Source organism: Dendrobates tinctorius, unplaced genomic scaffold (assembly GCF_039654945.1).
Source record: "Dendrobates tinctorius isolate UK_male_01 unplaced genomic scaffold, ASM3965494v1 ptg000014l, whole genome shotgun sequence".
NCBI lineage: Eukaryota > Metazoa > Chordata > Amphibia > Anura > Dendrobatidae > Dendrobates > Dendrobates tinctorius.
This window is the reverse complement of record NW_027361682.1, coordinates 27702680-27842500: the sequence shown is the minus strand read 5'-3', so window position 1 is coordinate 27842500 and position 139821 is coordinate 27702680. Positions and strand designations below refer to the sequence as shown.

At 46.4% G+C, this 139821-nt stretch overlaps 5 protein-coding genes across 15 annotated transcripts in view; 3 read left to right on the top strand and 2 right to left on the bottom strand.

Annotated features, from left to right (window-relative positions):
- CDC42EP4 (CDC42 effector protein 4) overlaps positions 1-6374 on the top strand; it is a 42372-nt gene extending 35998 nt beyond the window's left edge. The window contains exon 2 of the mRNA XM_073560290.1: positions 4261-6374. Coding sequence (XP_073416391.1) covers positions 4441-5382 — 942 coding nt within the window. The 5' untranslated portion in view covers positions 4261-4440 and the 3' untranslated portion in view covers positions 5383-6374. The remainder of the gene's footprint in view (positions 1-4260) is intronic.
- A 33860-nt stretch (positions 6375-40234) lies between these two features.
- On the top strand, positions 40235-77358 carry CPSF4L (cleavage and polyadenylation specific factor 4 like). 6 transcript variants are annotated; one of them, XM_073560245.1, is made up of 9 exons: positions 40235-40412; positions 42372-42517; positions 50996-51046; positions 55017-55169; positions 63929-64024; positions 65569-65662; positions 65824-65866; positions 76853-77053; positions 77132-77358. In XM_073560245.1, the coding sequence occupies exons 2-9, from the start codon at positions 42415-42417 to the stop codon at positions 77198-77200; spliced, it is 810 nt and encodes a 269-aa protein (XP_073416346.1). In that variant the 5' UTR covers positions 40235-40412; positions 42372-42414; the 3' UTR covers positions 77201-77358. The 6 variants fall into 6 exon arrangements, with proteins under 6 accessions (XP_073416346.1, XP_073416360.1, XP_073416343.1 ...); XM_073560259.1 differs by lacking the exon at positions 40235-40412 and adding an exon at positions 41027-41050; XM_073560242.1 differs by lacking the exon at positions 40235-40412 and adding an exon at positions 41823-41970.
- A 567-nt stretch (positions 77359-77925) lies between these two features.
- On the bottom strand, positions 77926-91356 carry MTNAP1 (mitochondrial nucleoid associated protein 1). 5 transcript variants are annotated; one of them, XM_073560228.1, is made up of 6 exons: positions 91209-91356; positions 90943-90982; positions 86633-87679; positions 86389-86538; positions 80995-81111; positions 77926-78192 (listed from the first exon to the last, which is right to left on the bottom strand). In XM_073560228.1, the coding sequence occupies exons 3-6, from the start codon at positions 87675-87677 to the stop codon at positions 78164-78166; spliced, it is 1341 nt and encodes a 446-aa protein (XP_073416329.1). In that variant the 5' UTR covers positions 87678-87679; positions 90943-90982; positions 91209-91356; the 3' UTR covers positions 77926-78163. The 5 variants fall into 5 exon arrangements, with proteins under 5 accessions (XP_073416329.1, XP_073416332.1, XP_073416320.1 ...); XM_073560231.1 differs by lacking the exon at positions 90943-90982 and having other exon boundaries at positions 91209-91300; XM_073560219.1 differs by lacking the exon at positions 91209-91356 and having other exon boundaries at positions 90943-91202.
- A 6523-nt stretch (positions 91357-97879) lies between these two features.
- VCF1 (VCP nuclear cofactor family member 1) lies at positions 97880-107120 on the top strand. Of its 2 annotated transcripts, XM_073560206.1 has the most exons (5): positions 97880-98112; positions 98561-98680; positions 101548-101686; positions 103566-103659; positions 106169-107120. In XM_073560206.1, the coding sequence occupies exons 3-5, from the start codon at positions 101670-101672 to the stop codon at positions 106379-106381; spliced, it is 324 nt and encodes a 107-aa protein (XP_073416307.1). In that variant the 5' UTR covers positions 97880-98112; positions 98561-98680; positions 101548-101669; the 3' UTR covers positions 106382-107120. The 2 variants fall into 2 exon arrangements, with proteins under 2 accessions (XP_073416307.1, XP_073416299.1); XM_073560198.1 differs by lacking the exon at positions 98561-98680 and having other exon boundaries at positions 97881-98112.
- A 1971-nt stretch (positions 107121-109091) lies between these two features.
- Positions 109092-123771, bottom strand: COG1 (component of oligomeric golgi complex 1). The gene is made up of 14 exons (XM_073560187.1): positions 123324-123771; positions 121886-122118; positions 121506-121687; positions 120781-120951; positions 120426-120582; positions 119916-120126; positions 118492-119274; positions 117700-117846; positions 116985-117146; positions 116069-116193; positions 115881-115989; positions 115381-115490; positions 114338-114413; positions 109092-109311 (listed from the first exon to the last, which is right to left on the bottom strand). Exons 1-14 carry the CDS (start codon positions 123624-123626, stop codon positions 109174-109176), a joined length of 2907 nt encoding a protein of 968 aa, XP_073416288.1. The 5' UTR covers positions 123627-123771; the 3' UTR covers positions 109092-109173.
- Positions 123772-139821: the final 16050 nt, after the last annotated feature.

Sequence of the window (139821 nt, the reverse complement as noted above, 5' to 3'; positions counted from 1 at the left end):
GGTTTGGTCAACAGTCTAATATGTACAGTGACCTGGGACAGAGGATTGTCGGGGAGTTAAGGATATGGCTTGTCTGACTTCAGACTGATGATCCCTTGGTTTCTTTGAGATAATCTGCCATAACAGATGTACGTCAGTGGAGGGAAAACTCACGAGCACTTGGCCAAGAGTATGGGAGTAACGGCCAAAATAGGTGCCGTTGCATGATTGGGCAAACCATGTAAAGTTTATGGAGGGCTTTATACTCATGGGGCTCGTTGGACTCTCTATTCTAAAAGCCAAGGATCACCAACTTTGGCGCTCCCATCTGTTTTGGAACCACAACTCCAGGGACTTGACAGGCACAATAGCTGGAATATCAAACGTTCCTGATCCCTTGTACGGGGTGATAATACCAAGAAATAGAAGAACAAATAATGATCCTGATGAGGGGAAAAAAACCTACAGCGACAATGTAAAGAGCACAGAAAGCAGAATCACTTGGTCCATTTTCAGGTGTCATTCCCATGAGGGTCCTGAAAATTGGAATACAATGCCTTGCGGAAGTATTCGGCCCTTTGGAACTTTTCAACCTTTTCCCACATATCATGCTTCAAACATAAAGATACCAAATGTAAATTTTTGGTGAAGAATCAACAACAAGTGGGACAATTGTGAAGTTGAATGACATTTATTGGTTATTTTTAAATTTTTGTGGAAATTCAAAAACTGAAAAGTGGGGCGTGCAATATTATTCGGCCCCTTTTAACTTAATACTTTGTTGCTCCACCTTTTGCTGCGATTACAGCTGCAAGTCACTTGGGGTATGTCTCTATCATTTTTGTACATCGAGAGACTGAAATTCTTGCCCATTCTTCCTTGGCAAACAGCTCGAGCTCAGTGAGGTTTGATGGAGATTGTTTGTTAACAGCAGTTTTCAGCTCTTTCCACAGATTCTCGATTGGATTCAGGTCTGGACTTTGACTTGGCCATTCTAACACCTGGATACGTTTATTTGTGAACCATTCCATTGTAGATTTTGCTTTATGTTTGGGATCTTGTCTTGTTGGAAGACAAATCTCCGTCCCAGTCTCGGGTCTTTTGCAGACTCCAACAGGTTTTCTTCAAGAATGGTCCTGTATTTGCCTCCATCCATCTTCCCATCAATTTTAACCATCTTCCCTATCCTGCTGAAGAAAAGCAAGCCCAAACCATGATGCTGCCACCACCATGTTTAACAGTGGGGATGGCGTGTTCAGGGTGCTTAGCTATGTTGTCTTTACACCAAACATATCGTTTGGCATTGTTGCCAAAAAGTTCGATTTTGGTTTCATCTGACCAGAACACCTTCTTCCACATGCTTGGGATGTCTCCCAGGTGGCTTGTTGAAAACTTTAAACAACACTTTTTATGGATATCTTTGAGAAATGGCTTTCTTCTTGCTACTCTTCCATAAAGGCCAGATTTGTGCAGTGTACGACTGATTGTTGTCCTATGGACACACTGTCCCACCTCAGCTGTAGATCTCTGCAGTTCATCCAGAGTGATCATGGGCCTCTTGGCTGCATCTCTGATCAGTCTTCTCCATGTTTGAGATGAAAGTTTAGAGGGACGGCCGGGTCTTGGTAGATATGCAGTGGTATGCTACTCCTTCCATTTCAATATGATCGCTTGCACAGTGCTCCTTGGGATGTTTAAAGTTTTGGAGATCATTTTGTATCCAAATCCTGCTTTAAACTTCTCCACAACAGTATCACAGACCTGCCTGTTGCAGGTGCATTTATACAGAGACTTGATTACACACAGGTGGATTATATTTATCATTAGTCATTTAGGACAAACATTGGATCATTCAGAGATCCACAATGAACTTCTGGAGTGAGTTTGCGGCACTGAAAGTAAAGGGGCTGAATAATATTGCACGCCCCACTTTTCAGTTTTTGAATTTCCACAAAAATTTAAAATAACCAATAAATTTCGTTCAACTTCACAATTGTGTCCCACTTGTTGATTCTTCACCAAAAATTTACATTTGGTATCTGTATGTTTGAAGCATGATATGTGGGAAAAGGTTGAAAAGTTCCAGGGGGTTGAATACTTTCGCAAGGCACTGTATCTGCAGTGGCACCTGAACTTTTTTGGCTTTGTGCGAGGTACTAGGTGAATTATCATCAGTACAATCACAGAAGTGGACGACAAGTGTAGCGCTATAGCACTGTCACTGTCCTCACAGCTCCAATTGTTCCCGCCGTCTTTGTTTTCTGCACGGTTACTTCTGCCTCTCTCATCTCATTTTCGGGACATATATGCTTTGACGTCTGTCACCATTAATTCTCCAAACTGTCCGTTAACGAGACGTTATAGATGGGAAGCTTTCCCTGTAGTAGAGCCTGACCTAGTAAATAGATATAATACGGTTTTGAAAATAGGTAAATTATGGAGTGGGCTAAAATGTGTAGGAGATGCGAGCGCTGTTTTTGATTACTTACTGAAATAGACCTTGTAGATAAAATTTGCTAAAAGTTATTAGGGGTCTGGGTTGTTTCCTACTTATGTCTGGGAAGGTGGAGAGTTTTTTTTTTTTTTTGTTTTTTTTTAATCTGCCATTCTACAATTTCTAATATGTTAAATCTCCTTGTAGCGTGACCCTGATAGTCCAAGGGGAGATATACAATTTTCACAGTATTTGGTTGTTCTCCATGAGTGAAGATAACTGTCCATTGATATTCATTAGGGCTCTTTACGAACCAAGGATTGGACATGTTGGAATGCAACATGCCTGATCCTTCTTTCCACTAATTGGGGGAGGAAATTGAGACACCTCCAAATCCAATAGTGGGTTTCAGCGGACGTTGCTACAACATCTAAAGGCAACATCGTCTCCCAACTTACCGTGAGTAATGTAGTCCAAAGCATTGGGAGTCACTGCTGCCAGACAACTCTGGGGGGTAGCTTATCTGTATGAATATAAAGGATTATGCGTTTTAAATCTTATAGCCAGATCCTTCTTTCCTGAACTTCTGCCATTATCCGATTGAGATTTACAAAGAAAGAGAATTTTTGGATTTAAACGTGCGCTGCTAGACAAACGACTCCTTGCAGATTGTATACTTATATACTTTTAATTCCCAACGCGTTTCTGTATAAAACCGGGAAGTACTTTGGCTGTCTGTACATATCATCCCCTGAGGAAGAAGTGTTAACTTCGAAACGCGTTGGGAATTAAAAGTATATAAGTATACAATCTGCAAGGAGTAGTTTGTCTAGCAGCGCACGTTTAAATCCAAAAATTCTTTCTTTGTAAATCTGATGATTTATGGTCACTGAGTGGCCATTTGGATGTGCAGCAGCTTGACCTCTATTCCTTTGTGCCTGAAACTCTCCTGTTATTGGTGAGTATAATAGCTTGATTTATATCCATTTTTACTTGGATAAGACCCTATTGCGCTCTTTCTCTTTTAGTTTTAACTACTCATTATCCGATTGAGACATTCCAACAGATCCTAAATTTTTGTCCGCACTCAATAGAATTGTTGGGTTTGTCTGGCATTAATCTAATTTGTAAGGCCACCTTTAGATATCAGCAGCTATCTTTCCTGCACATTAGCCCTCTAACACCTGAATGGGGAAAGGGGAGTAAGCCCCTTCCAGACACCTCTGATGGCAGACAAAACGACAGGGTATATTGAAACCCAATAACCTATTCCTTCATTCCTCAACATCAGCTATTCAGTGGGAGAGTTGAGACATGCCCATGCACACTAGATGGTTGGTCCATCCTGCCAAAATACTCAACATCTATTAGGAGAGAGTTGGGACATCATCATCACACAATAGATGAATGGCTTGACATGCCCATAAGATACCAGCAGCCATTTTTTTTCTCAAAATGAACCCATTAACACTTCTGGCTCCCCTATATATACATATATATATATATATATATATATATATATATTTATTTATTTATTTATTTATTTATTTATTTATTTATTTATTTATTTAATTTTATTTTATTTTATTTTATTTTATATTTTTTTTTTTTTTTTTTTTTTTTTTTTTTTTACAATTTCTTAAATGCTTTTTTCCCCCAGCTATAACTTGCTGACATATGTACTAAAATAAATTCTCAGCCAGGTTTAGCACATATGGAAAAGTAATCTACAAAAGTTTTAATGCAAAGATAATGATTATTCATATCCTTGTAGCTCTTAATGAATATTTATATCTTGGGAGGTTGCATCAGAATCTTATGTTTTATTTCCTCTTCTGTCTCCTCAGGAACTAATGGATGCCTGTGATTCACAGTAGACGTGTCACTACATCTTCAGTTTATCGTTTTCCTGGGAACTTCCCATAAAGTTCGTGGAGGACACTCCTTATACTCGCAACTGTTTGTATCACATAATTGTAGATATCAACTACTCAGAAACTTGTGAGTGGATTGTGTACATAATCAAGATGCCAATTCTTAAGCAGCTGGTTGCCAACCCAAATTCATCCAAGAGACGCTCACGGGCAGACCTTACTGCAGAAATGATAAGTGCACCTCTTGGGGATTTCCGTCATACCATGCACATAGGACGGTCCGGAGATGCTTTCGGAGACACGTCATTTCTGAGCAAAGGAGATGAGCCGCCAGAACCAGAAGAATCGACCTCCAAACCAGGCCTACTTTCCCGAACCTTCCGAAGCAGCAAACGCTCTCTTTCGGTAACTAGAGGCGATCGAAGAGACATGCTAGGGTCTTTGAGGGACTCAGCCCTTTTTGTTAAGAATGCTGTCTCATTGCCACAACTAACGGAAAAAGATTCAGAGAAGGGCTCATCGAGCAAAAAGATGCCCAAGAGCCTCTCATCCAGTCCTGTTAAGAAGTTGCCTGAGGAGCCACAACACTTAAATGGGGCCTCTGCACGAAGTCCATTGCCTAGCCCAACTCCTCTGTCAGACATTAGCTTAGCAGAGAGAGAATTTGGAGAGTTAACAGACCTGCCAGACGCAGCCCAAAAAAGTAGCTATGGCTTGAAACATGCCGAATCTATCATGTCATTTCATATTGACCTGGGTCCTTCCATGTTAGGAGATATACTAAGTGTAATGGACAAAAGTCAGTGGGAGCAGGATCTTGACTGCAGCCTTGATGAACTGGATGGAAATAGGACACCCTATAACCAAAGTTCTATACCAACTAGGCAGACGGCATCATCTTCTTCCACCATTCCTCCCATTCAAGCCCACGATCATGGAAGCCTTTCTACCTCTAGCAGAAACCACAAGAGTCAGCCCACCAAAGAATCTCATGCAACTTCCAGAACATCTTCAGGCCTTCCAGATGAGAAACAGAGGCGAGGAAGGGACTTTTCTTTCATGGATGAAGAAGATGAGGATGAAATAAGGGTGTAAGAAGGACATACAGATTACTCAATCTGAGACGTAAACCATGCACAGAGCAGACCTGCTCGCCCCGTTTTGATTTCAGCTGGGTACCACAGGGCTATTCTGGCAATAACCCTTTCACCATTGTGCTCTATGTAGCTATCCATGGAATCAGGAATGGAGTTTGTATGCTATATAAGGCAATTTATAGCAACAGGCACTCCAATAACAATTGCAGACCAAGATTATCCATGATCCAAGTAACCAAGGGTAAGCCGCCATGGATCTGACGATGGAGTTGTCGCTCTCAAACAAGGAACCATTATGACAAATGTTGCAAGTCATATTTTGATGGACACAGAGGAAATGTACAATACCAGAAGTATCACTACAAAGCCCTCAAATTGGCCATGTTGTTCATAATTTAAACATACTTGTCAGCCCAACCTTACTGATTTTGTACCTCTGCTTCGTAGCCTTTAGTAGGAACCCTAAAACCTGCGTGATAAGCGATTTCTGGTCCCATTACTGAGGCAAAAATAAAATTTGAGGTCTTGGACGTGTCGTGCCTGTAAAATAAACTCTTGGAAATATTTTCCAAATGAACTAATTTCCAGTCATTAAACTGACCCAGACCAATGGTTGGTGATTAATGGTGCCTGACAATCAGATGACAATGGTTTCCAGCAGTACAAATATGATATTACTCAAAATGAGTAGGCGGCACCAACCTAAATGCTAGAACTTTAATGATACGATCGCTGACTGTAGGATTCAGTCGAAGAATTTTTTTTTGTCAATGATTAACCGTTACTTTGCCAGTGAAATGTAAAGTTTAGAACATCTCCTTTATCAGCAGAGTATTTTTTTTTTTTTCCTGTGGGAATTCTTACTAATCTTTAGAGGAGCTCTTATATCCCTAAAAACTTCTTGTGTATGAGAAGGTATTTTTTTTTTTTTTTTGTATTATTATTTATGGTGCTTGGAGTAAAATAAAACAACACTATGCATTCTCCGGTGCACTTTATCACAGAATTGATGACACATTAATATAGTCTTCCATATATATCAATTACATTATATAAGTGCATCCTGCACATAAAGTGAACCTGTCAGCTGTTATCTGTAGTCTGGATGACTTGCATTCTTTCCCTGTATCCAGCACATTACATGGGTAGCACAGTGGCTCAGTGGTTAGCACTGTTGCTTTGGTCTTGGGTTCAAATCCCACCAAGGACAACATCTGCAAGGACTTTGTATGTTCTCCCTATGCTTACACGGGTTTCCTCCGGGTTCTCCGGTTTCCACCTACAGTCCCAAGACGTACTGATAGGGAATTTAGATTGTGAGCCCCAGTGGGGACAGTGATGACGATGATGTTAGGAGTAAGATAGTGCTATATATGCACATGCGACAGAAACAGAAAATAAGAGAAGAAAGATGGGACCTCCTGACTATTAAAATGAATAACTCCACCCAGATGACTAGTTCCGATAATTATGATACAGCTTGCACCAGGGCTGACAGACAGAAGAGGGTACCTGTCCAAGAACAATATATGGGCCCTTTGCAGTCTAATAGCTCATCCTAATGTACAATTCCACCTTTTTTGGAGGTGGAAATGGGCCCCCTTACCTCTTGGTCCACTGTGTGGCTGCACAGATTGCATCTGGCCCATAATTAAACTTCCTTCTTTACGAACCAGCATAACTATTAGGCCGGGATCACACACAGCGAGATACGGCCGAGTCTCGCAGGTTAAAACCAAGCTCTGGCGCCGGCACTCCGGAGCGGAGGGTGCAGCCGCACAGCAATACATGGAGCTGCACGCTGCGCTCCGGAGTTCCGGTGCCAGAGCTTGGTTTTAACCTGTGAGACTCGGCCGTATCTCGCTGTAGTGTGACTCCGGCCTTACCATGCTTGTACAGCTACTAAAGTGCTTTATAAAATGGTGGTAGTGGTTTACAGTGCAAAATCCAGTTGGCAGGTTCCCTTTAACCATCTTGTGACATGATAAAAAAGGTAATATCTGCTTGGTATTGGGAATCTGGACACCCACCAATCATTTTAAGACTCCTAATCAGCTATGTAGGACCCCACTGAACAAATCTCAGGTTTATGAACCATAGTGCACGAGTTACCCAGGGTCAAGAATTTGCTACCAATAGATTTAGCTATGTTTGCCTTTAAGGAGAGCGCTGCACAAATCTAATTGCAGGGTGTTCAAGTATCTGCTGTTCAGAACGTGTCTCTTAAGATGGGAGCTAATTCAATGTTGGTGTAATTATCATGTTTGGTTCATATCTGGTAAGTGCTAGTCTAAACAAGACCTATTTAGTTGTAAATGCCCACGATAACTTAAGGTAAAAAGTTGATTTTGCATTGCATGGCAAATTCTGCAACACTCCTTTCACTCACTCTCCTGGTCAATCCGACATTGGGCATGGAAAGTGTCGCTGCTTGTTAGGCTGTGTGCACATGCTGCGGATTGTCCTGCAGATTTGTCAAAAACTGCAGGTAAATTGACCTGCGGTTTGACACCTGCCATGGAGCAGGTGCCAAACCGCAGCGGAATCCGCACAAAGAATTGACATGCTGCAGTTTTGAAACCGCAGCAAATCTGCGCGGAAAATTCTGCACAGTGGTTTTCATTTTCCATTGATTTTAATGGTACTGTACGCCGCAGCACCAAAACCGCTGCGGATCTGCAGCAGAATCTGCAACGTGTGCACACACCCTTATGATGGTCCACCTTTCCTATTCTTTTTATTAAGACCCATGCATGATACTCCTAAGGGGTTCATTTGGTTTTGGACGTAACATCTCATACCTAATGTCCAATCAGGCAGGAGATCATCATTAGGTCCATTTTTGGATAATCATGTTCAATAATAAAGAATCCTAGCAACATACAATTACCATAATCAATGAAAATATTAACCCCTGCACCCCCAAGGGTGGTTTGCACGTTCATGACCGGGCCAATTTTTACAATTCTGACCACTGTACCTTTATGAGGTCATAACTCTGGAACGCTTCCATGGATCCCGGTGATTCTGACATTGTTTTCTTGTGACATATTGTACTTCATGTTAGTGGTAAAATTTCATTCATATAACTTGAGTTTATTTGTAAAAAAATGGAAATTTGGCAAAAATTTTGAAAATTTCGCAATTTTCCAACTTTGAATTTTTATGCCCTTAAATCAGAGATACGGCACACAAAAAACTTGATAACTAACATTTCCCACATGTTTACTTAACATCAGCACAATTTTGGAACCAAAATTTTTTTTTGTTAGGAAGTTATAAGGGTTAAAAGTTGACCAGCGATTTCTCATTTTTACAACACCATTTTATTTTTAGGACCACATCACATTTGAAGCCACTTTGAGGGGTCTATATGATAGAAAATACCCAAAAGTGACACCATTCTAAAAACTGCACCCCTTAAGGTGCTCAAAACCACATTCAAGAAGTTTATTAACCCATTAGGTGCGTCACAGGAATTTTTTTGAATATTTAAAAAAAAAATGAACATCTAACTTTTTTTCACAAAAAAAATACTTCAGGTTCATTTTTTTTTATTTTACCAAGGGTAACAGGAGAAAATGGACTGCAAAAGTTATTGTGCAATTTGTCCTGAGTACGCTGATGCCTGATTTGTGGGGGGGAACGACTGTTTCGGTGCATGGCAGAGCTCAGAATGGAAGGAGCGCCGTTTGACTTTTTCAATGCAAAATTGTCTGGAATTCAGATCGGACGCCATGTCACGTTTGGAGAGTCCCTGATGTACCTAAACAGTGGAAACCCCCTACAAGTGACCCCATTTTGGAAACTAGACCCCCCAAGGAACTTATCTAGATATGTGGTGAGAACTTTGAACCCACAAGGGCTTTACAGAAGTTTATAACGTACAGCGGTACAATTAAAAAATCATATTTTTTTCCACAAAAATGATCTTTTCACCCCAATTTTTATTTTCCCAAGGGTAACAGCACCCTAAAAGTTATTGTGCAATTTGTCCTGAGTACGCTGATACCCCACATGTGGGGGTAAACCACTATTTGGGCGCATGGCAGAGCTCGGAAGGGAAGCAGCGCCATTTGATGTTTTTGGCTGGAATTGAGATCGGACACCATGTCGCGATTGGAAAACCCCTGATGTACATAAACAGTGGAAACCCCCCACAAATGACACCATTTTGTAAACTAGACCCCCCAAGGAACTTATCTAGATGTGTGGTGAGCACTTTGAACCCCCCCAGTGCTTCACAGAAGTTTATAACGCCCGGGCGTGAAAATAAAAAATTCGTATTTTTTCAACAAACATGATCTTTTAGTCACCATTTTTTTTTATTTTCCCAAGGGTAACAGGAGAAATTGAACACCAAAAGTTGTTGTCCAATTTGTCCTGAGTAAGCTGACACCCCATATGTGGGAGAAAACTACTGTATGGACACACGTCAGGGCTCGGAAGGGAAGTAGTGACGTTTTGGAATGCAGACATTGATGGAATGGTCTGCGGGTGTCATGTTGCCTTTGGAGAGCCCCTAATGTACCTAAACAGTGGAAACCCCCCACAAATGACCCCATTTTGAAAACTAGACCCCCTAAGGAACTTATCTAGATGTGAGATGAGCACTTTGAACCCCCAAGGGCTTCACAGAAGTTTATAATGCCAGGGCATGAAAATAAAAAAAATCGTATTTTTTCCACAAACATGATCAATTAGTCCCAATTTTTTTATTTTCCCAAGGGTAACAGGAGAAATTGAACCCCAAAAGTTGTTGTCCAATTTGTCCTGAGTACGCTGACACCCCATATGTGGGAGAAAACTACTGTATGGACACACGTCAGGGCTCGGAAGGGAAGTAGTGACGTTTTGGAATGCAGACTTTGATGGAATAGTCTGCGGGTGTCATGTGCGTTTGGAGAGCCCCTGATGTACCTAAACTATTGAAACTCCCCACAAGTGACCCCATTTTGGACACTAGACCCCCCCACGGAACTTATCTAGATGTGTGGTGAGCACTTTGAACCCCCAAGTGCTTCACTGAAGTTTATAACGCTCGGACGTGAAAATAAAAAAATCATTTTTTTCCACAAAAATGATATTTTTGCCCCCAATTTTTTATTTTCCTAAGGGTAACAGGAGAAATTGGACCCCAAAAAATGTTTTGCAATTTGTCCTGAGTAGGCTGATACCCTACATGTGGGGGTAAAACACTGTTTGGGCGCATGGCAGAGCTTGGAAGGGAAGGAGCACCATATGACTTTTTCAACTCAGAATTGTCTGGAATTGAAATCAGACGCCATGTTGCATTTGGAGAGCCCCTGATGTGCCCAAACAGTGGAAACCCCCAATTCTAACTCCAACCCGAACCCCAACACACCCCTAACCCTAATCTCAGCCCTAACCCTAGCCCTAACCCTAATGGAAAAATGGAAATAAATACATTTTTTTTAATTTTATTATTTTTCCCTAACTAAGGGGGTGATAACGGGGGTTTGATTTACTATTTATGGCGGTTTTTATATTTGGCAGCTGTCGCACGCTAAAAGACGCTTTTTATTGTAAAAATAGTTTTTGCATCACCACATATTGAGAGCTATAATTTTTCCGTATTTTGACCCACCGAGTCATGTGAGGTCTTATTTTTTGCAGGACGAGTTGACGTTTTTATTGGTACCATTTTCGTGCACGTGACATTTTTTGATTGCTTTTTATTCCGATTTTTGGGACGCAGAATGAACAAAAACCAGCGTTTCATGAATTTCTTTTGGGGGAGTGCGTTTACACCGTTCTGCGTGCGGTAAAATTGATAAAGCGGTTTTATTCTTCGGGTCAGTACGGTTACAGCGATACCTCATTTAGGTCGTTTTTTTATGTTTTGTCGGTTTTATGCAATGAAAACTATTTTATATAAAAAATAATTATTTTTGCATCGCTTTATTCTGCGAGCTATAACTTTTTTATTTTTTCGCTGATGATGCTGTGTGGTGGCTCGTTTTTTTTCGGGACAAGATGACGTTTTCAGCGGTACCATGGATATTTATATGCGTCTTTTTGATCGCGCGTTATTACACTTTTTGTTTGGCGGTATGATAATAAATCATTATTTTTTGCTTCGTTTTTTATTTTTATTTTTTAAGGGGTTCGCTAAAGGGGTTAACTAATGGGACAGTTTTATAGGGCGGGTCGATACGGACGCGGCGATACCTAATATGTGTACTCTTATTGTTTTGGGTTTTTTTTATTTTCAAAAAATGAATTTATTGGGGAATATTTTTTTTTTTTTTTTTTTACTAATTTATTTGGCGATTTTTTTTTTTTTTTTAAATTATTTTTACTTTTTTTTTATTTTTTTTTTTACTTTATTACATAGTCCCAGGTGGGACATCACTGTCCTGTGACAGATCGCTGATCTGTCACATCACAGATCACTGTGACAGATCAGCAATCTGTCACAGGCAGTGCCGAAGGCTTCCTCATGCCTGCGCTTTGCAGGCACTGAGGAAGCCAGCTTCCTGCAGGCCCCCGAAGGCCCCCGTCGCCATCTTGGATCCGGGGGCCTGTAGGGAAAGAGCCCCCCGCAGCAGCGCTGCACATTGCGCTGCCGTGGGGGGCTCAGGGAAGCACGGAGGGAGCCCCCTCCCTGCCGATGCTTCCCTTTATCTCCCGGTACACCGCGATCGTGTTTGATCGCGGTGTGCAAGGGGTTAACGTGTCGGGGGCGGTCCGTGACCGCCCCTGACACATTGTGCCGGGTGTCAGCTGTGATAATCAGCTGACACCCGGCCGCGATCAGCGGCGCTCACCACGTGGGCGCCGCTGATCGCGGTAGACGTACTATCCCGTCCATGGGCATAGGGGCCCGGGTCCCATGGATGGGATAGTACGTCGGATGTCAGGAAGGGGTTAAACCGATCTATTGTCAACAGGAAGTCATTGGAAATGTACTAATTAATGCATTCTGCAAAGATATATTGAAAGAGGAAAGAAACCCCCGAGATAAGCCTTGTTCCCTTCTGCTTGTAAATTAATTTCCTGATATGTTTTATCACAGAGTTGCCTCATTTCCTGGAAACAACTGATACTGACACTAAGGGAACAGATAGACATAAAGAAAAAGTAGCGGAAGCAAGTCACATCAAGTGTCTTTTGCCCAGTCCCTGGGTTCGGGTCAGCGCCAACTTAGTCTTAAGGGAAGAATTTTGGTAATCAGACACTAGTTGCTAGGTACTTGGTGACCTAGTATAATGTAATCCATAATCTGATGGTTCTCATGCAATCCCCAAAAATAATCATTCAATCGTGTGAAGTGTGCCAAAGTCACTGGCAAAGTACTGACGGGTAGATATGTATCACTGTGGTCGCTAGCTTTAGTCATATGAATCTAGGAAAACATTCCAGCACACTAAGTATTAAGATGGGTTAATCTGCTTTGTTTAGGGCCAAGGTTGAGTGAACAGCTGTAGAGTGGGAGGGAGGCTGTTCACCATATCTCCACCCCAAATGATAAATACATAGCCTTCTGGCTCAGTGTTGGGTGTGTCTGGAGAAGTGAGCTCCAGAACTGTGTGTGCATAAGGAAAGCTGAATTTTTATTTTTTTTTATTCCTAAGCTGGCATATCCCCACAGCAACACCGGATTGTGCCATATGTTATGTTTTTGTTTTCTCGTTAGGCCAGAAAGGCCGTGTTTTGTTTTGCTTACGATGCACTGGTTTATGCAGTACATTTAATAAACCAGCGGAAGATTTTAAGAGACAACGTTCCTGCGTCTACCCCTGTGTTCAGCCAAGTGAGCGGATCTACCCCAGAAGGTATAAGGAACAAAAATGTCAAATTTGCAACTCTCCTGTCAGCCATTTTATAGGACCATGCTGTACCTGATGAGGCTTCTTATAAAATGTTCATGTTCGCTTTGATCCTCAGCAAGAAACCCATCAAACATGTCCAGAATATTAAGATATCTTTTATATCGAAACAAAAGTATTTTTATAAACCTTCTTTCTTTGTCAAATTTTCCAACTTTTTTGACTAGGTACAAATACATGAGTGAAGTGGCCTACTATATAGGATTTATGGAGATGCTGGAGTACAGTTCTAGACCATCTCCGGTAGTCCCATAGACATTGAAAGGAGCATGCGCTACTGCCACTTCATTTAAAAGGGTGTCATTTGACCCCATTTCTTGTGTTCTTTAGAATTCCTAGCGCTCAGGCCCTCAGTGATCAGCACATTATTACCTGTTCTGAGACATGTGAAAAGGAAGCATTGATTCTTTTCTTGGCACAAAGACCCCCACCAAAAGAAAAAAAGAAGTGCTGTGGTGCATGTCATTCCAATTTGGACCCAACTGGCCTCATAAAGATTACTCCTCTTAGAGGAAGTTAACTGGTGAATACAAGTTATTACCTATTCACAGGTCCGACCCCCAAATGATCTGAATAAGGGGAGCGACAGTGCACAGGCTCGACCTCCTCTCCATTCATTCACTTTGAGTCTTCAGCTTTGTGTTTGTTTTTTTTCCAGTAGCCCCATAAAAAATAAATGGAGTTGTGGTCAGGCATCTGACCTGAAGCTCCATTTTGTAATACTTCTAAATAAAATTTCCAATTTTGTCATAAGGTGTGGGTACAGACAACCCCTTTAAAGTCCCCCAAACACAATAGATAAAATTCGATCAAATGACAGCTATCTCTTCTGAGTCCCCCATACCACCAAAATGTTTGGCTCAGGTGATTGGTCTTGTGTTTTGTACGAGAGAGCTGCTGACCCACTCTGGCAGGAGCTTATCTCTCAAAGAACAAAAAGATCGGATGTTGGAATTACGAAGTTCCCAGAAAGGCGGGATGTCTTATGGTCTTATGTGTCTACATTAGACTTTTGGCCAATTCCACCAATATTTTCAGGCTCGGTCAACCTTAGTCTAATATGTCCTAGGGTCCCTTAGGGTTTCTGTTTTATGGAATAGTCAAGGAGATATTAGTTATAAGGAGTTGTATAGGATCAAAAAAACCTATGACTCTTTTCCAGAAACAGCCCACACCTCTCATTGAATAGTCTCTGATATTACAACCTTTAGTAACATGTAAAAAGCAAGATTACTTTGTTAGGGCTATGAAAGGTTCTCTTCTGATAAATCCCCAGTTATAACATGATTTATACAATGTGAAAGTCATTTGCTGGAAAAAATAGAACACTATAAACATCCCTTTTACCCCATGAATGAAAAAATCTAAAAATTGTGCTGCCATTGCAATCTAATGGGTCAACATGGAAATTCACTCTTGCTGGGTTTGGTACAAAGTGTCCTCACAAAATATAGAGGGACAGATGTGAGCGTGGCTCCTGTCACATGCTAGCCCAAAACGGCCACTCTATTTTACTGATACACTAGGCCTTTGTCTGTCTCCAAGGTCATGTGATGTAGGAGGGGGTGAACCGCAGCCTGGGATTTGAGTAAAAAATCATGCAAACTGTAGAGATAAAGGATTTTATCATAGCTTACTCATTGCTTACTGCATAGAACTATATCAAAATGTTATGTAATGGTCACAAGTGTAAGTGTTATACTACAAGTCCAAATGTAGCACAATAATACACGTTTCACAAGGATTCTGACAATTTACTTTCAAGTGTAGGGCCTTTAAATCCTTATGCAACACCCAGAGGTGCAAAATCGCTAAAAAGACCTTCAACTATCAGAGGTCTAGTCCAGTACTGATCTCATATGGGCCAACAAGACTTTTTGGGCCCCCTAGGCTCCAGGAGCTGGGTGTGACTGCAACTATCATTTTGTTTCTGTTATTCCAGCGACTTGCACGCTTTCTAAGTGCTGCCCTACTCACTGCGTGTTCTGCTCTGCTCCCACCAAGTGCCTGACCATCGCTCTGAGCAGCTACCTTATGCAACACTTTAATCTCTGCCATTTCTACCTGTTGTGCGAGTCTCCTCTCGGCTACAGGGAGGCGCGGCCAAACTCTGAAGGAATTTGTATCCACTCTGTCCCGCAGAGATCCGCTTCCCGGACCTATCATCTGCCAGCAGGGGATATATCAGCCGACTCCACTCCTCGCCTGAATTTACAGTAGGTTCCTAGTAGCTCTGCCTCTAGTTTACTGTAATTGCATGTTCCTGTTTTGTCTCTCCCATTATCGACCCTGCTTGCCTACTCATTTATCCTGATCTCGATCTTGACCTATGCTATGAATATTGAACCTGTTCTAATTGCCCTGACCTCGGATTGTCTGACCATGCCTTTGCCTTCATCCACCTTCGGTCAGCTGATGCAAACCCATGGACTGCCCTGGATTGGTTCCTGGTGTCTACCGGCAGCCCAGCCTATCCTCACCATCAGAGGCTCTAGTGAATACCCATAGAAACTTCGCCATGCCTCTCCAGAATAAACCCGACCCATAGCACAGTAGATCCACATGTAAGATGCGTGCAGGAATTGGTATGTCACCACGGAACAGACGGACCAACAGTTAAAGGGGAGGTTTATTTACAGGGAAATAATACTGGTAAAATTAACAGTGAAATGAATATAAAGTGAACGGGTTTAGCAAACAGCCATAAAAACACAACCAGTATTCACCAGTAATAAGAGTTATTTTCCTGTGATGAAACATCAGTCTGCAGGGATCGTGATTGAAGGGATCACTCTTCTCCAACGTTGGCACTGAATCACCAGCAGCGCTTGCAGTCCGTAGTCCTCTGTGTCCTGGACCTTTTAATGTTGTCCAGCCGGGGTACGAGGTGTTAATGCGGGAGCCAGAGGGGTATGAGACTAACGATATCCCCTTTGCTCCAAGTCCTTCTCTCTTACTCTGCAGCGGTGCTTTCTCACCGAAATCAGGGGCTCTGCATTAACAAGTCGCCGCAAACTTGTACATGGCTCAGTCTCTCTATACAGGTCACAGCTCTGTTACTGTATGCAGCCTCCTTGCAGGGAAGCGCCTTGCCAAGCAACACAGTCTCTCTGCGGGGGAGTGTCTTGTCACAGAACACAGTCTCTGCGGGGCAGCGTCCTCCCGTCTGATGTCTGCTGAACAGGCTTCTAAAGTGCCCCCCTGGGGAACCTGCTGCCCTGCTCAATGGTTCCGGGCACGGAGCAGAGGAGGCAACCCTCCCTCGGCTCCTGTACTTCACCCCCTTACACACACCCACCAGCGTTACAGACCTCCATGGTAACAGACTACAAATAAACCCTGTGCAGTCAGATTCTGTCTGTCCTTTACTTCTGAATATTTGTTAGCATACTGTAGGGGGACAAGTAGTCTAAATCTGCAGTCAGATTTCTTTCTATACAGGGCTTGTTTGTTGTCCATTTTCTTGCAAGCAAGGTTTTCTTAGGAGCTGTATAAACATTTCGATCATTTTTTAAATTTTGCAATATTAAAAAAAAACCAAAAAAACGGACTGGCTGTGAGTCTCCTGACCCGAACCGGATAGACTCATATGCGTGTGATAGCCAAAGTTGACCTGCTGCAAAGTTCGGGTCAGGAGACCAGCAGCTAGTCCATTCATTGTGGTCCATACGCGGACATCCAAACGAAGCTCTAAGGTTCACACTTTAGGCTAAGTGCACTTGTACTTTTGCCCTGCGGATTTTTCAACGCAGAATTGAAGAAATCCGCAGGTCAAATGACCTGCATTTTTTCTGCGGATTTCTTCCTTTTTTATTGCGGTTTTTGTGCAGTTTTCCCCTGCGGATTTGGAGAATAGAGCAGGTGGAAAACCGCACAAAAGAAGTGCCATGCTGCATATTTTGTACCACAAGAAAACCGCGCCGAAAAATCCGCAGCGTCTGCACAGCGTTTTTTTTTCTCAATTGATTTACATGCTACTGTACATCACAATGCGGATATGCAGCGTTTCTGCGCGGTAAAATCCGCTGCGGATCCGCTGGAAATCTGCATCGTGTGCACATGGCCTAACAGTGACAGCTACAGCAATGACCTCCCATATTGATAATTGTCCTGACTAACATAGTTAAAAGGGTTGTCAAAGATTAAAAAAATAAATAAATAACTGCTTCTCACATAAACAGGGCCATACCATTCTACTGGTTGTGGTTGTTCCTGTAGCTCAGTCCCACTCTCTTTAATACAGCAGAGCTGTATTTCCAGATGCAAATCTGTAGACAGGAGTGGTAATGTTTTTTTCTTTGGAAGAAGTCATTCTTTACAACTTTTTCAAGTTCCAGCCACAAAACACCATTAGGCTATGTGCCCACGTAGCGTTTTAAACCGGACACTCAAAACCGGACTCCTTCCCAGAAAACACGCATTTTTTCCCGCGATTGTTTGCGATTTTGCCGCGCGAAATTCAAGCACTTTCCAAACTATTTGAAGCATCGCTTGGAAAGTTATTGACAGGTTGGTCACACTCGTCAAACATTAGTGTTTGACAAGTGTGAGCAGCTTTTTACTATTGAGGCTGCCTATGCGGCATCAATAGTGAAAGAATGTTAAAAATGATTAAAAAAAATAAAAAATCGGGGTATATTTACCTTCCGACGTCCCACGCAGCCTCAGCGACGCTCCCGTTCCCAGCGATGCCTTGCGAGACCTGTGATGACGTTGGTCTTGCGTTGCTATAGCGATCTCACGAGACCACGTCATCACAGGACCTTAACGCAAGGCATTACTGGGAACGCTGAGGCCCGGGAAGGCAGCGCAGGACGTCGGAAGGTAAAGGGTGAGTTCTGTACGAGTTTTTTAAATGTTTTCGTGTGCCCACGATGCGATTTTTAAGCGTTTTTGCCGCGATTTCAGTGCGAAAACGCTGCAAAAACGTTTAAACTTGTACAGAACGCACCCCATGCATTCCTATGGCATTCCGCACATGCTGTGCTAATACTGCACTATTTTCCGCGGCAGAATCGCATCGCGGAAAGAAAACGCAGCATGCTCATTCTTTTTGCGGAATCGCAAAGAATTGCCGCGATTCCGCACCCCTAGGAATGCATGAGAACCGCTTACTTCCCGCATGTGGCTATTCCCACCATGCACAAAGTTAAGCGTCTCATGTGCGGATGGTACCCACGGTGTGGAGGAGAGGAGACTGTCCTCTAGGCCCTGGGTACCATACCCCTGTAAAAAAAAAATAATAAAAAAATCGGGCCGCTATCTGCAGACCGGATATAACTTCAAGAGAAATGTGCTGTCTTCCAGGTGCAAAAATTAAAGATGTGTCTGACAGGATATCAGGACTCTTCAGACCTACAGATGACTACCCATTCCTGCTACTACATGTGGGGACAAATGACACCGCAAGAAACGACCTGGAAACCATCTGCAGAGACTTTGAAGACTTAGGCAAGAAAGTGAAAGAACTGGGAGCGCAGGTGGTCTTCTCTTCCATCCTCCCAGTGGATGGCCATGGAACAAGGAGGTGGAATAAGATTCTGCAGGTGAACAACTGGCTACGTCGATGGTGCCGTCAGCAACGATTTGGATTTCTGGATCACGGAGTGAACTACTTATACGATGGACTACTTGCTAGAGATGGGGTGCACCTTACGAAGACTGGAAAGCATGTATTTGGAAGTCGCCTTGCTACACTTGTAAGGAGAGCTTTAAACTAGAACAACATGGGAAGGGAAGCAAAAGACCAGAAAAAGCCATACACCTGACAAATGCTATTGAGAACTCTGCTAATAGAAGTGGAAAGGAAGAACAAAGACGAAAGAATCTAATTAATAAAAATATTGGAGAAAGAGAAACCAATCACAAACTAAAATGTTTCTATACTAATGCACAAAGCATGGGCAACAAACAAGGAGAATTGGAACTACTAACACAGGAAAAGAAATATGATGTCATTGGAATCACTGAAACTTGGTGGGACGATACACATGATTGGAATACAAGACTAGAAGGATACAACTTATTTGCAAGAAACAGACTTGATAAACGAGGAGGGGGTGTTGCATTGTATGTTAGAAACGCATATATCTGCACAGAGATTGAAGCTTCAGAGACTGGGAGTTCTGTGGAAACTGTTTGGGTAAGAATACAAGGACAGAACAATGGAAAGGACACCATTGTAGGCATTTACTACAGGCCGCCTGTGCAAGCTGAAGATATGGATGAACTCTTTATGCATCAAATGGCCAAGTTCTCCAAAAAATATGACATAGTTGTCATGGGAGACTTCAACTATCCAGACATTTGTTGGGAATCTCTCTCAGGCAAAACTAACAGGTCAAGGAAATTCTTATCCTCTCTTGCTGACAACTTTATCTTCCAAAAGGTAGGGGAGAAAACAAGGGGAACTGCTACCTTGGATCTAATCCTTATAAACAGGGAGGAAATGGTTGAGGAGGTAAAAGTGGCTGGAACCCTAGGAGGTAGCGACCATGCTATTTTAGAATTTTGGATAACTAGAGGCGGAAGACCTGTGAAGACTCAGACGTCAAGGTTAGATTTCAGAAAGGCAGATTTTAAGGGATTCAGAAAGATAATTGGAGGGATCCAATGGCTGGATATCCTTAAAGACAAAAATGTCCAGGAAGGATGGGAAATCTTGAAAAATGAAATTCTCAAAGCACAGTTGTTAACAATTCCGAAAAGAGGGATGAATAGGAAGCATTTAAGGAAACCAGGATGGGTGAACACAGAACTTAAGCACATGCTAAAAAGGAAGAAAAAAATGTTTATAAAATGGAAAGAGGGAGGCATATCTAAAGAAGAATATAATGCTGTCTGCAGAATCTGCAGGGCACAAATCAGATTATCTAAAGCTAAAAATGAATTGAGGCTTGCAAGAGATGTCAAAAGCAATAATAAAGGATTTTGGGGATATGTCAAAAGTAAAAGAAAAGTCAAAGATGCTATAGGATTTTTACAGGATGAAAATGATGAAATGGTAAGACAGGATGTTGAGAAGGCTGAACTTTTAAATTCCTATTTTGCATCTGTTTTCTCTCAGAAAGGAAATGTAACACCAACTGTTATTCACTGTCCTATTAAGGGAATAGAAGAATCCAGGATATCTATAAACAGAAAGATAGTGAGGAAACACTTAGCTAACCTAAATGAATTCAAGTCTCCAGGTCCAGATGAATTACACCCCAGAGTACTGAAGGAGATAGCAGAAGAAATTTCTGAACCACTCTCCATAATCTTTGAAAATTCTTGGAGAACAGGAGAAGTGCCAGAAGACTGGAGAAGAGCAAATGTTGTTCCTATCTTCAAAAAGGGGAAGAAGGTGGACCCAGGCAACTATAGGCCGGTGAGTCTGACTTCTATACCAGGAAAGATCTTTGAACAAATTATTAAACAACATGTAAGTCAATACCTGGATAAGAATGAAGTGATCAAACAGAGTCAGCATGGGTTTGTAACTAATAAGTCATGTCAGACTAACTTAATTTCCTTCTATGACGGTATCACTGATTGGGTGGATCAAGGAAATGCTGTAGATATAGTATATCTTGACTTCAGCAAAGCATTTGACAAAGTCTCTCATACAATCCTTATTGAAAAAAATGACTAAGTATGGAATGGACAAGGCAACTGTTAGGTGGATTCATAGCTGGCTTAGTGATCGGACCCAAAGAGTGGTCGTAAATGGCTGCACATCCAGTTGGAAGAATGTCTCAAGTGGGGTACCACAGGGCTCTGTCCTGGGCCCTGTATTGTTCAACATCTTTATCAACGATTTAGATGAAGGAATTGAGGGTAAACTGATTAAATTTGCTGATGACACAAAGCTAGGAGGGATAGCTAATACTAGAGAAGAGAGAGAGAGGATTCAAAAAGATTTAAATAAACTGGAGAAGTGGGCAGTAACTAACAGAATGGTTTTTAACAGGGAGAAATGCAAAGTACTACATCTGGGCAATAAAAATGAAAAAAGCATATATAGAATGGGAGGAATAGGGCTAAGTGACAGCACATGTGAAAAAGACTTGGGTATACTAATAGATCACAGACTGAATATGAGTCAACAGTGTGATGCAGCAGCAAAAAAGGCAAATGCAGTTCTAGGATGTATTAACAGAAGCATACAGTCTAGATCACGTGAAGTCATTATTTCCCTCTACTCCTCTTTGGTCAGACCTCATCTGGAATATTGTGTCCAGTTTTGGGCACCACATTTTAAAAAAGACATCAACAAACTGGAGCAAGTTCAGAAAAGAGCGACCAGAATGGTGACCGGTCTGCAAACCCTGTCTTATGAGGAAAGGTTGCAGGATTTGGGAATGTTTAGTTTGCAAAAGAGAAGACTGAGAGGAGACTTAATAGCTGTCTACAAATATCTAAAGGGCTGTCACATTGTAGAAGGATCAACTTTATTCTCATTTGCACAAGGAAAGACTAGAAGCAATGGGATGAAACTGAATGGGAGGAGACACAGATTAGATATTAGAAAAAACTTTTTGACAGTTAGAGTGATCAATGAGTGGAACAGGCTGCCACGAGAAGTGGTGAGTTCTCCTTCAATGGAAGTCTTCAAACAGAGGCTGGACAGACATCTGACTGGGATGATTTAGCGAATCCTGCTTTGAGCAGGGGGTTGGACCAGATGGCCCAGGAGGTCCCTTCCAACTCTACGATTCTATGATTCTATGATATTTACCTTCCGGCGTCACGCGCAGCCTTCCCGGGCCTCAGAGTTCCCAGTAATGCCTTGCGGCAAGGACCTGTGATGACGTAGTCTCACGTTACTCTAGCGGTCTCGTGAGATCGCTATAGCAACACGAGGCCAATGTCATCACAGGTCTCGCCAGGCATCGCTGGGAACGGGAGCGTCGCTGAGGCTGCGCGGGACGTCGGAAGGTAAATGTACCCCGGTTTTGTTTTTTTTTTATTTTTAACATTCTATCTTTTACTATTGATGCCGCATAGGCATAGTAAAAAGCTGCTCACACTTATCAAACACTATGTTTGACGAGTGTGACCAACCTGTCAATCACTTTCCAAGCGATGCTTCAAATCGCTTGGAAAGTGCTTGAATTTCGCACACGAAAATCGCGAACATAATCGCGGTAAAATCACGCTGAAAAAACCGCGCGTTTTCTGGGAAGGAGTCCGGTTTTGAGTGTCCGGTTTAAAACGCTACGTGGGCACATACCCTTAATATGTCTACCAGGCTGCCCAAACAAATACCAACTTCAAAGCCTGTACAACACAAAAACAATGGTATTTGACTAAGTTGCACTACTCCGCCACAGATCCGAGAGTGGTGGGAAGGATAACTGAATAAGAAAGTACCTCTGATGACATTTGGGAATTGCAGATCCACCCAAAATTGTCACTGCACCGCCCAATTCAATATAGTGCACCAGTTGACAAAAATGAGTTAATTATATTGAAAAATGTATTAAAAATATTTAGTCAATTCAATAGATACTTTCCTCTTCTTTGTGCCACCTCATTACTGCACACATGCCAACTGGCCCGCTACAACTAGTTGTTTCCAGGTTGGATTGGGTGAAACTACATGTAATGCCAAATGTGGCATGACAATAAAGGTGCACTCACATGTATCGGCCATGTTGTGGTCCTTGCCAATCAGCCTATAATGCATGTGGTTTTACAATTAGCGGGATTAACCCTTTTCTGCCATTTGCTGTACATGTTGGGTGTATGGATTTTCATACGTTACAGATGCAGACTGTGTTAAGCCCCCGTTACACATAGTGATATCGCTAGCAATATCGCTGTAACGTCACTGATTTTGTGACGTAGCAGCGATATTGCTAGCGATATCGCTATGTCTGATACCTCCGACCGGCTCCCCCGCTGCTCATCGCTGGTCGTGCGAGAACATCCTTGATCATTTCTCGTCGGGCGCTTCCTGTGGCGCCCACGAGCGACGCGTGGAGGCGGGAGGACGTCAGGATCGCCGCGTCTGACAGGTAAGTAGCGACCCACGACCGCTGCTATGTCGCTGGTGAGATCTGCCTGTGTGGCAGCTCAATAGCGACCACTTAGCGAAGCACCAGCGATCCATATCGTTGTCGGGATCGCTGGTGCATCACTAAGTGTAACGGTACCCTAAAACAGCCGGCATCTGCCTCCAACAGCAGTGTCTGAAGGTAGTGCCGATGTTCTTTAACCATTTAAGTGCCACAGTCAATCACTTAGTTTGCTTGCCAGTACACAAACACCCATTACCCCCTTACCTTGACATAATTGTGGATTGCAAAGGCAACGAGGACCTCTCATGGCCCCTCATAATCTTGGTCCTTTTATGAAGCTACTGGGTTTTCCAGGATATTGGCATTTTCTCTATATGATGCAATGCTAAAGTATCACAGTATATAGAGCAAGTGATCAAAAATACAAGTACCCTGCAAGAAAGAGAAAAGAAAAAAAATATAATTTATTATTTTTTCAGTAAAAAAAATAAAATAAGGCAAGCATATTTCATACTATCACGTCCACAAAAAGTCCAATCAAAATCTAAAAGTATCTAATCCACATGGTAAACATTTTAAAGTAAAAATAATCAAAATGCCAGAATTTTTTTCTCGCATTTTAGATTGCTTTTTATTGCAGTTTTTGATAGGAGTGCAATCAAATTATCTGAAAAGATATGAAAAATCACATTCCCAAGTCATGCAATAAATGCAGTAAAAAGGAATCCCAAGAATTGATAATGTAATTGCATTTTTGTTTACCATTTCAGTGATGTCATACAAAAGTACAACTCCTCTTGCAAAAAAAATAAAATAAAACCCACATACAACTATGTTGATGCAAAAATAATGATAAAATATGGCTTTTGAAAGAAGGTGAGGAAACAAAAGTGCAATATTAAATACAATAAGTCTCCCTATCTTTAACCTTTAATGACCGTCAATATGTCTTTTAAAAGGAATCTGTCAGCCCTTTTTTGAGATATCATATAATGATAGCATTCAATTGTGTGTCACATAAGGATTCTCTTAGTACTTTTGCTTCCCCCTGACCCCGCACCTTTCATGCATAAATACCTTTTTTATATCGGTTCAAATGTATGTAAACTGCCGCTGGGCGGGGCTTATTCACTTGTCCCCCCTCCCTGTCTTGCTGTACACAAGAAGAAATGCATAGAGCAAGACAGGGAAGGGGTAGAGCAGGTGAATAAGCCCCGCCCAGCGGACCGGACAGTGGCAGTTTACATACATTTGAACCGATATAAAAAAGGTATTTATGCATGAAAGGTGCGGGGTCAGGGGGAAGCAAAAGTACTAAGAGAATCCTTATGTAACACACAATTGAATGCTATCATTATATGATATCTCAAAAAAGGGCTGACAGATTCCCTTTAACTGACCTGAGATATAAGAGAATAGCCTGTCCATACAGGTAACAATCCAGCAGCTGTCGGCTTTACACTATAGCCGACAACTTGCTGCATCAGCCACGATCAGTTCTGACACCGTCCATATGTGTTTAGCCCCTTAGATGCTGCTGTCAATAATGACTATTTATATAATTGCCTTTTAATGTTTTCATTTCCTGTTCTGTCCAGATGTCACCGTATCCCAGAATTCCAAGCGGAGGAAGTTCACCGACCGCCATATTGGGACACCCAAGTGATGGGTGTCTTAATATGGAAACTGCTGCTGGTACCAACCTATTGCGTGGTACCACCAGCGGAACGACGTACGCACCACTCACATACTCACACTCATGCAGCCTCTTGCGCGGTACCACCAACGGAACACTGTCACACTGCGCCTGAGCGAATTCCGCGCAGCTGCAGTGAATCATTCGGCTAATCCTGGCGACAGATGCGAGATGTGGCTACAGGCAGAGGAAGCCGATCACATTAAAGGGATTTTCCCACGAACGAAAGTTCAGTTTAAAAATTGTGTCTGACCGTGTACGGAGCATACCACATCTCCTTGGCAGGGGAGGAAGCAAAAGACAATACTAACATTACAGCAGGGGATCACAGAGGATTCACTTTGTGAGGTAAAATATTTTACTGACTGTTTTTAAACAATATTTTACCTCACAATATGTATCTTCTGTGATCTCCTGCTGTAATGTCAGAAATGTCTTTTGCTTCCTCCCCTGCCCAGGAGTTGTGGTATGTTCTGTACACGGTCAGACACAGAGGTGAGAGAGACAGAGCACAGGGGGGAGACAGCTCAAACGGGACAGCACATGAGGGGAGAACACAGCACAGGGAGGAGAGAGACAGCAGACAAGGGGGATAGCACATGGGGTAGACAGGGCAAGGAAGAGAGCACATTAATTCTTGAAAAGCGACTGAAGGGTTAATAATCTACCAGACAGCAGTTTTCAATATGTTGAGGGGGTGCTGTTTTTAAAATGGTATCGCTTTTGGGGGGTTTCCAATATATAGGACCCCCAAAGTCACTTCAAACCTTGATGGGTCCCTAAAAAAATTTTTTGGGCAAATTTGCGTGAAAAAATGAAAAATTACTGCTAAATTTTTAAACCTCCTAAAACACTAACCAAATAAAAGGACATTTTACAAATGGTGCTGATGTAAGGCAGACGTGGGAAATGTTATTTATTAGGCTAGGTTCACATTGCATTAACACAGCCCGTGCAACGCATAGCGTTGACTCTATAGCATAACGCGATATGCTACACCGCTAGCGCTGAGGATTCATCATTCAAAGTTTGAAAAGCATTCCTTAGTTATTACCACATAAAGTGACACTGGTCAGATTTTTAAAATTTGGCTCTGTTACGAAGGGGATAAAAGGGTATTCACATCACCAAGCTCCTCTCCCAATATGTAGTAGGTGGAATAATAATATTAGAAAATACCTCCGATTAGAAATGCTGCATAGTTCTTCTGATTCTCTGTGTCTGCGCCATTATAAATTTGTCACTTTAAGGGTATGTGCACACGTAAGTGTTTTTTTTGTTTTTTTCGCTTTTTTTTCACGTTTTTACCAATTAAAATGCTTAAACGCTTAAAAGAAGCATCCCATTCATTTTAATGAATTGCGCACGTTTTGTGCATATTGATGCGTTTTTTCCGCGAAAAAAACGCATTGCGATAAAAAATGCAGCATGCTCATTAATTTCACAGAAAATTCCACATTTCTAGCTATTTTCTATGAGACTGGGGCCGCTCCGGAGAAAAAGCGCGTTTTCTGGGAAGAAGTCCGGTTTTCAGTCAGGGATTTTCCGCATACGTGTGCACATTGCCTTAATGTTTTACCTCAGCCACTCTGCATAGGCGCGTATTGCCATAATTGAAATTTATGAAAACTGTCAATTTCTATTAAATGGTTGCCGTTTTTAAACAAATCCTGACATTTACCACAGCCATGTACTCCATTGTCTGGGCACAATATTTTGTTGAATTACCAACATTTTTCAGAGTAAATCTCTTGACAACAGGCAGCACAATGTAACAACCAATCAGACCTCATCTTTTATTTTCTAAGTTACATTGGAAAAATGAAACAAGGGTTCTAATTGGTTGCTATGGGCAACATGGCCAGTTTCTGAGGTAGCTCTGACACATGAGGCCTAGTATGTGTGGTTATAATGGGTCGCCCTCACACCCAGGGCTGTGGGGTACTCTGTACCGGGCCCGATGAGCTTCAATGGGAGATGTCACGGCAGCTGGGACCCGGCCCGTGGCCCTGGGCGCCCATTGTAAAAAGGAGAATGTTCAGTGTGCTTATGGTAGTGAAAGTTTATAAGTGATTTGTGACGCCACCTGTGGTATTCGGCAATGGAGATGTAAACCGACGCTGCAGACAGATCCTCTGGGACTGATGGTGTGGTGCAGCAATGATGTTAGGCTGGGGTCACACTAACCAACGCAAAATACGGTCAGTACTTTACATGCGTAATACGGATTAATTGCCCCTAAACAGTGCGCCATATGTCATCCGTAAGCAAGGTGTGGTCGCGTATTTTGAGCATGTCTGCATCCGTATGGACTCCATATGGCGAGAATTTCTCGCAGGCTTGCAAAATGGACATATAATGGAGCCCTATGACAGGGTTTCTAACAGAAACCAAAGAATAGATATAGACACATAGGATATATATATATATATATATCCTGTGTGTGTGTGTGTGCATTCTATGTGTACACTCACTGGCCACTTTATTAGGTACACCTGTCCAACTGTGTGTTAAGACTTAATTTCTAATCAGCCAATCACATGGCGGCAACTCAGTGCATTTAGGCATGTAGACATGGTCAAGACAATCTCCTGCAGTTCAAACCGAGCATCAGTATGGGGAAGAAAGGTGATTTGAGTGCCTTTGAACGTGGCATGATTGTTGGTGCCAGAAGGGCTGGTCTGAGAATTTCAGAAACTGCTGATCTACTGGGATTTTCACGCACAACCATCTCTAGGGTTTACAGAGAATGGTCCGAAAAAGAAAAAAAAGCCAGTGAGCGGCAGTTCTGTGGCCGGAAATGCCATGTTGATGCCAGAGGTCAGAGGAGAATGGGCAGACTGGTTCGAGCTGATAGAAAGGCAACAGTGACTCAAATTGCCACCCGTTACAACCAAGGTAGGCAGAAGAGCATCTCTGAACGCACAGTGCGTCGAACTTTGAGGCAGATGGGCTACAGCAGCAGAAGACCACACTGGGTACCACTCCTCTCAGCTAAGAACAGGAAACTGAGGCTACAATTTGCACAAGCTCATCGAAATTGGACAGTAGAAGATTGGAAAAACGTTGCCTGGTCTGATGAGTCTCGATTTCTGCTGCGACATTCGGATGGTAGGGTCAGAATTTGGCGTAAACAACATGAAAGCATGGATCCATCCTGCCTTGTATCAACGGTTCAGGCTGGTGGTGGTGGTGTCATGGTGTGGGGAATTTTTTCTGGGCACTCTTTGGGCCCCTTGGTACCAATTGAGCATCGTTGCAACGCCACAGCCTACCTGAGTATTGTTGCTGACCATGTCCATCCCTTTATGACCACAATGTACCCAACATCTGATGGCTACTTTCAGCAGGATAATGCGCCATGTCATAAAGCTCGAATCATCTCAGATTGGTTTCTTGAACATGACAATGAGTTTACTGTACTCAAATGGCCTCCTCAGTCACCAGATCTCAATCCAATAGAGCATCTTTGGGATGTGGTGGAACGGGAGATTCGCATCAGGGATGTGCAACCGACAAATCTGCGCCAACTGTGTGATGCCATCATGTCAATATGGTCCAAAATCACTGAGGAATGCTTCCAGCACCTTGTTGAATCTCTGCCACGAAGAATTGAGGCAGTTCTGAAGGCAAAAGGGGGTCCAACCCCTTACTAGCATGGTGTACCTAATAAAGTGGCCAGTGAGTGTATATATCTATTCTTTCGTTTCTTTATTAAACCTGTCAGTGTGAGTTTACCGTATAGCGCACTGAATTGCCGGCTTTGCTAAAAGACACCGGGTGCGTATTTCTCGCAAGTCACATGTGTGGTCCGTGTGTAATCCGTATTTTTTTCGCACCCATAGACTTGCATTGGCTTACTACGGGCGTAGTACGCTGACAATCGCAGCATGCTGCGATTGGCACGGAGCGTAGGATACGGATGAGAAATATACGGCTGGTGCGAGGGACCCCATAGAGAATCATTGGTCCGTGTCTAATGCGTGCTTTTAGCGCCTCTCACTCGGCCGTATTCCTCACCAGTGTGACCCCCGCCTTATAGCCCTCCACAGTCAGGGCTGTAATCCCAGGGCAGTGTAGCTGAAGTGACACTTAGATGGTGTAGTGTCAGACGCGAGGGATGTAGCAGTGCTGGGCAGGTTGGCGCAGGAATAAGCGGAGGACACCTGGGCATGTAGTTCCAAAGCTATACTCACAGTCTGCTGTGCACACAGGTGCCTGCCTCGGTGCTGTGTCCTCCAGGTCAGGAGCTCAGCCAACTTCCAGGCAAGATGAAGTACTCCCTTTCAACACTCCGCCAACATATGTGCCTTTTCTGAACGTCTCCTCTTATAGTGCCTTTGAGTGAAGTACTCCTAGTACTGAGTTAGGCTAGTTTCACATTAGCGTTTACGGCCGCAGCGTCGGGCTGAGGACGGCCGCCACTAAGCCCCGCCCCCTGCGCGCCTCCGCCGGTAGCTCTGCCTACGGACGCATGACGCTGCATGCGTCCTGCGTCCCCTATCTTTAGCACTTGGGACGCAGGCCGTGTGCAGTATGCATTTGGCGGCGCATGCGTCCTTTTGATGCTGCGCCGACCAGCGCCAAACGCAACAGGTTGCAATTTGGTGCGCTCGGCGCAGCGTCAAAGGGACGCATGCGCCGCCAAACGCATACTGCGCACGGCCTGCGTCCCCAGTGCTAAAGATAGGGGACGCATGCAGCATCATGCGTTCGTAGGCGGAGCTACCGGCGGAAGTGCGGCAGGGGGCGGGGCTTAGCGGTGGCCGTGCACAGCCTGACGCTGCGGCCGTAAACGCTAATGTGAAACTAGCCTTACACTGGAGTTCCTCCTGTCAGATGTTAATATGAACTCTACTTGTACAGCAGACAGCTGTAGCCTGCTTCGGGGACTCCTTGCTATTAACCCCTTAACGACCATGGGTATTTTTGGTTTTGCATTTTCATTTTTCCCTCCCCTTCTTTCCAGAGCCATAACTTCTATTTTTCCGTCTATATGGCCATGTGAGGGCTTATTTTTTGCGGGACGAGTTGTACTTTTAAATGACACCATTGGTTTTACCATGTCGTGTACTCGAAAATGGGTAAAAAAATTCCAAGTGCTGTGAAATTGCAAAAAAAGTGCAATCCCACACTTGTTTTTTGCTTAGCTTTTTTGCTAGGTTCACTAGATGCTAAATCTGACCTGCAATTATGATTCTCCAGGTCATTACGAGTTCATAGACACCAAACATGTCTATGTCCTCTTTTATCTAAATGGTGAAAAAAAATTCCAAAGTTTGCTAAAAAAAAAAAAAATTGCGCAATTTTCCGAGACCCGTAGCGTCTCCATTTTTCATGATCTGGGGTCGGGTGAGGGCTTATTTTTTCCGTGCCGGGCTGACATTTTTAATTTTACCACTTTTGTGCAGATATGTTCTTTTGATCGCCCGTTATTGCATTTTAATGCAATGTCTTGGCGACCAAAAAAACGTAATTCTGGCGTTTTGAATTTTTTTCCCGCTACGCCGTTTAGCGATCGGGTTAATGCTTTTTTTCTTTATTGATAGATCGGGCGATTCTGAACGCGGCGATACATAATATGTGTATGTGTGATTTTTTTATTTTTTTTTACTGTTTTATTTTGATTGGGGCGAAAGGGGGGTGATTTGAACTTTTAGGTTTTTTTAATTATTTTGTATTTTTAAACTTTTTTTTTTTTTTTACTTTTGGCATGCTTCAATAGCCTCCATAGGAGGCTAGAAGCATGCGCAACCCGATCGGCTCTGCTACATATGGGCGATGAGCAGATCGCCCATATGTAGCAGATTTACTGCTGTGCTTTCAGCGACGACCATCGGGTGGCACTGAAAGCCATATGCCTGGAACAACCATAGAGGTCTCATAGAGACCTCTGGTTGTCCAGGCAACATGACGCCGACCCCCGATCACGTGACAGGGGTCAGCGATAGTCATTTCCGGCCCGGCGGCCGGAAAAGCTATTTAAATGCCCGCTGTCAGCTTTGACAGCGGGATTTAACTAGTTAATAGGCGTGGGCGGACGGCGATTCTGCTCACGCCTATTGCGGGCACATGTCAGTGTGGGGCTGAGGAGAACCAGAAGTGAACCCGCAGAACCGTGACGACGTACCTCCTCGGGGCGAGCTGGCCAAGTGGACCACCCCCTATACTGGGAGCGTCTGGGGCAAGCCTCGGGGAGACTATCGCCGCGGAAGCTGATACCCAGGGACAGATAGCAGGGTGAAGACCAGAGGAGACCACAGGGGCTGCGGCAGGACCAGCAGGAGAGGGTTTGTGGACAGGAACGGATCAGACTTACGGCGGTAGATACTGCAGGAGAAGACTTGAGGACAGGTACGGGCGAAGCAGGCACTAGGAAAGAACACATGGAGATTACAAGGAGGTACAGGAGCACAGGGCGCAGGACAGAGTGCAAGGCTGGGAGAGCGCAGGGATGCGTGGACCTGAATCAGAAGTGCTAGACACAAATGAAAGTCAGGCACCGGGCAGGAGGCAAGGCTACCTGATATAGGACTACTGGCAGCACTTCCGGGTCAGGGTCAGCCAGGAGGTGGAGCAGCAGCAGAGCAGGGGAGATGAGTGGCAGGGTCACTGGCGCGCAGTGCGCAAGCGCACCCGACGAGCATGGAAGGCCGGCTGCAGTGGCGGCAGTGAAGGAGCAGGATGATGCGTACGCACCTCGGTAGCGGGTGAGGTGAGTGCGCCGGTATTCGTGGAGCCGTGGAAGCGGAGGGCGCAGGCGGTGTGACAGGTGCAGGGGGAGCGTGGCAGTGGGCGGCATGACAGTCAGCTGTTGATAACAGCTGACATGTCCCGGCTTTGATGCGGGCTCAGCGCCGAAGCCCTCATCAAAGCAGGGGAGATGTCTGATGACGGACTGTGTCCGTCATTGGACATTAAGGGGTTAAGTCCTGGCTCACTAATATGTTGCTGTTGTGCCCCGAAGTCTTGTGTGGGAATAAAGTGGTCACTACTTCTATTCCTCCGGTGTCTGCTGCAGGACCATTAGTATCCGTACAACCTCGGGGACCGGACCCCGGCCTTGCGCTTAGAACTTGAAAAGGGTTCTCTTCTAACCCTGGTCCTTGTTCTCTTATTCTCCTCACGTTCCGTGCTAATCCTTATTCCCAATGGAGAATCAAGCTTCCTTTCTCTATCTCTTTCCTGTACCAGCAGACCCAGATCACTGTGGCCTGCTGCAGCACTTCCTTCTTCCATCCCTCTCCCGGGGATCTTCTCTGTCGCACATTCTGTCCTTCCACATCCTCACTCACTGACTGAGTGTAAGACTGACTGACTCAACTCTTCCCGCTCTTTTGGTGCAAACTTAACTCCACCCACCTCCCAGCACGTTTCGTGTTCCAAGCAGGGAGCCACCAAGGGGTGCTTTGCTATACTCCAAGCAGGGAGCCGCCGAAGGTGCTTTGCTACACTACTCTGAGGTGTGGGGTGCAGGTGTTGGAGCGTGGTCAGGTGTTTCTACCTTACCTGGATGGTGGGGCACCACACCTCAGGAGGAGGTGCAGTACCTCTGTGGCGACTGAGCCTCAGGGGCGCCACAATAACAGTATAGGTCTTGTAATTGTCACTGGGCTCCATAGTAGTATGGGACATGTGAATATATTGCACTTTTTCACAGAAAAAAAATAAAAAGAACTTTTGTGATAACATAAAAAACACCGTTAAATGACAACAACAAGTGAATACACCCTTATAAACTTTTATATATGAGGAATGCACTACGTGTTGGCAGTAGCTACTTGGAGGCTGCCGGAGTTGGCTGCTACACTCATGGGCTTTATAAAATAAAAGCAGAGGGCACCCCAGTGACTGGCACCAGTCATAAACTTTGGAATATGTTTTTCAGTCCATAATAGTGCTGCATGCCACCTTAAAGGCATAGCACACTTGCACAAGATTTTTTTTTTTAGATGGGGTATAAAGCACCTTCCTCATCTGGAGGTGCTGCGGACGTGGCATCCATTGGATGCTTGCTAGGTCTTGTACACAGGGCTGCCACCAGGAATTTCAGAGCCCCATTCTGGCAAAATATTCGGACCCCCCCAGGAGACTGCGCCCAGGCTCCACTTCGCGAACTGGCCCTAATAATTATCCCATATGTTGTGTAATAGGGTAGGGGATAAGTGTTAGGTTACTAGAATATCCCCTTAACTATACTATGAGGCAAGCAGGCAACAGTCAGTAGGGCTGAACTTAGTAGTTTGCAGGTGTGGCGCCCCTGAGGCTTAGTCGCCACAGAGGTACTGCACCTTCTCCTAAGGTGTAGTGCCCCACCGTCTGGGTAAGTTGGGAACTCCTTTCCACGCTCCAACACTCGCACCCCACACAACAGGGTAGTTCTGCACAACCACATTGCGGCTCAGTGCTTAGAGAGTAGCAGAGCACCTTTGGTGGTTCCCTGCTTGGAACACTGGATGTGCTGGGAGGTGGGTGGAGTTGAGATCCATATACAAGATTGGGAAGGTTTAGAATTACAGATCAGTCTGACGGGAGGTCAGGCGGGAGAAGGACAGTCAGTCAGGAGAGTCTGAGGGCGGGTCCGAGAAGGAGAAAGACGTAGAACTGTAACCTAAGATTCCATAGGAAAGAAAGACAAGTACGGAACGAAGGAGTAGAGAGAACAGAGAGGAGACGTGGGTTGGAAGAGGAACCCTGCCTATAGGTTCTCAGCGCAAGGCCGGGGCCCGGTCCCCAAGGTTGTATGGACACTTATGGTTCTGCAGTAGACAGCGGTGGAGTAGTTGGCTGTAAATGCACTACTCCCATCCAAGACTTGGGCCACAACAGCAGTTGTATAGCGAGCCGGGACACAGGAGAAGGGAGTCCCGAAGTAGGCTACAGCTGACTGCCATACAAGGACAGTTCTCGGGAACATCTAGTAAGAGGCATTCCAGGGTAACTAAGTACTGGGGTGCTTCACACCACAAGGCGCTATAGAGGAGTCGTTCGGAAAGGTACATGTTGGCGGAGTGTTGGAGAGGAGAGTCCTGACTTGCCCGGGAGGTTGATTGAGTCTCTGCCCTGGAGGACACGGCACGGGGGCAGGCACCAGTGTGTACCACGGACTGTGAGTAAAGCTTTGAAACTGCAAGCCCTGGTGTCCTCCATTCATTTGTGCGCTAACACCTTCAGCACCGCTACATCTGGGTACCAGCATCCACACCATTCTGCGCCTCTCCTCATCCATTGCACCTACACTGCCCTGGGACTACAACTCCACCTGTGGGGAGCTACACCATGTTTGCTGCACCACACCATCAGTCCCAGCGGATCTGCATGCAGCGTCGGCTTAACACCTCCCTGGCCGAGCACCACAGGTGGCGTCACAAACTATTACATTAACTACAAACCACCATTGATTTGGGCGCCGAGGGCCATGGACCGGGTCACCGCTGCCGTTACACATCCTCCTGACACTGGCCCGGTACCGAGTACCCCGCAGCCCTGGGAGGGCGACCCAACTTGGCGTCACGAACAGGACGACGAGACCCGATGCCATCGGGTTCTGTGCGCCTGAGACTTATTGGACTTTACACTTTTGAAAATGTGCAGAAGACCTAGTTTAATAGACTGTAAAATGAACATTAGAAATGGCCGCTGGCACGGAGAAGAAGTGTGTGAAGAGATGGGAGGTCCTAGGAAAAGACTGCAAAGAGTCTTGGGCCTCCCCTGCCTGAATTACTATGTAACAGCAACATGCCCCCCCCCCCGAGGGGTTCGTATACTGGCTTGGTATGGAGGCGTTGGAAGAAGACGCCGCCCCCAGAAGGAGGGGCAGAAGAAGCCAGTGGCGGGAAAGGGGCCGAGGCAGGAAGAAGAATGCCAGAACGCCATTTTGGAGAGAGAGGGAAGGAGGCCTGCGGAGCACGGGGAAACGGATCTCCTTGGCGCCATGGCTGAAGGCTCCGACCCAGTCTCCGAGATGAACCGCCAGCAGCTGGAGGACGAGATTATCCAGCTGACGCGCTGCCTGCGACTGAGGCGAGAAGCGCTATGGACATTGAATCTGCAGCGCGCCCAGGAGGGGCCTACAACCACGGTACCCACGACACCGGTACCCGCCGCTGCTGCACCGGACCTCTTCCAGGCAGTCCTTGTGGAGCCTGTAGCCGCTGCCATGCCACCGGCAGCGCACCTTGTTTCCTCACTGCTGCCACTGCCGGAAGAGTTATACACAGCACAGGGAGCTGAAGTGGAAAAAGAGAAGCCCCCGTCCGGACCTGACGCGGCCGCGCAGGTCCCGTCAGAGACCCCCAGTGGATCCGGAGCCGCCATTAGCTCCACCGCCATCCCCGGTGTCCCACCGAGCGACGTCTGCTGCCACTATGCCTGCATCGGAGCAGAGACCGCACCACCGGGAAGTACCAGGTATATACCCCGGCCCTCCTAATGGGTTGCCTTCCGAATTCACGCTGTCAGAGGCTGGTTTGCGGCAACTCGAAATGGGGCAGTTGGAAGAGTCTGCTGGGGGCCCTAGTCAGACGGAGATGGGGAAGTGGAGGAGAGCTTTACTAAGAAGGGTACGGCTGGATCAGGCACGCACGATCCGACATCTATATGGTTTGGAGGAGTCTAGGTCGCTTTGGAATAGTGACATCGATATCCCCTTACTGGAAAGCCCCCGCGTAGTTGCCTATCAGCGTTGACAAGCTGCAGCATCCCTCGGTGCTAGGCCTCGCACTAGAGCAGCGGAACCACCTATTGAAGAAGAACAGTTAATGGGCGTTGAGATGCATCACGGGTTCCCTTTACCACAGCTTCAAGGCCCTATAGCCAGAAACCAGAATCAGGACGAAGACGACTCAAGTACTGCGTCTGGTGGCCGTTCCATGGCAGCTTCCAGAACCCCAGGAGGGGATCACCAGTAAAATTTCCACAAGTCTCGTTACCCAGGAGGGTTTATCTGCACCAGTTGTGCCTCTTTCTATTTTTGGTTATTATGTTTTTCCCAGTTGTTGCCTAGTTTTTGATTGGCAGCTTCCTCCCATTTGAACTTCTGTGATCATGAACTTGGAGTGTATCACAAACTCTCTTGTAAATAGTTTGTGCCTTTTTAGGTGCTCTCTCTTGGTTTTACATAAGGACACTTTTCGAAGATGATGTCTACCTCAAAGGACACTGCAAGAAATCCCGGCTGGGAGCGGTGTCCAGCACTTACAAGAATCTTTGAAATGTTTTACTGTAAAGTATTTGATAATGTGTTTTATAAGAGTATTAGTAACTGAGAAATTGGCTTTTATAGAAGAATTAGGAATGTCTGATATAGAGATGAGCTATTTGAATAAAGAATTGAAAGTGACAGGTGAGGGACCAGGTACTTGCGGTCAGCGTCTTACATCTAGAAGAGAGAAAAATGATAAAGAAATGTGTTACAGAGTACAGCACTTTTGAATTAAGGAAAATTTGCACTGTTTAACTTAGAATTTTAGATAGAATATGTTGGTAACATTCAAGAATGAGTACCTCCTATACTAGGAAGTTTAGTATAAGAAAAGTTTGTTCTGCATCGCAAAATTTTTGCATGTTTCTTTGCTGTCACCTTTGTTTATCTTGCAGCCCGCGGACGTGCGGTGTTTAACGGGGGGGGGGGGGTATGAGGCGTCCCTGAGGCACAGTCGCCACAGAAGTACTGCACCTTCTCCTAAGGTGTAGTGCCCCACCGTCTGGGTAAGTTGGGAACTCCTTTCCACGCTCCAACACTCGCACCCCACACAACAGGGTAGTTCTGCACAACCACATTGCTGCTCAGTGCTTAGAGAGTAGCAGAGCACCTTTGGTGGTTCCCTGCTTGGAACACTGGATGTGCTGGGAGGTGGGTGGAGTTGAGATCCATATAAAAGATTGGGAAGGTTTAGAATTACAAATCAGTCTGACGGGAGGTCAGGCGGGAGAAGGACAGTCAGTCAGGAGAGTCTGAGGACGGGTCCGAGAAGAAGGAGAAAGACGTAGAACTGTAACCTAAGATTCCATAGGAAAGAAAGACAAGTACGGAACGAAGGAGTAGAGAGAACAGAGAGGAGACGTGGGTTGGAAGAGGAACCCTCCCTATAGGTTCTCAGCGCAAGGCCTGGGCCCGGTCCCCAAGGTTGTACTTATGGTTCTGCAGCAGACAGCGGTGGAGTAGTTGGCTGTAAATGCACTACTCCCATCCAAGACTTGGGGCACAACAGCAATTGTATAGAGAGCCGGAACTCAGGAGAAGGGAGTCCCCGAAGTAGGCTACAGCTGTCTGCCGTACAAGGACAGTTCTAGGGAACATCTAGTAAGAGGCATTCCAGGGTAACTAAGTAATGGGGTGCTTCACACCACAAGGCGCTATAGAGGAGTCGTTCGGAAAGGTACATGTTGGCGGAGTGTTGGAGAGGAGAGTCCTGACTTGCCCGGGAGGTTGATTGAGTCTCTGCCCCGAAGGACACGGCACGGAGGCAGGCACCAGTGTGTACCACGGACTGTGAGTAAAGCTTTGAAACTGCAAGCCCTGGTGTCCTCCATTCATTTGTGCGCTAACACCTTCAGCACCGCTACATCTGGGTACCAGCATCCACACCATTCTGCGCCTCTCCTCATCCATTGCACCTACACTGCCCTGGGACTACAGCTCCACCTGTGAGGAGCTACACCATCTTTGCTGCACCACACCATCAGTCCCAGCGGATCTGCATGCAGTGTTGGCTTAACACCTCCCTTGCCGAGCACCACAGGTGGCGTCACAAACTATTACATTAACTACAAACCACCATTGATTTGGGAGCCCAGGGCCACGGACCGGGTCACCGCTGCTGTGACACATCCCCCTGACACAGGCCCGGTACCGAGTACCCCGCAGCCCTGGGAGGGCGACCCACAGGCAGCAGACAGATACGCCCTCTAACTTCACAATGCACAAGCAAGGAGGGCGGCACAAGAAGAGTAGCAAGTGGACGTACGCATCTCATCACTTTCGGGCCCTGAACTCCTCCTGCATATAATGAGCTCAAAAGGGCCTTTGATGCACTGGCATCTTAGGGTGTGTGCACACGTTGTGGATTTTGGTGCGGATCCGCAGCGGATTTGGTCCTGCGGATCCGCAGCAGATTCTCCTGCGGTGTACAGTGCCATTTTATCCAATGGAATTTAAAAAACGCTGTGCACATGCTGCGGAAAATTTTGTGCGGAAACGCAGTGGTTTATTTTCCGCAGCATGTCAATTCTCTGCGGATTCCGCAGTGTTTTTACACCTATTCCATTGGAGGAATCCGCAGGTGTAAAAACACAGGGGAAATCCACACAAAAAACGCAGAACGTCTGCAGTAAATCCACAGGTAAAACGCAGGTCATTTTACCTGCGGATTCAGCACGGAAAAATCCGCACAGGAATCCGCAACGTGTGCACATACCTTAAGGAACAGAGGGCGGGCCGGCAGCATCTGACGTCACACTCGACTGTTCCCCTCTGCTGCGGTTGTGAGTGACTGGGTCCCCAGGGCTTAATAAAGCCATAGCTCCCAACCGTCCTGGATTCAGCAGGAATGTCCCGCTTTGAGGGCTCAGTTCCGCCTTCCTAGCACGTCATTGCTTTGTCCCGGCACCTATACTTGCCTCTCTGAGGTCTTCATCTCTCCTGTAGCTCCTCATCCGAGGTGGGGCACTTCTCTCAGCTCAGTGTATACATTAAATTTAATTTATTCACTTCACGATCACATCTCTATGTTCACAGGCAGCAGCTCTATCTATGAGCTACAGCTCAATGATTCACATAGGAGAATTTGGTAACATTGACTTCTATTGCAGGCAGTGAACCCAGAAGCAGATTAGACATGTACATTGTGTAAAGCAGTGTATTTCTTTGTTCTTGTATACTGAGGTGAAAAAGGTCTGATTTTTTTTTTTGTTCCTATAAAACTAACAAAAATAAAAAGCAATTACAAAAATGTAATTTTTTCTTTTTTTGTGAATCTCCCCAGGTCTCGAATCCAAAACCCTCAGTGCTACAAGCTCTGGTGATGTAATGGGAGAATTTTGTATTCTTGATCTGTATTGCAGACTCTGACTCCACAGACCGATTGTACTGATAGAAATACACTGCTGTGTACAATGTATTTGTATTTTTTTTCCTCCTATAAAATTGCTAAAAAAATAATGAAACACTTGAAATATTGTCATTTTTAATGCGCTTTAAAAAAAAATCAAGAAAATAAACATCACAAATCAGCACATAACATGGACATATTTTGTGCCCCTGTAATCATAACAATCCACACAACACAAATGGTGTACAAAAAAATTGAGAGACTGATATTTTTTTTCTCTATTAATCCCATAAAAACTGTATTCAAATTTTAATACTGATGCAGTGTTCACACGTCGCATAAATGCTGCATTCTTTCTACTGCTTTTTTTCCTGCAGGAGTCCGAACCACACAACGCAATAATAATCTTCTCTGATTATTGCGTGTTTGCTGCATTTTTTATGCGTTTTCCCCTTATTTCATGCGATTTTGGTGCAGATATAAAGCAGATTTTTTAAAAGTACACAAAAGCTTTAACTACAGCAACTGCATTTTTTTTTTCCAGAAGAAGATTATAGAGAAAAAAATGCAGGGTTCAGCAGCATCTGGTATGTGCACATGGTGCGGATTCTGCTGCGGGTCCGCAGCAGATTTAGGTGCGTTGTACAGCACCATTGTTTTCAGTGGTAAACTGGAAAACGCAGTGCACATGCTGTGGATTTTTCCGCGGTTTACAATCCGCAGCATGTCAATTCTTTAGTGCAGAAACGCTGCAGTTTCACACCTCATCCATTATGAGGTGTAAAACCGCAGGCAAAACCGCAGGACTTTAGCCCTGCGGATTTATCTGCGGTTTTTACTACAAAATCCGCACACCAAAAAACTCCGTGTGCACATAGCCTAAATGCACGGAGGGCAGTGATTTCATGGAATCACATCCACGTTGCTTAGACATTTAGACAGTGTTCACATGTAGCGTAAATGCTGCTTTTTTTTTTTGCTCAGAAATTCTGTTTAATTGTCCAAGCAAAGTGGATGTCATTTCATGAAAACTGCACCCCCTGTGGTCTAGAGACGCTGCTGAACTGTGCGGTCTTGGTCCTTTTCTCTGGGGGCTTTTATGTGGAGCCTAAAAAAAGTGCATGTGAAATGCTGCAGTTACTTTTTTTTTTTTCCAGTGCAGAATCAAAGCTTTTCACTCATGCTGCCCTGGGTGATCAATAGTTGTCCAGGGGGCGCAGGAAGGGAAGATTTGCATTCTCCCGTCCAGCAGCTATTGATCTGGACGCTGGACTGGAGACTCCTGAATTGATCCGACATATCTAGTCCCTACAGCCCCAGATAGAGTAGACAGGGTCTATGCCCTGCAGTCTCGGGGTGTCTGCTGGATTTCACTACCTGCCAGCGACCCTCTGACATCTCCTCCTGCCCAGGTAGAAAATAAGGTAAATGGGCGTGCCAAAATATTAATATTACTAGTGAACATGGAAGTCTTCGGGGTCAACGCTGTTCTAGAACGAAGGCTAGGATCAAACCACCGTATTTTCTCGCATCCGAGAGAATTGGACCAATTACTCTAATCACACTCTGATTTTCTCAGATGAAGACAGGAAAAAAATGTATCCATCTTCTCCATTCTGTCCGTCAATGAAAATCAGGCATCTGAGCGCAGTCAGATTTTTTAACGGAACCATTGTATTGCAAGGCCGAGAGACGAGTGATATGAATATCGGATGCAAATCGTGAATGCTGCAATTATTTCCTTGGACAGACTCGGACTGAAGACAAAAAAAAATCAGCCATATGCACGGCCCCCTAGAACAACAATGGTCCTAGTGTGATCCGATGTTTTGTTGGACCGCACTCGAACCGAAATTATGGTTGAGCCCTAAGGGCTCATACTCACTTGTGAGAAACTTGCACGATTCTCGTCTGAGTCTCTCGCATGAAAACCTGGCACTGCTGCCGGCACTCGGACCGGAGTGTGCGGCTGCATAGAAATGCATGTAGCCGCACGCTCCGGTGCGAGTGACGGCGGCAGTGTCAGATTTTCATGCGAGAGAATCGTGCGAGTCTCTCGCAAGTAAGTATGAGCCCTAATTGTCTTTTTGGCTTATGGCTCAGTTACATGCCAATAATTTTCTTCTAACCTAAGCTTTCTTATTTAGCAGTCTGTGAAAAAAAAAAACTCAGACGGCAACTGAGTGAGCTTTGATTTTTTTCACGGACCCATTGACAATTTTGCTCCGGCATGCTGATTAAGATCGTAAATGTCTCCGTGATTTTGTATGGACCACACTCTCTGCCAAAAACCACAGACGTGTCAACAGCCCCATAGACTTTCATAGGTACGAGTGCTATCCAGGAAAACTACGATTTCTCGTATGAGAAAAACTGATGTGTGAATGACTCCTTACCTTGAAGAATATTCCTTATTCAGGGGAAGAGGCTGGGTGTACAGAACATGGGATGGAAGTCATGGTAAGACCATTAGAGTGTGTGCACACGCTGCGGAATCTGCTGCGGTGTACAGTACCATTATAATCAATGGAAAACAAAATCCAAGGTGCAGAATTTTCCACGCGGATTTGCTGCGGTTTCAAAACCGCAGCATGTCACTTCTTTATGCGGAATCCGCAGCGGTTTTACACCTACTCCATTGTACAGGTGTCAAACCGCAGGGGAAAACCACAGGCTGATCCGCAGAAAATTCCGCAGCACAATCCGCAGCGTGTGGACACACCCTTATGAGGCACCAAACTCATGCGTCACTGAGGTCTGCTGATTTCCAAAACTATGGTTGTTTTAGCAATGAAAATGCTTGATATAGAAAAACCACCAAAATTTGGGGAAACTCACACAGGCCATAATGGTACTTGCACAGGCTGGTTAATGAATTGCTGCACATGTGTGGTCACAGGTGTCTATTAGTCATGGTGGAGAATGCTTAGAACAAGATGATGCTTCCCCAATATTCCTGGCAAGAGACCAGGTGGCCGAGAGGTATGGACTTGAGGAGTGTTATATGCGTACAGCGCTGTGGAATATGTTATAAATAAGCAAGATTCAGATGGCTGGATTTCATGGTCCGTATATGGACCACAATGCAATGACTGACCTTGGGTCTCCTGGCCTAAGCTCACAGCTTCATAGGCATAAGCAAGGCTGTAAATTCGGGTCAGGAAACTTGTGGTCAATCTCTACACCATGGTACAAAAACGGGTGTCTGAACCCGGCCTAACGGGAAACAAAAAATAAAATTATTGCAATATAATATGCAAGTGTATGATGCAAAAAAAGGCAATATTCATGGTTACCAATTTAGTTTTAGGATATTGCTGGTAGAGGCACAAAAATGAAACTGATATATTTATAAGATCTGTTTTTTTTGTATTTGATTTTAGGAGGCGCGCATTGGTATTTTCATCGGGGGTCTTCTCTGTGGTCATGCAGGAGTTAATTGCTGGGCTTGAAAAATTTAATTTTGCATTTGAAAAGGATGTGGAAGGTCAACGGGGGTCCCAAATCCTGCCCTTCCAAGGCATGGACAGTAAGTCTGATTTACAGCGTCCTGAAGGGTCTGAGGACAATAATGCAGAATGCTCATGAGATTTTCTTTGGGATGGAGAACGCTTGGATCAAAATGTGATGCATTATTAATCTAGAGGTTTGCAAGGGGTTAATTTTGTGCAAGACTGAGAAATCCAGTTTAGTGGTAAATTGTTTGATAAATCTAAACAGCTTCTAACATGTGACCGGGCAGAAAATCAGGGTTCTGAGATCTCAGCTGTCACATGTGCGCTGCTTAGGAAGCAAGAGCACGCGCACAGTGGTGTACAGGGTCATACACGTTGTCTGTGAACACTAATACAGTAGCAGAGTCAGAGGTGTAAGGATAGTCCTATGGGTGCTAGGACAAAATTCAGATCTGGTTCTATATCCAATAAAGATATGTAAGTAATGCTTCTAAGCCCTCGTGCACCTGACCCTAAAAATCAACGAGCCATTTTGACGGCTAGCACTCCTCTCCATGATATTCTATGGAGCTGTGCACATGTCCGATTTTTTTGCAGCTTGCACGAGTTGTATATGATTATGATTATCAGATCATTCATATCTATGGGTCTGTGCAAAAATCGGACTGCACTTGGATGACATCCGGATGTGGTCCGATTTTTTCACAGACTGAAAAAATGGAAAATGTTTGTTTCTTCTCCATATCCGAGAAAATCGGATCACACTGAGCCGTGTGATTAGCATAATCAGACTGATTTTCTCGGATGACAGAAAATCGGCTGTGTGACTCTAGCCTAAATAGCAGTAATACAGTTACCAAAAAATAAATATTAGCACTGTACTAGGAGTGCCCCTTCGGAGTTAGAGGGGCACTCCTTGCATCCTTCTTCAACTCTGTTGTGGCATCAGTCATCTACTTTGGTGTGGCGTGCTGGGGTAGTGGCATATCAACCAAGGACAGGAATAGGCTGGACAAACTGATTAGAAGGGCCAGCTCTGTCCTGGGATGCCCCCTTGACCCAGTTCAGGAAGTAGGCGACAGGAGGATACTGGCCAAGGTGAGCTACATGGTGCAGAATGATTCCCATCCCATGCATGAGACCGTGACAAAGATGTGCAGTACTGTCAGTGACCGGCTACTTCATCCTAAATGTGAGCGGGAGCGCTATCGAAAGTCCTTCCTTCCTGCTGCAGTTAGGCTGTATAACCAGCACTGTCCAAAACGGAGAATGACCCAAACAGAGAACTGATAGATCCAAAGTTGTAACAGTCCGGTTACATTTTTTTTTTTTTTTTTTTTTAATGCTCTGAATTTCCTCATGGTGGGACGATTAAAGGATTATCTTATCTTATCTTACTATTTACTGAACAAACCACCAAACCACAGTGCTAAAACTAAAATTACCACCACTGACTCATACACTGGTAAATCCAGTGATCAACGTTGATTTCTCCAATTGAAGTCTTTAATTTTTGCTTTTCTTCTTCATCTGGCACAGACCGCTATAACGTCTTTCAGCCATGGCTCGTCTCTGCATAAAGAACACACACAGACATCTGTGGCTAATCGTTTCTAGAGCACCACCCCACTTTTTACCCCAATTCTACACTGGGCCAGATGATGAAGAAAAGTGGCATAGTACTGAGCTGATGCCCTTAACAGTAACAGTACTTCCCTTTTGATCACCCTACAGCAAGTGTCCTCAAAAATGAAATATAGTACAGTAGTGATGTCTCCCTTTACGACCCCTTTACAGTAGAAATGTCATGCACTGTTGTTCCCCTACATTATTAATGCATATGTTTCCTTTTGACCTGTCCTCCCACTGTTGAAATGTCCGTTTCTGAGTCCAAACACAACCGTAATGCCCCCCCCCGTGATACCGGTACCGTAATAATGTACACCTTTTCTGCCCCCATACAATATCAGTATCTAACTTTTATGCCTCAATACACTTGGAAAGCCTCAAATTGCGGCTCCATAAATTAAAGTGAACCTGTTGTCATAAAAATGCAGTCCAATCTGCCGGAACCAAGTTTATAGAGCAGCGGGAATAAGAGCAGCTTGATATTTAGTTTTGTGAGAGAAGATTCAGTATAAGCTGTGTTTTCATCATATAAATCTCTGCTCTTTCTGGAATTTTTGGTCCAGTGGGCGGTCCTATCCGTGATTGACAGCTCGCTTTCTATCTGTACATACATAGCTGTCAATCAATGATAGGACCGCCCAGGGTTGGACTGGCCCACCAGAGAATCCTCTGGTGGGCCCTGGCTTCTCTTTCAGGAGAATTCATAGTGCAAACCTTGCAGCTGCTATGGGGTTCTTCAGTGGGGGAGAAAAGTGGGCCCTCAGAATCAAATTCTCTGGTGGGCCCAATGTTCTTCAGTCTGACACTGGGACCGCCCACTGGACCGAAAATCCCAAAAAGAGCAAACTTTGAAATCATAAAAACACAGGATATACTAATTTTTTGTTATTTATAAAACTATATACCAATCTACACCACTGCTCTGTAACAGGGTACTGGCAGATTTGACTGCATTTTTATGGTTACAGGTTCCCTTCAATATTTATGGGCACCAATGGGTAATATTATTAATGTCCCTCATTGTGGAATAATATTGCCCCCATACAATAATAATGTCACCCAATTGGCTCCATAAAGTAATAATGTTCCCAAATTGGGCCTAGACAATAATAATGTCCCACAATTGACCAAAACACAGTAATTATGTTCCCCAATTGGCTTTACTTAGTAATAATGTCTCCCAATTGGCAATATACAACAACGTCAATGTCCCAAGTCTTGGCTCTATTAATATAGACATAAAAAAAATAAAATAAAAAAATTATTATTTTCACCTGTCCTCGCTCCCACGAGAAGAAGCGTACTCTTCTTCCTCCATAGCTGACGTACGTGGACGAAGCTGTGTAAGGCTACTTTCACACATCAGGTTTTCGGCGTCAGGCGCGATCCGGCGTCGTGCCGGAACGCCGGATCCGGCAAATGTTTTGTAAAACCTGATGTGCCGGATCCGTTTTTCTGCCGGATCCGTCTTGTTCTTGACAGAAAAAAACGGATCCGTCTCATCCGGTTCATCCGTTTTTCTATCCGTTTTTCGACGGATTACGCCGGATCCGGTTTTTAAAATTGACCCTTGTGGCCTTCCGAACGGGATTGGCTACTGGAAAACTATATATAGCGTGTTCCTACAGCCCTTCTTTGACAGGTTGGAGAGGAGAAAGTGCAGGTTGGAGAGAAGAGCAAGTTACTGGCGAAGATGGATGTTGTGATTGGAAATATTTTGAAGAATTTGGCGGATTTTATAGCGGAGGCGAATCGTTTGAGGGTGATTGTTCTGTAGAAGGAGAGAGCGAGACAGCAGCGCATCAGGCATCGTAGACGACGTTTGTGGATCCACCCCATCACAGCCAAGAGAATGACGCGTGGGGTCTATTCTACACTCTGCATGGACCTTCGACGAAACCCGGATAAATTTTTTGGATATGTTCGGATGAAAATGGCGAATTTTGATTACTTGGTGGAGCGCATTGCACACCTCATAAGAAAAGCGGACACCTATTGCCGCTTCTCTGTTTCACCCGCAGAGCGTCTGATGGTGACTTTAAGGTAAGCCACATTTATTGGATATGCTCGCATCAGAGCACACTTTCACTGCAATCTTGTTGGTGGTAGTTTGTATCTCCAAGTGTTATAGCTGAGTTTTGGTATGTAATGCTGTGATTTAAAACTAATTTATTGTTTTTTAATTCCCCACAGATTTCTTGCAACTGGAGAATCCCTTTCGTCACTGCATTTCCAGTACAGACTCGGGATTTCCACCATATCTGGAATAGTGAAGTACACATGCCGTGCACTGTGGGACTCCTTAGCTGAAGAGTTTTTACCAGAGCCCACAACAGAGAGGTGGATTGAAATTGCTGACAAGTTTCAACAGATATGTCAGTTTCCCAACTGCTTGGGCGCTGTGGACGGGAAACATATCCGCATTGTAAAGCCAGCTGGATCGGGATCGGAATATTTCAATTACAAGAAATATTTTTCAATTGTCCTCATGGCCATCGCTGACGCGGAATACAAATTTATTGCTGTTGATATTGGGGCCTATGGCCGCTCCAATGACTCTCAAGTTTTCAAACTGTCTGCCATGGGGCGTAAACTGTATGGAAACACCTTCCAGTTCCCACCACCTAGACCGCTGCCGCAAACATCTGGTCCACCTATGCCATTTGTCTGTGTAGGGGATGAAGCCTTCCAGCTGTCAGAACACCTTTTGAAACCATACTCTAGCAGAGGATTGACAAGACCAAAACGCATTTTTAATTACCGCCTCACAAGAGCAAGAAGAATGGTTGAATGTACCTTTGGTATTCTGACAGCCAAATGGCGGGTCCTATTGACTGCGATCAACCTCAAGACAGAAACTGTTGACGAGGTGATCAAAGTTTGCGTGGTACTCCACAATTTTGTTATCTGCAAGGAACCCATTTCCATTGAGGACACCTCTGAAGAAACCACCTTGCAAGATTACCATGACATTACCACTAGAAGTTCTGTGTCGGTTTCAGTAATGAGGGACAATTTTGCACTATACTTTATGTCACCTCAAGGCAGAGTACACTGGCAGGATGACAGAGTGTGAAAGATTTGTGCCCAACCAAACTTGTGTACCTTCTGTACCAACAGTATATACCTTTGCCAACCAAAGTTGGCTATCTTGTCATGGTCTCTATTTTTAGCTTTAGGCCACAGGTGTGTACCTGGTTTGTGTTTTATGCAAAGTATTTCACCTTTTAACAAAAGTTGTGTACATTGTTAGGAAATCACCAACAATAAACACAACTTTTTAGGTGAAATACTTTGCTTCAAACACAACCAGGAACACAACTGTGGCAAAAAGCTAAAATTTACCCACAGTTATATACCTGGTTTTGAATACCTTTTTACCTTTTAAATACCCTGTATTTAACCTTTTTTTTAAACATATTTCGCCGCAGAAAGAAATCACAGACAACCAGTGTAAACAATAATTTAACTTTTATTTAAAATATTTTTTTTTTGTAAACTGTTTTTAAAGTTAAAAAAACTTTTTTAATAAAGGTTTGAAACCAACCAAATGGGCATTTTTATTACAAAAAAAACATTATAACTCGGTGTAGTGTGGGGTGGAAATACTGCTGGAGGGGCTGCGGGACACTTCGACACTGGGAGTGTGGAGAGAGGACTGGGATCGTGGTGGGGAAGGAACAGTTAGAGGTGATGGTGTGGAAAAAGCTACAGAATGGGTGGACATGTGGGAGGCAGAAGAGGTGGTGGGTGGTGGAGTGGAGGGTTGGGCAGGGACTGTAGGAGCAGATGATGTTGATGGAAAGTTGTATGGGGAAGGAGTTTGGTACGGGGAAGGAGTTTGGTACGGGGCAGGTTGCTGGAAGTGGGGAGATGTCTGGTACTGGGGAGGTTGCTGGTACTGGGGAGGTTGCTGGTATGTAATAGGAGGGGGAGGATGGAAAGTGGCTGGAGGGGGTGCAGATGTAATAGGAGGGGGAGGATGGAAAGTGGCTGGAGGGGGTGCAGATGTAATAGGAGGGGGAGGATGGAAAGTGGCTGGAGGGGGTGCAGGTGGAGGAACTACAGTGGTGGGAGGTGGAGGTTGGGAGGTAACCTGCTGTAGAGCACTGTGGCACGAATGCATTACATGCATCTGCTGGGTAGGAGATAGTGTTGCCATGCGCTCCACAACAGACCTGAAAAAGGTGTGGTTTGGCGAAGATCTTGCTTCTGAATGCATGGTTTGCAGAAGTGTCTTCACCTCCAGAATGCTGGAGTTGATCTGCTGAAAGCCTGCGGAGATTTGCTCTGACAAGACTTTTAGACAGTTCTGGAAAGATGCATTCAGATGCAAGAACTCTGGCGCATAAGTCTTTTCCTGACCCCTCTGCCGCTGCCGCCCAGTACCCGCAGGTGTACTAGAGGTGGCAGGGGCAGAAGGGTGGGGTAAAGGGAAAGCGATCTCCTCACCAGCAGCTTCATGTAATGTAGGCGGCCACGATGCTCCTGTGCTGGTGGATGGGACAGATGGGTCGAATGTGTGGGAAGGCTGGGAAGGTGCAGATGTACCGGGGCGGTCGAAGTGTCCCTCGGTGCCGGTCTCCTCAGGGATCGCCTCAGAAGGGTCCAATCGTGCAGGCTCCCGAGTGCTGCTCACCGTGCTGTGGAATAAAGAGAAAAAAAAACAATTAAAATAGTGACATGGTATGTCCCTGGCTGAAAAAAAAAAAAAGTTACATCTAAACATTTTTTTGTCACATGTGGTGTGTAATATTTACCTTCTGGTGAGCATTGTCTCCCGGAGGAACGACAGGGCTCGTGCGTACTTGTACTTGCTCCTGCGTCCTCCAGATCCACTCGGGGCCCGCATCTCTTTATTGAACTCCTTCTTGAAACGATCCCTAACAGACCGCCACCGCTTCACAATTCTGTTCCCTGAAACGAGAAAGGAGTGGTTAGTATACAACATCAGTGTTTCCCAAACTCCAGTCCTCATGGTCCCCAGGGGTCATGTTTTCAGGATTTCCAAAGTAAATAGAAATCCTGAACACATGATCCGTGGGGACCACGAGGACTGGAGTTCGGGAAACACTGGATTAAATCAAGCAACCGGTACTGTATATACTTACGCTCTTTAATCTGGGCCCGAGCTTCGAGGTCCTCCCAGCGGTCCACAAGGAGCGAACAGATTTCCTCCCAGAGTCGTCGGGTAACGATAAGGTCAGCGTGGCGGCAGTCAGCCATATTCCAGAGCGGGTCCCTTTCTCTGACGAGATCGATGAGGCGGTCCACATCAATCCCTCCATCCTCACAGTCAGAGTCGGGAGCACGCTGTGAAGGCTGTTAAAGAAAAAGACAAAAATAACATAATTAGCCTCCACAAAAGAAATGAAATAAAAAGTGCAAAAAAACAAAGCAAAAATATTTATACTTACACGCTGGTGACCGCCGCGTTGCTGTCGCCGACGACCCTGGGAGGCACTGCGAGGACCTCTTGGCCGAGCACCAGATTGGGAAGACTAGAGAAGAAAACAAAAAATGTTATGTCTTTGGATGTAGGCATTTGTTTGCTGTGTGTGGTCTGCAGAACATTGTTTTCTATGTGTTGTGTGTAGTGTGATGTTGTGTTTCTGCGTTTGATGCAAAAAACTTACCAATTGTGATCCCACTCCAAGTGTCTGTCCACCCCTTCCTTCTTCTTCTGGGAGCTCCTCTTCATCTTGTGATTCCTGTTTTGAAATAAAAGGCAATGAATAGACATATATTCCAGAGATGATGGATTTTGGAAATAAAAACTTACCGTCAAACGCTGACGATGCGAGGGAGGGCTCCCAGAAAAAGATGTGCTGTCTTCCTCATGGCCAGACTCCATGGCTGTGGGTGGTGTTCCTGCTGCTGCCATTGCTGCTGCTGCTGCATCTATTGGGCGGCTGTTGAATAAAGAGAAACAAAGGGCCAATGAATATCTTGATATTCCATAGCCCTAGTTTGGAGGAATGGGGGATTTGATAATTACCGTCTCTCATCTGCTGCTGGACTCCCCTCCCGTTGTTCAGCATGCTGCTCCATTTGGGGTGGTGCTGATGGTGCTGCTGCTGCAGATGTCTGCTGCCTTCTCCTGCTCCTGGTTCTTGGCTTGGGTGGCATGTTGGGTGTGGCTGAGGGTCACACTGTCTTGCTTTTATATATGTCTTGTGGGCAGAGCTACTGAGCATGCTCAGACCCAAAAAAACGGATCCGGCCACCGGATCCGGCTGTCGCCGGATCAGGCGCATTGCGGCGCTCGTAGGCTTTCATTGTATGAAAAAGCCGGACACGCCGGATCCAGCGTGTCCGGCTTTTTCGCCGGAGACAAAAAACGTTACAGTAGCCGTTTTTTCCAGACGCCGGATCGCGTCACATTGCCGGATCCGGCGAAAATCGTATGAAACGCATGGCCATCCGGCTCGATCCGGCTCTAATGCAAGTCAATGGGGGGGAAACCGGATCCGGCATTGCATTTCGCCGGATCCGGTTTTTGTCAAAAGCGCCGGATCGCGCCTGACGGCGAAAACCTGATGTGTGAAAGAGGCCTAATGCTGTGCATCATGTGCTGCCTGCGATGGGCATACCAACATCAGCTGCCGGCCTGTGATACGTTGGTGGCATGTGTAGGTATGGCGGTGAAGGGAGCCAGTGGCTCTCTGTTCTTCAAATACATTGCAAGAATGCAGATCCAGGTGAAAATAGTGCTCGCATCGGCAGGTTCCCATCTCCACTGACCTGATAGTACTGGGATGCGATCATTACACCTCTGAGCATCAAGTCTTTTAAAAGAAAAAAAAAGTAACCTTTTTGCAAACCCTATAGACAGTCATGTCGTTAATAAATGGTTATAGTCCTGTAGGAGGATCACTTTGCGCTATGTATAATGACTACTTTCTTCCCTATGTATTGTGCAGAGTCTGGAGCAGCTGTGTGTGACTTCTTCATACAGGGCATATGCAAGAAAGGTAATACAATCTATATATAAGCTGTATACTATATAAAGTTGTGTGAAAGTGTTTACCTCCTTCCTGATTTTCTATTCTTTTGCAAGTTTGTCACACTTAAACGTTTCAGATCACCAAACAAATTTAAACATTAGAAAAAGATAACAAAAGTAAACAAAAAATGCAGTTTCTAAATGAAGGTCTTTATTATTAAGGGAAAAATAAATCCAAACCTACAGGGCCCTGTGTGAAAAAGTGATTGCCCCCCTTCCCCCCTAAAACATAAATTAACTGTGGTTTATCACATCTTTGGAAAGCTCAGTTAAAATTCCCTAGCCACACACAAGCCTGATTACTGCCTCTCCTGTTCTCAATCAAGAAATCACTTAAATAGGATCTGCCTGACAAAGTGAAATAGACCAAAAGATCCTCAAAAGCTAGACATCATGCCACAATCCAAAGAAATTCTGGAACAAATGAGAAACAAAGTAATTGAGATCTATCTGTCCGGAAAAGGTTATAAAGCAATTTCTAAAGCTTTGGGACTCTAGCGATCCACAGTGAGAGCTATTATCCACAAATAGCAAATTTTCCCAGGAGTGCAGCAACGACTCATCCATGAGATCACAAAAGACCCCACAACAACATCCAAAGAACTGCAGGTCTCACTTTCCTCAGTTAAGGTCAATGTTCATGACTCTTCTACATAAAGCTTAGAAGGATTCAGTTTGTCAGTTTTTAATTATGTGATTTCATAGACCCAATGAAAAAGAGAAGAATTAGCTGAGTAGCAGGGCAGAATCAACAATTGTAAGTACACAGTGCCATATAATATGACAATTACAATATATTAAGCAGATACAAATTTTGATGGTAGGAGTGCTTCTTTAGAAAAGTTGGGAGGTATGCCTTTCTGTGACTGTGATGGGGCGCCTGATATTTATACAGTATATAAGCCCCTGCTCAGGAGCATTATTACAGTAAAGAGACACTGAGTGTCATTATTATAAGGATTCACAATGGGGACGTATTATATTATAAATACACATTTCCATTTGCAAAAATGGAAGCTGGCATGTTTAAGCTGGCTGTGCTGTGGGAATAAAGAGCCTTGGATTCCAAAACTTTTTTTTATTAATACCAACACTTCAGCGCCAGACCGGCGCCTTTCTCAAGGTATAAAAACCAAGTGAGTCATTATAAGGGAAGCAAAGGAGGCATACTAATAATAAAGCACAGGGGGTGTTTTTATTATTATAAAGTGGTATGGAGTCATTATTATAAGGGTTCAAGGGGGAGTGTCATTAAATGAGGCACAGGGGACTTATTATAAGGCAACACAAAATGGCATTATTACTGTATAGTGCTGTATATTGGTAAGGAAGGACAGGTTAGTTCTATAGGGTGCTGTATAACTGTAACAAGGTGTAGGGGAGCATTATTACTACGAGGAAGTACAGAGGGAACATTATTGTGTAGGGGCACAGAAAAGGGGGCACTGTTATTGCGTGGGCACAATAGAGGGTATTATTGCTATATTTGGCAAAGAAGGGGCATTATCACGGTCTAGAGCATGGTTATTAGCACTATATGGTTTGTGTAGAATTAGCAGAATTTGAGGAAGCGCCTAGAAAAGCAATAAGTCAAGGATGTCTGTGTGTTACATTTTCCAGAGACAAATTACAGATGGAAGAAGAGTTCATGGTGGTCTGGGCCAAATGGAAAAGAAAAGGGAAAATTATTGATGACAATCAGCGAGAAAATTACTATTGAGAACCTGTACAGTACACACACATATGGTCTACATAGCACTAGTGCAGACAGGGCTGCCATCAGGGCTTAACTGCTCTTTCTGGCATATGGGGCCCGATGAGCAGAGGGGGCCCGCATGGGGCCCCTTCTCTTTTGCTCACTGGGCCCCAGCATCAGATTCCTGCCGCGATCATGCATAGTTAAAATTGGTTGCCGTGCAGGAGATTCCACCAGAACAGCAACTGTTAACAGCCGCCAGCCAATCACAGGCTGGCATCTGACTACACTGCTGGACCTCAGCCAGGTAAGCAGAAACTTTTTTCTTTTTGTAAAGCCGCAGTATGGGGCGCATTATACTGCTATGGAGCTGCATTTTACTATTATGGGGCTGCCTTATACTATTATGGGGCTGCCTTATATTGCTATGGGGGTGCATTATACTATATACAGCTGTGCTCTAAAGTTTACATACCCCAGCAGAATTTTTGCAATCTTGGCCTTTTTTCAGAGAATATGAATTACACCAAAACTTTTTCTCCACTCATGGTTAGTGGTTGGATGAAGCCATTTATTGTTAAACTACTGTGTTTTCTCTTCTTAAATCATTATGACAACCCAAAACATCATAAATTATATTATGGGGGTGCATTATACTATATATGACAAGGAGCTGCATTATACTGCCATGCGGCTGCCTTATACATTGCATTACATATGCATTATGCTATATATGACTGGGGAGTACATTATACTACTATGGGGATGCATTATAATATATATGACTGGGGGTACATTATACTACAATGGGGGTGCATTATACTGCTATATATGACTATGGGGTACATTGTACTACTATGGGGGTGCAGTATACTGCTATATATGACTATGGGGTACATTATACTATTATGGATGACTATGGGGGCAATATGGAGAGACATTGGGGAAGTATGGATGGACATGAGGTAGAATGTGAGGACACGTGGGGTCCACAATGTGGGATATTACTGTAGGGGCTAATTAACATAGGGGTCACTGTGGTTGTAATATGTGTTCTGGTCATGGTGAGGTGGTATTTGTCCCTTGTATGTGGTGTTATTGTTCATTTTAAAAATTGTATGTGACACATTCCCTTAAAGAAACATAAATAAAAATATACCTAAAAAGAGTATTGGATATTTTAACAAATATTTAATAGGTTGGAGTTGAGTCTGGCCCGGAGAAAAAGGGTCTACCTAAGCTGCTGGCTATGTATGTGATATGGTGTTAGATGGCAACTGATAATGTATGATTTGTGAGGGCGTGGTGTAGATGTGGAGTTTTTCTATGAGTGGGCGATGGGACTGTGGAAGGTTGAAGGCGGACCTGTGGTGGAGCCTGGGCGGAGTCTCAAGGGGCCCCCAAAATTTTGCCAGTATGGGGCCCCCAAAAATCCTGGTGGCAGCCCTGATATGGTGGTGAGATCAGTCCTAGTACAGTGGTTTTGGTAAAAGGTTCTCCAGGATTGAAGTTAAAGTCTGCAGGAACTCTAGGTGTAGTATTATTATTCAATCTTTTATAGTGATATCATTGGTATTGTAATAAATATTAGTCTTCTAGTAAATCTTGATTTCTTTCAGGTAGAGTTATATTAGTAATAGACATGCCCATTTGGGGATTCAGCCAAGGCTGAATTTCAGCCCCAGTCCATCCCTGCCTGCCGGCGGCTCTTCAGACCCGAGTGCGACAGCTGCATAGAAATACATGAAGCTGTCGCGATTTGGTTGGGGAGACCGATCTCGGTTTGATTTATATGGCTGTCTGACTGCTCCCTATGACTAGTATAGCAAACTCCAGTCTCTCAGTCAGGTGATCAAGAGTTAAATAGACACCCTGTTGTCTTAAAAGGGTCCAGTCACCCCATTTGCCACACAGGCCAACTGTACTAATTATGTCACCAATGTCTCCTGTATAATGGGGGAATAGCCTTCAATTTAAGCCTCTGAAGACGTCATGTTTTCAGACAGATAAAAAAATTAGTGATGCCACTTGAAGCTTTTTTTTCTCCTTCATAATTTTTTTTTAACCCCACCCTACCCCCACATCACTATATTCCCTTTATCATATTGGTGTAGTCTCCTTTAATAAAGGGGCTACTGGGAAACTCCGACTTGGTGCTGGGTGTGATTTCTGTCACTACACACCTTGTCACAGTCCCCGATGAGTTAATGTAGGATGCTTTTGATTTTCCTATCCCCCACAGGTCCAATGTGCCCCTACCGTCACGTGACAGGAGAGAAATCTATAGTCTGCAAGCACTGGTTACGGGGTTTGTGCAAGAAGGGAGACCACTGCGAGTTCCTCCATGAATATGACATGGGTCGCATGCCCGAGTGTTACTTCTACTCCAAATTTGGTGAGAAACGAGGGTTATGGGTAAATGGTAGAGTTGGTGTGAATTTGATTTGCTGGACCCGATGATTGGGCCACGTAAGTAATCTACGGCTGCTGGTTGGGAGCCCTGAGAATTGCTTCCCTCCTCATGGAATTCACAGGTCTTGTTTTGATTGCCCAGCCGCAACGATGACTTAATGCCAGGCCAGCTAATCAAATGAGGAGCTGACAGGTAGGAGGTGGTTCTCAGGGCTCTCATCCAGTGGTCACCGACTACTGACATGGCTGATAGATGCCAACTTTATTAAAGCGTAATTGCAATAACATATTTGTTTCCTTAGCTTTATTACTCATAGGTAAATGTCCCAAGGTTTAGCAACCTATTAAGGAAATTTGCTCAAATAGATTATGCAGAGAATATGGACATCATCTAGTAGCCACAGTGGACAGCTGCTAATGAAAGGACAACCCTTGCCCTAGGCATCCATGTGTTATGTGGCTTGCCATTTGACTTATCAGCACGCTATACAAAAGTGCCCTGTGGGCTAAGCAAATGGCCTTCTAGAACCTCCCTAGCTACTTTTGTAGCCTTGATCCTTCAATTAACCAAATCAATTGGCTTTTTCCAGGACGTCCCTCCTGACAGCACCAGGGAGGACGTCCCTTGCCTCCTTGCAGGGACAGGAAGAGCACACAAGAGGTTAAAAAGTCTCCACCCCCATTCCCTCAGTGTTTCTTCCTGTCCCTGCACTGAGGGACGCACAAGAGGAGTCGGCTTACCGGAGGGGTCCAGGGGGATCGGGCGGCCCTGCCAATCCTTCCTCCTGTGAAGCGGCCCCGGTCCCTCAGCCACAGAGACCAGGGGAGGGATGAGCCCCCTGGGTAGAGCTGCTTCCTCCCGCAGCGGAGGCTCTCCGCTCCGACGCCGGCAGCAGCGCGGGGACCGGAAGTCGCGTGCAGAGAGACCGGGACACACTTCCGGTGACGTCAGAGCGCCGTAAATACAGGCCGCCATCGGGCGCTCTGAAGGATCAGAGTGCGGCACCAGCGAGACAGGAAGCATCCGCCTGTCCTGACCTCGCAGAGGCTCACAGCAAGGATGGAGAACCAGGGCAGAATCGACCCGGACGGGGTAAGTGCACATAGCGAAGACCGACTGAGGCCCGGACTGCCCAGATCAGAGCCTGACTGTCCCTCTCTTGCACTATGCAGGAAAAGACACAACCGACAGTGCCCACTCCCACGACCAAACAGGCGGAGAAAGACCCAGGGAAGCCCAATAAGTGTCCCTTATGCAGGGTTAAGCTCCCCAGCAAGCACAAGAAGATGCTGGGTGACACCTGTACGGCCAAAGTAATGAAGGGCGAACAGCCGTCCCTCCTATCGGAGATGAGCGCTGATTCGAGAGGAGGTCCAGTCTTCAGTGGCCACCCTGTCCCAGCCACAGCCAGCCAGTCCAGGCACCAGTGCTAAGCGAACCAGACAGGAGATGGAGCCTAGTTCAGAGGAAGGTTCCTACTCTTCGGAGTCGGATCAGGAAGAAGGCGAGCTGGGCACTAGCGAACCGGAGTATGGGAAAAGATACCTCTTTTCCTCGGATGATACAGACAATCTGGTACAGGCGGTCAGAGACACATTGCAGATTGAGGAGGTCCAGAAACCTCAGTCCAGACAAGACATGATGTTCGGGGGCCTTAGGGCGCAGAGGAAAGTAGTATTCCCAGTGAACGACCATGTGCGAGCTATGGTCCTGGAGGAATGGGAGGAGGCGGAAAAGCGTCTCGTGATATCTCGGGACTTTAAGAGACGTCTCCCCTTCAACCTCGAAGACATTAAAGAATAGGAGGTAGTTCCCAAAATTGATGTCCCTGTGGCAAAAGTGGCCAAGAAAACAACGATCCCCTTTCAGGACGTGTCTAGTCTGAGGGACCCCATGGATAGGAAGGCGGATAACCTACTAAGGCGGGCCTGGGAAACATCAGCAGCCTTAATTAAAACAAACGTAGCAGCTACTTCGGTAGCAAGGTCTATGTTTTTATGGTTGGGGCAGTTAGAGGAACACTTAACTAATAAAACCCCAAGGGAGGAAATTATATTCACTTCCGATCATGAAATCAGCCACAGTCTTCCTAGCTGATGCATTGGCAGAATCCGTTAGAATTTCTGCCCGGAATGGCTCTTTGTCAAATTCGGCACGCAGAGCAATCTGGTTAAAGACCTGGACGGGTGATGGAGCCTCTAAAAACAAGCTCTGTGCCCTTCCCTTCTCTGGGTTAAAAGTCTTTGGCCCAGCATTAGATGATCTATTAGAAAAAGCATCTGATGTAAAGAAAGGGTTCCCAGAGGAAAAGAAACCTAGGGACCAGCCCTTTCGTAGACCCGGGGGATATAGAAGACAGCAGTACTATAGATACCAGGGGAGCTCTCAGAGGGGTTCCTACGGTAGCACCCACTCTAGAGCTGGAAGATCTAGAGCCCACCCTTCTGGATCTCGTACTAGATCCAGAAGAACATGACTATACCAATATAGGGGGTCGACTCAGAGAATTCAGCTCCCAGTGGTCTCAGATCACAAAAAATCAGTGGGTACTGAGAACAATAGCAGAGCGTTACCAAATAGAATTTTCATCCTCTCCCCCAGAAAGGTCCATTTCTCCCCGCAGAATAAAGACGACTCTCAGATGTGGGTCGATGTGACAGAACTGGCAAACTCAGGTGTGATAATTCCGGTTCCCCGGGCAAAAATTAGGGCGGACCACTATTCGTCCCTATTTGCCATCGCGAAGCCATCTGGAGAATCCCGTACCATTATAAATCTGAAACCCTTAATGCCTGGGTCACGTACAAAAAATTCCGAATGGAGTCAATCAGATCCACAGTCCATCTGATAGACAAGAATGCCCTGGTGTGTACCCTGGACCTGAAAAGTGCCTACTATCAGGTACCAATTCACCCAGTGTCACAGAGATTCCTGAGGTTTGCAGTAAGACTTCAGAATCGGACCTGCCACTTTCAATTTCAGTGTCTTCCGTTTGGTCTGGCCTTGGCACCTTGAGTCTTTACGAAGCTAATCGCGGAAGTGGTGGCGTTCCAAAGAAATTGGGGAATAATCATCATTCCATACCTAGACGACTTCCTCCTGGTGGCGAGATCAACAGAGGAACTGCGGCTACACAAGGAGAAGACAACAGAGGTTCTAGAGTTCCTGGGCTGGATCATAAACAAAGAAAAATCGGACCTAGTGCCAGAAAGAAGAAATTTTTTTTTGGGAGTACTACTGGACTACAGAAGTACAACTTCCTTCTTACCACCAGAAAAACAGACAAAGATACGGGACAGCATGAAGGAACTTCAAAAAGGCCGCGTTTCCATCAGAGTAGCAATGCACGCTCTGGGCCTCATGACATCCTGCATCCCTTGTGTCCGATGGGCACAGTGCCATGCGAGAACCCTTCAAAAAGAAGTACTTGCCGCCTGGGATCGTCATCAGACCTCCCTAGACAAGAAAATGGGCTTGTCTCCAGCAGTAAAAAGATCCCTGGTGTGGTGGATGCAGCGACAAAACCTAAGGAAAGGTGTCCCCTGGATCACCTCCTCATGCGTCATAATCACTACAGACGCCAGCAAATGGGGCTGGGGGGCTCATCTAGAAGGCAGAATTCTTCAGGGAGAATGGCCGGCAAACATGCAGTCCACTTCCTCCAACTACAAGGAACTTTACGCCACATGGGAGGCCCTAAGAAGAAATCAGGACCGACTAAAAAACCAACACGTCAAGATTCTATCGGACAATGTGACGGCGGTATCCTTCCTCCGGCATCAAGGAGGAATAAGGCATTGGGCACTCCAGGACCTGGCAAAAAAGATTTTTTTTTCCTGGGCAGAAAATACGGTTCTGTCAGGAACAGCCGTCCATCTCTAAGGATCACAAAATACAGTAGCAGATTATTTAAGCAGGCAGAAGACCTGTCCCACGGAGTGGGAGCTGAACACAGAGATCTTCCAGAACTTATGCCAGCGCTGGGGAAGACCGCAGATAGACCTCTTCGCAACCAGAAAGAATACCAAGACGTACAGGTTTTTCTCTCTGAATCCGCTGGACAATCCAGAAGGGGTAGACGCCCTAAGCCAGAAGTGGGGGCAGACTCTCTCATACGCATTTCCCCCGATAGCTCTCATTCCATCCATCCTCAGGAAGATTCAGGAGGATCAGGCAAGAGTGCTACTGATAGCACCTTATTGGCCGAAAAGGAGCTGGTTTCCACTCCTGGGGATTATGGCAGAAGATCGACCACTTCTGCTTCCACGGAGGGAAGACATCATTCACCAGGGGCCGGTTCTTCACCAAGATCCAGGAAGACTTCACCTGTCAGCCTGGATCCTGAACGGCAGATCCTGAGGGCTCGAGGCCTGTCAGACCAGGTCATATCGACTATTCAGGCCAGCAGATAACCAGTAACTTCTGCGATATACCACAAAATTTGGAAAAGATTCTGTCTAGATTGTGGCAAGCCCGACTCAGTGGAAGGAATACCAGACATCCCAAAGATACTAGATTTCCTTTAGGCAGGCTTTAATAAAGGACTTAGGCCTAGCACGCTGAAGGTCCAGATCTCGGCATTAAGTGCCTTTCTTGATTACCCCTTGGCCTCCCATCCTTGGGTAATAAGATTTATCAGGGCAATTCAGAGGTTACGTCCCACAATCAGGAGGTCAGTCCCCCCATGGGATCTTGGTCTTGTCCTGCGGTCCCTTTGCTCAGATCCCTTTATCCAGAGTCAGGAGATGCCCATTTCGCATCGCACCATGAAGGTAGCATTCTTAGTGGCGATCACCACTGCAAAACAGATAAGTGAGATACAGGCGCTATCTATCCGAGACCCATATCTCCGAATCTGGGAGGATCAAATAATCATGAGATTAGACCCCACCTTTTTGCCCACAGTTGCGTCAGTCCAAAGCTTAAACCAGGAAATAATTTTGCCTTCCTTTTGGGAGAACCCCTCACATGACCAAGAAAGGGCCCTGCACGAATTAGATGTATGCCAGGCAGTTATTGATTACATCAAGGCCACGCAGGGTTGGAGACAGGACCATAACCTATTTCTACTCTTTGGGGGGAAAAACAAAGGGAGAAAAGTCTCAAAAGCCTCCATCGCGAGATGGATAACATCGCTAATCAGTTTAGCCTATGTCTCTCAGGGGGTTCCTCCCCCAGAAGGGTTAAAAGCTCACTCAACACAAGCATTATCAGTTTCCTGGGCAGAAAGGGCAGGGGCTTCAGTAAACCAAATCTGTTGGGCCGCAACCTGGTCCAGGTTGGACACATTGTGTAAGCATTACAAATTGGATGTGTTATCTAACCAACAGACTGCTTTCGGGAGAATGATTCTCCAGGCAGTCATCCCACCCTAAGGGGATACTTTGGTATTCTCCCTGGTGTTGTCAGGAGGGATGTCCTGGAAAATAGGCATTAGACCTACCGGTAATTATGTTTCCAGGAGTCCATCCTGACAGCACGGATAGTTCCCTTCCCGAAATAATTGTCATATGTCGTAATATGATTCTGTAAATAGTGTTCAGTTGCATCATCCACGGTGTGGTACTTGGAAAAACACTGAGGGAATGGGGGTGGAGACTGTTTTTAACCTCTTGTGTGCTCCTCCTGTCCCTGCAAGGAGGCGAGGGACATCCTCCCTGGTGCTTTCAGGATGGACTCCTGGAAACAAAATTACCGGTAGGTTTAATGCCTATTTTTTTAACCTAAAAAGGATTTGACCTGATGTGTTATCCCGCATGCTCTGATGATAACCGAGTGTCTTTGCCAAGCTCGAGTAATATGTTTGAGTCCTCGCGGCTGCATGTCTCGAGCAGCAACAGATGCAGGGATTGTCTAACAAACAGGAAATCCATGCATGTGTTACTGCTGTCGAACAGCCGCGATACTTGTAGCTGCGGGGACTCGAACATAGTATTCGAGCACGGTGAAGTCACTCGGTTATCACCCGAGCATGCGGGATAACGCCTTATCCGAGCACGTTCGCTCATCACTAGAGACAACCCTTAGGCTGTGTGCCCACGATGCGATTGTTAAGCGTTTTTGCCACGATTTTCGGCGCGAAAACATTTAAAAATCGTGTACAGATGCCCCCATGCATTCCTATGGCATTCCGCACATGCTGTGCTAATGCTGCGCTTTTTTCCGCGGCGGAAACGCATCGCAGAAAAAATCGCAGCATGCTCATTCTTTTGTGCGTAATCGCAAAAAATTGCCGCAATTCCGCACCCATAGGAATGCATGAGAATCGCTTACTTCCCGCATGTGGCTATGCCCACCATGCGGGAAGTTAAGCGTCTCATGTGCGCTTGGTACCCACGGTGTGGAGGAGAGGAGACTGTCCTCCAGGCCCTGGGTACCATACCCCTGTAAAAAAAAAGAATAAAAAATCGGGGTATATTTACCTTCCGACGTCCCGCGCTGCATTCCCGGCCTAAGCGTTCCCAGTAATGCCTTGCGGCAAGGTCCTGTGATGACGTAGTCTCGCGTGACTTTAGCGGTCTCGCGAGATCGCTATAGTAACGCGAGACCAACGTCATCACAGGTCTTGCAAGGCATTACTGGGAATGCTGAGGCCCGGGATGGCAGCGCGGGACGTCGGAAGGTAAATATACCCCGATTTTTTTTTTTTTTTTTTTTTTTTTTTAACATTTTATCTTTTACTATTGATGCTGCATAGGCGGCCTCAATAGTAAAAAGCTGCTCACACTTGTCAAACACTATGTTTGACGAGTGTGACTAACCTGTCAATCACTTTCCAAGTGATGCTTCAAATCGCTTGGAAAGTGCTTGAGAAAATCGCTGCAAAATCGCGAACAGAATCGCGGTAAAATCGTGCGGGGAAAAAAACGCGCGATTTCTGGGAAGGAGTCCAGTTTTCAGTGTGCATTTTAACACGCAACGTGGACACATAGCCTAAAGGTTGCATTCAGATGTTGCGGTCACACTGTTGTTTTTTTTTTTCTTTGTTATTAAAAAGTTGCAGCAAAAATATTGTGCTTTTAACCAGTATAAGTCCATCGGCATCTACCAGTCCTTTGAGTCTATTGAGATACTGGAAATATTATTCAAGCAATCAATGTCCAAGTACCAAAGTTTTTGGCAGCGGACAACAGAAATGGTCACAGCATTATAAAACCTGGCACCGGAGTCGGCCTGGTGCAAACTGCCGGTCGTTTCTCTGGCACTAACTGGGACCACTTGGTCAGGGTCCTGTAACAGACGCTTGGCAGACTAATGTGGCGTAACACAACCGCTAATGGATGAATACAGCCCTCCAGCTAAGGTTGGTGGCATCCGGCCTGCATGGAGCTGCTTCTCCGGCTCTGTTTGTCTTCTGTTCCACATGACTGGACCTGAAAGTCTTGTGTAATGTCATAAACACACCCGGAGATGAAGATCACGTCAGTTATTAGCTGGTTTCCCAATGAATCTAGGAAATGATGTGTATTGATTTATATTATTTGATCTTTTTTTTTTTTTTAATTAAAGCAAAATATAAGAATTCTGTTAGTCCGGCATCTGATAGCCTGGAAACATGGAATAAAAAATGTGTCCTGGATTAGCAGGAATATACACAATGGGCTGAAAATTTAGAGCTTGTTCACCTGCAGCATTTTATGTCAATTTTTTTCAGCTTTTTTTTAAATTCGCTGAGCGCAATGAAGAAAACAGGTCTTTTCTGTGGTCTTTTTTTTCATCTAGGTATTGTATGGACAAAAAGATCCACCTGAAAGATACACAGATGGCTTTAAGAGGCTTGTAGAGGAGTTCTTTTTTTTTTCTTTCCCTGAAGTAGTTTTGAAAAATTTTGTATATTACGTTGTTATTTTTTTTTCTTCTACCTTTTTGATTTAGCAGTGTCTAGTTTGGAGTGGTTTCCATCAGGATCTGCAGCATAGAAGTGATATGAGGTGCAGTTTCCTTTTGTCAACTTTGATGTTTTTCAAAACCTGAAGTAGAAAAAAAACTCATATGAACAGCAAATCTGATGAAATTGCGGTGTTGTGGAGTAGGAGAAAAGCTACTTGATACAGAAATCATAGGGCGAAAGCTGTCATTATCCACAAGAAGTGAGCACTAGTGATGTGATGCCCTCCACAAAATATAATTTCACTCCATGAAGACCAATTTAAACTATCACTCCCAGCAACAAACCTCTCCACGGTTCTGTAGCTCTCTACATCTCCATCTACCACTTTACCCGTGCACGCTGACTTTTCTCATGCTGCACCAGTTCTCTGGAATGCGCTACTGCAGACAATCAGATCCATTCCAGTTCCCAACATTCACAATTTTGAGCACGCCCTAAAACACATCCTTAGGCAGACCTCCCCTAATCTGACTTCTCACTCTTCTACATTATTTATCAGAACCCGATCCCATCAATCATTGGTGTCCTCCACACTCCTTGCAAGTATAAACAGATAATGGCATGCTTATGAATTCCTGTGTTATGTTTGCTTCTCTGGAACAGGAGTTATTCTTTTTTGGCTATAAAGCTTGTCCGAAACGATCCATTCCGAACTGTAAAAACACACAAATTTGACTTTACCTCTTTTATTTTCCATTAAAACCAAGCAATATCTGAAAGCATGCAACCTCTAGTAGTATATATAGTGTGAATACTGCCTAGTGGTCTTCTGCTTCCCTCTAGTGGTAGACTGTGTTATAACATAAATTGCAGCCATGTATAATTTGTGACCCTTCATTGTCATTATTAGGTGAATGCAGCAACAAAGACTGTCCCTTTCTGCACATTGACCCAGCATCTAAGATTAAGGATTGCCCATGGTACGACAGAGGATTCTGCAAACATGGTAATAGTGTCATCAGAAAGTGGTTTTCATGTTAATGCATTTAAAAAAAAAATCATTTTTTTGTTCTATATAAAAAAATAAATAAATCTTGCAATATTCCCATTGAGGCCTAATATTTGACTCTTGCTTCCTGACATGGACACAAGGATCAATAGACTGACACAGCCCCTATATGTTTGTATAGAAGCATTCTCAACAGCCACTAATGCGGGAAAAGATCACAGTGAAGGGGGAGGAGGTGAGCTGTAACCTCAACTATCATACATCCCGTTATCTACTGTATATAGTGGTGTTATCAGTCATTGTATAAGAGGAGGTAAGCTGTGACATCAACTATTGTGAATGGTGGATCCTGCATTATCAGAACCTGGTATTATCAGTGTTTAGATGTCATCAGTCATTGTACAGGAGGAGGTGAGCTGTGATATCACCTATTGTGAATGGTGGATCATGTTATCAGTCATTGTACAGGAGGAGGTGAGCTGTGATGTCACCTATTGTGAAAGGTGGATCTTGAATTATCTACTGTATATAGAGGTGTTATCAGTCATTGTACAGGGGGAGGATGAGGTGAGCTGTGACATCTATTGTGAATGGTGGATCCTGCATTATATACTGTATATAGAGGTGTTATCAGTCATTGTACAGGAGGGGGAGGAGGTGAGCTGTGACATCATTTGTTGTTGATCGCATTCTATATTGTATATACTGTAGATGTGTCTCCTTTCATTGTAGTCCTGCCTGGAATAATATTGAGACTGCTGAAATCTTCGGTAGAGAGTTGAGCTTAGTATTATGCATAATACTAGGTGTGAAAATAGCACCGTTTCTGATTACTATATAGTTTGTGATATGGAAAACTGAAAAAAATTGTTAAAAAAATTGTATATATTTACAACATACAGGATTAATTTTAACAAGAAGTCATTCCCACTCAAGGGGTTGTCCAGGACTGGAGAAAAATAGCTGCTTTCCTCCTGAAACAGCGCCACACCTGGCTAGTGTCTAGTATGGCAGCTCAGTTTTATCTCTTTGGACATTTTCCTCCGGTTTATAGGGTAAACGCCACATCTTCCATAATGCACTGATCATTCTTTGGGCAGACTGTTTCTTGCACCATGGGTGTTTTCTTACAGCAGGCAGATGTTTCCATCATCACAATCCCCTGCGGGGCCACGACTGTCATACAATGAAGGCGATTCCTGGGAAGATCTATAGAGAAGCATTACTGTACATGATCTAGTTTCTCCTACTCCCACTAACGCCCTACGGAAGCTTTCAGCGGAGAATCGCCGACGGATTTTTATTGCTTTTGCAGCAAGGTGCATTGTTTTCTGGGTGGGGATTAATCCCTTGTGTCAGTCACTGGACACTTTGTTACGACTTCTCTACTTGCTGGTACAGATGGCCTCTTCTATATATCAGGATGTGGTGCCTATAGGGGTGTAGAGGACGCTCGCACCCGGACCCCGGAACTTGCACCAGCTGGAATCCCTTAATAGCTCTGCCTTTTCCTACTAATCCTCTTCCTTTCCATCACCCAGGTCCAGCCTGTAAGCACAGACACACCCGCAGAGTCATGTGCACCAACTACCTGGTGGGTTTCTGCCCAGAAGGTCCAAGCTGTAAATACGTCCAGTAAGTTGTCGGCTTCCCACGCACTCCAGTGGAAACCGCTACCTGTCTACAGGTCAATAAGGGAGCGCTACAGGCCCAGTGTTTTACTTGTGTATGTGGTCCCCTCCCCCCTCATCGGGGTCCCAAATAACAATCATCTGTTATGTTTATATGTTTTCCAGTCCAAAAGTTGACTTGATAATCTACAGTCCAGACCATATAAAGGTTAGTAATTTGTAATGCTAACTGAATTAAGATTGTAGCTCAGGAGTACAATACAGGATGTCATTTAGGAAAAGTAATGTATTCAGTAGGCAGGGATTCCACTAGCAGCAGAATAGTGAGTGCAGCTCTGGAGTATAAGGCTATGTGCACATGCTGCGGATTGGTCTGCGGATTTGTATCTGCGGAATCGCAGGTAAAATGACCTGCGGATTGGCCTGCGGTTTATCACCTCTACAGTGGAGGAGATGGTAAACCGCAGCAGTATCCGCAGAAAAGAATTGACATGTCATTTTCTTTCTGCGGATTCAAAACCGCAACTTTTCCACAGTTAAAAATCCGCAGCATGTGCACAGCAGATTGTAAATCACATAAACTTACATTGTTCTGCACACTGTCTGCAGAACTGCTGCAGATCCGCAGCGGCCAAAACCGCAGAGTGTGCACATAGCCTAATACAGAATGTAACTCAGGATCAGTACAGGATAAGTAATGTAATGTATGTACACAGTGACTTCACCAGCAGAATAGTGAGTGCAGCTCTGGAGTATAATACAGAATGTAACTCAGGATCAGTACAGGATAAGTAATGTATGTACACAGTGACTCTACCAGCAGAATAGTGAGTGCATCTCTGGAGTATAATACAGAATGTAACTCAGGATCAGTAATGTAATATATATACACAGTGACTGCACCAGCAGAATAGTGAGTGCAGCTCTGGAGTATAATACAGGATGTAACTCAGGATCAGTACAGGATAAGTAATGCAATGCGTGTACACAATGACTGTACCAGCAGAATAGTGAGTGCAGCTCTGGAGTATAATACAGGATGTAACTCAGGATCAGTACAGGATAAGTAATGTATGTACACAGTGACTGCACCAGCAGAAAAGTGAGTTCAGCTCTGGAGTATAATACAGGATGTAGGGGCGTGGCATGGCCGGCGAGGAGTTAGGACGCGTCCTGGAGAGCTCCCGCTTCAGCACCGGGAACCACCACAACAAGGGACTTACCCTGATGTCCAACACCCCAATGTCCACAAGGAGAAGCCGGGGGAGTGCGCCTTCAGGCTCCGCGGCACCCGAGAAAGCTCCCCACAACATTTCCCGCTACATCGCGGGAGCGGGGAAGAAGGCTGCAGGTGCAGGCGCCATGTTGGAAGCGGAGCGCAGAGGACAATCGGCCCTGCCGTCGGCAGGGAGAAAGGTACCGAAGATGGGGGAACAGCGTGGAGGGAGAGAAGACAGAGAGAGGGGACCTCCCCAGGATCTAGTGGGGCGACTTTGATGGAGGTGAAAGAAGCGAGGCAGTCTGCTAATAGCGGTAATAGCACCGCTGAGCCCCTGGAAACATATGCCTTAAAGGGAGACCCCGCAGACAGGCCGAAGAGACCTCACACTGCTGTACCCAATGCAGGCCCAGGGAGGGCCACCCTGACATACCCTGCGCCACTCTCCCAGGGAAATAATACTAAGGGTACCGTTACACTTAGCGACTCACCAGCGATCCCAACCAGCAATATGACGCGGTCAGGATCGCTGGTGCATCGCTAGGTGGTCGCTAGTGAGCTGCCACACAGGCAGATCTCACCAGCGACATCGCTGGGGACGGGGATCGCTTCTTACCTGTCAGACGCGGCGATCCTGCGTCCTCCTGCCCGGCTCCACGCGTCGCTCATCGTCACAGTAGGAAGCGCCGCAGGAAGCTGACGACGAGGAATGGTCCAACAGCTTCTCGCGCGATCAGCGATAACCAGCGGGGGAGCCGGTCGGAGGTAAGTATCACATGCAGCGATATCGCTAGCAATATCGCTGCAACGTCACAAAATCGGTGACTTTACAGCGATATTGCTAGCGATATCGCAGTGTTTAACGGGGGCTTAATACTAAGCCTCCTGACAGCAACCTTGCCATCACAGGAGACAATATAACTCAGGACGGAGCCGACCCCAAGCTGAGAGGGCAGCTTAATCAACCCATAATAATAAATGCTCATCAAGATGACTTGCCGTCTGGCATACCTCCCCCACCTACTCCTCAATTAGTCACGTCCATAACATCACAATGCGGGCCTGTGGCCCCTCTCCTGGCAGGAGAACCTGTAGTACCCATAGGAGTTGATTTCACATTACTGTATAATAAGATAAAAGACATACCGACGAAACAAGATATGGAACAATATATTGTTCGCTTGGAATCTTCTTACAAAGCGGAACTTTCTATACTTAAGGATGATATTCAACAATGCGGAGAGAAGGTTGAATCTCATGACCAGCTCCTGACTTCCCTGAATGACAGAATAGAGGCTCAAGAAGCTGCTGTGGCTGCCCAGGCTAGACAGCTGCAGACTCTGGCAGAGATGCTGGACGATTCTGAAAATAGGGGACGCAGGAATAATATAAGAGTACAGGGATTACCCGAAGCTATCCCTCCTCAGGAGTTAAACACCACCTTGAGAGGCATCTTCAATTCGGTATTGGATAGACCCCAAGATACCCCACTGGAGTTAGATCGTGCTCATAGGGCTCTGGGCCCGCGTCCTAATAATCAAGACCCACCGAGAGATGTGATCTGTCGGGTCCATAAGTACCAACTTAAAGACGCAGTCATGGGAGCGGCCAGGGGAGCAGGACCCATTAAGCACTTGGATACCCGCATACAGCTCCTACCAGATCTATCCAGATGGACTTTGCAGAGACGTAGAGCCCTTCGCCCACTCTTGGAGGAACTGCGACAAAAAGATCTTCCCTATACCTGGGGGTTTCCGTTCTGCCTCCGGGTTCAGAAGAGGGGCAGAGTACATCACCTGAGTCACCCCAGCGGAATCCCAGCATTTTCAGCTGCCCTGGATCTACATGAGGTGGACGTCCTCGACTGGCCACCCCTACCGTCCTTTTACAGAATGGACGACCCTCGTGGAGGACAGCTTCCTCAACGACAGCGGCGGCCCAATAGACGTGGGCGGGCACATCCGGGAGAAGGAGAAAATGACTGATGGCAGAGTTTTGTGATTTAGGAGAGATTTTCTGCATGGGTGGATGGGGGGTGGAGATGAGGGATCAGCTTTATTAGCAATGAGGAACGGAGGGTTAAATCAGATTATGTGATCGGTCAAATTTCTTTTCCTTTCCACTTCTTTCCACTTTCCCCTCTCTCCCCCCCCCCGCTCACTCTTGGATGGCTGTGTCTTCATGCTGAATATTTCCAGATACCTAGATGATTTGCCACCTTATGGGGCTCCGTTTAATGGAAGTCATGATTCTAGAAAGTTTATGGTGTTCTAGATTTAATGGCTGTGACGTCTTTAACATTTTCGGTTTTAACGATACTGAAGCTGAACATGAAACGTGATACGCCAACGACTCATGGGTTTGTTAGAAATGGTATATATAATCTTAAGGGGTTGGATTTCTTGTTTCAGGGGCAAGTGAAGTTTATTTCATTATAAGGTTGGGGACCGGGGGAGACGGGTCTCCATTTCTCTTCTTGCCGTACACTTACCCCCCTTGGAGGTGCTGTCCTGCCATTGAGGCGTACAGCAATTAGTGCATACCTCCACCTGGTTTCACGTTGTCTGTGGGTGTGTGCTTAATCACACCCGCTTTGTTAATTATACAGTCATGGCCAAAAGTATTGACACCCCTGCAATTCTGTCAGATAATATTCAGTTTCTTCCTGAAAATGATTGCAAACACAAATTCTTTGGTATTATTATCTTCATTTAATTCGTCTTAAATGAAAAAACACAAAAGAGAATGAAGCAAAAAGCAAAACATTGATCATTTCACACAAAACTCCAAAAATGGGCCGGACAAAAGTATTGGCACCCTCAGCCTAATACTTGGTTGCACAACCTTTAGCCAAAATAACTGCGACCAACCGCTTCTGGTAACCATCAATGAGTTTCTTACAATGCTCTGCTGGAATTTTAGACCATTCTTCTTTGGCAAACTACTCCAGGTCCCTGATATTTGAAGGGTGCCTTCTCCAAACTGCCATTTTTAGATCTCTCCACAGGTGTTCTATGGGATTCAGGTCTGGACTCATTGCTGGCCACCTTAGAAGTCTCCAGTGCTTTCTCTCAAACCATTTTCTAGTGCTTTTTGAAGTGTGTTTTGGGTTATTGTCCTGCTGGAAGACCCATGACCTCTGAGGTAGACCCAGCTTTCTCACACTGGGCCCTAAATTATGCTGCAAAATTTGTTGGTAGTCTTCTGACTTCATAATGCCATGCACACGGTCAAGCAGTCCAGTGCCAGAGGCAGCAAAGCAACCTCAAAACATCAGGGAACCTCCACCATGTTTGACTGTAGGGACCGTGTTTTTTTCTTTGAATGCCTCTTTTTTCTCCTGTAAATTCTATGTTGATGCTTTTGCCCTAAAAGCTCTACTTTTGTCTCATCTGACCAGAGAACATTCTTCCAAAATGTTTTACGCTTTTTCAGGTAAGTTTTGGCAAACTCCAGCCTCGCTTTTTTATGTCTCGGGGTAAGAAGTGGAGTCTTCCTGGGTCTCCTACCATACAGTCCCTTTTCATTCAGACGCCGACGGATAGTACGGATTGACACCGTTGTACCCTCGGACTGCAGGGCAGCTTGAACTTGTTTGGATGTTAGTGGAGGTTCTTTATCCAACATCCGCACAATCTTGCGTTGAAATCTCTTGTCAATTTTTCTTTTCCGGCCACATCTAGGGAGGTTAGCCACAGTGCCATGGGCTTTAAACTTCTTGATGACGCTGCGCACGGTAGACACAGGAACATTCAGGTCTTTGGAGATGGACTTGTAGCCTTGAGATTGCTCATGCTTCCTCACAATTTGGTTTCTCAAGTCCTCAGACAGTTCTTTGGTCTTCTTTCTTTTCTCCATGCTCAATGTGGTACACACAAGGACACAGGACAGAGGTTGAGTCAACTTTAATCCATGTCAACTGGCTGCAAGTGTGATTTAGTTATTGCCAACACCTGTTAGGTGCCACAGGTAAGTTACAGGTGCTGTTAATTACACAAATTAGAGAAGCATCACATGATTTTTCAAACAGTGCCAATACTTTTGTCCACCCTCTTTGTTATGTTTGGTGTGGAATTATATCCAATTTGGCTTTAGGACAATTCTTTTAGTGTTTTTTCATTTAAGACAAATTAAATGAAGATAATAATACCAAAGAATTTGTGTTTGCAATCATTTTCAGGAAGAAACTGAGTATTATCTGACAGAATTGCAGGGGTGTCAATACTTTTGGCCATGACTGTATTGTTATCTTCTGCTTTTCTAATTCTTAACTCTTTGTTTATTCTCTGTATCTAACCTATCCCCACCCCATTAACCTTCCCCCTTCCCTACAGCGGGCGCTGGACCCCGGAGCGGACCCATCCTTGTGGAGGAAGCTTGAGTCCCTCGATCCCAGTCTGCAAACACGATGCCTGGTAGGACTGCCACACAGAGGATCACATTGGGCTCCTTAAATGTGAGGGGCTTCAACACACCACAGAAACGGTCGCATATCTTATATGGTATGCACAAGAAAAAAGTTAATGTATTGATATTACAAGAGACACATTTTAAGATTGGACATGTTCCTAATATACCCAATCGCTATTACACGTCTTGGTTCCACAGCGCCAACCCGGACTCACGATCCCGAGGTGTTTCCATTTCACTCCACAAATCCCTCCAACATACTATACTGGACACACTAATTGATACGGAAGGGAGGTACATGATCTTGAAGATCCAGATTTTTTCAACAACATATACTATAGCTGGTTGGTACGCTTCCGGCCGAGATCAAATTCGAGCTGTTCGGTCCTTTTTGAAGATTGTAGCTGATTTTGCTGAAGAGGTTGTTATACTGGGGGGAGACTTCAATCTGACTCTTAACCCGACATTGGACTCGACGGCGGCAAGGTCTTAGCTCTCTCTTCAACAGATGACCTCTTTAAAAAGAGACCTTCACGACTTACAACTCACCGATGTCGGGAGGCTCCTTAACCCCACCACGAAGGATTACACGTTCTTCTCCACGTCACATAACTCATATGGCAGAATAGATTTTTCTTCTTAGCCACTGCGCGTTGGCTTGGAATCCGAAACCGTCTATTGGAAGTTTCCTGTGGTCGGATCATGCTCCAATCTTTTTGGACATCAGCCCCCCTGATTCGGGAACGCGACAGTGGATGTGGAGACTGAACGATAATCTTTTAAAAGACCCCACATGTATGGCTGACGTTAAAACTACCATAGTGACATTTTTACAAGATCACGCACATGATGACGCCGCTATGCCTATCAAATGGGAAACTCTTAAATGTGTCTTTAGAAGGGTGCTTATTAAACATGGTTCCCGCTTGAAGCAATTGAAAAACAAGGAAATTTGGGATCTTAAGGAAAAAGTATTAATTCTGGAGACGAACCATAAGAATGACTTAAGAGCGGAGACGCAGACTGGCTTGATCAAATGTAGGGACGACCTGAAATCTCTGTTAAATGAGAAGTCCCGTATTCATAGAAATCGCTTTAAAAGTCTTTTATATGGCCAAGCTAATAAATGTGGAGTATGCCATCTAGATTTTTACATCCACGTTGTCGGACCACATACATACCGTCCCTTCAGAAGCATCGTGGTCAGGTGACGTCGAACCCAACCGAAATCCTAGACATAATGCAGCGCTATTACCATGCATTGTACAATATTAAAGGAGGTGACCCCTCTCAGCCGTCTCTGGACCCCCAACCACAAATTGAGTCGTACATACATGATACCGCCCTCCCGACATTGACTACAGATCTAACAGAACCACTAGAAACTGATTTCACAACGGAGGAGATTGATGAGGTCATTCGGAACACTCCAGCTGGTAAGAGCCCAGGACCGGAGGGCTTTTCCCCTCATTTCTACAAGACATTTTGAGAGCAACTTAACCCCACTATGACACAGGTCTTTAACTCCATCGCAGCCGATGCCCCATTTGTCCCACAATCCTTAAGGGGGTTTTACACTAAGCGATATCGCTAGCAATATCGCTAAAACGTCACTGGTTTTGTGACGTTATAGCGATATTGCTAGCGATATCGCTATGTGTGATACTTACCAGCGACCGGCTCCCCCGCTGTCCATCGCTGATCGCGCGAGAATGTCCGGCTCCATTTCTCGTCGGGCGCTTCCTGCTGAGACTTCCTGCTGTGACGTCCAGCGACGCGTGGAGGCGGGCGGGAGGACGTCTTCATCGCTGGGTGTGAAAGGTAAGTATCGTGCGCTGCGTCGCTGCTGCATCGCTGTGAGGTCTTTCTGTATGAAAGCTCACTAGCGATCATTTAGCGATGCACCAGCGATCCTGACCGGGTGGGATCGCTGGTCGGATCGCTGGTGCATCGCTAAATGTAAAAGGGCCTTTAGAGGCTTTCATTACAGTGATGCTGAAACCGGGAAGGGATCCTACGATAGTAACTAATTATCGCCCAATATCACTTATTAATGTAGATGTGAAACTTTGCGCAAAAATTTTGGCTAACCGATTAGCTCCCCTTCTGCCTTTGGTTGTGCACTCGGATCAGGTGGGGTTTGTACGGGGGAGGGAGGCGAGGGACGGGATAAATAAAACCCTCATTCTGACTGCACATGCTAAATCAAAACATAAACCGATGGCGCTGCTGTCGATCGACGCGGAGAAAGCCTTTGACCGGGTACACTGGGGATTCATGTTCTCGGCCCCGCGGCAAATAGGCCTGGGGAGTCGCTTCCTACAAAAGATTGTGGCTCTGTACTCCAGCCCTTCGGCGAGAGTTAGGGTCGATGGAGCATTGTCAGACCCTATAGCTATCGGGAACGGCACACAACAGGGATGCCCTCTATCGCCCCTTTTATACTTTATACACTGTGGTCATGGAACATTTGGCGGTAGCAATTAGGGGGAATCCCAGTGTGCACGGCCTATGGGTGGATAGAGTTCATTATAAGGTCTCTCTTTACGCGGATGACCTCCTACTGTATGTATCTCAGCCACACATTTCCCTTCCGTCGCTGATGGTGGAATTTAAAAAATACGGTGCAGTCAGTAATTTTAAAATTAATTTTCAGAAAACCAAAGCCCTTAATATATCCTTAGGACCAGAAGAACTTACGAGAATAATGGAGAATTTCCCCTTTCGGTGGCAAAATGGAGCTATCCAATATTTGGGCGTTCAAATTCCTGCCGACATGACCGACCTTTACAAACTCAACTATTTACCCCTTCTGGAATCGACCCTGAAGCGTTTGAGAGAGTACGGACGAAAGAATATTTCATGGTTTGGTAGGATGAACTCCTTTAAGTTGGATGTTCTTCCCAGGTTTTTGTATTTGTTTCAGGCGGTCCCGATTACACCGCCGAGGGCATTCTTCCAGACCATCAGATCCGCATTGGTCCGATTTGTTTGGCAGGCTCCTAGGCCCCGTTTAAAATATACCAGTCTGACCACTCCGAAATCCAGAGGGGGCGCGGGCCTCCCTGACTTAGAACTTTACCATAAGGCCTCCACACTAGCGCGCCTACTCGACTGGCAGTATGGCCACTGCTCTAAACAATGGGTTCAATTGGAACAGACATCCTTTGACATTCCCTTGCGACACCTTCCTTGGATCCGATGCTATGATCATACTACAGGCGGCTCTGAGGGATCCACGGGCTTTTTGGCACAAGAGACATTACGACTCTGGAAACGTATAAAAATTAAGAAGAAATTGATTAGTGTCCTGAATCCGTTGACACCAATTTTTGGCAACCCGGACTTTCCTCCGGGTCGCCTCAGGGATCGTTTTTTAGGCTGACACATTAGCTCTGACTTACGCTTGGGACAGGTACTGGTGGAAGGAGATATTCCATCTTTGGAGACTCTACAAGAACAATCTCCCAATAGGGGGCTCTCCTGGATGGAATATAATCAGATGAGGTCGTTTGTCCAGAGACATATGGCGGGCCGCAACTCCCCCCATGAATGGAAAATTTATTGCAGCAACAGGACCCTCCTCATCTGATTTCTCTCCTATATAAGGAGTTTCATATTGGGGACTCGGAGGAGATTCCGAGTTACATTCGGGCATGGAAGGAGGAGATGGGCTGTAGATTCTCGGTAGAGGATCTTAACAAAGCTTACCTATTCACACACAAAATGTCCCAGGCCGGGGGCGCACAGGAGAAAAATTTTAAGATACTAACCAGATGGTATTTGTCCCCCGTTAGATTGTAGTCTATTTTTCCGTTGGTGGCGGACACTTGTTGGCGGTGTGGAACCGAGAGAGCCACACTATACCACATATGGTGGCAGTGCTCCGCTATACAACCCTTTTGGAAGAAGGTGTTCTCGGCTTATCAAATTACTGGAGATGTTGTTCTCCCTTCCCCGCAAGTTGCCATCCTCTCGATCCTTCCGGGCTCCATATCGGCCCAGAAACGGAGTCTTCTCAGGTTTTGTGTCACTGCAGCACGTATGGTAATCCCACGCCTTTGGCGAGTAGCAATACCGCCAACAATGGCGGAATGGGTGTCGGAATTTGCAGATATCTTCCGGATGGAGGAGCTGATGGCTGAGATGGAGTGGGACAACACCCGCTTGATTCGCATCTGGCATCCCTGGATCTTATTTAAAGAAACCACTGGGTTGTCTCAACTGGTTGAGGAGGCTTCTTAGGGGCCGGTTCGGGAGTTTGGTGCCCGTCTCCCTCCCCCTCCCCTATTACTCTTAAATGTTCCATTCTAATTTTTCTTGTGTTCTTTCCCCTTTCTCTTTCATATTATCCTTTCTTTCTCTATAATACACCCTGCTGATACATGTGAAATGCACTATGAATGATTATGACTATTGTTTTAAGATACCTACCCATCTATGTTGCTAAGAACTCAGATAATAGGAGGAAAATTTACTCTCCAGTCTGTTCCATTTTATATAAGCAAAATGTTTGATGTAGCCTATATGGCTAGGTTAACCGATTTAGCGACAACCACCCGGTTACCTGCTCAGTGGCGGTGTGTTTGTGTCTGCTCAATATACGTCCCACTGGGAAGCTACGAGACTTCATTTTAGCAGTCGTACCGGATTTATAAATGATTGTTTATACTGTAATATTGCTCAGATGGGTGTATAACTTTCATAATTTTGTATGTTTTCTTTGTCTACTTGATCTTTCAATAAAAATAGATTCAACATAATACAGGATGTAACTCAGGATCAGTACAGGATAAGTAATGTAATGTATGTACACAGTGACTCCACCAGCAGAATAGTGAGTGCAGCTCTGGAGTGTAATACAGGATGCAATTCAGGATCAGTAATGTATGTACACAGTGACTGCACCATCTGAATAGTGAGTGCAGCTCTGAAGTATAATACAGGATGTAACTCCAGATCATTACAGGATAAGTAATGTATGTACACAGTGACTGCACCAGCAGACTAGTGAGTGCAGCTCTGGAGTATAATACAGGATATAACTCAGGATCAGTACAGGATAAATAATGTAATGTATGTAGACAGTGACTGCACCAGCAGAATAGTGACTGCAGTTCTGGAGTATAATACAGGATGTAACTCGGGATCAGTACAGGATAAGTAATGTAATGTATGTAGACAGTGACTGCACCAGCAGAATAGTGAGTGCAGCTCTGGAGTATAATAGAGGATGTAACTCCGGATCAGTACAGGATCAGTAATGTAATGTATGTACACGGTGACTGCACCAGCAGAATAATGAGTGCAGTTCTGGAGTATAATACAGGATGTAACTCCGGATCAGTACAGGATAAGTAATGTAATGTATGTAGACAGTGACTGCACCAGCAGAATAGTGAGTGCAGTTCTGGAGTATAATACAGGATATAACACGATCAGTACAGAATAAGTAACTGACTGCATGTAAAAATTTGCCCAACTCTCTACAAGAAGTATAAAATGGGGCATACTTCACTTTAGTGCCTTCAGGCTTTGGTTTGTTGACCCTGGTTCGTCTTACAGAATGCTGCTGCACCTCAGAGGGTCCAGGTCCCTTCACTCCCCTGTGATCCTGAGCCCACGTTGAAGCCCCCAGCCCTCATTCTGGAGCTGCCGCATCTCTCACACCTGACTGTCTTAACCATGATGCACGAGCGCTTTAGAAAGATGCAGGAAAATGTCTGTGGGGGTCTGAGACCCCTGGAACAAGTCACGTGTTTCAAAGTAAGGATAAAGTACCTGCCCTGTTCAGCAGCACATTCTTCTAGGTTTCTAATTCCCTTTTTGCTTTGGACCATGCAGTGTGGAGAGCGAGGCCACTATGCCAACAAGTGCAGCAAGAACCGTTATGCCCTGCTACTGAGGAAGTGAACGGCCGACGGTGGAGAAATGGCCGCACGACACAGATAAGACCACCATTCCCTCATCCAGTCTTGCATGGACATGTTGGAATTTGAGCACCATAACTGATGATTTATCCCATGAGACATCCCCTAAGTTATAGAATAAAATAAATTATATTTTGGTAATCTTTAGTATCTGATTAATTTCCAGGCAATATTAGCTGGGCTTAGGTGGGAAGAGTCGACTCCAGGATTAGAAAAATGTCTGCTCTCTTTCTGAACAGCGCCACCCCTGACTATGGGTTGAGTCTGGTATTGCATCGCAGCCCCATTGAAGTGAATGGTGCCGATCTGATCTACCAAACACAACCCATAGGTAAGAGGGATGCGGATTCTGAAAGAAATCAGTCATATTTGTGTAATCCTGGACAACCCACTCTTAAGGGTGTATCGTGTACCTAGTGACTATGACTGGTGCACCACACGTGCCAGCCGTGCTTGCGACTTGGCATGTAAGTGTTTTCTTCCAAGAGCCATAAACTATAATTTCCCCCTGGGCATAGTAACTTAACTGCCGTCCCGCTCTCTTCCTCCGTAGTCCAGCTCTCCACCCGCCGTCCTGCATTCTCCCTGAGTGCAGACTGACAGGGGTGGTCTTCACGAGACTGCCTCTTACAACTTGTTTATGGTTTCCAGCCGTCATGGGTTCATGACAATGTCATCCTCAATTGTTCGATATAGGGAATCCAGTAGTTTCAGTCAGTACACACTTTTAATAATGGCGTGGTCAGTACAGGTTCTCAGTTATATAAACTCAATACTATAAATAAACAGCCACAACTAAAAATAAGTTAACACAACGCAAAAAATGAAATGTAAGAGAACCTCAGTGCAAATATTCACAAGGCACTTGCTGATTGTCTCCCATGACATCAGGCATGCTGATGGTGACACCATGTGCAGTACCGGCATTCCGAAAGCTGTGAGGTCATCAGTGATATTTCCTCCAACGATCTTGCTCTGAAAGAAAGAAGTGAGACGTATGAGCCGACGCTCCAGGTCCTTAACAGGGGCACCCCTCCACCATGTGCTACTTATGACACTGGTGCTCTCTTATTTAACAGAAGGGCTATTGCGCCCCCTTCAGCACCTGGACCCAGGTTTATGCAGAACTTCGGACAGAAAGGCCCACAAACAAACAGCAACTGAAAACCACCGCAGTGAAGGCCTGACAGAGCTTCAAAAAGGAGGAAACACAGGGTCTGTTGATGTCCATGAGTTCAAGACTTCAGGCAGTCATTGTCAACAAAGGGTTTTCAAACAAGTACTAGAAATGAACATTTTATTTACAATTATTTAATCTGTCCAATTACTTTTGGTCCCTTTAAAAACAGGGTGGCACATGTTAAGGAGCTGAAACTCCTAAACCCTTCATCCAATTTTAATGTGGATACCCTCAAATGAAAGCTGAAAGTCTGAACTTCAACTGCATCTGAATTGTTTTGCTTAAAATTCATTGTGGTAATGTCTAGAACCAAAATTAGAAAAATGTTGTCTCTGTCCAAATATATATGGACCTAACTGTGTATATATTTTATTACTATTATCTAATATTTATATAGTTATAATTTATTTTATTTTTGTACGGTTGTTATTTTAATCCATTTGTCCCTGTTGATAAGCCTCACCTATGGTATTTGACAGTTGCTTATTCCGAATTAAAGGGTCTTTCCACTTTCAGAAAATCCCTGTGTCCCAGCTGCAGTTTTACTTTAAAGGCCCTACCCAGTTCCAGAACTTCATCTCCGCCGCTGCTCTCCGTGTATGTTAATGTCTGCGGTGCGGACGTCCTGTTGACAGTGCTGCAGCCTGTAACTGAGCTCACTGGCTGTGCCGGAGTAGATGGCAGTCAAAGCCACTGAGCTCATTGATTGACTGCAGTATCGATGGGATGGCAGCACTGCAGACATTCAGTGCTGGACCCGGGGAGGGTGAGTAAAGTTCAATCAGATTTTTTAACAAACTCCAGCCAGGAGACAGATTTCATGAAACAAAAACAAACCCCTTTTAATGTGGGATAAGCAGCTGCCATATACCACAAGTGACGATTATCCTTAAGGGGAAACAACGGGGTCAAATGGATTAAAAACACAACTTTTCTAATACCGGTGTCACAGGAAAGTATCATTTAAGTATTAACAAGATATCAAAGCACTGGAGAAGAGCCGGACAGGTCTTGTAACTTGGACGAGGACGCAACGCAATGCTCGGACTGGCCGGCCGCTCTCCTGACCAGAGCGAGACAGCATGTATTTCTATGCAGCTGCCAGCCTGTCCGAGCATTGCGTTGCGATCCTCATCCACACCCATGGCAGTCTGACACTTTCCTTAGAGGAAGAGCAGCAACAGGACAGATGAAAAAAACTAGTTTACTTGCTGCACAATATATTAAATTGACATTCTTGCAAAATCACGGATTCTAAAATCGCTCTAAAGCTGTAGCAATTTTGCAGAGTTTGAGAAATTAAAAAAAAAAAATAAAAAATGCATTTTCCCCCGAACTTTCTAACGCAGCCTGGAATATAAATATCTGGAAGGAGCGCTCACGCTCTGATTTATTCTGCAGTCTCCAGTTAATTCCGTCTTTCGTGCTGGATGAGATGTATTGCCTTTTTAGGGCTCCAGGAATACATTGCTATGCGTGGAGTTAATGTTTTCCTTCCAGCTGGTGCGGTATAATGGTCCGCAATGAAAGGTGATTTACCGGAGCGGCCCGTGCTGGGCATTAAGTGATCTCCATGGTAATGTGGCTTTTAAAGCAAATATCCTGTCTGAACGTTAATATCCAGATCACCCCAGGCTTTGCCTTACATGGTCCTATGGGGCTGATCCCTCTATTGCTTCAGGTGAGCAAAACCCGAATATCTCCGGATGGGCGTCATTATTACTGTCAGGCGTAATATGGCGCTAACATGTGGCTGTCTCCAGACGCACGCGCTGGCACTTTTTGGTGATCGCAGTTATTAAAGTGGCCACCTTTTCCAAATAACAGCACCACCCTAGCCACAGGTTGGGATGGCGGCTTTGCATCTCGGTCCCATTCACTTTAGTGGGGCTGAGCTACGATACCAAACAAAAACCCATGGATAGGGTGGCCACGGCTTTTGGAAAAGGGCTGCTGGGTTTTTCTAATCCTAGACAACCCTTGTAGTAATTATTGTTGAAGGGATTGTCAGTTTTTGTGGCTTTTTTTAACCAGAAAAAAATGTATTTGGGACTAAAAATAATTTTTTAAATTGAATTTCATTAAATATTTTGCACCGTTTGGCTTTTACAGGCTCTTTAGTTTCTCTGCACAAAGGCGTTACAAACTGTTCTGTGAAACCATCAAAGCAAGCTCACTGACTGATTCTCAGTTAACTCATTCGGCAACCAGCAAAAGACAGTACAACACTAGAGGGTTATTTCACTTTCATGCATAATTTTCAGCCCAAGATACATGAATTCAAGTAAAAAAAAAAAATAACCCCCAAATGGACAGTTCCTTTCCACTGTGTTGTGTATACAGCTGTTATGGATGTGTTTCTATGGTTACAGACTACAAACAAAACCCTTTGTAGTCAGATCCTTCATACATGATCCCCTGTTTCCTGACTGTACGTTACCAACATTCAGGGAACAGATGAAATGATGTGTGACCTGGAGATGCATAGTTCTATGTAGGAGCTGTATACACAAAACGGTAGCAAATGGGGTAGTAAAAAAAAGGGCACAAAGCCAGGCATAAAAGGTAACTTCAGGATTATATGGAGGTAATCATACTTATATGGTCGAAGTTCCAGGAATAGCTGAGAACGCAGTAGCCCGCGAGAAGCATGGTCAGCCCTCCTGCGCCGCCCTTCTTCACATTGATGTATTTGTTGTAGTAGCACTCCCAAGCTGGAAAAAAATCATGTGGTTGTAAAATAAATGATAAATGTAAAAAGAAAAGGGTTAACTAAACTGTCCTTATCCTCTGAAACATAATAAAAATTTCCTTTAACTTACAATAAAGGGCAGTCCGGGATTTTTTTTTTTCAAAATTGTCCTCTGGTTAGTTAACAGAATATAAAATAATAATTTAAAAAATGACCCGCCTAATTAAAAGTTTGCCCTTTCAGAGATGCTGTTCTGATAGTCCCGCAGCAATACCATCCCGTCCACCATATATGCTAATGTGACCAGTGACGAAAGTGATTGACTGCAGCGGTCACACAAACGATGGAGGTGATATCAGCACTTCAGGAACAGTAAGGACCACTTGGGTAACATTCTGAACAACCCCTTAACAGAGCACCTGTCACTTGCTCAAAAAATGCAATTAAATTTCTTGTAAAAGTCCCTGAACTCCCCTGATTTTGATGCCGTTTTCCGTTTTGTGCTGCGTTGCCCCATCGCAGAGATATTCACATTTGTTGCTTATGTAGCGCACTGGGAAATCTCTGCTTTGCAGTACAACTGTGGGATTCTTCAGTCTTTTCTGGGGGTGTTTGCTTTCACCCCTCCCTCCCAGATGCTGCCAGTCACAACTCAACAGCTGACCTAGCAGTCTCGGGCCATGCTGAGCCGTGATTGGATACTTCTGAAAGAAACAGTGAAAGTACATGCCCAAAGAGAAGACTGCAGAAACGCCCAGTTGTACTGCAAAGCAGAGATTTCTCATAGTGCACTCCAGAAGAAACAAGTGTGAATATCTCTTCAACGGAGTGACGCATCACAAAATGGAAAAGAGCTGCAGTATCGGGTGAGCTTTTGGGATTTTTACAAGATATTTAACTAAATTTTTGAAGCAAGTGACAGGATGTGTTTAACCCCTTAATGACAGCCAATACGTCTTTTAACTGAAATCAGATATAAGTGAATATCATTCCCACACAGGTGATAATCCAGCAGCTGTCTGCTGTACACTATAGCTGACAACTTGCTGCATCACAAACGATCAGTGTTGACACTGTCCATGTCTATTTAACCCCTTAGTTGCTGCTGTCAAAAGTGACTACATCAAATAAATGGTTAATAGATTGTGGGGGCTTCCACTTTAATCTAATTGACACGTGAGATCATGATTGTGTAGTCCAGATGTTTGCCTATAGCATTTCATGGCCAAATAGCGGCCTTGGAGTCTCCCGGCTAAAGCGGTCAGTTCAGAAGTTAGCGACATTTAGGTGGTAAACAAACACTTTTTCATTCCAGCTATACCACTTTGCAGTAATTCCTGAAAATCACCTTGAGGGTTAATAAACTACCTGACAGCAGTTTTCAATGTGTCAGGGGGTGCTGTTTTTAAAGTGGTATCATGTTTGGGGTTTCCCAATATATAGCACCCCAAAAGTCACTTCAAACATTGATAGGTCCCTTCAAAAAATAAATTTTGTAAATTTCCTTGAAAAAATGAAAAACTACTGCTACATTTTTAAACCTCTTAAAAGGCTAACAAAATAAAGTAGCGCTTTAAAAATGGTGCTGATGTAAAGCCGACATGTGGGAAATGTTATTGATTAATGTTTTGTGTGGTATGACTATCTGGATTAAAGGGATAATCATTCAGAGTTTGAAAATTGCAATTTTTTTACGTGTGTCAAATTTCTGATATTTTTTATAAATAAACAAAACAGATCAACCTAAATTTATTATTAGAGAAAACAAAAAACACAAATATCCTGAACTAAAAAGTAAAAAATGTATACTGCAAATAATGCATAAAGGTAATAATAATAAGGGTATTTAGTAAACATAATTTTGATCAAAATAATGTACAAGCCATCCCGCCACGTCACGGCAACCCTTGTGGGACAGTCCCTACTCTAGTATTTAAAACCTTTTCACTTGCCAAGTGGCGTGAATGTGAACAAGGGTCGAGTGGCTGAACCACTAGTAACAGTTTAGGCCAGACTGGATGGCTTTCCCAGCTCAGAAAGAGGGCGGTCACACCCATATATGCACTGAATGCACAATGAAATGAATAAAAAACAAATCTGAACTGAGAAAAGTAAGTTAATGTGTATGCACAATGTAAGTGCATAATAACACATGACCATTAACCAGAGAAAACAAATAGCAAAAAACACAAATATCCTGAACTAAAAAGTAAAAAATGTATACTGCAAATAATGCATAAAGGTAATAATAATAAGGGTATTTAGTAAACATAATTATGTATACCCTTATTATTATTATTACCTTTATGCATTATTTGCAGTATACATTTTTTACTTTTAGTTCAGGATATTTGTGTTTTTTGCTTTTTGTTTTCTCTGGTTAATGGTCATGTGTTAATATGCACTTACATTGTGCATACACATTAACTTACTTTTCTCAGTTCAGATTTGTTTTTTATTCATTTCATTGTGCATTCAGTGCATATATGGGTGTGACCTCCCTCTTTCTGAGCTGGGAAAGCCATCCAGTCTGGCCTAAACTGTTACTAGTGGTTCAGCCGCTCGACCCTTGTTCACATTCATGCCACTTGGCAAGTGAAAAGGTTTTAAATACTAGAGTAGGGACTGTCCCACAAGGGTTGCCGTGACGTGGCGGGATGGCTTGTACATTATTTTGATCAAAATTTTGTTTACTAAATACCCTTATTATTACCTTTATGCATTATTTGCAGTATACATTTTTTACTTTTTAGTTCAGGATTTGTGTTTTTTGCTTTTTGTTTTCTCTGGTTAATGGTCATGTGTTAATATGCGCTTACATTGTGCATACACATTAACTTACTTTTCTCAGTTCAGATTTGTTTTTTATTAAATTTATTATTATTATAATGTGCCACGAAAAAATCTCAAAATCAATGGGATTTGTTGAAGCGTTCCAGAGTTATCACCATATAAACTGACAATGGTCAGAATTTAAAAAATTGGCCCCGTCACTAAGGGGTTAAAGTTCTAGTCTATCACAAGGATAAGACACATCTACCTAATCAGATCAAACTACCATGGCTACCTCTGAGAATGAATGAACTGCTCTTAACCCCTTTACAACTGCCGATACGCCTTTTAACGGCGGTAGTTAAGGGTACTTATTCCTCAGCGCTGCTTTTTAACGGCGCTGAGAAATAAGGTTATAGGGCCCCCAGTGTCAGAAAATCTCTGGGATCTCGACTACCAGGGGTAGCTGAGACCCCGGAGAACATGATTCGGGTCGGTTTTACCGTCCCCAGTCTCGTGATCACACTCATTCACGGAATACTGGCGATGCCCAAAAAAAAGTCCAATTTCACTTTTATTTGTCTGTTCTCTAATATGATGTAGCATACCAGAGGAGCGCGAAGTGGGGTCCCCTGAGCCCCCCCCCCCGGTATCCCTGGACCCTCTGGCGTCTTCCTCCTGCTGAGATCTGCTGGCTGACATCCGGCAACAATAGATTTTTCCTATTGGTTCATTTTGATCACAGTGATCAAAATAAAAAAAAAAACACTCAAAACCCCTTTATCACCCCCTTAGTTAGGTAAAGATAATAAAATAAAATTTTTTTTTTCCATTTTGCCATTAGGGTTGGGGATACGGATGGGGTGTTGGGGTTAGCATTGTGATTATAGTTATGATTAGGGTCAGAGGTAGGGCTGTGTTAGGGTTGGAGTTAGAATTGGGGGGGTTCCACTGTTTAGGTACATCAGGGGTCTCCAAACGCGACATGGTGACTGCCACTGATTCCAGCCAATTTTGCAGTCAAAGTCAAACGGTGCTCCCACCTTCTGAGCCATGCCATGCCCCCAAACAGTGGCTTTTCCCCACATACGGGTTATCGGAGTACTCAGGAGAAATTGCATAATAAATTTTGTGGTCCATTTTCTCTGTTACCCTTGTGAAAATTAACATTTGGGTCGAAAAAATTTTTTGTGAAAAAAGTAAAATGTTCTTTTCCTTCCATATTTCTTTAGTTCTCGTGAAGCGCCTGAAGGGTTAGTAACCTTCTTGAATGTGGTTTTGACCACCTTGAGGAGTACAGTTTTTAGAATGGTGTCACTTTTGGGTATTTTCTGTCATACTGACCCCCCCAAACTCCAAAAGTGAGGTGGTCCCTATAAAAAAAAAAAAAAAAAAAAAAAAAAAATGGTTTTGTAAATTTTGTTGGAAAAATGAGAAATTGCTGGTCAACCCTTATAATGTCCTAACAAAAAAAAAATAATGTTTCCAAAAGTGTGTTGATGTAAAGAAATGTTATTTATTAACAATTTTATGCGATATGGCTCTCTGATTTAAGGGCACAAAAATTAAAAGTTTGAAAATTGCTAAATTTTCTAAATGTTTGCCAAATTTTTGTTTTTTTCATAAATAAACGCAAGTCATATCAAAGAAATTTGACAACTAACATGAAGTACAATGTCACAAAGAAACACTCTCAGAATAAGTGTGATCCGTTGAAGTGTTCCAGAGCTATAACCTCACAGTGGTCAGAATTGTAAAAATTGGTTAGTCATTAAGTACAAACTTGGCTCTGTCACTAAGGGGTTAATGGAGGTCGTATACTACTAGAAAAATGTTGCTTTCTTTCAAAAACGGCAGCACACGTATCCATGGATGACTAGTTGGGATAACGTGTCATATCACTCCCAAACCTGTGGACAGAAGTGGCGCTGTTTCTGGAAGAAAGCAGCTATATTTTTCAATTCCTTGACAATTCACTCAAAGAACTACAGCCTCAATCGCTGGTTTTACAACACCTCCACTGACCTGAATGTTATGAATAGAGATGAGCAGATCAGGCTAAATTAACATTTCAGAATCTTTTGATGGTCCCATACACTTCAAAATGTTGCTGAATGCTCCCAATCGAATTTGGCGAAATGAAGATCTTTGTACCATTCTATTCCACTCTAATTTATTCGTTCATCTCTAGTTGTGACCTATCCTAATGATATACCATAATGATTATTGTGTGAAATATCCTCTTTCAAAGGAAGCTTTCAGACATTACAGATTATTCAAAATGGATTTGGTGATGGTAGAGAACCCTTAGGTAGCAATGTTAAATAATTTGGAAATTCCCCTTGGCTTCCAGCTTTTGGAAGACTGGTGTGCCACCATTGACTTAAAAAGGTTCTCCACTTTAGACAATCCCTTTTTGTAGTAAGGGTTACCCAAACCTTTCCACTGATGCGTGAAAGAACCTGACCAAAAGTGTTGAATTTTCCTGCAGCACCTCCACAGGACAAAAAGTAACTTGCTCTCTCACCATTTGCCATAAAAGTTGTAAGATTCTTTGGTGTAAAGCTATGGTTGGCCAACCAGTGAGGAAGCTCCCCGAGTCTGACATCCATCAGGCGCTTGGATATAGACTGGTTTTCTAGAATGGACTCTGTTCGAGCAATCTTAGAAACTTCTTCTAGGGATAGAGAGAAGAAAAATGACCTAAAAAGCATAAAAGGAATGAGGGATCCTTGTAGGATCCAAGCAATCTAACCATGGTGGTACTCTACCAGGTAGATTTCCAATTGGGTCTGGCATCGTTGTTCCTCTACCAAGTGGATCCCATTGATCTTGTCTTCCAGGAACTATGCACAGTTGGACATAATTGGGATACAACTGCGGAATCCAGTGCATCCCTAAGTGACCATCGACTATCTGCATAGTCTTGGGTGGGAATAACACGTCCATCATGTTCTCCATAGACTTCCCGGTAGTCCCCAATGCTTTAATATCATGCATTTCAGCTTTTATATTGCACCCAACTGAGGCAATTCCTGGCATTTGTGTTTTAACCCCTTCCTGAGGAAAGTTAGTAGGCCACTCGAAGACCATCAAAGCCTTGGAAGATCCTGAATGAAACTTTGAAACAAAATTTTGATCCAAATAGACCGGTCTGTGAGGCCATACCCCATCTGAACGCTCTACGATGTCTTTTTCTGAGATGCGATTGGGCACAAATAATCGTATCAAATCTCCTTCAAACTTTTTAATACTGACTTGGTCTCTCACAGTTTCCATGTTGCCCGATCTTGGACTTTCCACAGTAATTGGTACTGATCTCTCAAGATTGGTCTTTAATATAACGGCCTGCTGGATTGGCATAATAGGTTCTGCTAATGCCACCAGCTGTCGATCTTGATCTTTTGGTAAGGTAATCATTTGACTTGTCCTTATGGCTGTCTGTAGAGGTTTCTTGGACTCATCGATGGTTGATACAGCTTTCTGCTGGGTCAACATATTTCCTGATGTGACTTTTCCCACTTTTGTTGCTGTCGTCTGGGGTGAGGATATGGTTTTGTCTTGTTGAACTTGAATTTTAAGTCCTGTCTTACTTTTCGCTTTTGCTTTCATGTCCTGTTTATCTAAGCTTGGCAAACTTGTGCCTGTCCTTTTCATGGGCACCTGTTTGGCAGTCCTACTTTGGTCTCCAGGGTCTGGCCTTGTAGCTTTGTTTTTGTTTTCAGCCATCTTACAATGGGGTAAATGGGATTTCAGTCTCTTAAAAGCCTTCCCGCAAAACGGGCAAACATCCATTGGAGATGATGGATCTTTCATCACTGAAGGGAACAAAAATATGAGGTTTAGAGGTTATAACCACAGGGGTCAGAAATTGGATAAAGGGCTGCGGGAGACATTTGACCTCTGGGTCCTCTACCTATCTTGAGACGAGGAATGGCTGTGCAAGCTTAGTTTACCCTTTTCACTTAAGGAAAGGGAATCGTATGAGGTTTTGGGTCAGGTCGAGAATTGAGCCTGTAATACAGCTGCGTGGATTAGCCCTAATGACATCTAGATGTGGCAGCCACCTTATGAGGTGGAACGGATGTCAGGTGGGCTTGTTCCCCCTGATTGTTATGGGCCATAGAATCATACACGGTATGTGTACACGTTGCGGAATTTTCCTCGCAGAATCTGCTATTTTTGGCAGAATCCGCAGGTCAAAATCTACACATTTTTACTGTGGACTTAGTGCGGATTTCGCCTGCGTTCTTACACCTGCGGATTCCTATAATGGAATAGGTGTAAAAATGCTGCGGAATCCGCACAAAGAATTGACATGCTGCGGAAAATAAACCGCTGCATTTCCGCGTGGATTTTTCCGCAGCATGTACACAACAGTTTTTATTTCCCATAGCTTAACATTGTACTGTAAATCACTAGGAAATCTTCAGCGGATCCGCAACGTGTGCACATACCCTCATAGTATTATGAGAAGATCAGCAGCACTAATCCCCCTCCGAGCCACTCCCAGTGTCAGGATGTTGTCAGTGACCAGGAGGAAAAGGACATGTAGGGATGGGATGGAAGAGTTAGGGTATGTGCACACGCTGCGGATTTGCAGGTAAAATGACTTGCGTTTTACCTGCGGATTTCCCTGCATTTTTGACACCTGTACAAGTGTCAAAATGCAGTGGAATCCGCAGAAAGAATTGACATGCTGTGGATTCGAACCCGCAGCAAATCTGCGTGGAAAAAAATGCAGCATGTGCACAGCGTTTTTGAAAATCGGTAGACTTGAATGGAAATGTAAACGCAGCAGAATCTGCTGCGGATCCGCAGCGTGTGCAGTGTGCACATACCCTTATTATCTGTCTGTCTGGTTTGGCGGCTTGTGAAAGAAGGGGGCAGGCCTGATGGTCAAAATAAAGAGGGGCCTGGGCCGGGGATCTGTTTAAAGTGAGAGTCTGTGGGTCACTATTAGGCCGGGGTCACACTTGTGAGAAACTCCCACAAGTCTCGCGTCTCAATACCCGGCACTCGGGACCGGAGTGTGTGGCTGCATTTATTTCTACGCAGCTGAGCGCTCCGGTCTGAGTGCTTGGTATTAAGAGGCGAGACTTGTGCGAGTTTCTCGCAAGTGTGACCCCGGCCTTAGGCAGTGGATGGTCTGGGGCTCTGTATAAGAAGTGTGGGGGATTGAGCGGGAATCTGTATATAAGGGGCTGGTCTAAAAGGTGGGGGCTGGATTTGGGGTCTTTATATAGAGAGGGGACTGGTCTAGGTGATCTATATAAAAGGTACAGGGGAGCTGGTCTAGGGGACGGCGCTGGATTGGTCAGTGTGGGCTGTATAAAGAAGGACCTGGGATATAAAGGGGTGGATAGGCTGTGTGTCTCTATTAGGAAGGGGCTGGTCTTAGCATCCATACAAAGGTTGGGGTTAGGCTGGAGGTCTGTATAAAGTGTGTGGTGGATTGAGCGGGGGTCTGTATAAAGAGTCAAACTGGTTTTGTTATCTATATAAAGTTAGGTAGTTGGTCTAGTCAGGGTGTCTTGGTATCTGTAGAAAGGAGGGGGCAAGGCTGGGGGTCTGGAAAAGGAGGATTGAATGGGGATCTGTATAAAGGTAGGGGGCTAGTCTGGCGGTCTGTATGAAGGTGGTAGGCTGGTCTGGCAGTCTGTATGAAGGTGGTAGGCTGGTCTGGCAGTCTGTATGAAGGTGGTAGGCTGGTCTTGGTATCTGTATGAAGGTGGTAGGCTGGTCTTGGTAGTCTGTATGAAGGTGGTAGGCTGGTCTGGCAGTCTGTATGAAGGTGGTAGGCTGGTCTGGCAGTCTGTATGAAGGTGGTAGGCTGGTCTGGCAGTCTGTATGAAGGTGGTAGGCTGGTCTGGCAGTCTGTATGAAGGTGGTAGGCTGGTCTGGCAGTCTGTATGAAGGTGGTAGGCTGGTCTTGGTAGTCTGTATGAAGGTGGTAGGCTGGTCTGGCAGTCTGTATGAAGGTGGTAGGCTGGTCTTGGTATCTGTATGAAGGTGGTAGGCTGGTCTTGGTATCTGTATGAAGGTGGTAGGCTGGTCTTGGTATCTGTATGAAGGTGGTAGGCTGGTCTTGGTATCTGTATGAAGGTGGTAGGCTGGTCTGGCAGTCTGTATGAAGGTGGTAGGCTGGTCTTGGTATCTGTATGAAGGTGGTAGGCTGGTCTTGGTATCTGTATGAAGGTGGTAGGCTGGTCTTGGTATCTGTATGAAGGTGGTAGGCTGGTCTTGGTATCTGTATGAAGGTGGTAGGCTGGTCTTGGTATCTGTATGAAGGTGGTAGGCTGGTCTTGGTTATCTGTATGAAGGTGGTAGGCTGGTCTGGCAGTCTGTATGAAGGTGGTAGGCTGGTCTTGGTAGTCTGTATGAAGGTGGTAGGCTGGTCTTGGTATCTGTATGAAGGTGGTAGGCTGGTCTTGGTATCTGTATGAAGGTGGTAGGCTGGTCTTGGTATCTGTATGAAGGTGGTAGGCTGGTCTTGGTATCTGTATGAAGGTGGTAGGCTGGTCTTGGTATCTGTATGAAGGTGGTAGGCTGGTCTTGGTATCTGTATGAAGGTGGTAGGCTGGTCTTGGTATCTGTATGAAGGTGGTAGGCTGGTCTGGCAGTCTGTATGAAGGTGGTAGGCTGGTCTGAGGATCTGTAAAAGGAATGTGGGGGATTGATTGGTGTGATCTGTCCAAAGAGTCAGACTGGTCTTGGTATCTGCCTAAAGGTGTGTGTGTGGGGGGGTCTGTATAAAAGTGGGGGCAGGTCGGGGGGTCTGTATAAAGGTGGGGGCAGGTTTATGTGGTCCTTTTAAAGATGGGGGGATGTTTAGGGGTTTTTATAAAGAGAGGGAACTGGTCTAAGTGACCTATATAAAGGCACAAGGGGGCTGGGCTATAAGACTGCAGGGGATTGGTCTGGGGGCCATAAAGGGGTGAGGGGACTGGGAGAGGGTGATGTATAAAGAAAGGGGCCAGTGTGTGGTCTGTTTAAAAGGGGGGAATGTATTTTGGGGTGTGTTTTACGGTGCAGTGCGTGATTGACGTGAGACCCCTTTTCACACCACTGTATTACTCACCTTTTCAGGGTCTCTCGGCTCAAAGACGTGTCCGGGTTCCCTGTCAGCAAGCAGAGAGAGTGAAGAGTGAGGAAATGACAGAGGAAGTGGATCAGAAAATTGCTAAGCTTCTCCTGAGGCCTGGACTGCGCTTTATTCCTGCACTAGGGGGTGACCACTGTCAGGAAACATGGACTCGTGTAAAACAAAGGAGCGTGAATATTTGGGGGTCGCACACGGCTCAGACCCCGATCCTCATGCAGAGGAGCGCATGCGCCGCGTTTTACCTGCTCCTCACTTCTCAGCCAGTCGGCCACATGCTGCCAGTTAGTGATGTGTCGTTCGTGAACGAACCGAGACAAAGAGCCGGCTCTTTCACGTGACCGACGGGAGTCGGCTCACCACTGGGAGCTGAGCCAATTTTTTTTTTTTTCCCCTGCTGTTTGCTTAGCTTCTTCCTGCCTGGCTGGGGGCTGGGAGGAGCTGAGGAGGAGACTTAGAGCAGTGTGCACAAGTGGGGAGTGACTGGCAAGGCGTTGACTTGCGACTGGGCTCCTCCCACATGACACATAGCTGTACTGTGATTGGTTGCTCAGTGCAGTGAGTGCACACTTGAGCTGTGATGGATCACAATGTGCAGTCACCCAGACTGTCAGTGACATAACAGTGGATGTCCGGCAGCTGCAGAATGAGCAGAGCTGAGGCGCTGAGGTCAGGCACTGACAGCCATCTTATCCCTCATTATCTTCTGTAGTTCCTGCTGCTCTACAGTGGGAAAGTAATAATATAAATCTGAGGCAGAGAAACTCTGTGGACAGATCCGGGTATATCTATAATATAACGGGCTAAGCGTCACTCAGTCCGAAGCCTTTATAGACTGCACAAGTGTGATGCACCTGCGCAGTCTGGCTCCAGAGGGACGCACCCCCCACAAGATCACGGTAGACGCACTCCCCCCAGGCGATCGCGGTATGCGTAAGCACTGATCTCCGGCACAACACCTTAGGCCTGTTTCACACATCCGTTTTTTCCCTTCAGTCAAAATCCGCCAAAAAAGGGGCGGATCCGTTTTTTCCCTTATATACTTACATTATTGGCGGATCTTGACTGACGGTCGTCCGTGCCACCCTTTTTTTATGGATCCACCAAGATTTTAGCGGCTCCCGGGCGGATGAAACGGACCCTGCAACGTTTTTTTGCTTTGACGGTCCACTAATTTCAGCATTAACCCATAAATGCCGCTCCAGGAGCCGATAAAATCTCTCATCGCTCTCCAACTCACCCATCCCTCCCACGATATCCCGATCCCGCTCCACCTCCCGCGATATCCCTCTCCCGATCGCGCTCCACCTCCCGCGATATCCCTCTCCCGATCGCGCTACTCCAGCTCCTGCGATATCCCGATCCCACTCCACCTCCCGCGATATCCCTCTCCCGATCGCGCTACTCCAGCTCCCGCGATATCCCGATCGCGCTCCACCTCCCGCGATATCCCTCTCCCGATCGCGCTACTCCAGCTCCCGCGATGTCCCTCTCCCGGTCGCTCTCCACCTCACGCGATCTACATGCAATTCGCGACCGCCGCAGTCACTTTAAATTTGGCCGCATCGCTTCTCCCACGGATCCTTCATCCTACGTGCTCCGCTGACATCTGTCACAGATCAGCTGGTTTCAACCTTTGGCGGATTTCAACTGACCGCCGGTGACAGAGGTATGAAACAGGCCTTACCAATTCGGTGTGCTGCCGTGGGGTCTTGCATCTGGCGGTGATGACAGGAGAGGGCAGGTTGTTGGGTCGGAAGCGGCGCATGCGCAGTCTGCGCTTTCTGGCGCCATTTTGTGGAAGACACACTGCAGTGTGTCTTCAAGAAAATGGCGCCAGAAAGAGAGGAATGTGCAGGCGCCAATTCCGGCCCAACAACCCGCCCTCTCCTCACATCACGGCTAAAAAGATTACCGATCGGGTACTCACCGTGAAGTCAGTAGAGGGCGGGTTGTGGCACCATGCATACCTGGATAGGGGGGTTAGAGGACCATGCATACCAGGATTGGGGGGTGAGAGGACCATGCATACCAGGATTGGGGGGTGAGAGGACCATGCATACCAGGATAGGGGGTTGAGAGGACCATGCATACCAGGAAAGGGTGGTGAGGGGATCATGCATTCCTGGATAGGGGGTGAGGGGACCATGCATTCCAGGAAAGGGGGGTGAGAGGACAATGCATACCAGGATAGGGAGGTAGGAGGACCATGCATACCAGGATTGGGTGGTGAGAGGACCATGCATACCAGGATAGGGATGAGGGAGTACCATGCATACCAGGATAGGTGGGTGAGAGGACCATACATATCAGAATTGAGGGGGTGAGGAGACCATGCATACCTGGATTAGGGGTGAGAGGACCATGCATACCAGGATTGGGGGGAGAGGGGGCCATGCATTCCAGGATGAGGAATGGGGTGCCATGCATACCAGGATTCGGGGGTGAGGGGACCATATATACCAGAATAGGGATGATGGGGCCATGCATACCAGGATTGGGAGATGAGGGGGCCATGCATACCAGGATTGGGAGATGAGGGGGCCATGCATACCAGAATTGGTAGGTAAGGGGTGCTATGTATACAAGGATTGGGGATGAGGGGACTACAGTTGTGGTCAAAAGTATTGACACCCCTGCAATTCTGTCAGATAATACTCAGTTTCTTCCTGAAAATGATTGCGCAAACAAATTCTTTGGTATTATTATCTTCATTTAATTTGTCTTAAATGAAAAAAACACACAAAGAATTGTCCTAAAGCCAAATTGGATATAATTCCACACCAAACATAAAAAAGAGGGTGGACAAAAGTATTGGCACTGTTCGAAAAATCATGTGCTGCTTCTCTAATTTGTGTAATTAACAGCACCTGTAACTTACCTGTGGCACCTAACAGGTGTTGGCAATAACTAAATCAAACTTGCAGCCAGTTGACATGGATTAAAGTTGACTCAACCTCTGTCCTGTGTCCTTGTGTGTACCACATTGAGCATGGAGAAAAGAAAGAAGACCAAAGAACTGTCTTAGGACTTGAGAAACCAAATTGTGAGGAAGCATGAGCAATCTCAAGGCTACAAGTCCATCTCCAAAGACCTGAATGTTCCTGTGTCTACCGTGCGCAGTGTCATCAAGAAGTTTAAAGCCCATGGCACTGTGGCTAACCTCCCTACATGTGGACGAAAAAGAAAAATTGACAAGAGATTTCAACGCAAGATTGTGCGGATGTTGGATAAAGAACCTTGACTAACATCCAAACAAGTTCAAGCTGCCCTGCAGTCCGAGGGTACAACAGTGTCAACCCGTACTATCCGTCGGCGTCTGAATGAAAAGGGACTGTATGGTAGGAGACCCAGGAAGACCCCACTTCTTACCCCGAGACATAAAAAAGCCAGGCTGGAGTTTGCCAAAACTTACCTGAAAAAGCCTAAAATGTTTTGGAAGAATGTTGTCTGGTCAGATGAGACAAAAGTAGAGCTTTTAGGGCAAAGGCATCAACATAGAGTTTACAGGAGAAAAAAAGAGGCATTCAAAGAAAAGAACACGGTCCCTACAGTCAAACATGGTGGAGGTTCCCTGATGTTTTGGGGTTGCTTTGCTGCCTCTGGCACTGGACTGCTTGACCGTGTGCATGGCATTATGATGTCAGAAGACTACCAACAAATTTTGCAGCATAATGTAGGGCCCAGTGTGAGAAAGCTGGGTCTCCCTCAGGGGTCATGGGCCTTCCAGCAGGACAATGACCCAAAACACACTTCAAAAAGCACTAGAAAATGGTTTGAGAGAAAGCACTGGAGACTTCTAAGGTGGCCAGCAATGAGTCCAAACCTGAATCCCATAGAACACCTGTGGAAAGATCTAAAAATGGCAGTTTGGGGAAGGCACCCTTCAAATATCAGGGACCTGGAGCAGTTTGCCAAAGAAGAATGGTCTAAAATTCCAGCAGAGCATTGTAAGAAACTCATTGATGGTTACCGGAAGCGGTTGGTCGCAGTTATTTTGGCTAAAGGTTGTGCAACCAAGTATTAGGCTGAGGGTGCCAATACTTTTGTCTGGCCCATTTTTGGAGTTTTGTGTGAAATGATCAATGTTTTGCTTTTTGCTTCATTCTCTTTTGTGTTTTTTCATTTAAGACAAATTAAATGAAGATAATAATACCAAAGAATTTGTGTTTGCAATCATTTTCAGGAAGAAACTGAGTATTATCTGACAGAATTGCAGGGGTGTCAATACTTTTGGCCACAACTGTATAATCCTACGATAGGGATGAGGGGGGACCATGCATACCAGGATTGGGGATGAGAGGACCATGCATACCAGGATTGGGGGTGAGGTGACCACGCATACCAGGATTGGGGGGCGAGGTGACCATGCATACCAGGATTGGGGGTGAGGGAACTATGCATACCATGATTGGGGGGGGGGGTGAGAGGACCATACATACCAGGATCGGGGATGAGAGGACCATGCATACCAGGATTGGGGGTGAGGTGACCATGCATACCAGGATTGGGGGGTGAGGGGACCATGCATACCAGGATTGGGGATGAGAGGACCATGCATACCAGAATTGGTAGGTAAGGGGTGCCATGTATGGTGCAGATATCAGAGTTACTCTGTAAGAACCTGGAACATGTCTCCAAAGATTTACTTATAAGGATATGTGCACATGTTGCGGATTGCTGTGTGGAATTTTCTGTGCGGAATCTGCATCTCTTGGCAGAATCCGCAGGTCTAAATCCCTGCGGCTTTTATGCAGATTTATTGTGGATTTTGTGCGGATTTCACCTGCGGTCTTACACCTGCGGATTTCTAGAATGGAATGGGTGTAAAAACTATGCGAAATCCGCACAAAGTATTGACATGCTGTGGAAAATAAACTGCTGCTTTTCCGCTTGGATTTTTCCGCAGCATGTGCACAGCGTTTTTTTCCCCCATAGAAAAACATTGTACTGTACATCACTTGTGGATCCGCAGCAAATCTGCAATGTGTGCACATAGCCTAAAGGCCCCATCACACTAAGCGACTTACCAGCAATCCCGACACCGATATCAAGGTGTCAGGATCGCTGGTAAGTCGCTATGTGATCGCTGGTGAGCTGTAAAAAAATAGAATCAAAATAAAAAATATAGTTATTCTCACCTTCCGACGTCCCGTTCAGTCATCCCGCCTCTCTCCACGGTCTCGAGGGATAACAAAGTCTCGCGGTCATTCGTGCAAAGGATCACTGGGACCGGAGCGTGGAGAGAGGCGGGATGGCTGAACGGGAAGTCGGAAGGTGAGAATAACTATATTTTTTTTACACCTGATCGCTGGTCTCCCGCTGTCACACACAGCGATGCGTGCTGGCCAGCGGGAGACCAGCGACCAAAGAAATGTCCAGAGGTTTCTTCCAGTGATCCCGGCAGGGGGGCCGCTCGCTGATCGCTGTCACACACAACGATCTCGCTGGTGAGATCGCTGTTACGTCACAAAAGTTGTGACTCAGCAGCGATCTCGCTACCGAGATTGCTATGTGTGACGGGGCCTTTAGAATAATCAGTGCCGGCAGATGTCGCAGCAGTGACTAATGTAGAACACATGGACAAATATCAGATATTAGAGGATAACACAAAACGGCAACACGGACACCAGTGAGGGCCTGAACCCAGGAGCTTACACTCTGAGAAAATGGCTAAAAAGCCTTCACTAGACCCCTGTACAGCTGTATAATGAGGCCCAGGCTTTATAGTGAAGGGACTGGAGTGATATAAGTGGGGAAAGGAGCACTTTTTGCAAGAAGAGCCGGCTCTTTTTGGTGAGCGGAGCCGAGTGAGCCAGATCACCAAAAAGAGCCGGACTGCCCCTCACTACTGCCAGTTAGTGATATGTTGTTCATGAACGATCCGATACAAAGAGCCGGCTCCCTGCTGTGAACGAAATGAATGAGCCGGATCTGCAGGGTGACTGAGCCGTTTTGTTTTTTTCTGGCGCCTGGAAGCAGTGAATCCTGACTGTGACTCATCTGGGGGAGGAGCGGTCAGGAGAGGAGGAGATGTGGATAAATGCACGAGAGTTAACCCTTCAGTCCCAAATATATCCTGCCAGTTCCTCCATGGCATATATGGTGTGTGACTGTGTGTAGGAGGAGGGATGCAGCACATTGTCGTCATCATCTGCAATGAGCTGTGCGTTACCTTTAGTCCCAAATAAAGCTATACTTCACTGTCCCCTCCTCCCTGGCGTATACATACAGTATATGGTGTGTGCAGGAGGAGAGGCTCCGCACATTGTTATATCTTCTCATAGTGTTAGGCCGGGTTCACATTGCTTTATGGCCCTGCGGCCAACGGGATCATTACATAGCGGCACTAACGCTGTAGCGGATGAGGTTACGCCCCCGTTGGCCGCAATGCTACTAACGCATCCAAAACTCGGCCTGATGTGTTACTTCATGACGCCCCCACAAATGCTGCAGACCGCGCTCCAGGGGGCGCCAGGAAGTAACGCATCAGGCCGGTTTTGGATGCGTTAGTAGCATTGCGGCCAACGGGGGCGTTACCTCATCCGCTACAGCGTTAGTGCCGCTATGTAACGATCCCGTTGGCCGCAGGGCCATAAAGCAATGTGAACCTGGCCTAACACTATGAGAAGATATAACAATGTGCGGAGCCTCTCCTCCTGCACACACCATATACTGTATGTATACGCCAGGGAGGAGGGGACAGTGAAGTATAGCTTTATTTGGGACTAAAGGTAACACACAGCTCATTGCAGATGATGACGACAATGTGCTGCGTCCCTCCTCCTACACATAGTCACACGCCATATATGCCATGGAGGAACTGGCAGGATATATTTGGGACTGAAGGGTTAACGCTCGTGCATTTATCCACATCTCCTCCTCTCCTGACCGCTCCTCCCCCAGATGAGTCACAGTCAGGATTCACTGCTTCCAGGCGCCAGAAGAAAAAAAAAAAGCGGCTCATTCACCCTGCAGATCCGGCTCATTTCGGTCACAGCAGGGAGCCGGCTCTTTGTATCGGATCGTTCACGAACGACACTCACTAGAGCATGGAGGCCGGCGGGGCCTGTGTGAGAGGAGTATGAGCTGCAGGGGTAGAGGCTGAGGCCGCAGCCTCGGAGAGACAGAGCCGAGAGGACGGCTCAGGTAAGGGGGGCGCCGCGCCTTTATACCGTGGGTGTGGAACTATAAGTCGCAGAATGGCCTGTGACTGCTGCTGTTATTTATACTCCGCCTGGTGCCGGGAGACTGGACTAGAGGTGGCTGCAAGGGGTTAAACGGCTTGTGGCCACTGACTTTACCCTGGTGGCTACTAGAGGAGACTGCCAGACTGAGCCACAGGGGCTGTGGGCCTGAAGACCGGCCCCAGGTCTGAGCCTCGCCGTACGGGGCGTAGATGGGACCGACGCCGGTGACTTTACCGTAAAATGGACCGACAAATGTAAAAACCTCAAGCGCTGTGAAATGGTGGCTGTACGGCTTATATTTCCGCTGAGGGGCCGTCGTTTTTGATGTCACAAAGGCGGGCTTGATCGCAGCAACAGAAAAATGCAATTCTTGGGTTTTGACTTATTTTTATTTTATTTTTTTGCAGAGGGTCTGATCACTTTTATTGTGTCGAGTCACAGGCAGTAGAATGAAAGCAATTCTGGTGTTTAAAATATATATACTAGCTGAAGAGCCTGGCGCTGCCCGGGCATAGTAACTAACAGAGGTTAGTTATAGCAAATTATAATTATCCTCCATCCCATAGTCCTATGCCCATATACCCGTCATACATATCCTCCATCCCATAGTCCAGTGCCCATATACCCATCATACATATCCTCCATCCCATAGTCCAGTGCCCATATACCCATCATACATATCCTCCATCCCATAGTCCAGTGCCCATATACCCATCATACATATCCTCCATCCCATAGTCCCATGCCCATATACCCATCATACATATCTTCCATCTCATAGTCCAGTGCCCATATACCCATCATACATATCTTCCATCTCATAGTCCAGTGCCCATATACCCATCACACATATCCTCCATCCCATAGTCCAGTGCCCATATACCCATCATATATATCCACGATCCCATAGGCCCGTGCCCATATACCCATCATACATATCCTCCATCCCATAGTCCCGTGCCCATATACCCATCATACATATCTTCCATATCATAGTCCAGTGCCCATATACCCATCACACATATCCTCCATCCCATAGTCCAGTGCCCATATACCCATCATACATATCCTCCATCCCATAGTCCCATGCCCATATACCCATCATACATATCTTCCATCTCATAGTCCAGTGCCCATATACCCATCATACATATCCACCATCCCATAGGCCCGTGCCCATATACCCATCACACATCCTCCATCCCATAGTCCCATGCCCATATACCGATCATACATATCCACGATCACAGTCCCGCTCCCATATACCCATCATACATATCCACGATCCCATAGGCCCGTGCCCATATACCCATCATACATATCCACGATCCCATAGGCCCGTGCCCATATACCCATCATACATATCCTCCATAGTCGAGTGCCCATATACCCATCACACATCCTCCATCCCATAGGCCCGTGCCCATATACCCATCATACATATCCTCCATCCCATAGTCCCATGCCCATATACCCGTCATACATATCCTCCATCCCATAGTCCCGTGCCCATATACCCATCATACATATCCTCCATCCCATAGTCCCGTGCCCATATACCCATCATACATATCCACCATCCCATAGTCCCATGCCCATATACCCATCACACATCCTCCATCCCATAGTCCCATGCCCATATACCGATCATACATATCCACGATCACAGTCCCGCTCCCATATACCCATCATACATATCCACGATCCCATAGTCCAGTGCCCATATACCCATCATACATATCCGCCATCCCATAGTCCAGTGCCCATATACCCATCACACATCCTCCATCCCATAGTCCCATGCCCATATACCGATCATACATATCCACGATCACAGTCCCGCTCCCATATACCCATCATACATATCCACGATCCCATAGTCCAGTGCCCATATACCCATCATACATATCCGCCATCCCATAGTCCCATGCCCATATACCCATCACACATCCTCCATCCCATAGTCCCATGCCCATATACCGATCATACATATCCACGATCACAGTCCCGCTCCCATATACCCATCATACATATCCTCCATCCCATAGTCCCGTGCCCATATACCCATCATACATATCCGCCATCCCATAGTCCAGTGCCCATATACCCATCATACATATCCGCCATCCCATAGTCCAGTGCCCATATACCCATCATACATATTCGCCATCCCATAGTCCCGTGCCCATATACCCATCATACATATCCTCCATCCCATAGTCCCATGCCCATGTACCCATCATACATATTCGCCATCCCATAGTCCCGTGCCCATATACCCATCATACATATCCTCCATCCCATAGTCCCATGCCCATGTACCCATCATACATATTCGCCATTCCATAGTCTCGTGCCCATATACCCATCATACATATCCTCCATCCCATAGTCCCATGCCCATATACCCATTATACATATCCGCCATCCCATAGTCAACCATTATGACATCATAATGAGGGACGGGGCTTGACACGCACACACTTTTTCCCCAGTATGTAGATAGAGGCAAAATTGTTTGGTGAATTGGAACGTGCGGGGTTAAAATTTCGCCTCACAACATAGCTTAGGACGCTCTCGGGGTCCAGATGTGTGACTGTGCCAAATTTTGTGGCTGTAGCTGCGACGGTGCGGATGCCAATCCCGGACATACACACATACATACACACACTTGAGCTTTATATATTAGATATATATAATCTTTATTACAAGTGGTATTTGTATTTTTATTATTGTTTTTATCATTTTATCTAAAAAAAAAATGTAATTTTTTTTGCTATAACTGTTTTTGATCAGACTCTTGTGGAGGTGGCGATACCTAATGCCCCCCCCAAGTTCTATTCAGTATTGCTGCTTCTGTGATAGTCTGATCTATCAGATATATAATTATGTAATACACTTTTTTTATTTGCTGTTCTTGAGTCCCCTGAGGGGTTTCGGAACCTGCAATCGCCCAAGTATTGGACTATATAGTGAAAATCACGGTCTCCGTTGATGCAAGGCATGTGGCCGCACTTCACAGGAGTAACAAGGACCTTTAGTGGCTTGCACCGCCTGCGATCACTCTGATTGGAGAGGGAAGGAGTTAAATGAATTTGAGCCAGTGTGTGGTTTTTTTTTAGCTTTGTTTTCTCTCTTTTGGGGGGTGGGAATTCAGTCTGCATGAAAGTAGCTGGGGCAGAAATGCTGCCAGCAGCAGGAGGTGGCTCTTTGTTACTCATTGGAGTAGGTAACGGGTGTTTTTAGGGTTAGTCCATTAGACCTCTGTCTGCCCCCGGAGCTCTGCAATTTAGGTGGGTTTCCCCTTATTTTGGCAGTGGCTGTTTCTCTTGTTGCATTGTATATTTGATATAAAGATATATCTCTTTTTTATATCTCATTTCTTCTTTCCTAGCCTGCACTAAGCAGCGGAGAAATCGCAGTGGACCGCAGCCCCCGCTTAATTACTGTGGGACCCAGATCCCACCCTTCATCATCAGGAGAGGATCCCGGTACAGCCGGACGCCAAAGTCCCAGATGTTGCCTGATAGCAGGTCAGAAATGAAGTCTTGAATTTCTTGTATAAATCCCCTCTTGTGCTCACCACTTAAAGGGATCCGGTCAGTGGCACGGTTTTATGTATGGAAGTAGTGTCACGGCTGTGTAGGCGCTCTTCTTCCCCCTCCTAATCCTCTGTATTTGCAGAGATCTGATGTGCCAGTCATCAGGAACCTAGTGTAACAACTGTGCCAGTTAGGCAGGAAGTGCCCTGGGGGTGTGTCATTAAATATCCAAGTATAAAACACGCCCCCAGTGCTCTTCCTGCTCCATTTGCATGTGGTTTTCACACTAGATTTCTGAAAATAAAGACATTTTCCTTGGTTTACAAGCGCTGCATGAAATTGTGTCTCATAATACAAAAATGGCCCCATCTAAGTCTTTTTGACTGGAGTTGCCCTTTAAGCTCCGCTGCCTATTATAACCCCCCACTAATATGGGTGCAATCAGCAGTTGTTTTTATATGTTTGGATATTACTGAGTAATGGTGGCAGCTGTTCTGGAGGTGTTCTGCAATCTGACACCGCCGTGACACTACAAATTCCAGCAGGACCTGATCATGCTGCTAAACTTGCCCTTGGCTCCAGTTTCAATAAGGGAACGGGGGGGTTACCAGACTTCTGTGTCCTCACTTTTTGGGGGATCCCACCTGCCAAAACTTTGACCATAAATGTCTTGGCTCTGAATTGCCTTGTAAGGGTGGTCGTCAACCTTTATGAACAATTCTTCCTTGTTTTTTATTATTATGAAATTCATGTATTTAGGGCCAAAAATCATTTTTGCATTTGGATTTCATCACAAATTAATATTTACAGACATTGGTTACCAGCACATTCAATTTTGATGTTCTCTTCAATCAGCTAAGGTGGGGGGGGACAGCTAAGAGTTAATCTTTTAGTCAGGATGAGCTCGCTGACTGAGTTTTCAGGTCGCTCATTCTGCGGACTGCAATAGGCAGAGAGGCTATAGTTGATAAACGGTGCAAAATGTATGAGATGCAATTGCAAAAATAATTTTTAGCCTCAAATACTTGTATTTAATTGGGGGGAAAAATTGTCGTCTACCATGGACAATCCCTTTTAAGTTCCCAAACTTTGTAGTGAGTCTTGCAGGAGTTCTGGGCTCATCCCCTTGACCCTGGATTACACTCTCATGTTACAGTACCGGGCGGCTCACGAGGTGCCGGGGTATTGGTACCAGTCTGTTTTGATGCCAGGTCCGTTATCGGGTTGCTGGATACTATAGAGAAGGCTCCAGGCCGAAGCTGCAGAGCAGACAAAGGCGCCGGGTATGGCTGAACATCTCCCCATGCTGGTGGGGTCACTGGAAAAACAAACTGGATAACAAATGGATATTTGTAGCTTGTACCATTGAAATGCATCTGCGTAGGAGCTGTGTACACAAAACGGTGAGCTCATACAGGTCTGTTTCCAGGGTATACAGCTGGCTCTTAGAGACCCGCTGTTTACCTTGGAAACCAGCTTGCTTGCTGGTCCTGATCGCTGGTGAGTCTGTCTAGCTATGTCCCAGCGATCCCATCCATGTCGGATCGTTGGTGGGATCGCTGGGACATCGTTGTGTGTAACGGGGCCCTTAGATTTGAAGTGGCCGATAACAGAAGGCAATCGATACGCCGCATGTGCACAGCTAGAAATGACCATCTATTGCAAGGTGCTTTCTGTTTACAAGGCCTCAGTGGTAGTGTGCGCAGGGTACTCTGCCGAATATTGGTGATTCAAAGGGAGCTGAGCGTCAGGACCCGAGAATGGCCACCAGGTTCTGAAAAGTAACAGGCCCAAAGCCTGAGGCTGCACTGTCTGTGTCCAGCTTTTCTATTTCACTGACATGTTCATCTCTTTATTTCCATTTTTTTAGAAAGAGACGGCGAAACAATGATGTTTCCCAGCTCCCACAGACTAAACGGAGCAACAGGAGCCAGACATTCCAGGATTGGGAGGCCGAGGCAGAGGTAAGTGTCCCCTCTCTGCGGTGTGACCTCTGTGCAGGAGATTAGCCTCCCCCAACCCCCCCTGAATTATGATCCTGTGCAGGAGTTGAGTATCCCCTCCCCCTGCATTGTGATTGAGCAGGAGGTTAGCTCCCCCCCCCCCCCCCCATATCCTGCACAAAGAAAGATATTACAGTAGTTGAGGTGGGAAATGATGAGGATGACATTAACGTTTCAGTAGATTGAGGAAGGGACAAGTTCTAGAAATATTTTGGCGGTGGTAAGAGCTTCAATGTGCAGTTTGAAGTACAAGGCAGAGTCGAAGGTCACTCTGAGGCAGTGGACTTCTGGTATTGGATGTATCTGGTAGAGGGGTGAGTGAGATGGAGGAAAGAGGTGCTCAGTTTTTTGCACATTGAGTTTTAGGAAGCGAAGGATATGGCTAAGGGCAGAGACACACTGCTGTATTTCTTGTGCGAGAATCGCATCGTAAAACTCTTACTGGCTGTCGGCTTTCCTGACCTGAGCTTGACAGCTGCATAGAAATCCATCATACTGTCTTGCTCAGGTCAGAAGAGGTGGCGGGCCAGTCCGTGCGATGCGATTATCGCAGAGAAGTGACATCTGGGCCAGAAAGGTAGATCGGAGTGTCATCAGCGTATAGATGATACTGGAATTCATAGGACTTTTGACTTGTCCCAGGCCAAGGGTATAGATGGATTAGATTAAGGATGCCAGGACAGAGCCTTGAGGCACACTGACAGCGAGTGCTAAATGTGCGGTTGGAAAGTCATGAGATCTATTAGAAGGTAAGATCTTTCATGCCAAAAGAGGAGATGATCTATAGTAGGAGGCAGTAGTTGAATGGTGAAGGCAGAGGACAGGTCTAGAAGGAGGAGTATAAAGAATTGTCTAGTGAGTAGATGGGTGACGGGTGGTTGAAGAAAAGGTCTGATATATGTCCGTCTGTGTGGATGGATGCGGATGACCATTGTATATGACCGAAGGGTGAAGGAAGTGACGAGTTTGGAGGCTGCTGACGGGTGAGTGTCAGTGGGGATATTGAAGTCAGTCATGATGATGGGAATGTCAGCAGAAAGAAAATATAGAGGCCATATAGACAAGTGGCCGATCAATGTTATGGCAGGACCTGCAGGGTTTATGATGGAGGAGGGAGAGCGGATATGGCCCAGTGCTCCTCAAAAGAAGGGAGGGTAGAAGTGGGATTGGATTGAAGGTGTAGTTGTTAGACTGGAGAAGGCCAACACTTTCACCATGTTTATTACCAGGGAGATGAATGTGGGTGAAGACCACCATAATGCAGTGCAGCAGGGGAGGCTTCGTTGGACGGCGTCAGCCATGTTTTGATGAGGCTGGTACGAATGGATTGTGAGAATAAGGGGTCGTGAATGATGTGGAGCTTATTACAGATTGAACAGGAATTGGCTTTCCAGAAATTGCAGTAGTTTTTAGTAGATGGGGAATGATAGGAAGGAAAAATAAAGAAGCTGAGTTTATTAACTGTGGAGGTCCAGGAGTAGATGATATGTCATCAACAGTGAGAAGGAGAATCGGAGAGAGGCAGCGGATGTGGGGGAAGGAGAGTGCCTGGTTTGTTTTTAGTAGGATGGATCTGCAGTTCAGGAGCAGGTCAGCAGCTGAGGTCAGGTGGGGGTAAGAGGGCAGGAGACATAAATATTTGTGTATTGGGGTTGGCAAAGGAAAAGTTTAAATGGAGCCAAAACTGTAAGGGCCATATGTAAGCATGGTGCAAAGTGAAGAGCCATGATGCTGAGGCAGGTGCAGTTGTAGCTCTTTCCTTCTGGTCACTTCTGGCACATTCTGGTATATTTTTACTGTGGACGTGAATGAGCTGCCCACACAGACCTCAGTCAGCGGCTGGGGACACAAAGATCTCATCATTTCGTGGCTCACTTGTCCGGTTCTTTGTGCACCCCCTTCTGCCACCGCACCGGTCACCTTATTCAGCTCTTCCGCCATCTTTGCAGGAGGCCTCTGACTGGGCCTCAGGTTGTGTCTTGTTGTGTCAGAGGCCTTCTGTGAAGATGGAACCAGAATAATGCAGCAGCCAACGATGTGACTGCTGCCATGATGTGTTTGGTTGTGCCCAGCACCCACCCGTCTCCGTATGACTCAGGTCTTCAACTCGGGACAGGATTAAAACTGAACCAAGGTGTGAGAAAACTCAGCAAGGAGTAACCCGGGCTTGTGTGGATGTTGGGCTGGGGCTACAGGGAGACTTTGGCCACAGGTCATACGGCTAGAGATCGTTCTGACATTGCCACATCCCATGGACACCCCACGATCACTGTGCCTGTCCATATAGTGATGGCAGCTCATCTGCACGTTTAATCAAATGATGTAGTGGGGCATTGGGGCGCCCTACAAAAGCAAAATCTGATTGCAGTTGTGGCTATCCCAATAGATAGGGGCTGAGTTTAAAAACCCTGACCTAATTTGGATTCAGTAATTTTTCCCAAACATTTTGTGATTTTTCAATTTCTTTTAGTCTTTAGGGAGCGACAGCAGTAACGGCAGCCTGGATCGAAGCAGCGGCTCTGAGAATCCACAGACCATGGCTGGATCAGGTCCCGCCACACCACAGCCAGTCTCCATCCCAGAGCAGTCGGCGCTAAATCAGGGACCCTATGTACACATCAACCAGATCTTAAAGGAAGCGCACTTCTCCAGTCTACAACAGCGGGGCTGCCCCTCATCCTGACCTGCCAGCCATGGATCCTACCCATCAAACTGTATCTCATGCCAATATTACAGCCCTCAGGTTGTACAACCAGTTGCCCGGCAGCTTTATTCAGTTGTTTCAAACTTGTTACCCAAGTTAACAGATTACTTGCTCAGTTCGGCCCCTTTCCGGCAGCACGGAGGTGCCATTTTTTTTTTTTTTTCTTGTTGTACGAGACCCTTTGGACAAGGAAACTGAGATGCCATCTTGCCATGTGCATTTAGTTGTGTATATTTAATTTGTATTTTTTTTCTTCACCCCCTTTTGTTCATTAGCACCTTTTAGGGGGGTTGTAAATACACTCTCTTGGTTCCACCTCCATTTTTCAGATTGCAGGAGCAATGGAACAAAAGGCGCCTTTTGTCTTGGACCGGAGCTTCCATCGCCATTGCTTCTCTTACCTCCTTGCGTGGCACACCAGTGAGCTTATTTTTCATTCTGACCTATGGCAGTCACGGTCGGGATGCGATGTTGGCAAATCCCAGCACTGGCTGTGCCACAGCTTTTTGGCTGTAAATAAGTGTTGTGGTCGGGGGGGATGCTGACGAGCAGACGGTGGTTCTCCTGGCATTGAAGCCTGATGTTACAAAGGCTTCAGTTGCATCTCTGTTCTCTTCTACCTACAATAATTTCACCTTTACCCCCAGGTCCTTTTGTTTTTTATGGTTTTCTGCTTAAGACCTGATCATAAATATAATATTCAGGCTGTTTACCTAAAGGAGCGTAGAGCCTGATCATTTGTGGCATTAGCCCACCACGTCCACAGCCATCATGGAACACAACACTGACAGTTGCCTGCAGCAACTTTCTAGATGCATTGACCATTTTATGCAGCTACTGCTGTGGCGGCAATGGTTGCTTGTCAGATACTGTGCACGTGAGCGTTCTATATAACGGGTGCACAGTGCCTTGCAAGTCACCATCAATGCCACCAGCTGTTCTCGCAACTTGATACGAACGTGAGAGATGTTGGATCACCCCGTTAATGCCTCATTCATGAAGCAGTGCGGACATATAGTGTCTGATCAAGAGCACAAATGGTGCTCTTATCAGAAAGACACCTCGTAGTGCCATAGCCGCCTGGCGAAAAACTGGGTTGTTGGATTCAACAGCCTATTTACTTGATTACCTTTTATTGAAAGGGTTGTATTGTGCCCGATCTGACACTGGGCACAAAGTGACATTGTTGCAGACTGGGCGGGCAACTGTACAACGCCCGGCAAGTATCATGCATGGTTCAGTAACCGTCCGGCCCCATCTGAGACGTGTTGTATGGCCCCTTTGTAATACGTCCCATGGTGGTCACTTGCACTCCTCTTTGGTGCTACGTTGGTACAAAGCCATTGATCGCCTCCCTTTATTCTCAATACCACTTTGGTTCACAAGGAACAAAATGTAAAAAAAAAAATTCCTATATATTTGCACATGGCAGAACTGAATGGCGACAACTCGTTGGAACGTACGTAGATTTCTACTAACCTGCCGCTATATGGGACAGATGTGGAGCTTTCTGCAGCAAATCTGCTGCCTGAATATCCCCTTAGACCAAGAAATACACCTGTTTAAATCCAGCCTATGTGCAAACTGCGGTGTCCAGACTGTCCGCGGGGGGTCCTAGCCCCAACATGGAGCCTCAGACACATTCATGTCTGGACATTTTGGTTATGTATGTGGACTGCAAACTATGCAGTCTCACCCTAGCCTGAGGCTGCCTAGGGTCACATCCAGAGGGCTGGGGTGGCTTGATATGGCAGCTAGACTCCTGCACTCTGATTAATAAGGATGACGTCTAGATGCATCTGCATGAGGAGCCAAAAAAAAAAGTGCATTGTACCAGCCCAAAAGTTGGGCAGAATTTGCATTAGTCAGGCAAGGGGCTACATGGCGACTTTTGCTGTGACCAAATTTGGCTATGTGTTGCCCCTACATCACAGCTCAATACCAGGGCATGGGGTCACAGTGCAACCCCCAGCAAGCAAGGTACCAGAACGTTTTTTTTTTTTTTGGTTTCAGTACCCTCAGGGGTCTCAATGCGACCCCATTCACTTCTATTGTGCGGTACAAAGTAGCAGTAGCGAGAAACTTGCATGAGTCTTAATACCCGGTACTTGGGACTGGAGTGTGCGGCTGCATGTATTTCTATGCAGCTGAGCGATCTGGTCCAAGTGCCGGGTATTGAGACGCGAGACTCGTGCAAATTTCTCGCAAGTGTGACCCCAGTCTAAGACAGGTATTAACGGGGTTAAACAGCGCCACTCCTGGCTCCAGGTTGTGTGTGGTATTGCAGCTCCGCTCCAATGACTGATTAAGAGTTACAATACTATATACAACCTGTATATAGGGGAGCTGTTTTTTTTGGAAGACAGACTGCTCCTGTAAACTATTCAGCAGCCAAACCTGAGGTGTTCAAGATGGGAAATGGGCCAGGATATTTGCCTGATAAGTCACTTGCTTTTAGGACGGGTTTCCCCATTAAATAGGCAGTTGAGGAACCTACATGTAAGTATAAAATGTCACTCACTACCCGAAATCCGGACCTGCCCTCCGGGCAAATGACCTGCAGTTTATTTCAGAGACGTGGTTGGCGGTGTGGTTTTTTTTTGCTGCCGAAGAATGCAAGGAAGTTTTGTATCTTGCTACAACATAATCCTAAATTATGAGGTGGAAACACAGGCAATACAAACTGGGATCATTGCACAATAAAAGTTATTTAATTTGCTCAAAATGCCACTTTGTTCCAATGTGTCAGTTCTTTAGCGAGGGTGGTGGGGTCACTTGGTCATGCTGGACAGCCACCCCAGTTTGAAGAGGGACGGTGTCTGCGTTTCGTCGTCCGCTGTTGCCAGTTGTCTGAATAAAGACCCCGGCCTGAATGTGTCGTCTTCAACTTTCGGCACAGTTGCGGTCACCTGCACAGATCAGAAAAAAAAAAAATAGTACAACTTGTCATCAGGGAGATTTATCGGAACTGGTGCAAGCAAAGCCAGAGTGAGACTTTTCGGGACCTCTGGAAACATGAGCTCCGACGTACAATCACACACTGCAATGTCTCATGCAACGGTAAGAGGAGCTGAAACTAGTGGGGGTCTCTAGGGGTCCCAAGAAACTTGTTAAAAAGTGGCCAATTTTTGTATTTATAGACTTGCAAGAGGAATTATTTTTTTGTTTACATGCGGAGCTGTAGTTTATATCCGGACGATTATAGTGCAGGGCCATTTTAATCACTTGATTGTGGTGATCAAAAAATGCAAGTCCAGTATCTTCACTTTACAGTATTAACACTTGGGTTAATTTTTATATTTTGATTGGACCCCAAATCTCCTTGTATGCTTCCGTTTTCAAAATGTTAAAATTTCCCTTTAAGTCCCTTTACAAGACGAGCGCTGCTTCTAGCTATATCCATGTCAAAATGACATCCTCCTATAGAAGAACTAACAATGGCCATGGGGGACTGTGACCCCAATCTCATCGTAGGAGGGGTGAGATGGGAGCTGGATTGCCCACCAGCAATCACTTCACTTAAAGGGGTTGTCTGGGCTTTTCACATAATCTCAGTACATATCTGGGCTGCAGAATTATGACAATAAGTAATTTACTTTCTGTCACTAGTTTGCACGGTTTTCTAGATATTCTGAACAGAACGTCCAAGGGGGGGGGGGGGTGTTATGGCATTGAAATGAGAATTAGTCGTAACCTCCTACTCTACTCCAAACATGCCCTCTATAGAAACAACCCCACCCTCCATAGCTACAGGCCCTCCCCGTCCACAAAAAGAAGCCCTCATCGCACAGTAACAAATCCTCCCCCTCTAGCAGCCTCAGTGCAGAAGGCAGACCACCCAGCTGCTCCTCCCCCAGACTCACACTGATCTATGGAAAGTGAAACTAGTGAGGAGGGAAAATCGTCCTGTATTCTGGGCCACTCCATGATTACAATACATAACTCATCAGTAATTCCTTCCCTCACTGTCCCAGGCTGCTGGCAGCAGTGAGAACAGACTGATGGCCAGTGATGGGGGTCTGCAGCTTCTAATCTGCACAGGGGATGGCAGTCACTGATGTAATCTGCTGTGTGACAAAGCCTCTACTGTGTGAATGAGACGGCTCTGTGTCTCCGATGTCTTCACACAGCAGATTTGGTGCAGTGTATGTGTGAGCACTGTGTCTCTAATGACACAAATACTGATGGGAGCAGCCTGTCCAATCAGCAGCTGTAACAGTGTGAAGTGTTGGAGGGTGTATGTATTGTGCTGCTTTCACAAATACAGGATCACTGCTGTGTTCTTTCCAATGCTGGAATGATGATAAAGATGAGTGCTGGTGCAGTTTACTGCCAATGAGTGGGAAGTGGGTGGTGCTGGTCACTGGAGCTTGCTGGGAGTTTGGTGGAGCTTTGCACATACACTGCACCAAATCTGCTGCTGTGTGAAGACATCAGTGACACAGAGCTGTCTCACACAGCAGAGGCTTTGTCACAGAACAGATTACATCAGTGACTGCCATCCCTTGTGCAGATTAGAAGCTGCAGACCCCCATCACACAGTCTGTTCTCACTGCTGCCAGCAGCCTGGGACAGTGAGGGAAGGAATTACTGATAATGAGTTATGTATTGTAATCATGGAGTGGCCCAGAATACAGGACGATTTTCACTCCTCACTAGTTTCACTTTCCATAGATCACTGTTCAGCGTGTGTCTGGGGGGAGGAGCAGCTCACAGCACTGAGGCTGCTGGACAGGAAGAATTCCTTACTGTGTGATGAGGGCTGCTTCATGTGGACAGGGAGGGCCTGTAGCTATGGATGGTGGGGTTGTTGCTATAGAGGGCATGTTTAGAGTAGGAGGTTACGACTAGTTCTCATTTCAATGCCATAACACCCCCCCCTTGGACGTTCTGTTCAGAATATGTAGAAAACCGTGCAAACTAGAGACAGAAAGTATATTACTCATTGCCATAATTCTGCAGCCCAGATATCTACTGAGATTATGTGAAAAGCCCGGACAACCCCTTTAAGTGACTAACAGCTGCATTTAAATAAATGGTTAAACAGCAGTAATCTGAGCAGACAGAATGAGGCCAGCCATGTAATACAGCCGACATCTGTAGAGACAGAACCCGCGCCCCACACTGCCACCCAACGTGAATGGCATTATTGGAAAGGGGGTAAGGTTGTGTTTTATCCCTTACAGATTTTCTAGATAAGCCTGAAACAATCCAGGGTCAGTAATGTATGTACACAGTGACTGCACCAGCAGAATAGTGAGTGCAGCTCTGGAGTATAATACAGGATGTTAGGCTGGTTTCACATTTGCGTTTTTTAGCGCTGGAAAAAAACGCTAACCTGCGCATGCGTTTTTTCCCCTATCTTTAACATGGGTGCGCATACTTGCGCGCTTGTAAGCGCATGTATGCGATTTTCATGCGCTGCGTTTTTTTGGGGTGTGCGATTGGATTTTCCAGACGCATCATGTTGCATTTTTTGGCCCTGCAAAAAAGCGCATGCGCACATATGCGCACGTTTTGCGCTAAAAAGGGCCATTATAGCCTATGGATGCGCATATGTGCGCACTGGCATGCTCATGTAAGCGTTTTTTTGCATATGCGTTTTTTTTTTTAACCATGGAATTTAGGGGTTTGAGTTAGAGTTAGGGTTAGTTAAGGGGGTTTAGGGTTAGGGTTAGGGTCAGGGTCAGGGTTAGGGTTGGGTTTTGGGTCAGGGTTAGGGTTTAGTATGGTTTGGTTAAGGGTTAGGGTCAGGGTTAGGGTCAGGATTAGGGTTAAGTATGGTTTTGTTAAGGGTTAGGGTCAGGGTTAGGGTTAGGGTCAGGGTTAAGTATGGTTTTGTTAAGGATTAGGGTCAGGGTTAGGGTCAGGATTAGGGTTAAGTATGGTTTTGTTAAGGGTTAGGGTCAGGGTTAGGGTCAGGGTCAGGGTTAGGGTTAGGGTTAGTTATGGTTTAGGGTTTGGGTTAGGGTTAAGTATGATTTGGTTAAGGGTTAGGGTCAGGGTTAGGGTTAGTAAAGTCATGGTTTGGGTAGTGTGAGGGGCCACCTAAAAATGTTGGAAAAAAACGCAAACGCGGTAAAAACGCGCTAAAAACGCATACAAACGCATAAAAACGCTGTGTTTTTTTCATGCATGCTCATAAAAATGCTTGAAAAAAACGCAGCAGTTGTATGCTTATGTATGCGTTTTTTCAATGCGTTTTTTTGCGGGAAAAACGCGCTGCAAAAAAAAGCAAGTGTGAAACTAGCCTAACTCAGGATCAGTATAGGATAAGTAATGTATGTACACAGTGACTGTACCAGCAGAATAGTGAGTGCTGCTCTGGAGTCTAATACAGGATGTAACTCAGGATCAGTACAGGATACGTAATGTATGTGCACAGTGACTGCAGCTCTGGGGTATAATACAGGATGTAACTCAGGATCAGTACAGGATATGTAATGTATGTGCACAGTGACTGCACCAGCAGAATAGTGAGTGCAGCTCTGGGGTATAATACAGGATGTAACTCAGGATGAGTACAGGATACGTAATGTATGTGCACAGTGACTGCACCAGCAGAATAGTGAGTGCAGCTCTGGAGTATAATACAGGATAAGTAATGTATGTACACAGTGACTGCTCCAGCAGAATAGTGAGTGCCGCTCTGGGGTATAATACAGGATGTAACTCAGGATCAGTACAGGATAAGTAATGTAATGTATGTACACAGTGACTGCACCAGCAGAATAGTGAGTCCAGCTGTGGAGTATAATACATGATGTAACTCAGGATCAGTATAGGAAAAGTAATATGTACACAGTGACTGTACCAGCAGAATAGTGAGTGCAGCTCTGGAGTGTAATACAGGATATAACTCAGAATCAGTACATGATATGTAATGTATGTACACAGTGACTGCACCAGCAGAATAGTGAGTGCAGCTCTGGAGTATAATACAGGATGTAACTCAGGATCAGTAATGTAATGTATGTACACAGTGACTCCACCAACAGAATAATGAGTGCAGCTCTGGAGTATAATACATGATGTAACTCAGGATCAGTACAGGATAAGTAATGTAATGTATGTACACAGTGACTCCACCAGTAGAATAGTGAGTGCCGCTCTGGGGTATAATACAGGATGTAACTCAGGATAAGTAATGTACACAGTGACTGCTCCAGCAGAATAGTGAGTGCCGCTCTGGGGTATAATACAGGATGTAAATCAGGATCAGTAATGTATGTACACCGTGACTCTACAAGTAGAATATCTTCAGCTGTGACCCATGACTATATTTTGGCACAGATTCAGACCCCCTTGCTCTGCAGGCACTTGGGTAGAGATATTACAGATGAGTCAGAAGAGAGAACCAGCTTTGTTATTTATCCTCATGGGTTCTCTGACATGCGCTTTTATAAATGCAATTCACTGCAAGACACATCAAAACCCTTCAGCCGCTTACACATCAGACTCCTACCCTCGTGGTGCAGACATCTAGAGCAGGATGTGGTTCGCTAACAGCTAGAAGATAATTCACAGGAGTAGAAAGAAAAAGTTTCAGGAATTAATACCAATGCCCAAGGAAAGCGAAGACTAGCCGTGCCAGGCACCTTAGTCTAATCCTCTCGAAAGTGGGGCTCTCCAGCTGCTGCAAGACTACAACTCTCAGCATGCCCTGGCTGATAGATTATTTTGAGAGCCATGATTTGGCATCCGCTAGAGACCACCGCCTTTCATAACTGATAGCCTGTACTTGGCATGGGCCATCAATATTCCATCGATGGGGGCAGCCAGGGCCCTAATTATCTTAATGATTAAATGCACTGGGTGCCATCTGTCCCCATCTAAATAGTAAGTTCTAGACCAAAAGATGGTGCAGAAGGGAAGAAGATGGGTGCCCCATAGGGCAGAGCATATATCGCACACGTGCACTGGCGCAGCACTCACCTGCGTTCTCACCTCTTCCACGGTTCTGCTCAGTGACTTCCGTGAGCTTGTCATACTGAGAGGAAGCAGCCCAAACCTAAAAAAAAAAACAAAAAAAAAACACAAGCCCATAAGACACTTCTCGGTGACAAACAACGGAGATGCACCTGGTTGTCTTTGCAGTTGGTACATCTGCTAAATACAGAAATACATCACAGCAAAGGGAGGCAGGAAATCCCATGGACTAGAGAGCAGATAATGGTCTGGAGAGCAGATCCCAGGGACTAGAGAGCAGATCCCAGGGACTAGAGAGCAGATCCCAGGGACTAGAGAGCAGATCCCAGGGACTAGAGAGCAGATCCCAGGGACTAGAGAGCAGATCCCAGGGACTAGAGAGCAGAATGGTCTGTGGAGAGCAGATCCCATGGACTAGAGAGCAGATAATGGTCTGTGGAGAGCAGATAATGGTCTGGAGAGCAGATCCCATGGACTAGAGAGCAGATAATGGTCTGTGGAGAGCAGATAATGGTCTGGAGAGCAGATAATGGTCTGGAGAGCAGATCCCATGGACTAGAGAGCAGATAATGGTCTGGAGAACAGATCCCAGGGACTAGAGAGCAGAATGGTCTGTGGAGAGCAAATCCCATGGACTAGAGAGCAGATAATGGTCTGGAGAGCAGATCCCATGGACTAGAGAGCAGATAATGGTCTGGAGAACAGATCCCAGGGACTAGAGAGCAGATAATGGTCTGGAGAACAGATCCCAGGGACTAGAGAGCAGATAATGGTCTGGAGAGCTGCTACGTACAAATATCAAATTGTTCCGAGGCTGTGATCTGCTGCAGATTTTCCATCCGGGTTTGGAGGAAGATAAATAGCAGGGGATCACAGAGCAGAAAAGTGGATGAGATTTTAAATTTGTGGACAAAAATTGGCAGAAATTGAGATAAAATACTATTCCAGTGTCTTGCGGTACATCACTGAGTGCACAACCACAACAGGTGCACTTATTTTCCGTTGACTTCTGTGGTCAGACATTCCCACACATCTAATGTGGCCATTACCGTATCTGGCTGGAAGCCAATGGCAGAACATTGTGCGTCTCCTGAACCCCCAGTGTGGAACTTCTGCTGATGAACTGGTTTTCAGCTCCTGTGAGTAACCCAAATAGGACCTGTAACAGGAAAGAGAGTCACTCCTAAGACTGCGCCTCCGTCATGTAACGACAGTCAGGTCCATGACTAGAGACGATGATAAGCGATGCAGCGGGCACATCAGTGATCTGGTCGGTGGACGGGAGCCATGAGAATCTTATCTGACAGCATCCGTGGCTCTACTTCTGATTAGCCGGCTTGGCGCAACGTCATCATTGTGGTGACTCACTTGAAATCGCGTCAAGCCGAGCCATGGATAACGTGAAGTAGGAGACAGTTTTCAGGGCTCCCATCTGGTGACCACTCGACCGGGTCCTGCAAATTGATTATCATCATCTCTATCATGTCCATTTGATCCAGAGTCAGATCCACATTATGCCGGATTATAACACAGCACACGAGCCACGTACTGACGTCCTCTGAGCCAGCCGGTTTAGGTTCACATTCAGGTGCGGGGTGAAGACGTCCAAATCAAACGGATCAATGCGGCCCTCCAGCTGATCAGCAACGTGCTGAATTCTGCAACAAAACCATAATCCTTAGACAAACCGGAGATGCAGGAATCCTATGACAACACTCCCTGTTGCCAGTAACATACCTGGAGTCTGGCTTCATTTTACCACTCTTTCCATCTTCTGCACGGGAGCCGAGGACCAGGCACAGGTAGCGGAGGTCAAAAAGCAGCTGCAGAGCTCTGGTCTGTGTGACGGGATTTGCCGATTTCTGACAAAAAATAAGATTATGTACGGGTCCAGGAGGTAAAGATTCAACTTGGACATTAATTCCTACACACCCCAGAGAACTGGGGGGGGGGGGGGGGACTGTGCATATTCAGAAGAGGACTACATTCTTTCAAATGCAGCACCACACTTGTTCTCAGGCTGCGTGTGGTATTAGAGATCACCTTGCTTGACGGGACACAACCGATGGAGGGGGATGGCTAAGTATTCAACTCAGTTCAACTTAAACCCCCTTAAACGAGCAGTACACTGCTTCTCTTCAGTGCTGCAGGCCCCCTTGTCTTGCTCTCCTTTGTGCTTCCTGATATAGATCTCAACAGAAGCAATTTTTGCTTCTATGGATGAGGGGACCATTGATGGTTCTGAACGTAGGGACTGGGACCAATATTCATTACTATTTCAACATTCAACTTTTCATTAGTGGTTCATGGGCATCTTTACATCATGCTCTCCGTTGAATGCATAGCAAGAGCTGAACATAAAATAGCTGAGCTGTGCTACAACGTGGCCGTCAGGGCAATGAGAATGTTGTGTGAGGGTCTGGTCATTTTTTTTGTATTTCATTAGATGCATCTTCTGCATAGCTGAGCTACAACCCGGTTATCAGATGGTTTATTAGGCAGGGTTGTTAGGGGCATCTTCCACATAGCTAGGTTATAGCTCAGCTATGCTATCAGATGGTTTATTAGGCAGGGTCATTCGCGGCATCTTCACATGCTCAAACAACAGTATTAGAATTATTGGAAAAAGGATAAATATATAATATGACCAAACCTTTCCCAAACCTTCCTGGCACAGCTTTTCATATGCTCCAAGTACTTCATCCAGGCAGCTCCTCAGTAACGTCTGCAGGGTCACTTTGGGCAGGGCGTGCCCTCCGATTCGGTTGACCGCTTGGCATAGATTAAACAGAAGCGACTGGACGTACCAGGAGCACTGCAGAAGGGAACAACAAATTCAGAGATTACGATCAAGTCATCGAGGGGACAAAAAGCAGAAATGATATTGGTGAAATTGCTCATTACTTGCAATTTCATCACGGCTATTGCCATTTTTTTTTTTTTACTTTTTAGAGGTCGTGTTTGAAGCGTGTATTCAACTGGAAAGGATAAGTGGGTGGAGCAGTGTCCTTTTCAGATGGATGCAAGCATAGTACTCAGCCTCACAATTGCGGCAGAATGTAGTATTCCTTAAACATGCCAACAATAAATAAAGGCTCCATTTCTATGGTGTAGAATTATAAGACAAATATTCTAGTGATGGAAAAATTAAGCAGTGTCTAGAGGGAGGTGTGGGGCCTTCAGCGGACATGTAGATGCCAGAAGTTGGGGCAATTAGAGCCTCAATCTACACCTCATAACAGATTTCATCTTCTGGCACCAGTATAGCTAAAGATGCCCCCAATTTACCAATAGGCGTGCCTCTTAATAAATGTGCCAATTCGGTTTAAGATCGACGTTAACAGCTTCAGTGCTAATAAACTACCCACCTGTCCAGGGAGTCGAATCTTTGAGGTGACACTGCTTCCCGCCTCCGTTTCCTCCTGAATTTCTATTTCGTCCCACTGGGTGGCGGTAGCAAGTGCTGATCCAGCCGCACTCTGCAGCAAGGTATTCTTGAAGGAACGTACCAAGTGCTGTGGGAAAAAGGTGCAAATGAGAAATGCTACTCACTAAACCTTCTACAATGCAAGGGGGCAGAAGATGACGTCCCAGAATAAGAAAAACCACTAAAGCAAGATCTGCGCAGGAGCTGCTGTAAGGCTAGTTTCACACTAGCGTTCAGCAGAGCTGCAGAGGGCTGTGTAGTTCCTCTGTGAAGCTCCACCCACTGCCACACCTCCTCCGGTCAGCTCCGCCTAAGCCTGCAAGCGTCCTGCATACCTATCTTTAACATTGGGTACGCATGCCGTGCAGATGTATGTGGATGCCTATGTATGCGTCGTTTTGACGATGCGGCGACCGCAACAAAATGCAACATGTTGAGTTCGACGCAGGTCGCCAGTGTCAAAACGACGCACACGGAGGCATCCGCATACATCCGCACGGCCTGCATACCCAATGTTAAAGATAGGTACGCAGGATGCATGCTGACGTAGGCGGAGCTGAAGGAAGAGGTGCGGCAGTGGGCGGAGCTTCACAGAGGAACTACGCAGCCCTTCGCAGCTCTGACATCCGCAAATGTGAAGCCAGCCTAAGAGTTCAGCTCGGATATTTGCAGAATTGTGGGCACTGTCATTATAATGGTGATCTATAAAGCACTTTTGCCTCCCACCACTTACTTTTACCACGGTGGTGCTCCAGATGGAGTAGGCATCCAGGGACTGTTTTACGAGTTGGTCTTTCAGCTCCTGCCACTTGCAGAGGACTTGCGGCATGTCGGCGGCCCTCCCTTTACCGGACTTCTTGGTGGTCTTAGCCTCCCGTATCGTATGTTCGATGCCGCCGGACTTTCCTAAGATGCACTGCTTCAAATGAGGGCAAAGCTTGCTTAATGACTGGCACAACCTTGCCAGGAACAATACCCTGCCCACTGTATGCCCGCACATGGCAGTGTTATCTGCGGGCTCTGCATCTGCCGCAGATTTCAGCTGTGTCCTGACCGAGTCCTGGATGTGCTGCATACACGTGAGGCAGTGGTGGCATAACATCTCTTGCACCGTGCGGGCATCCCCATACCGATCGAAAGCCGAGGGTTTGCCGCCAAGAGGTTGGTTCTGCTGCTCGCCGGCAGACGTCTCCCTCGGGAGGTAGGAGAACAAGTCCTCCAGTTTCACCTTCAGTTTGGAGTCTATGACCTGGCAGAAGCTCTGGATGCAGGGAGTGACCGCCTGGGCTTTAAGGGAGAGGCCGCTCCTACGCTGGGGGCCGCGGTTTGCCACGCTGATCCAGGCAGCGTCTGGCGGAAGGTCGCTTTGGCTTTCAGACCAAAGGAAGGAGCAGATGTTTCCTTCGTGTTGGATGTGCTTCAGGGAGTCCGGGTTCTTCTCCAGGTCCTGCAGGGTGGAGAGCAGCAGCTGCACCGACTCCGAGGAGATCGACTCTAGTCCTTCTTTTATCAGCGTCTGGGCAACAAGGAGGAAAAAAAAAATGTCAAGATTACAAAGTTAGTGCAAGTTGTCACCCTATCCGCAGGGTCGGCAACACGCGGCTGGGGGTCCGACTGCTCATGACAATGGGGCTCTAAAAGGCAATGGATGCACATGTGCGTCCCTTTCTCTGCTGGCGTTGGCAATAGCCCTTTAAAGGTGTCCATATACGTAGCTGCCGACAGGCGGCCCTCCATACATGTGTATAAGAAAAAGCAGCTCCCAGACACCTCAGGTGGTCGCTTATCTCGAATGATAACACAGGATTGGGCATATTGAAATCCAATATGCCCGATCCTTGTTTTCTGCCATCATCTGACATTGTGGTACATGGCATAGGTCAACCATTGTCTTATGGGCACTGGGCCGCTGAGAAGAGAGTTTTTTCTTATTCAGTAGGAATGTCAAGGCTACAGCCATCACCTGACATTTCCCCGAAAACGGGACCCCGGCAGCCATAAGCCTGAGCGGCACAGTTCCAGTAGAGATTTATTTTTTAGACTTTTGACCATTAATAAAAATTCTTAAAGTAGTGGACAACCCCTTTAATGAGGGTCCTCGGAATTGGGAAATGGTCTCTACTGACTGGATATATAAGCTCCAAAGCGAGGACAGACCTGCAGTCGGTCCAGGAATAGCTGCTGCATCATGTCCTCCCAGAACCGGATGGGATGGTCCAGTAGTCGCTGACAAACCTTCTCCCAGTTCTGGCTCATGGAGTCGCTGGTCAGCAGCTCCCACACGGCGTCTCTGATACCAGCCAGGCCCTTCAGGGTCTTCACGTAGACCAGCAGTGCAGAAATCCCAGATTTTATGTCTTCATTGCACCTGGTGGAAATACAACAACGGCATAAGATACACGCTCATACCCTTGCTCTTAAACGGATTTTCCACTCTTAAAGGGGGTTATCCAACAAACATTTTCTCATAGGATTTACAAGTAATCATGGGGTCTGGGCCAATAACGAGACTGGGGGTCCTGTTAAGCCAAGTAAATGGATCTCGGCTCCACAAGTGAGCAGTTTCGGCCACTGCCGACACCGGGAACAGCTGACCAGAAAACATTGATGGCCTACCCTCGGGATGGGTCATCAATCAATAAGTACATACAGGACCTGGGATCTTACAGGTTAATCCACTGCTGCAGAGTTTCTCGTAGATAGTCCTGGTTTATAGGGCGAGCGAGGGTCCGCAGGGTGGGCTGGAAGTCCAGGACAGAGGGCGGTAGGTGCTTGGACCAGTTGATGGACTGCATCTCCTCTCTCAATACTTTGATGCCTTTACCTGTAATAGTATAGAGACAAAAATTATTACGAGACGGGCAGGGTGCCCCCACAGGCCAGGGCGCACTCCCACAGGTCGGCAGTCAGGGCGCGCCCCCACAGGTCAGAGGGCACAGGTCGGCAGTCAGGGCGCACCCCCACAGATCAGAGCTCACAATGGCACAAGAGCTGGCAACGGTGAGAGATGTGGGCATCTTACCTCCGGCCTGCTTGGCGGTGACCGTCTCTAACATAGAGAACAGGAGGCCACAGCTGAGGGCAGGGTCGGCCGGCACGGCGTCAGGCTGTGTATAGAAGAGGGCATGGGCCTGGTACAGGGTATTTGCCAACAGTTCTACCAGTGAACACACCTGGGACTTTATGCTGGAGCCTTGAAGACAAAAAATGGATGATGGATGGCTTAGATCGATAGTCATACAAAAGCAGCACAGAGTGTTTCAGCAGACTGCCGCTCTTAGGGCACAAGCTGACAGTGGTATGGGCAACACCGCTGGGCTCTGCACCCCGTCTGTACATTAGGCCCTCACGTGAGTGGACTGCGATCAGCTCCGGGGTGAAACACTCTGCACAGTAATCCAAGTCCCTGAATGGTCAGCCGGTGACTCGCTATGGTATTCATTTGGTCCCCATGACTCACAGCCCGGACTAAAAGCCTCCTCAGCGCATCCAATTATAGCAGCTGCTCTGCTGAAATCCTCTGTGCTGCCGAGTAACCCAGCACCTTAAATTATCAACCAGTAACACTTTCCCTCCCCGCTGTCTCCTGTCCAGGCACAGCCCCGTCGTCACTAAAATCCCCCGTGAGATGGCACCGCCTGCCATCAGACCAGCACACTCTGCTCCTGAAATACTCTGTGCTGCGTACAACCTAGCAGTGCATGGCCTGTAACCTGTGTGGCCCCCGGACCGGGCCAAGTCCCTCACCGTGGTGCGGCTGGTTGAGCAGCTGCTGAATCCCAGCCTTTCTAGCGAGCAGGAATTCGGCCAGGGCTTGTCGCGGGGAGCTGTCCTCCAGAAGCATGATGGAGCAGAGGGCCTCCGCCACCGACTGGTCAGAGGCCGAGGAACATCTCAGGAGGGATTTGCTCTCCTGCAGAATGGTGGTGCTGCAGAGGGGACAATGGGAATCACACATGAAAAAAAAACACAGCCGCTTTCTTCCTCCAACAGCGCCACACCTGCCCGCAGGATGCTCCTGGTACTACAGCTCGGCTTCATTCACATTACTGGAGCGGAGCTGCAGTACTAGATGCAGCCTGTGGTGAGGGACGGAGCTGTACTTAGAAGACGTTTATGGTCCTTACCGGAAGGTGCCAGCTGCCGCCACCTGGCGGATTAGTATGGGGAACTTGGCGAGGACGGGGCTGTAGCGGGAGATGGATGAGTCCAGCCGCAGGAGGGAGTGCAGGTGGCAGCACAGGAGGTAGAGCTGAGTGGCGAGCAGGAACTGGGACGACTCCATGGCGCTCCAGATCTTCTCGGGGATCTCCAGCAGCAGCTTGATCTGGGCCGCCGTGCAGTAAAACCGCTCCTGGGACTGGACAACGGGACATGGCATGACTGGGTCATCACTGTGTGTACCCACCTAAAGGCACATTTACATGGGACTGCTCTGACATGCCCCGTGCTCTGCTATATGTAGCAGCCCCATGCAAAGTGAACAGGAAACCCCTCTATTCATAGGTATGGGACGCGGATGTCGGCACCAAAACCAGCCGCATGTGACCATAAGACGGATGGACAGAAGTCGGACGGGTGCAGGGGGCACAGACAGCAGCGGGTCCATAAGAGAGGCACATTAGAAGCCACTAGGGGGCTGCACTGCCCATAACATGCCAGCGGGGGCATAAAATTGCACCTGGGTCCTGGTGGGCGATGGCTGTCTAAGGCTATGTGCACATGTAGCAGAAAATTTCTGCTGAAAAACCTGACTCCCTTCCCAGAAACTGCGGTTTTTATGCGTTTTTTCCGCGCGTTTTCAAGACGCATCGAAATAGCCAGAAACGTGGAAAAATCTGCAAAATTAATGAGCATGCTGCGTTTTTTACCGCGAAGCGTTTTTTTCGCGGTAAAAAAAACGCATCAGTATGCACAAAATGCATAGAAATGACTGGGAAGCTTATTTTTAGCGGTTTTATTGGCAAATCCGCTAAAAATACCGCTAAAAAAACGCTGTGTGTGCACACAGCCTTATACAGCCGGCACCTGCCCGTAACAGCAGCAACCAACGCGATCTCAGATCGCTGCACAGGGATATCAGAGTGGAGCAATTTCGTCACATTTTGTTGCATCAGAAAAAGTCTGAACTATCGAAATATTTGGGTGATTAACCTGTAAACTCCGGGGAAAAATAAAACCAGAACTATTTACCCCCCTGTACAGACGCAGCAGAGCCGGCCGTGTTCTCCCCCCTGTACAGACGCAGCAGAGCCGGCCGTGTTCTCCCCCCTGTACAGACGCAGCAGAGCCGGCCGTGTTCTCCCCCCTGTACAGACGCAGCAGAGCCGGCCGTGTTCTCCCCCCTGTACAGACGCAGCAGAGCCGGCCGTGTTCTCCCCCCTGTACAGACGCAGCAGAGCCGGCCGTGTTCTCCCCCTGTACAGACGCAGCAGAGCCGGCCGTGTTCTCCCCCCCTGTACAGACGCAGCAGAGCCGGCCGTGTTCTCCCCCCCTGTACAGACGCAGCAGAGCCGGCCGTGTTCTCCCCCTGTACAGATGCAGCAGAGCCGGCCGTGTTCTCACCTGTGCGGCACCTCCTCCCCGTTGTCCCGCGGCCGGGCCGGGCTTGGCTCTCAGGTCCCCGCAGTAGCGCTCCATCCCCCGCACCGCTTCCACCACCAGCCCCGCGCTCCTCCGCATCTCTCCTATGGTGTCCGCCGCCTCGATCAGGTCCCGGTATCGCTCCCCCACCATCTGCCGCAGCTCTTCTTTCTTCTGCTCGATCTCCGCCCGCACCTTCCTCTCCAGTCCCCGGATCTCCTCCGCGCTGTGCGCCTCAAACAAGGCGCTGGGGTCCCGCACCTCATTCAGCCTCACCGCCGCCATGTTTACCTGCCAGCACAGCCAGGAAACGGCTGTCACTTTTTTTAGACTACACTTCCCGAAATAACTTGCGAAGGAAATATATGTAGCATCTAGTAAACAAGTAGCGGTGGCACGATGGGATTTGTAGTTAACGCTGGAACGCGTCACGTAATTCGTGGGGAAACGCTGAACTACACATCCCGTCATGCCTTGCAAACTGTATTGCATGCTTATATTCGCGTAGCACGGATGTAGACATTACGGAATTCGTAGTTTTCACGCGTTAGTCTATGTCACGTGACGAATGATCTAATCATGTGACTCAAGGATGTCGCTCATGAATGGTTAGTTGGGAGTAGTGATGAGCTAACGTGCTCGCCACGACTCTTTACTCACCCGAGTATCAGGGTACGGGCTCATACTCACTTGTGACAGACTCACACGATTCTCGGACCGGAGCGTGCGGCTACATGCATGCTCCGGTCCCAGTGCCGGCGGCAGTGCCAGGTTTTAATGCGAGAGACTCACAGGAGAATCTCTTGCAAGTGAGTATGAGCCCTATTCGGTGTACTCGGCGAGCACCGAGCATTTCTGGGATTACTCGGCAGAAACTCAGGTCTTCACCAGGCCCGGTTTGATAAGGCAGGCAAATGCCCACTGGGCCGGCGGCTCTGAGCTTCAAAATGGGCCGCCGGCCCTTTAAATCTTGTGCACAGGCCCTGTTGTGCGCATACTCTCTTGGTGCACATGCTGACCAGGGCCGCGGCGGCCCTCATCAGTGAGTGCAGAGAAGCAGGAGAGCGCGCACCAGGGCCTGTGCAGACGTTTGAAAAGCCCGCCGCCGCCCTCACCTGAAGCTTTCCCTGGGGTTTTGTTCCTTCCTGTCCTGCAGTGGCTCCCAAGTGCTCCTGCTGCTGCGGTGGTGGTGCTGGCGGCGGCTCCTCCACCCAGACGCCCCCCCTGGACCTGGAGGATGGTGCAGCTGGCAGCAGAGTTGCTGCTCACCCTGCACATCACTTCTGCGAGGGATTCCTGCCAGCCCAGCCAATGCCAGCAGCCAGCACCAGGTGAGTCTGCGCCCGGCTGCCGCACACCAAGAAAGTGTAGGGAAACTTTACTAGATGGATGATGCCACGTGCGGCTCCAACCCTGGGTGCAGTGTGAACATGACAATGTGGGGAGGGGGGTTAAAGGGTGACTGCACATATTGAAGTGGGGGGTTAAAGGGGACTGCACATAATGATCTGGGGAGGGGGGTTAAAGGGGGACTGCACATATTGAAGTGGGGGGGTTAAAGGGGGACTGCACAGGATGATGTGAGGAGGGGGGTTAAAGGGGAATGCACATGATGTGGGGAGGGGGTTAAAGGGGGACTACACATGATGATGTGGGGAGGGGGATAAAGGGGGATTGCATGTGAAGTGGGGGGTTAAAAGGAACTGCAAAGGATGACATGGGGTAAAGGGGACTGCACATGATGAAGTGGGGGGGAGGGGACAGGAGACTGCAAATGATGAATTGAGTGAGGGAAGAGGGATAGCAATTATTTTTTGTGTTATTTAATAAAACTTGAATATTTTAAATAATATCTTTGGAGGACCTTTTTCTCTATCGTGTTTATACTTGGTATAAAGGTCCTCCGTGTTATAACCTTTCTCTCGTCGCTAAATGCCGAGAACGGACAGGCAGAGTAAATCGAATGGACGGGCAGTACGCACTTCTTCTGACAGGATGGTCCCCAACGAAGTACATCGCCGGATTGCCAGTCCAGAGTTGGCTCATGAGTCCGTAACAAGGGAGACCAAGAAGAAGCGTGTGAGACATAGTCAACAAAATGTGGAAGGAGATCTCTCGGTGCAATTCTCCAATCTGCAGCTCAATTTCTTCGGTGACCTAGGTAACTGTCTCCTGCAAGGGTTTATCGTCGACCGAAGCTAACAGCCGAGTAGTCTCCAGGGATCTTACAGGAATCCGGTATTTTTTAACCACCTTGAGTCTGATAAAATTCCCTGCCACGCCTGAATCTATATAAGCCTCTTCAAGCCAATTCAGCAAAATAGACACGGTCGGGGGGGAGAGGAATCACGTAAACCTAGGGAGGCCTCTCCTACCAAACCTAGGCTGAGAAGTTTCCTGGCTTCTCTGGACAGGAGCGCAGGAGATGAGAGGGACTCCCACAGAGAGTCTTTGTGCAAGCCTCTCCTTGCGACTCCGTTCAGCCATCTTGAAACGGTGTATCTGCATAGGCTCTGATACGGGAGCCGCAGAAGAAGGCACGGGGTGTGAGTGGAGAGGACTGCGGGTGGTCGAGGAGAGACGAGGAGGTCTTCTCTCTCTGGCTGCCTCATGGGCACGCTCTTGGAAACGCAAATAAATGCGTGTCGCAAGAGAGGAGATCCTCTAAAGAAGTAGGGGTTTCCCGACCTGCCAGTTCATCTTTAATTTGACTGGACAGGCCATGCCAAAAGATCCCTACGAGGGCCTCATTCTTCCAACCGAGCTCGGAGGACAAAGTGCGAAAATGGATTGCATATTGTCCTACCGATAGAGTACTGTTGTGAGTTCATTTTCCCCTTCGTCACTGGGATCTGGTGAACTCCCTATTCTGGTAAAGGAAGGTAATGAGCCTGATTATCAGGCACCTGAGTCTGATGAGGATGACTGGCTGAGTGGAGTCACGGACTGGATATAAGGCTGCCGACGCCCTTCTGCCCTGCGGGTGATTTCTCTGTGGACTTCTAGGACACCAGTCTGATTCCTGCTCCTCTAAAGCTAAGTTTCTGTTTTGCCTGTTAGCTTTTTGCTTTGTTTTTTGTTTTCCTTGCTTTTCAGTATTCTGCCATTCCCTGCTGGGGTGAGCTGAATCTCCTTTTGCCTGTAGCTCTGTCTTCAGTATATTCCTGAGTACTGACATAGCTTTTTTGAAGCCTAGCGTCTTCAGGGCCTTTTTCACTGTCAATCTGTTGGCTCTTATTTTCATAGGGTTTTTCACGGATTGCAGACAGCAGCCTTCCTGTCCTTTTCTATTTAGTTAGCTTGGGCCCCTCTTTGCTCAGTCTATCTTTCTGTCTGTGTTAGTATTTTCATCTTGCTTCACCGTCATTATATGTTGGGGGCTGCCTATTGCTTTGGGGTCTGCTCTGGGGCAGTTTAGATTTCCCCTTTCTTTCTTTAGGCCTATTTAATTCTCCGGCTGTGATCGAGGGGTCTAGGGCATCGTAGGAACCCCCCACGGCTACTGCTAGTTGTGTTGATAGGTTCAGGGGTCTGCAATCTGATAGCTGCCAACTTCTCTGGTTTTCTGGACTTAGCTAGCATTTCTGTTTTTGCCTCCTACGGTGACTCAATCATAACAGAGTACCCTGATGGAGGTTAAAGAGGGACTCGGTGGTGGAAACCAGACGACCCGGCTCGTCGAATAAATTGCGAAAGGTGTCCAAGAAGGAGAGCTGGGAGACGAGTGGATCATCAAGCTCCCAAAGGGGATTCACCCACGCTAACGCTTGCCCCTCTAAATGGGAAACTATCATTTTACAGGATGAAAATGATGAAATGGTAAGACAGGATGTTGAGAAGGCTGAACTTTTAAATTCCTATTTTGCATCTGTTTTCTCTCAGAAAGGAAATGCAACATCAACTGTTATTCACTGTCCTATTAAGGGAATAGAAGAATCCAGGATATCTATAAACAGAAAGATAGTGAGGAAACACTTAGCTAACCTAAATGAATTCAAGTCTCCAGGTCCAGATGAATTACACCCCAGAGTACTGAAGGAGATAGCAGAAGAAATTTTTGAACCCCTCTCCATAATCTTTGAAAATTCTTGGAGAACAGGAGAAGTGCCAGAAGACTGGAGAAGAGCAAATGTTGTTCCTATCTTCAAAAAGGGGAAGAAGGTGGACCCAGGCAACTATAGGCCGGTGAGTCTGACTTCTATACCAGGAAAGATCTTTGAACAAATTATTAAACAACATGTATGTCGATACCTGGATAAGAATGAAGTGATTAAACAGAGTCAGCATGGGTTTCTAACTAATAAGTCATGTCAGACTAACTTAATTTCCTTCTATGACGGTATCACTGATTGGGTGGATCAAGGAAATGCTGTAGATATAGTATATCTTGACTTCAGCAAAGCATTTGACAAAGTCTCTCATACAATCCTTATTGAAAAAATGACTAAGTATGGAATGGACAAGGCAACTGTTAGGTGGATTCATAACTGGCTTAGTGATCGGACCCAAAGAGTGGTCGTAAATGGCTGCACATCCAGTTGGAAGAATGTCTCAAGTGGGGTACCACAGGGCTCTGTCCTGGGCCCTGTATTGTTCAACATCTTTATCAACGATTTAGATGAAGGAATTGAGGGTAAACTGATTAAATTTGCTGATGACACAAAGCTAGGAGGGATAGCTAATACTAGAGAAGAGAGAGAGAGGATTCAAAAAGATTTAAATAAACTGGAGAAGTGGGCAGCAACTAACAGAATGGTTTTTAACAGGGAGAAATGCAAAGTACTACATCTGGGCAATAAAAATGAAAAAAGCATATATAGAATGGGAGGAATAGGGCTAAGTGACAGCACATGTGAAAAAGACTTGGGTATACTAATAGATCACAGACTGAATATGAGTCAACAGTGTGATGCAGCAGCAAAAAAGGCAAATGCAATTCTAGGATGTATTAACAGAAGCATACAGTCTAGATCACGTGAAGTCATTATTTCCCTCTACTCCTCTTTGGTCAGACCTCATCTGGAATATTGTGTCCAGTTTTGGGCACCACATTTTAAAAAAGACATCAACAAACTGGAGCAAGTTCAGAAAAGAGCGACCAGAATGGTGACCGGTCTGCAAACCCTGTCTTATGAGGAAAGGTTGCAGGATTTGGGAATGTTTAGTTTGCAAAAGAGAAGACTGAGAGGAGACTTAATAGCTGTCTACAAATATCTAAAGGGCGGTCACTTTGTAGAAGGATCAACTTTATTCTCATTTGCACAAGGAAAGACTAGAAGCAATGGGATGAAACTGAATGGGAAGAGACACAGATTAGATATTAGAAAAAACTTTTTGACAGTTAGAGTGATCAATGAGTGGAACAGGCTGTCACGAGAAGTGGTGAGTTCTCCTTCAATGGAAGTCTTCAAACAGAGGCTGGACAGACATCTGACTGGGATGATTTAGCGAATCCTGCTTTGAGCAGGGGGTTGGACCAGATGGCCCAGGAGGTCCCTTCCAACTCTACGATTCTATGATTCTATGATTCTATAAAGGCTATTTTAGCACGATCGGTGGGGTATTGGTTCAAAAAATCCCCCAACACAGCTTGGGATCAGCACTTTCTCTAGTCACCTTCCACGACAGCCACCTTGGAGGTTGTCTCCCTGCCCTAATAGGGGACAGGAACACAAAGAGGTTAAATAACCCTCCCCTTCCTGCTACCTCAGTGTTTTTCCTGTCCCCTATCGGGGCATGAAGAGGTCACAAGGGGCTGCCGTGGCCAACGAGCGGAGCCCTAGATACTTACCAGAAGCTGGGCAGCCGAGGTCGGGGGGTTCTCCTCTCCTCCTGCATGTGCTGCTCCCGTCTCCACCATCGGTGTGACTCGGGACATGACTGCCCCTTCCGCGCCCTCCGGGGTAAAGCGGGGCGGTATGGTGCCTGCCGGGGTCCTGCACAGCTCCCCGGCGTCCTTCCTCCTTCCAGCGCTGCATGGGGAAGCCGGCCCGGGGGACCCAGGAAATGGCTCCAACAGCGGCGGGGGTCGACCAACGTCCTCCCCAGGGACAGAGGAGGAGGGAGGAGCACGAGAACGAACGCCAGCAAACACCCTTAAAAAGGGTGCAGCAGCTCCAGGTTTGCGCAGTGTTTCTGTGGTGTGTACGGACATGGATGGTGAGAAGCCCTCAGCTGCAGCATCTGCGGAGCCCAGCGTTCCCCCTCCTACAGTGAGTAGCAGGGCCAGGTCCCTTGGCTGTCAAAATACGGTGGCACAGGTCTGAGTAAGCCATCTCTTATTCTTGCAGGAAGACAAGGCCTCTACCCCTAAAAATCCCCGCATGTGTGGTATTTATGGTGCCAGGTTCCCTTCTGACTACAGAAAGAAGTTATGCCAACCCTGTATTCAAAATATCCTGCGTACCGAACAACCCTCCCTGTTTGACAGCATAAAGACTCTCATTAGGCAGGAGGTTCAGGCCTCCATAGCAGCCCAGACCCCCGAGGCCCAGGGCCCGGCCTCAAAAAAGAGGAAAAGGGCACCCGTGGAGGCTGACTCAGACTCAGAAGAGGTCCGTTCCTCCGGATCGGAGGATATTTGGGAAAATAAGGGCTCCACGTCCACCTCCAGTCATGATGCGAAAAAGTATTATTTCTCCTCGGAGGATATGGAAGAGTTAGTATCCATGGTGAGAAATACAATGGGATTAGAGGAGGAGGAGATCAAGCTCTCAGTCCAGGATGAGATGTTTGGAGGGTTGAAACCCAGAGGTAGAAAGGGTTTCCCAGTTCATGAGATTATAAAGGATTTAATAGCTCAGGAGTGGTCCTCCCCCCGAGAAGGCACTTACTGTGCCCTCTAAGCTGAAAAACCGTTTTCCCCTAGAGGGTGATAGTTCTGTTTGGGAGATCCCTAAAATAGACGTCCAAGTATCTAGGGTCACTAAGAAGACGTCCTTACCCTTTGAGGATGCCTCCCAATTGAAGGATCCAATGGATCGCAAAATAGAGAGCCATCTTAAAAAGTCCTGGGAGGCCTCTACGAACCTGCTGAAAGCAAATATTGCATCCACCTGCGTAGCCAGATCTTTGTTTTTCTGGCTACGCACGCTGGAAGATCACCTATCGGGGGGTACTCCAAGAGAGGAAATCCTAGACTCCCTATCAATCCTCCAGAAGGCAACAGGGTATTTGGCTAATGCCTCAGGAGAAACGGTACGGGTAGCAGCAAGGTCCCTTGTCCTTTCAAACTCTGCCAGGAGAGCCTTGTGGCTGAAGTCATGGGGGGGTGATATCACCTCCAAGACGAAACTGTGTGCTATCCCCTTCCAGGGACACCATGTGTTTGGGCCGGTCCTAGATGATATCCTGGAGAAGGCCTCAGACAAGAATAAATCACTGCCGGAACAGAAATCCACCAAAAGGCGGTTTTTTCGTCCCTCAAGAGAGCAGACCTCCCAGAGGCCATTCAGGGGAAAGGGCAAGACGGGTCGATGGAGCTACCCAAAAGGGGGTAAAGGAAGAAACATCCTTGTGCCCCAACAGCAGCAACCCCCGGAGAAGAAGTGACTCCTGGGTAGGGGGTCGACTCACACAGTTTCTCGCCCAATGGCAGGCCACGACCTCGAACCAGTGGGTCCTGCACACTATACAATATGGGCTGAAGCTGGAGTTTGAGCACCCCCCCCCCCCCCAAACGCCCTAAGAATTACCCCGGCACAGTCCCCAAGTCTGCAGAAAATATTGTTCCGTCAGATAGAAGAACTCCTACGGGAAGAAGTGGTTTCATATGTACCTCCGCAAGAGGAGGGCAGGGGACATTATTCTCGCCTGTTCCTGATAAAACCCTCAGGAAAACACAGGCTCATAATAAACCTAAAGCCCCTGAACCACTTCATCAAGTACCGAAGGTTCAAGATGGAATCGGTGAAGTCAGCGATCCCGCTCATTGGGCAAAACTGGCAAATGGCTACGATAGATCTAAGGGACGCGTATTACCACGTGCCCATTCATCCAGATCACCGGAAGTTTCTGAGGTTCGCGGTCTCCCACGACCGAGGAATCAGCCACCTCCAGTTCAATGCCCTACCGTTTGGGGTATCCCCAGCACCAAGGGTATTTACAAAGATCATGAGGGAAGCAGTCATCTCTATCCGGCTTCAGGGGATATGTATTGTGCCGCATCTAGACGATCTGCTGATCGTCACACCATCGGTAACCCGGCTGAATCAGGACGTATCAAGAACCCTACAGATACTCGAAGGCCTAGGGTGAATACCGAATCTCCAGAAGTCGGCCCTCTATCCTTCCCTGAGGAGGAAATTCCTGGGGATCCTCTTGGATTCGGAGAAAAGAACCTAATTTCTCCCCGAAGATCGGCAAAAAGACCTTCGGCAAAAAATAATCAGGTTCAGAGACCAAAGGGCGCCAACATTGAGGGACGCCATGTCCATCCTGGGTTCCCTGATGGCGTGCATTCAGGCGGTATCCTGGGCACAAGCTCATACACGAATCCTCCAATCATATGTCCTGATGAACGCGAGGAAGTATCCGAACAACCTATCAAAAAAGGTTCTGCTTCCAGGACATGTAAAAGCGGCTCTTTGGTGGTGGCTGAGTTACCGAAACCTGAGACGAGGAGTAAGTTGGGATCAACTTCCTCTAAAAGTACTTTGTACCGATGCCAGGCTGGGGGGCTGTGGTCGAGGATTCGTACTTTCAGGGGCAGTGGCCGCAGAACATAAGATCCGTATCTTCAAACCTAAGAGAGTTGACGGCGGTGGAAGAGTCAATGAAAGCCGCATCAGCCCTGGTCAAGAACCATCATGTTCGGATATACTCCGACAACGTGACCACAGCGGCATATCTCAGACACCAAGGGGGCACAAAGTATGCCAGTCTAAAGAAAGTAGCAACAAGAATCTTCCTCTGGGCAGAGAAGCACCTGTTATCCATTTCCGCAGTACACCTGAAGGGGTCGGAAAACATCAAAGCAGACTTCTTGAGCAGGAAGGACGTCCATCCAGGAGAATGGTGTCTGAACCAGGAGGTCTTCCAGACCCTAGCCTCAAAATAGGGAGACCCAGAAGTCGACCTGTTCGCGCATGCGTAGAATGCAAAAGTAGCGACTTATTTCTCCCTCAGTCCCACGTACGAAGCCCAGGGGACGGATGCATTTGCCCATCCATGGGTCTTCAGACTGGCCTACGCTTTTCCCCCAATCCCGATGCTGGCAAGAACGTTACAAAAAATAAGAGCAGACGGAGTCACAACGATCCTAGTGGCTCCCATGTGGCCAGGGCGGAGCTGGTACAGGGCTCTGTTGGACATGGCCCAAGAGGGTCCCTTGCTTCTACCCCAAAGGACCGACCTCCTGTTTCAGGGTCCCTTACTACACCCGAACCCGACCAGGCTACGTCTAGCAGCTTGGTTATTGAAGCCAATATTCTGAAGGCTAAAGGGTTGTCGGATGAGGTAATCCGGACCCTTCAAAAAAGCAGAAAGCCGGTAATGAATGCAATTTATGGCAAAATATGGAAAAAATTTTGCTCCTGGTGCCTCCCTGGGGCCCCTGACCCCTCCCATCCAAATATTGCCCAAATACTTGACTTCCTGCAGAAAGGGTTAGATCTAGGCCTTACTCCAAGTACGTTGAAAGTACAGGTATCTGCCCTTAGTTCTTTTTTGACCAAGACCTAGCCAGACACCGCTGGGTCAAGTGATTCATGGTAGCGGCAGGCAGGATTCGCCCTTCACTCCCTAATCGGGTTCCCCCTGGGATCTTAATTTAGTACTCAACAGCCTGACACAGGCCCCGTTTGAGCCCGTCAGAAATCTCATTAAAGATTCTTATACTCAAAACAGTGTTTCTGGTGGCAATCACATCGGCTAGACAGGTGGGGGAGCTACAGGCCCTATCTATACAGGAACCTTACCTCCTACTCAATCCAGACAGTATAATACTACGGCTAGACCCCTCCTTTTAGCCCAAGGTGGTGTCAGACTTTCATAGAAGCCAGGATATCGTGTTGCCCTCATTTTGCCCAAATCCTTCTAATCTGAAGGAGGGAAGGTTTCATACCCTGGACGTTCGCAGGGTAGTTCTCCGCTACCTCGAGGCAACCAGGGATTGGAGAATTGATCAGAACCTGTTCCTCCAGTATTCGGGAAGAAAGCGGCAAAGAACACGATAGCGGGCTGGATCAAGCAGTCCATCTCTCTGGCATATTCTGGAAGACATCTCTCTCCTCCTGAGTCGTTAACAGCCCACTCCACTCGATCAGTCGCTATGTCCTGGGCAGCGAGGGGAAATACGTCTTCGGAGCAGATATGCAGAGCTGCCACACATGCAGAGCTGCCACCTGGTCCTCTGTGCACACCTTTACTAGGCACTATAGACTGGATTTCAATAGGGATCTGACGTTCAGCAGACATGTCTTGCAAGCCGTAGTCCCTCCCTAGAAAAATTAATGTTGGCATGACTCCAAGGTGGCTGTCGTGGAAGGTGACTAGAGAAAATAGAATTAGACTTACCGGTAATTCGGTTTCTAGGAACCTTCCACGACAGCACTAATTTCCCTCCCTATATGATATGTTTGCCTGATGATTCCTGCTCTACTGGCGGTAACTATTCATGCTAGTATGTCAGAAAAAACACTGAGGCAGCAGGAAGGGGAGGGTTATTTAACCTCTTTGTGTTCCTGTCCCCTATTAGGGCGGGGAGACAACCTCCAAGGTGGCTGTCGTGGAAGGTTCATAGAAACCGAATTACCGGTAAGTCTAATTCTATTATATTGTGGTGGTTTGCACAAGCGCGGGTGCGGGGTCAAGGCTTGGGCAGAAACGGAGGCAGCAGACTGTAGCGAAAGGAGTCGGTTATCTACCGACGCCATGTAGTTGAGGATATGGGCCTAATTATACTGTGACGACTCCTGGAGTGGACCCACTGCGTCATGGCACCAACCCACCCAGGGCGAGCTGACCTAGTGAGGACCACTCCCTATACACGGAGTGTCAGGGGCAGGCCCAAGGGGGTAAGGTACCACGACTACAGGTGTAGAATGTGTGCCGACTGGGGGGTGGTCCCTTTCAGTTGCGAGACAGACTGACAACAGACGCAGAAACACGTTCAATCAAGTCCACTTTATTGGGAGTCCTCTTGACATCCACAGCAAACACGACAGCTTCTGCACATTGGCCCGGGTACCTGTCACCTCCTCCTACTTCTGTTGGCGATGACCCTCCGGGTTCTTTCACCGTGGCTGCCGTTAGGCCCACAGCCACAGTGTTAGGAGTCAGATTTCTGCCTCTCCTTTGCTGAAATCTAGATCCTCACATTCTGCAGTCTCCTGAGCTTTCCCTGCTGCAGAGGAGATTGCCCTGCGGCAACTCTCTCCAGAGGCTAAGTCCTTTGTTCCCTCATCTGAGCATGCTCATGGGACGAACTCCTATTGGAGTTCGGGAGTCAGGTGCTCAGGTCCTGTGTCGAATCTCATAGGTTCTTCCTGGAGCCTTGGAGTTTTCTGGAAGGTCCCGTTCAGTATAAAAAGCGCGCATGGCTGTTCCGCCATGCGCTAGTATATTCATACTTGCTTCTGTATGTTTGTTGATGGATGCTTGGACTGGTGAATGACTCATTTGAAACCCCCATTCCTCTGATACTACCTCTGTGTGAGTGTTTGAGTTCTGCCAGTAGCAGCGCTAGCGCCAGCGCGCATTTGCTCCATCTGCCTCAGCAGCTTTGCGTCTGACATCGCGCCTGCGTTACCAGTGGTGTCACTAGGCGGCACTATCCACTCTGCGCTGCAGTAGCAGCTTATTAGCGCATTTGCGGTTGCAATGCTTTGCACACTTGTATCCACGGTAGGTCTCTGCAGTTGTAGTGCTGTCTTATTTTAACTACTCCGGTGACCATTTACCGTCTGTGTGCTGCTGTACTCCTGTGCACCTAACAGGTTCAGCATACTTATATTTATTATTTGTCTATACGACTCTGTGAGTTTAACAGAGTCTGTGCTGTGCACTTTGGGTGTAGTTTAACCCCGTGCACGCTACCGCCAGATTGCTCTGTCGTCACTTAGCTGCGGTTTTCCATCCTCCGCATGGTGGTCCCCGAGTGGCGAAGGCACTTTATTTATATTTTTATTTAGTGCCTTCCGCCACTCCTAACATTATACTAGCGCCAGGGTCTGGCTAGTGATGGCAGATCAGCAGTAACTTATGCAGTGCATACGGCAGCTTGAGAACTGGTTACTCACCCTCGAGAAGGCTCTCGCCGCTGCACAGGCTACGGATGCTGCTGTACAGGCTCTAACTGATGCGGTAGGCTGTATGTCCGTGTCCACCCTTGCACCGACAGTCACCCGCCTCCCCGTTACCCGATAAGTTCTTCGGGGATGGTGCCTCCTGTAGGGGTTTCATCAGCCAGTGCTCAATCCACCTGGAGCTGCTGGGTGCGCAATTCCCCACAGAACGGGCCAAGGTGGCATTTGTTATATCCCTACTGTTGGGCAAAGCTCTGGAATGGGCTACGCCTTTATGGGAGCGCGGTGATCCTGAGATACGGACCGCAGGGCACCTGTCAATGGCCATCAAGCAGGTTTTCCTCGGCCCACGGGTCACGCATGACACGTCTCTGCAGTTACTCGCACTGACTCAGGGGTCGCTCTCGGTTGGCCAGTATGCCGTCCGTTTTCGGACACTGGCGTCCGAGCTGGAGTGGTCTGACAAGGCCCTTATCCCCGTTTTTTGGCGTGGACTTGTGGAGCATGTCAAGGATGCTCTCTCAACTAGAGAGATCCCCACCAGCCTGGAGGAGCTAATTTCTGTCTCACGTATCGACCTCCGTTTTTCGGAGCGTGGTATGGAGCGTGCTCACTCCAAGCGGAGAGCTAGCTCGGCTCCCAAATTTTTTGAACCTCTTGAGCTGCCTGAGCCAGAGGTTCTACCTCCAGAGCCCATGGAGGTGTCTTGCACCGGTTTTGATATTGGTCCGACCCAAGAGGCCTTTTGCGGTTGTTACCATGTGTTTGCTGCTTCTCAGGAAGCCAGCTCCCCGCAATGCTCGGAATCTGAACCGGTCGTCGAGACCTTTGTCCCGCCTCATCTTAGGACTCAGGTTCTCGCCTGGGCACACGCGTCCAATGCGCACAACCATCGGGGCTATATGCAAACCACGAAGCTATTGGCCGGTGCGTATTGGTGGCCCCACAGGGCTCGGGACATCAAAAGATTTATTCAGGCTTGCACCTCATGTGCTCAGGATAGCCTTCCTAGGCAGAGGGTGGCGACGGCCGCCAACTCACGGTGACGCTCTGTTGCATCGGCCGCTCCCGCCATTTCCCAGGTGTCTCTTCTGAAACCTGGTGACCTTGCCTCCACTGATGCCGTCCAGGTGTCCCGGTTTACCGTCTCACCTACCAGGACACCAAGCTCACCTTCGGACGAGTTTGTGCCCTATGCCACCACAGGGCACAGGTTGATGGTCCGGAGGGCTCAGGGAGGAGGGGGCCCTAGGAGGGGGGGTAATGTTAGGAGTCAGATTTCTGCCTCTCCTTTGCTGAAATCTAGATCCTCACATTCTGCAGTCTCCTGCGCTTTCCCTACTTCAGAGGAGATTGCCCTGTGGCAACTCTCTCCAGAGGCTAAGTCCTTTGTTCCCTCATCTGAGCATGCTCATGGGACGAACTCGTATTGGAGTTCGGGAGTCAGGTGCTCAGGTCCTGTGTCGAATCCCATAGGCTCTTCCTGGAGCCTTGGAGTTTTCTGGAAGATCCCGTTCAGTATAAAAAGCGCGCATGGATGTTCCGCCATGCGCTAGTATATTCACACTTGCTGCTGTATGTTTGTTGATGGATGCTTGGACTGGTGAATGACTCATTTGAAACCCCCATTCCTCTGATACTACGTCTGTGTGAGTGTTTGAGTTCTGCCAGTAGCAGCGCTAGCGCCAGTGCGCATTTGCTCCATCTGCCTCAGCAGCTTTGCTTCTGACATCGCGCCTGCGTTACCAGTGGTGTCACTAGGCGGCACTATCCATGCTGCGCTGCAGTAGCAGCTTATTAGCACGTTTGCGGTTGCAACGCTTTGCAACACTTATAAATCCTACAAAAAACACGGAGATATAACCCACAAGTAAGGTAAAAAAGTCACTTTATTGTAACAGACTCTTTAGACAAAATGTACAAAATACAGACAAAAAACAAAATGCTCATGCAGGGCTCATATATGGTAACCGCTACTAACACCCTGTATATAACAGAATGGGTGATATGAAGTAAAGCAAAGAATCTCAAAGAGAGCCATTCATTACATAGTATACAGGCCCTCACTATGAGAAAACAGAGCTAACACACTCCAAATAGAAAGATTCAGTGTAGATAGATAAATATCTATCCAAAATAATAACACTACGATGAAAGGAGTCAAAATCATACCCATGTGTATCTGCAGGTGAACGCGGCACTAAGGAGAGCAGCCCCGACGCACGTTTCGCGTGGGCTTCCTCGGGGGGCTGTGTCTGTGTGTTAAGATTGTGGTCATTTTATGCAGGAGACCCAGGTGTGTGGAATCATCAGCGCCATGATCGGCGCATGCGCAGTGTGAAGCAGAGCGCCATGACACAACGCCCACAGCCGCCCATGTGATCGGAAGGCAGAGGGAAAACCCCTCATGACGTCACACGCCTCCCACATCACTGCCGGCCGCCTGGGAGATGAGTCATAGGAGCGGCCACACTGGGCATGCGCACTCACTGAGGCCACCATCTTATATAAGGGCAAGGTTCCGTGGTTATTTATATATCCTCAATGAAGGTTTATTTGCCTATATGAGTAATGGGTGTGTATCAGTGGTTTATATTTTCAAGCTTTGCAACACTTGTATCCACGGTAGGTCTCTGCAGTTGTAGTGCTGTCTTATTTTAACTACTCCGGTGACCATTTACCGTCTGTGTGCTGCTGTACTCCTGTGCACCTAACAGGTTCAGCATACTTATATTTATTATTTGTCTATACGACTCTGTGAGTTTAACAGAGTCTGTGCTGTGCACTTTGGGTGTAGTTTAACCCCGTACACGCTACCGCCAGATTGCTCTGTCGTCACTTAGCTGCGGTTTTCCATCCTCCGCACGGTGGACCCCGAGTGGCGAAGGCACTTTATTTATATTTTTATTTGGTGCCTTCCGCCACTCCTAACACACAGCGCTTCCCCCGGCCGAGTCCACCCGCTACGACACTTACTGCCCCTTCAGAGTCCAGCCGTCCGGTACCCCAGGCCTCGTTCAGTCAGCGTCCTTTGGTCTGCAGCTGTCCTGTCAGGGCCACCCCCCTCCGAGTATCCGTCTCTATCCTCTGTCCTGAGCCCTTTCTTCCTCCATCTCCTCCTGAGCTCTTCTCTCTTCTGTCTCCTCCTGGGTGTCTGCCCTGCCCCTGGGACTCTCTTTTCTTTTATCTCCTTACTCTTGAAATCCCCGTTAAAGTCCCGTAACTCCGCCCACCATGACTCTGCAGTTTCCTAGCTTTAGCTGCTGTTCAGTCCTTTGTTCACTATCCTATGTCTCCATTTAGTGGCCAAAACCTGGTACTACACCGTCTCTCACTAATTCAAGCTGTTCCCTGACACATATATACAAATTCCCGTTAAAATATTGTACACAACACATTTTACATTTTCCTTCTTCACCAGACAGGTCCACATGTCAGTCCACCCTCCTACACTGGAACCAGGTGGCTAGCTCTCAGGAGACACAAGTGAGTGTTTCTAACAAGATGCAACAGGGAAGGTGCAGAGTACAAGAGTGTGCAAAGCGTGGACACGGGCACGCAGGGTGTAGGATAGTACAGGGCATGTGCACGGGAGTACGGAGGGTTCAGGGCAGTACAAGGCATGAACACGAGGAACGCTGAGTGCTAGGTAGTGCAAGGCGTGTACATGGGAGCGCGCTGAGTATGGGAGCGCGTATGGCGTGCTGTGACAAGCACACCAGGGTATGGAGCAAAGCAGGTTAGGTAGAGCGCGTGCACAGGGATGCACGCCTAAGTACAGGGTTAGACGGAGCGCACACTGGGAAGCACGCCTGAGTGCAAGGCAAGGCAGAAGGTGTGCTAGGAAGCACGACAGGGCACAGAGCAGAGCGTGTGCTAGGAAGCACGGCAGAGCACAAGGCAAGGGACCTGAATACAGAGAGCGACCGAGTAGGGACCAAGCAGGCCTAGCAGGGAAGCACAACAATAATCAGGCACCTCCCATAGGGGGAGGTGGCCTGATATAGGGCAAGAGCACTGGGATTCCGGGTTAGGTCCTCCAGGACCATAGAGGCGGCGTGGCTGCAGTGAGAGCAGGGAAGGGCGTGCGTGCGCGCTAGGTATAGCCGTGCAGCCATAGGACTAAGTGCGAAGAGTGCCGGCACTGGTGAGCGCGGCATAACATTAATGGTCATTTAAAAAAAATGTATGTGACTCATTCCCTTAAAGAAAAATACATAAAAATATATTTATAT

Coding starts and splice junctions, on each gene's coding strand:
- COG1 (XM_073560187.1), bottom strand. CDS start 123,626: ATGGCGGCGGTGAGGCTGAATGAGGTGCGGGACCCCAGCGCCTTGTTT. Junction 120,952..121,505: donor GCTCAACCAGCCGCACCACG/GTGAGGGACTTG, acceptor TTTGTCTTCAAG/GCTCCAGCATAAAGTCCCAG. Junction 120,583..120,780: donor CACCGCCAAGCAGGCCGGAG/GTAAGATGCCCA, acceptor ATACTATTACAG/GTAAAGGCATCAAAGTATTG.
- VCF1 (XM_073560206.1), top strand. Junction 103,660..106,168: donor ATTGGGAGGCCGAGGCAGAG/GTAAGTGTCCCC, acceptor AATTTCTTTTAG/TCTTTAGGGAGCGACAGCAG.
- MTNAP1 (XM_073560228.1), bottom strand. CDS start 87,677: ATGAAAGATCCATCATCTCCAATGGATGTTTGCCCGTTTTGCGGGAAG. Junction 86,539..86,632: donor CCCAATTGGAAATCTACCTG/GTAGAGTACCAC, acceptor CTCTATCCCTAG/AAGAAGTTTCTAAGATTGCT. Junction 78,193..80,994: donor CTGGAACTTCGACCATATAA/GTATGATTACCT, acceptor TCTTTCTTTCAG/AGCAAGATCGTTGGAGGAAA.
- CPSF4L (XM_073560245.1), top strand. CDS start 42,415: ATGCAGGAGTTAATTGCTGGGCTTGAAAAATTTAATTTTGCATTTGAA. Junction 51,047..55,016: donor ACAGGGCATATGCAAGAAAG/GTAATACAATCT, acceptor TATCCCCCACAG/GTCCAATGTGCCCCTACCGT. Junction 65,867..76,852: donor ACAGTCCAGACCATATAAAG/GTTAGTAATTTG, acceptor TTCGTCTTACAG/AATGCTGCTGCACCTCAGAG.